Raw genomic sequence first — 142,785 nt, 5'->3', positions numbered from 1 at the left:
ATCTCTCTCCGCCCTCTCCCCTCCCACCTGCCATGGCCCATTTCCTATTATATTTTTCTAACAAACCAATAGATGCTTGAAATCACGGAAAGCCATAAAGAATTGGAATCAAATTAAGTCTACATTCTAACTGCATTAGGTGCTGTCAAGCATAGTTTACTCACTCTTCACAGTTCTATCTAGAGGCTAAACAATTTTGTACCCTTTCTCTACTAATCAAAACTGATTACTCTGATAATGGACCCCTGACGCTGAACACTTTATGAAGGTAAATTATGCCATATCGAACAGGAAGGGGAATGGAAAAATCACCCAGAGATAAATAGGTCTAAAGATGCATATATTGATCTCACGCTCATTCTTTCTCTCTCTTTCAATGTCTGCAATGGCTAAAGGTTCAATCAATACTTCCAGTGCTGTAATGCCATCTTTTATAATACCATCATAATTGGCCGTTACCGCCGCGTGCCCTTGGATTGGCTTCTGCTGGGGTCTTTATAGCCGAGGTCTTTTGTTTCTTCCCTTCCCAGATCCCATAACCGAAGGGGCAGGCTAACCGTGGCCCCGGCGCTCTCCGAATCAGGGCCTGCCTGTGCACCAGGGCAAGGGGAGGGCAGGGATGCTTGGCCATGAGCTGAAACGGCTGGGAAATTAGCCAACAAGCATCTTCTAACTCATTTACCAAGAAACGTTCAAGCACAAGCAGCTCTTATGGTTGAACATATTGATTTTTGATTGCGAGAGGCAATGTATCTTTACGGTTCTGGAGCTCCAAAACTCCAAAAGAAAGGATGGCTTTGGTTTACAAGACCGTTAGCAGTTGAGAGAACAGACTGCCTAAGGGAAAGAAATCCTGATTTGGTGTTTGAATGAATGGTGGCTTAAAGCCACCATGCATTTCAATAATTTTGGACTATTCTGTCTAAGGACAAAGAAGAAAATTGCCTCCCATCCCCACCCCAGCAAATTCCCAGCACAGTGCCTCAGTGGCCTTCCCCAGGGTGCATTTAGAATCCAAGCAATCAGGGTGTTACATGGAATACAGTGCACACCTCCAGAAGAGAAGGGATGCAGAAAAAGATCTTTGAGGGGGTTTTATTTTGCTGTGGAAAATCTGCATTTTGATTCTCTGGGGTTTGGCTTTATTGGTTTCTAAACGTTTTCCGGCGTGCCTACTTGAGATACGATCAGTACGAGCAGAAAACTGGTGTTACCCCTGGCTAGGGACCCCTCTATTTTCAGTCCAGGGCCAGCGTCTTCCTTCTTGTACAACTGCTCATTTACTGAAAGGAGATACTTACTGGTTTTTCATAGAAACCAAGACCCTGCTGCACAGTAGCACCAGCTGCTGGGTTTACCCACTGCCCTCCCTGGAGCAGGGGAAGAAGTGTTTGACTGTCTTGCAAAGCCTTCACCTTGCTGAACACAGCTCTGCACCAACAGTGGGAAGCTCTGCTATCAGAAGAGCCCCAAAATCTCCCACAGCAACAGAGAGCAATATAAGCATGAAATTCTCTGTAATCACAGATTAGGGCATGATATGAGCTTGTGCAGACTTCAAGAAATCTCCTCTTGGGAATCAGTTGGCAAAAACATAGATAGAAAAGTAAAACCAAACCAAAACAAAAAATCCACATAGAGCGCTCTGCATAGCTACATAAAAGTATATGTTCCATGGAATAAAAGTGACCCTTGATAAAATTCCTGTATTGCATCCATAAATATTCCACAGAATTCCTTCATTGCATCTATAAATATTTCATGTGAATCAACAAGAGCCAGACAACACGTTGCTGAGCTTTCTTGAATCTAGATATTTATGTCTCGCTCAAAGCAAGGGGAATATCTGTTGCGTCAGACACAAGCTCTACAACAGAGGGTACAAGCTGCTCTTTGTGCATGGCTGTGGCCAAAGAAATCCAGCCCACTTACCGATCCAGTGACCTAGGCTGCTTGTTGCAGGTGAGCAGGGTTGAAAGACATCACAGATGATCTCTGTGAAACACAAATAAAAATGCTCAATTAAGAAAAGTTTACTCGAGCTGCTACTGGACTATATCTTCTATTTTGACACATCCAGGTTTCTCATCTACGTATCTCACTATGAAGTGAGAATTAATACCCCATTCTCCACCCTCACAAAACATTCTGTTCTCTCCCCACCCCTGTAAATCTCCAGGAGGCCAAAGTACTTTGCCCTCTACTAGAACAGGAACTGACTCCAAATCAGACCACAGAGAAACAGAGAGAGGATCCCTCTGGGAGGTCAGCAGCACTATTCTGGGAACATAGAGGTCAAGAGAAAAAAACATAAGCAAGACTATCAGGAGGCAGGTAAATGCATACACACAAAAAAAAAAAATAAAAAAAATATATACATATACATCAGGGGTCTATTGCCCACCCATCATTACACCTAGCCCAAATGAGACCATGAAATATCCTAACAAAATCATTGTGCCCTGAGGGGGAACTGCGCTTTACTGCAGCCACCAACGTGCCCAGCCAAAGGAAGGCTTGTTCCAAAGCTATGCCTGCTGTCCCAGTTTGGATAGATTTCTGCCCTGAAAAATCTAGAATTGCATTTGGCTCTAGGAAGGGAAAATTACTTTTTAATCCAGTTTAATTCATTAAACTTATGCAAAGTGGAAGATTTTACTTATCAAGGATGAGCACACCAGCTTGGATCAAGATCTGAGAATTCCTTTTTCCATTTCTTCAGGTCTCATCAGGAGATGGCTGGCTTTCAGAACAGCTGGCTTGTTGGTGAGCATTTAGAAATCAAAACACGAATAACTGGCACTTACAGATCAAAACAACCTTAAATACCACCACGGTCCCCACCCTGTCGGTCACCGCGGGCTGACACCCACGCAGGCACCCGCGTGTGAACACCGCATGCCGGCAGCGAGAGCTGCCCCTGGGTGCTCAGCAAGATGAATGTCCTCCTCTCCGAGATGAGATACCTATCCCACAAATCACTGCACTCTTCCCCCTGCACCTTCTCTTCCCTCTAACCCTCTTCCATTACTCATCCACTGGAAGAAAATGCAAAGAGTAATAATAATTAGACAAGTACAAATAGCCGGACGGGGCTATGGATGGCATCTTCCACTGAATAACAGGCCGTTACCATACCAACGGGCGGGATGAGCGCCGCTCTAACGGCACTCGCAGGCGCTCCAGCGCTGGCACATCATCCGTTATCCCACTCCTGGGGCTGGCCTCGCCGAGGCACACAGCGCTGCCCAGGTCCTCGCACCCCATCGGTTTAAGTCAGGAGGAACAGATGTTTCTCACGAGGGAGCGCTGAGAAAGCCGCCGTGTTAGGCAGTGGCTCAGCTTGGCTTGGGGAGGGGGGACAGGGATGGAGTAGGCAGCAAGGAGAGGGGATGGACTTCAGGTCCAGAAGGGCACGTGCAACATCCTCAGTTTCACCTGCACTTCTCGGTACCGGTAGACAAACTGTGTGATTGGGGTGTCTTCCATAAAAAGCTAGAAATTATAGGAACACTGATGCACTGGAAGGGAGAAAGCTGGAGAGGGTTCAATGGCCTTGGCCCTTGCAGCAGCAGGAGATCTGCTGGATCACTCACGCATCCAGTGACAGGTCCAGCAAGATGATCTCGCTGAAAGCCTAAAATGCTAGGTTATGTCACAGGAGGTAACAGAAATCACTTAAAGAGGATCAGCAGTCAGGTGAGGCTCTGAGCCCTTGTAACTGTAAACAGTCTCCTGATGCAACACACTTACAGCAACAACCCAGCTGCACGAGTGTGTGGGTGCTTGAAAGGAAAGAAAAGCCTCTTTGTGTTAGGAGTAGACATAACAAACACCCTCTGTGATCCTGCTAGCAAAGTTAACAAGTCAAGCTCAGATTTTTTTGGAAAATCCCGTTGCAGAGAAGTGATGCTTTTTGAAGGTCAGCAGCACGCACCTTCTGGCACGTGTGCTGCTGTGGGGTGATCCTGGCAGATGTTCGATCTCTTTACAGTTTTTCCTGTCTGCCCAAGCATCTCAGGTGATTATTTCCTAGGAAGTAAGAGTATAAAAATTAACAGGCTCATCAGAGTATAAAAGCCAACAGGGTGTGCAAGAAATACTTGTGCACCCAGTAGCTGTACACTTCAGGTCACTGACCTTTTAAAAACCTTGATTATTCCTCCTAATTTAGGTAATGAAATCTGGTTGAAAGAAAATCTCTGGTAACACCCAAGAGAGGCACAATTGCACCTTTCGAAAGGAGAGAGGTGCAAAGGATTGCAGAGGGATTTGCTCCTTTTGCCACTCAACCTGGACAGAACTAACAGCAAAAGAAAAAAAGAAAAAAAAAAACCAACCAAGCAAAAAAAAACCACCACCAAAATGCTGAAACACCAGTTACCAGTTTTTCTATCACGTGATGGGATGTGGAAATGGGGAGAGGAAGAAGTCAATCATTCTTTAAACTGTTGAAAAAGTATTTCATGAACAAACAGTTGATCCATCTCACACTCTGCAAAGGCAATCAATTTTTCTCCCCAAAGTTTTTATTTAAGGTTTTATTATGAGGCTTAGTGATCACATATTGATTTAAATTAATCTGTCTTTGCTCACTGATCTGTCCTTGCTGCATACAAAATAGTTGGTGTCCCAGTTCAAATAGACATTTCCAAACACTGTCCTCTGGTTTTCAGGGTCTTCAGACATGAATTTAAGGCACAGTCATTTCTACTAACACATAGAAGCCTGACAAAGCCAGCAACTCTTTTAATCCCTTTGCTATAGCTGAGCTACACAAATTCCCTTCTCCTCTGTCAGCTTCCTTCGTGGGCTCTTCTCTTCCCCCCCAAAAACACCTCCCTGGGAGGACTGTCAGTTCCTGTGCTAAAATTATTCATGGCACACGTGCTTTTAGGACACTACATCATCCTTAACAGCAGGGATCTCACATACACCTTCAGTTAGTAAGTTAGTATTTATTTCATCTTCTCTTCCTTCTTTACTCCACAAGGGAGGTGAGCAAGAGCCAGAGGAAGGACCGGAGCCCGTGGAAGCTATCTTTCAAAAGAAAAAGTAACAAAAGGGTGGTTTTTTTCCTTTTCTTTCTGAGCCAAAAGAACAAGTCCCATGCAACTCTGCTTTTCCAGTATTCAGGATATGAACCACCACAATAAAGGCAAGTAAAAGAAGGTGCATGAAAACAACAGTTTGTGTGGACAGGTAACAATGCAAGTGCTAGGGTAATTATAAAATACCTCAACAGAATAGCCTAAACAGACTCATTCTGCTATTTCTAGTTCTGGGACACTCCTGTTCCTAGTCCCACTAAGAACTGGAATATGAGGGCATTTTACAGATGATGAGGTCAAGCACGTCATTTCATTCCTGCCTGACACCAAGTTCTAAAGTATGTGAAACAAAAAAGATTTAGCTAGAAGATACAAACATTGAACAGAAGGAGTTATTCTAATTTGCTGCTTTTTCACAGTGCAGATGAACATATCCATGAATTATTCACTTAAAATCCGCATACCTGCAAGGAGCTAGCTGGAGCTGTGCCTAACCTCATTTCAAGCACTTCACTTGCACCCTGCATTTTCCCCCTCCACTGTTTCCATTTCAAGCCGAAGCAAAAGGCTTCCTCCTCTCTTTCACTCCTTCCCTTTATTTGTGGAACTAGTTCAGTATACAGCTCGCTCCAGGTATTACCAGGAACGCATGATAGTACAAAAATACAAGATACACGATTCTGTGTTACTGGTATACAAGCAGTGAACGAGCTTAATGCTCTACTTGACCCTGCTTTGCAGAGGGTTGAACTAACACAATCTCTAGAGCTGCCTTCCCACCTCAACCCCTCTGGGAGTCTCTGCAGCAATATAGACATGGATGCACAGTAATATATTGCCTGCTAAGGTGCAAGACAGTGTGACTGAGGTGCAGCTAATGACAGACGCCAATCTGAATATTTTAACCATCCTTCAGTTGTGTAGGGAATGCCTTCTGCTTAAAAGCAGCCCGAAATACCAGAATTTAAGTTTCCTGCTAGATTTTGCACTAGCCATTCAGCTCAAAACCCTCTAGAAGAACCTATAAATCAAACTAGGGAGGTTTGATTTCAGGTGACACTGTATGTAAGTCTAGCCTGTCGGGAAAAATTATCTAGCCCAGCAACTCACAAATAACTGCTCTAAATTATGTCTTTAATTTCATGACTCTAGAAAAAAATTCACCGTGCAGTCTTATTTTTTTTTAATTGGGACAAAAGAACAAACGTAGTGAATAAAAGTCACTCCTATATTAGGACAAAACAGTTGCAGAGTCCTTTATTCTAAAATAGCTGGGCTGATTTCAGATCACAGTAAAGGTCTTATTTAGGCTCTTATTTTTTCTTAGCACCTACACCTCTTGACAGACAGCAGTTTCTGTGCTTGCTTAGATTGAAGACCCCTGAAATTTCTCCAGCAGAGGTGTGACCGGAGATGTTCCAGTGCCAGCCCTTTACAATAAGTTAGTTACAAGGAGCTGTGTCCCTCAGCAGCCTTTGTGGGCCACGGCAGCGGCTGCGAGACCCTGGGAGGCTGCCGACAGGCTGGAAATGACTCCCAGGAAGCTGTGATGGATTTTCCATTTAGGTTCAGATTAGTTATTTCCCAGTATAGAACAATCACCCAGCAACTCCTCTCCTTAGAAAACAGAGGAGGTGAAAAGACACTCCTGATCTCTTTAAGTCTAAGAAAAGACGAAAGGGTTTTTTTCTTCTTCTTTGTTACATGTATGCATCATCAATATAAAAAATTGAGTTACTCTGTTTTCCACTGTAGCCAGCACACAGCCTTATTCCTCTCCCCACTGTTACCTTTTCCAGACAATACCTCAAAACACATTTACTCCTCCTTTCGCAACTACTTTCCTCTCCCTTTTCACACTGTCCACTCACCATAAAAAGTCATTTTGAAGCGACTGGCAGCTGGAGCAGGGGTCCTTCGCCCAGGCAAGGCTTGCTCCCTGCTCCACAGAGCTCTGCTCCTGCATCCCCAGCTCCATGGCAGCAGGGCCAGCTCCCAACACACACCAGCGCCACCAGCACCTTCTCACCCAGCTCTGGGCACCTTCTGGTACCTGAGGTGCCAAGGAGAGCTATGGGCTGGGGCCACACCAACACACCAGGCTGACCCGAACCTATTTCAAAAAGCAAAAGAAATGAGGGCATCGCATTTTTCAGGCATTTCAAGGGGAAGGAGGCAGGGAATAAACGTCTCCTAAATGGATTATAGGTCCCATTTGAAATGTGTGTGTCCTGTGAGAGACCTGCCATTACCTGCATCCCTCAGCTACGCGCAATTAGAGGAAACCAAGCAATACAAATAGCTCCATCTTCCCTACCTAAACCGATCGAAGGCCAGATTTAGGGCTCCAGCTTTGTGGGACACCGCCAGCAGATGTGCAATGGTGTCACCGCAGCAGTTCAGGTAGGCAGGCTGAGACGGGAGCAGCCTGAATTTTGGGGCATGGCTGCAGTCTGAGATTTCTAGGCAGAGCCAGGCTGGCTCCTGCAGGTGTCCTGGCAGAGCTAGCAGCAGCAGAATTGCTGCCCCTGCCTGGCATTACTGGCTCCTCTTTTCTCTCCACTACAAAATCCACCCCGTTTTCAAACCCCCTTTTAATAACACAGCAAGTCTTCATGCATCTCCCTTCCCTGCCTGTGCCTCCCCACAAAGCTGCTTTGTCCCCTTCGCACTTAACAAGACAAAGAAGATGGTTAACAAGAACTTTTGCAGATACATTTTATTTTTATTTTTAAGACCTTCGGAAGCCAACTCATCTGCTCTCATGGGCTTCTTGCTGATATGTCTCACTTTATTAGTGACTTTGGCCTTGAGTGTCTCAGCTGTTTGATCAATACTGCAGGGGGTCAGTGATATTTTCTCACTTTTAGTGTCTTGCTGCCTTTAACTTTGTCACCTGATGAACAGCACTACCCCTGGAACGCTTATCTCGTATCGATTTTCTCCAGACTCCTGCTGCATTTCCAGCTGTCCCACCATTTCCCCCCCTGTCACCACATGCCCATTTAATGTTAACTTATCCCCTTTCTCCCAGGCTCCTCATTCTTACAGGGTCTTTGCCCCCCCCTTCCCCCAACAGCAGATTGTCAAAAAAACAATTTCCCTTTTTCACCTGACTCATTGTTATCCTTCAGCCGTTTATTGTTTGTCAGCCGGGCACCGGCCACCGCTCCGTGCTGGGACGAGCAGAGGAGAGGTGCTAGGTTGAAGCAGATGTTCAAAAGCCACCTGTCCCCTGGCCAGACCACCCTACCCAGGACGGATGGGCTCAGATTTACTGCGGGAGCGATGCAGCCAGGTAACAAGGACCCTCAGCCCTCCACCATTGCCGTGCGTTACATCCCAGCCTGGATTTGGAGCAAGCGACAGCCTGTTGTAGGCTCTGGAAAGCAGCTTGTTGTACTTTGCACCACTTGATACTACAGAAGTGACCGACAGCTACCAAAAGCTCCATTTATAACAGAGCGACAGTTTTAATCCTGCTGGTTGTAACTCAGTCACAGATGCCTTTGCGAGTGGAAATGGCTACTGATGGGGTAGCCAACTTATCCCTGGGCTCGGGCTGGGCTGGGTGGAGGAGCAGAGAAATGAGTGCTGCAGGTTTTACACCGGTAGGAAAGAAGACACGTTTTCCTTGTGGATTTTTCCTGACATCAAAACCTTTTCAAAAGTTCCATCCATGTAAACTCTGTCCCCTGGAGTCAAACACCCTCCCACCAGCCAAGCAAAAAGGCTCATAAGCAGAAAGCCTATCTTCCTCACCAAGGGTAAAACTTTTCCTCCCATCTCAGCAGCTCAGAGAGCAAAACAAAATTATTTTTGTGTAGGACGGAAAAAAGAACAGTGCTACCACCAGCTCCCAAATGTCTCTTTAAAATGGTTCCGGCTTAAAGACCAATGGTGGGTTTGGGGAACCCCACAAAGCACATCCCTCCTCAAGGCACAGGGTGTTTAATCACACTGACAAGGTGCTGCCCAAGGAGAATCAGCTCATTCCATGGTCAACAACTGAGAAATATTTCCAGGTGCAGAAAGAGCCACTGTTCCAATCAGGCTCATCTCCAGAGCTTTGGGATCTCTTCCCTGTGCACTTTACCCAGCAGTTGGTAAAGACAGAATATCGTTCCCATCCTTAGCTGAAAGTGTTTTCTAGTGAGAGAATCTTCTAAATGTACCTAAATTTAGAGTTAACTAAGAGCAAAATAAAAAAATTCAGCTGGGATAAAAAAAATTCATAGGATCCAAAACAGTATTTCTGATTCTGCATTCCAACAGAAAAATACAAAGTTAAAGATGTTCCACCTGATACTTGATGCTTCAACTTTCAGTTTATCAAGGAAAAAAAATTAAAATAAAACTAAACAAACCAACAACGATTTACGCAGTTCTATTTTCAGGCCCATTAGTGCCACATAGGTGGCAGCCCACTGATTTCAGCAGACTCCTGAGCTCAGGGATGCAGAGATGGTGAAAGGCAATTGCTTATCTTGTTCTACTTCTACTGTACATCATTAGTTTGAATTGCTCCATTTTTAGGCAAATGGTATAGTGAGTTTTAGGGAAACCGCTTTGCTACCTGCATCAACACAGGAATAGTCCTCTGCAGTACTTAGCCCAACATTTTCCTGATTTATGTATTTTTTTAAATGTTTATTTTCATGAACACATCACCCTTTAGCAGCTGAGTGTCTTCCTACCTAAACTAAGATGACACAGTTTTAATCCTGCAACTATTTACTACAGAGCCTGTTCTCCGTCTAACCATAGCAGGTGCCGCAGGCGGTTTGTAAGCGTTCAGAAGGCTGGAAGATTGGTTCTTGTAACTAGTAGATAACACCATAAGGGGAAAAGAAATAAAAAAACCCAAAAACTTATCAGCAGAAAAACCCCACCAACTCCTCCATTTATCAGGCTCAAGGTCCTGCTTATTCTAGGAAATTCCTTCTGCTTTGGGAGTCAGAGTGGACCAGTTCTCGCTGGGTGACTTCCCAGTGCATTCCTCCCTGCGGTGCTGCGGGCACTAACGCTGCTGCAGGAGCGTTCCCTCGGGCAGCTGCTGCTGTGCTGCTGCGTGGGGCAAAGGGGCTTCACGCTGGTTCAGCTGCTGCACCAGCAGGATGGTGCACAGACCAGTGAGTGGGGCCAGGCGATTCCCAGCAGGAAAACCAAGGTCCCAGGGAGTATAAGAAGAGTGTAATGGCAAGTGCTGCAGAGAGTACCTCTCCTCAGTGCAAGGATGCTTCATGGATCCTGGCTTCCCAAAGTGCTTCTGACGAAGCCACTTGGTCCCAAATGAAGTTATGAACAGGTCTCACCCACTCCTTTGCTCCTGAAGAGGATGAGGACAATACATGTTACTAGAGCTGCTGGGTATCTTGTCCCTCTCCTGCCTGTGAGCAACTTTCAGAACCTCTGGGGTCTCACTGTGCCTTCCTCCATGCAGCCTAGAGGCTGCAGCAACACAGCTGAAGGGCCCCCAGAAGTTCTCCAGCCCTGCACATCCCTGCCAAACCCTGAGCATCTCCCCGCAGCAGCTTTACCCCTTTCCCCATTCCTCTGTGAGATGCAGCACGAACACCGCACGGCCAGCACTGCGTAGACCTCTCTCGGTCCCCTGGCATTAGACTCTCTGATTTAATGTATATGTGCTCTTTCATTCATCTAACAAGTTTATTCCTTTGTCAGGTGCAGCCTCATATCAGAGGGCTGCGCTGAGACGGATACGGGGGAATTTATCGCTGTAACAGGTTTATTCTTACACCAGCTATTCATTTATGCAGACTCCCCTCTGTCTGGCGCCCCTGTGCATAAGGGAGGCAGGCTCCTGCACGGCGAGCCTGCATTGCCCTCCTGCGGCCGGCCACTGGAACCCAGAGCCCCTACATTAATCATAGCAGCAGGAGTGTAAAATTCAATTTTACCTCTCCATTCATTCTGAGATGAGTTGAAGGCCGGCCTTGTACATATAAACCACACTTTACTTCATCAGAGCCCTGGTAACAAATGGAGTGTCTTCTTCGGGGAGTTTAACCATCAAAAAACACCGCGCCATTTAATTCCACACGTGCCTAGGGTCAAAGAAGGAGCTCTTGGCATCAGCAAATGCTTCAGCCCTCAGCTGCGCAGTAAACTATGTTTTAGAGATTGTTCCTCAATACGAAATGATCAGTCCATTTATCTGCTAAAGCAGCCTGTCTCTTTGTTCAGTCTCCCAATATTTTTTCCGCTGACCTGATCTGGACAATAAACCAAAGTCATCTTAAGATATTCACCGTTCAATTTGTTACTTGAGTGCCTCCGAGCCCGGCTGTCCCTGCTGTCAGCATCGCAGGCTCCCCAGCCCCCACCATTAACCCAAGTGCCCGTGCCGGACCCCCCTGACCAGCACCAGCCGCCCTGCTGGGCTCACAGGGATGGGCTCTCCAGCCCCAGCTGCTGCCACATCCCAAAGCCCAGGCTGTTTTGCCCGATGTCCCTCTCACACCGAATACACAAACAGTACTCGCACAAGGATTTGGGGCTCTCTGCTCCCTGGGGAGCTGCTTTTGCAGAGCGGCAGCTACACACCTTCCCCCGAGCTGATGTGATGCTGGTTACCTTTTACAAGAGGTAGCTGGTCTGTGTGCAGGGGGGCAGCCTGCCCCCCGTTTCCCCCTCAGACTGTCTTCTGGAGGTGGTGAGTTTTGCCACCTTTGAACCAGGCTTAGAAGCCCCACCATGATCTCCTGAGTGCATCAAACACTGAGCCACCACGCAGGAAGGAATTTACCGCTTACCGATCTCATCCCATAGTTATAGTTCCGACTGTTTTGCAGCAGCGTGGTGCTGAGGTCCCAAAAGCTAAAGCCAGGAACTCAACCTCCTTACACCTCTTTGAACACTTATTAGCAAAGGTCAATGAAACGATGTAACTATGTCCAGCCGGCTCAGAAGGACATGTAACTCATGCACAGCTTAATCACCGCTGGTCATCAGCATCCCACTGGCGTCTGAGTTCTGGGTTTCCAGTTCTGGAACTGGTTCACACATGTCTACATCACCTTATGGAAGGCTTTTACACACTCAGTTCCATGAGAGTTCTCACAGTACTCCACAGAGCCGAGCTCCCACCAGCACTACCACCTCAAACTCAGTTTTCCCTGTCATTCTTAGGTGGGTCCCCCTCCAAGCAAACTGAACGCCATGAACCTTATCCTTCGGCATCAGCAGTCCCTTTGCATTGCACGGAAGATTAGACACCTACACAAGGCTGTGGTGTCCACTGCAGGAGCCAGACGTCCAGAAGTTAGACCTTGCAGATCCCTGACTCACACCCAGAGCCCTTTCATGCATGTAGCTGTAAATAACTAATGCAAGTTTACACTACAGTGACGGAGGAATTTAATCTTTAAAGATGTTAAAAGAGCTTCCAAGTCACTGAACCATACTTGTTACTCAGACTAGAAGCCGTCTAGAAAAGCTGCTCCTTATAATCATTAATTTTGATCCACTTGCCATTTTTCATTACATATTTGCCACGCGTTGCTCCACTTAGGAGTTCCATGTTGCCAATTCAGCATCATGTAAGCACCAAGATTTTAACAGGAACCTGCTGACGGCAGGAGCTTTCTCAATACTTCCCACCTGGATTGCGTCACACCAGCACTGCAGCCAACAACACAGGGGTGCAGAAGAAAACAAGAAATGTCCAAAGTCCCAAGAACGGCACTTTCATGTCATTATAAAGGCCCGCTGGGTTGGAGGGCTGTGAGCATGCACGTGTGTGCAGAGCACAGCTTGGAGAGATGAACCCTAAATAGCTGGGCGGTTGCAGAGGGGGTCATAACCTTAATTTTATTTTATTTTTCCAGAAAACTTTTAGTTAAAAAGGTTTAGATCTGTTTTCAAAGGAAGATTCTAAAACTTTATTCATGCCTTGAAGTTTCACCTTGCTTTTATTTGACTGGAATGAGAGGGGGAGCAACCCTCACGTGCAAGTCTCCATCTTCCTGCAGTGGAAAAGCACGGGGATGAGAGGGACGTGGCAAACTACTTTCTGCCACTCAACTAAGGTAGGAGATGGGAGACATGGAAGACTTGCTTGCTCTGCTACTTTTCCTCCAGTGACCACTAAGGAGGAATTAAAGGCGAGACAAGTGATATAAATAAACCCAAAAACCTAAAAGAGAAATTAAAAGGAGGAAAAAAGGTGCAACTCAAATCAAGCATAACATTTAAAGATCCATCAGCAGTGTGAAATATCAGATGTCAGCAATCTGCTAATTCCTGTTTTAGAAAGAAGAGTTTTCTTTCTAAATGTTTCAGCTAGCTTTGGCAAGAAAACTCCAAACACGCAAACCCACTTGCCAAAACCACTTTTGCTTTCCAGAAAGCATCATGTTTGTGGGTGTCAATATATCTGACAGACATTACAGTCTCCTACTGCTGTAGGAGATAAAATTTCACCCATATTTACACTTCAGTAAAATGAACTACAAGTAGATTTACCCAGTGAGAGACAAAGTCAACAGCAAAATTCAGATGTTCCAGTCCTTTGTCTCCAACAAAAAACTCATTCCAGAATAAAACTCAGGAGGGTGGAGGCAGATACATAGTTTACCTTCTAACTTCTGTAAAAACACACAAAAAAAGAAATAACCCACCAGCCTGGTGCAAAGCAGTCTATAGTAGCCCTGGACTCCTTGAAGGTGTTTCTCCTTGGAGAACCCACCTCGGGAAGACCTATGATGGTGACAGCGCTCGCACTGTGCCTGCCTCCATGGCTCTGCTGGCTGCCCTCAGCCTGGCTTTGCCCTGGTCGCAGCTCTGTTAGGCTCAGCTCAACTCTTACTGCTCCTGATGCAGGAATTCTGGTAAAGCCTAAAATACCTGTCTTGCCAGAAGTTATAGCTTGCTTAGGTAGAAGGGCTCCTGGAAAGCTTCCAAACCCTAATGGGAACCTCACTCAAATGACTGAGTAGTGGGTTCCCATATATTTCTGCTTTCCTAGTCCCTGGGATCTCCTCCTACAATAGATCTTCCTTCCATATTTCACTCAACTGACAAGACGACCCTTAAACAGACTAAAAAGGACTTGGTGACAAAGGGACAAGAATTAGGAGGCATCTATAAAAAGCTTTTGGATGGAGAACAGCAGGAGGACATAGAGCGGATCCAGAGCAGCAGCTGTTCTTACCTACCACGTAGCGGCAGCCCTCCCCTCACCACTGCTCCCTTCATTCTTCACTTAGTGACAAGCGTTTTCCACTTGGACCTCCTTCCTCACCTTCATAAGTCTTCCTTGTGGTACAGCACATCCTCAGGAGGCCTCCAAATGGCACTTAAACTGAAAGGTGCAAAGATGAATAACACTAGCGATACACACATCTACCCACACGGTAACCTGCCTGCTCAGCGCACGGTGCTAACGGCTCACGTGCCGTAAATCCTGCTAACCAAATAGCACCAGTGGGGGCATTTTGAACAGTGCTGTCCCAGGGGTTCCCAAAAGGCTTGAGTGGTGCAATTGGCCATTGAAAGAACTTACTTTAAATTAGCTTTTTCCATAGGTGTTTTGTGGACAGGATGGGAACCAGAACGTAGCAGTCTGGACAGCTGCATGGAAAATCACCCAGCTCATCCGCTCTCAAGGCTAGGAGACATGAACGCCTTAGGCCTGCACCATGGCTGTATGGGCAGCCTTAGCAGAACAAAGTGGGAACGACAGCCTCTGCTCACACCGTGGCAAGAGATATGTGCACTGCTGCAAGTCAGAAGCACATACACAAGCCCTAATAACTGGTTCCATCACTATATGGTGAGCCCTGCAACCTAGATCATGTGTCCAAACCCCGGATTACCTCTATCGTGTAGATGCTCAGACTGGCAAGCCAGCTGCGAAGACAGATTTTGTAACAGAACCAGGAATGCCCACCTCTGGAAATGCTCCAGTGCGGCAGGTCCCATGCACGTAGCTGTGGGAGGAATTGTTTTCTGCTTGTCCATCTAAAACAAGAAACTTCAAGGCTTCTCTGGTCGATCCCTCACCACTGCTTTCTCATCAATGACTCTTCCTGCAGTGCAAAGGGTTAAATCATCATCAGCTGCAATTTTCAAGAAACCAGAGAGATTTTCAGCAAAAGGACCTTGCTGAGCTCTGACTGCTCCCTGCCCTGTGCCAGGCTGCCCAGCACCCCCCAGGGGGCTGCAAAAAGCCCTTTTTGGTACCCTGCCTGGCCTGACAGCTCCGGCCATCGGTGTTTCATACTGCCTCAGCCCATGTTCACACGCCAGAGCGGCTGCTGTGACTGATGCACAAGCAGCACCCCAGCCCGCACCAGTGTCCCAGCAGGGCCACACCGGGTGCCCACGTGTGGGATCCCCTCCCCTGAACGGCCGTCAGAATCCGCAGTGGGTGCCTGGGCTTCAGCAGAGGCAGGGCATTCCCTTCGGTGACAAGCACCTTTCAGGGCGCAGTTTTGCTGATCTGTCATTTTTCTAGACCAAGTGCATCTCTTCTTCCCCACTCTCCCAAGCCCTGACACGTTCCCACCCCTGCAGCACCTGCAGGCATCTGCTGAGGGCTGTGTCCTGTTGTCCCAGACAGTGAGCACCCTGTGCATGCCCACACACCTGAAAACAGCCTTTGGCCTCCCAAAGCATTAGGCAAGGGGAAGGACAGGGAGGAGGAAGGAGGAATTCTGCCTTACAAAGAGATCCTGCTCTCGGTAGCAGGACAGAACGTGACCCCAGGTCTTCCAGGTCCTCCCTCCTCTGCAAGGGTTCCCTCCCTGCTCCCACTTCAGCGGGAGCAACTCTCAGGTTGCTTAAAACCCTGGTATCTCACCAGATACAGAAAAGAAACACAGCAGGAGATCTGTCAAACCTGGCTCGTGGAAGAAGTTTCCTTGCATCAAAACATTCCCTGTTTGACAGGATCAGCTTTCTGCCAACAGGCATCTGCAATAAACAACCTATTCCTTGGCCTGAAGGGAGCCAAGAAGCCATCGTAATGTTGTTGTTCGCTGTTCTGCTCTTTTCTCCTGTAAGTCTGGGCCTCGCCAAGAAAAGTAGTTTGGGACAGAAAGTCTACAGGAAACCCGTGGGGGATCTCTGGTCAGGTCTGAGACCCCGCTGGCCTTGAAGGGACCCCTGGAGGCAGAGGCTGCCCAGGGAAAGCAGGACTCGTGCCTCTGTGGTGAGGGAAACCTGCCCGCTTCCAGGGCACCTGCCAGAGGCAACAGCAAACTGTGCTGGCCATCACCCGCCCCAGGGGTAGGAAACATCCTCCCCTGACTTATTCTACCTGCAGAGTTCTGCCCTCTAAGCCTTTTTCCCCCTCCTGCCTCCCCCTGCAGCACCCAGCTTGGGAGGAGAGCACAGGGAGCAACCCCCCGAACTGGGAGCCCACCAGGGAGAGACCTGCAGCTGCAGCCAGCTGGGACCACCTCGGGCACCTACACTGCGAACGCCAACCAGGGGCTTCCTCATGAGATGCTCCTCGTGCTGCTGCATACTCCAGGAACTGCTGAAGAGAATTAAAATGAAATTGGAAGACAAATTAAATGTATTTATTTTAAATTATAATTATAATTCTAGAAAGGAGGAAAAGGGGAGTTTTTCCAGGCAATTTTTGATCTCTCATAACTGGCAACACAGCTAAATATAACCTCTGCATCTCACAGCCTCACAAAAGCAATGCCCTGCAAAAGACAGTTTTGGAATGGAGCAGGCAGTCATTTTTGCATCCACTGAGAGAAAACGCATCTACCAAGTTGCCATAAAAAGAAAAATTATAAAAAAATGCCCAAAATTGTTGATTTTTTCCATTCCAATAGTGGCTAGAATCCAACACAAATCAGAAATTCCTTTGCAGTAGATAGGATATCTGCTGCTCTGGGCAGGAGATAAAGCCGAGCAGGAGGGTGGGTTGGATCTACCTCCCACCAGGGAAACACGCACCGAAGGACCACCGCACCCCAGGGCACCTCCCAGCCTTCACCTTGCTGAGCAGAGCCAGCAGCAGATGCTCGCAGAAAGAAATACAGCAGGTCCCTAGCGGGGATGTGTGTCCCTTCACACTGGGCTGGCCCCGCGTGGGACATGACCTGATGTTTTCGAAATCGAGGCCATGGACTTCTGGTCCTTGTGCTGCTCAGAGCCCTGCTCACGTCTCCAGAGCTCCCCATGCACTTCTGTAAGCAGAACTGGCCTCAGTGCACGGGTGCCTTCCCTCTGGGGTTTTCAATTGTACAAAATTTTGCTGGAAGCAGGCGCTTCGCTAGTTTACCAATATTTCACAGAGGAAAACCCACACGGTTGGTAAGGACTTTCGACAGCATTCGGCACCACCTGAACACTCGAACAGCGTTTCAGTGCACCCAGCAGTTACAAAGCAAGGTATGAAAAGAACATCGGTGTGGGGAAAGAAGAAAGGTCTAAGCAATCAAAACAACTTTCAGGCTTAGACTGACACCTCGGTAAACCTCCAGGGAACACCTTTTGGTCACCACTGTTCCAGCCTTAGGCTTTAATTCCACAGGAGCAAAACTCTGTGGATGTACAAAACCCACGTGCAGAAATTTTGAAGCATTCTATTTACTCTTCATTTCCTTATTACAAAAGTATTTCTATTAGCCAAGAAGGCTGAAAGATTTAGTTTATTGAAAAATGGAGAGCTGTAGCTGGAAGTAGTACAAAAAAGTGAGAAAAAAAATTAATTTCAGCAGTGGTTGGTCACTTGGATAAGCTAAACGTAACAGCTGGTAGCAAATGCTGTCACTGTCCTTGAAGCATGAGCACCTCCCACCCAGCACACTGCCGCACCTCCAGCTGCGGGTTGCAGCAAAGGTGCCATTTTTATGACCAAGTGTGTCAGAAAGAACTGCTATAGAATTTATTGGTTGGAATTGGGGGTTTTGGGGGGGGGGCATTTCGTTTACTTTTAAACCAGTGGGGCGCACAGCACTCTGGGCTTTTTCACTGATCTCTGCACTTTATCCCACAGCCATCGATAGCTTTTTCCTTTACCCTTTCTCACGCCGCTAAATAAATTCAGAGTTAAAACTGAAGAATGAGAAAAACTTCGGAACTGGCCAATTGTTTGCTCCCCAAGATGCTACTACTAGAAACTGCTGCCTGCCATCTGCTGGCACGTCTCTCAAAAGGCAGGCGAAGGTTGTATGAATTGACAGAAAACCCACATACAAGCTCTCAAGGGAAAACGCTCTGCAAGTCTGAGAACAGACAAGAAACTGGATATACGGACAGTATTTCCTTACGTTCATCTTGCAACTTGTTTATTTCCAGTCCTGGTAGAAGAACTGGCTCTAAATGCTGATTTGTATTGTTGACTTTCTTTGCCAGTTGTTGATAGTGTGGCCACTTGATAGAGAATAATATAAAGTTATGAAATTACAGTAATAAACATTGGTTTCAAGTTGCCTTCAATGGAACTAGCCCAGTCAGTGACACTCACCAGAATGATGGGATGACAGCGGTTACCAATGCACGTTGATGCTCCCAGCCGAGGGGGTTCTGGAAGGCAAGTGGGTAAAACGGGTACAGCCGAGCTGGTAAAGAAAGCAGCTGAAACACAAGAAATGATCGGCAGCTACATTTCAGAACAGAATCGCTTTTCAAACCAAGAGCTGGTACATGGTCTAGGTGCTTTTCTCACCCAGCACTGCAAGCGAATGGCTGAGCCCAGCCCCGCAGCCATCCTGCCCATGCCCCTGCACCAGCAGCTGCCTGCCCCACCAGCAAGCTGGCCAGCGGCTTAATCACAGAAGTCGCACAAAAGGGACAAGCACAGCAGTACTGCCTTAGCCACTTCCCAACCAGTTTCTGGAAGTTCATTTTCCCACCACCCAAGCCAGCAGCTCCGTAACTGCCTGCTCAGCAGCAATCAGAGGCGTCAACAAGCACCGCACCACCGTGAGTCATCGTGTGAACCAACGATGAAGAAATCCTGCACCTATTTGCACCTTCCCTGCAGATACCTCCCTGCTTGCCTGCTCTTTTCCCTCCCTCCTTCCCTATGACCAAGGCTCCCAACGGGATCAAAGAAGCCTGGCCCTCCCTCGTAATCAGAAATGTCTTTGCAGATTACGTCTGGAATTACTGAAACATTTACAGTGTCTTACAGCCCTGTCAGCCCTCACGCAGAAATGCTGCTCCAACATTCTCCCCATCTCAGCATCTCTATCCTGCTTTTCCATCTGCTGGAATAAGAAACTATTCCCTGTTTGCACCTGCCCACAAGCCAGAACAGATCTGAACCACCAGATCTAGAATGAGCCACACATATCTGATTCTGGTAAACTACTATTTTTTTATTTTTTTATTATTTTTTTTGGGGGGTGGGGGTGGGGGTGGTTTTTTTCTTTTTTAATGATGCTTGGTACCTGACTTACCACTTTTTTGGGATTCCTATCAGTAACATGCTTATTGTAACACATATACAAAATTAACTCAGCTTAAAAATAAGTTACCACACATTACCTTGATGTACCTTTAGAGAACACTGCTGTGTGCATGGCTCAATTATATATCCTATTACACAGCCATTTTTATCATAAAGCACTAAGAAATGGCAGTTACGACTCACTTATTTCCCTTTTTTCATTGTAGTCTTTTAATTGCTTGCCTCTTTCTTCATATTAACCAGGAAGAGTTGTGACTGTTTTCCCATCAGTTTATCCAAACTATTTTTAATCTACAAGATGAGGAATATATCTCAATTAGTATTGTCTCAGCTGAATTTTTATTCCTATTTAGCTTAATCTTATTCTATAATTGACAATACAAAGTCCTAAGTAGAAACACTGAGAGCATTTTCTGATGGGCTCCAGGAGTATAGCTTCTTTTTTTCCCCCCATAATAATTTGACATTAATGGACTGTAAATTTACTTTTTAAAAAAACATGACTTCTATTTCAAGCAGCATTTTTATTCAAGAGCGTAATATTTTAACCTCGTTCTCTAAAAAGGTTTAAAACCCTTAAACTGTTTCATAAACTCCTGACAACCACCTTTAAATGGCTCCAACCTCCCCCACAACAGCTCACAGACTGTTTATGCAGCAAAGAGCCAACAACAAGGCACAGTTACCCATCCCCTTAACGCTTTAAAGCATAACGCAATGTACAAATCTAGCAGAGAGCTGCAGGCCAAAATTTTACAAAGTAAAGAGATTTTCAGGCCTTTTAAGTTTTGGGTCTCTGTCTTCAAACACCTTCAAAGGGTCAACATTCTGAGAGAAGGCAGTGCCTTCTCTCTAAAGGTACCCTTAATCTGGATAGTAAACCCATGTATTCTTAGCCTGTATCTCCAGTATAAAGTCTGTCTCTTCTGTGTCTGTACCTCTGGCAATACCTCAGCAGTTTTTAAAACTGCTAAAAAGGTAAGTCTCGCTTTCTGTTTTTGTTTACAAAGACCTATTGCACTTGTTCCTTTATAAAAGTACAATTACTTGCAGCATGTTACAAAGCTTGTACATCCCTGGGTTCTAAACTCAGCAGGAGTCACAATCATTCCACAATAAAACTCTGCAGCTATACAGCCAGGCAAAAGAATATCTGCAGAGAGAGTTCTTCAGGAACACCCGAAATCCTCAGAACTGGCAAAAGAAGTAGCATCCACTGGCAGCCCATCAGAATTCAGCCCAGCACAGTACAACAACCCAGGACACTGGGAAACCACCCACCACTCAGGCTGAAGTGACACATTCTCAAGCTTCCTTGATTCAGTGGTTTTATTTTTCTTAAGAATACTTCCAGAGGACAGAGAGACACGGACATTTTACAAGTCTTCATATTCAGTCCCTTAAGAGAGAAAAAACCTGCAAATTGAATCTTTTCAGTTAGTGCCAACACTGCTCTCAGCTCTGGCTAGGAGACAGTCCCTGCCCCAAAGAGCTTCCACTCTAAGAGGGAGAGTAATACAAACGTGAGGTTCACAGGGAAAACAACAAGGAAGGTGACACGGTTTGTCATGCTGCTGGTGCCATACATGGAGACTGGTACATCTTTTTGTGCTGGCAGTCAGTACGTGGACACTGAATAGACCACACATTGCACGTGACAGAACATTTTCTCCCTGCAGGTGTTTGGAAGCGAGAAGGTAAAGAAGCTCTCAAGAAAGTTTTCAAGGCAGTCCTGTGATGAGGAAGGCATTTGTTCTATGTAGAAATTTTTGCCTATTTACAACCTTTTCTTTTTTTTTAAGGAAAATAAAATGACAGTTAACATGCCAAACACACATTCATCAAATCAGTTGCCTTACAAAAATAAAGCTTTCAAACCATGTGTTTCTAAAATAAATATCAATAGGGTTGGAAAAAATAAATAAATGTATTCAAGCCATCTTGTTCAAACACAAAAAGGTACAGTTCCTGACTGAAAAGTAGCCATGGAGTCCCCATTAAAGCAGCAACTGTTCAGAGCATCCTCCTCTTCGCTAACACACAGAGTCCCAAGCACCAAAGAACAGATTCTTAATAAAAGAAACGTATAGTACTGCATTCTTTATAGGAAAGTACAGAGTATTTTCTTTGTTCCTGAATGACAGAGGCTAAAAAAATATTCCATGATATACACCTGCGGAAATTGTCTGGTATTTCTAAGCCGTGAAAGGCTAACATCTTTCCCCTTGTTTGGAGGGGGGGAAAAAAAAATAATAAAAAAAAAAAAGTAAAACCTCATCTGTGAATTTGATTGTTTGTGAACATTATGTGTATAGTACCCTGACTGAGCAGAAAATTAATCTTTCTTAAAAATACTGAGCTACTTTTCCTCCCCCTCCCCAAACAGGAACTCTTATGTATGGAAACAAGACATTTTAATAAATTCTGCCTACAGAAGGACTGTTACAGCATAGGACGTAGGGAGGCAGGAGCAGCTCGACCTCAGGCAGGAGGCTTTTACTGCTTGGGAGCACAAGCTGCACCAGTTCAGAATGGTCCAACATGAAATCAATGTTTCCATGGCAGCCCCTTGCATTTCAAGGGCTAGTTCATTGCCCTGAGCTCCTGCTGTCAGGAGTCAGTCTCAGTTTGGCCGGCAGTAGTCACAGTGCTCTAGGTAATAGGAGGCAGGGTACCCCATTCCCCACTCTCATAAGGCAGCCGTACCACTCCAGGAAATCAGTTTCCTTCTTGAAGGTTTCAGTTTTCTGTGGTCCTGTATGTCCTCTTACTTTTTAAATTGTTTATCTACCTATTTAAAAGGAGCAACATGCCCAGATTAACAACAGTGGTCAAGCAGGCAAAGAATAAAATGTCCACAATGCAAGCTCTACATAGGTTTACAATGTACTGGTCATGCATAAACCCCTACAGATCCTGGCAGGCATTTAAACATTTAAGTTGATGTAAGTTCAAATTACTGATGAACTGACTGCTGAATGGACTGTAGCCAGCTTGAAATCACTGGTAGTTCTGCATCTGATGTCACAAGGCTTACTTAAGTCACGTCAAATCAGTGGTCATCTACTTTAACCCTTTTTGCTTTCAAGGAAAGATGCTGCAAGAAAAGAAAAGAAACACTGCTTAGCATACACATCACAATTAGAAAAAAAGTCCAGTTAGAATGCTTTCAGTCTTTAATCCCAAGTCAAATAAACTCTTAAACAAATATCATTAAAGACCACCCTTCCCAAGCTCTGCTTGTTACCGATATACCCATAAAATAAACCTATGAAATCAAAAAACCACGTGCACCCCAAAGTGATGGTATGGCTTGGTATGAAGTATCATCTTCTTGTACTTTTGTACTAACTGCAAGCATAGGAACAATTTCCCATGGGAAGCAAGTTGCCAGCATGTAAAATGCCCAGAAAGATACATGTTTCGCATAGGTCTGGGTATGCAAGTGCATTTTTTCACTCAGTATTTTGGAAATATTTCACTAATTTAGAATAAAAAGCTCAGTAGTTACCGATCTCCCACGGGAAACTCCCACGCAAGATGACTTTGGTAATCTTGCCTGTACAGTATTTACATGCAATGTGGTATCAACAGCTCCCAGCATAACTAACATTTAGATAATATTTAATACCAATCCAGTTCTCAGAATGACCAGTGAGTAACTCTAGATTGATGGATTCACATGGGGCAGAGTTGATAAAGCGTGATGACAACTATGAAAAGATACGTATATCACACACAACAGAATCTGCAATAAAGGTTTGCACAAATAGCAGCTGTTCTATGCCATTTCAAGTTTGAGCAGATCACAGCTGATTTTTTTTTGCAGTAAACATAATTAATGCTCAAAAAAAGGTTCAGGATTTGCACAAACATTTGCAAAGCATGAAAATGCTTGTCTAAAGTTACAGATTTATATATAGATTTATATAAAATCTAAAATATCGTGCAAAATAGGACCACTGCCCAGGTATAGTGCTACTCAAAGAAGTGCTACCAAGTGCCTATATTCAGCCATAACATGGCTGAAGGCTTCATTCGCCAGAGTGATAGATACACTATCTTGTAACTTGGAGATCATGTCTGTTAGCTGGATAATAGGGAAAAAGCTTTCATGCACCAATTTATTATCCTCTTTCTTTATATTAAAACTACTACAATGTACAAAACCATATTCACTTTTGTACCACTAGACAGACAACAACAAAACATAAATACTTAAAAAGTTCAGATACAAGAGCTGCTAATTCAGCAATGGTACCGTTTGGGCTTTATGCCGATTCCGTACCGTTCCTTGCTGGTAAAAATGAGGTGCCAGTTCCAAAAGCCATGCAGATTCAACAGCAGTCACATCTCTCATGTAATACTTAGCAGTCTGTATGACTTCATTGTAGACTACCCTAAGAGAAAGAAATAAAAAGAGTTTGCTATAAAGTAATGATGAAGAGAGATATTTAACAGCATATTTAGACAGTTTCACATACATGCTGCCAGTGGTAGTATTTACAGAGTGACAGGAGAGGCTTGAAGTCATAATACAGCCTCTTAACTCTTCCCCTCTGGTTGTTCAGAGCGCTCTACATTAAGACAACCCTTAGACTGCCATTAAAAACACTTTTCACATACTACCAGGACACACGGATACAAAGTATAAAAGAAATAATATTTCTTATAATGGGGCCAAGGGGGACTCATAACGTGCTTTGGAAGAACAAATATTAGTTACTCTGTGTAATCATGAGGAAGGCTGTCAAAAGCACCAAAACCCTGAACCCATAACAAGTAGGGCACAAATCACAGCATGACTATGCCTGATGCCTGTCTGCAGACAAGCAAGATAAGGATTAGAGGAAGAAATCAGCTTTAACTACTGCCAGAACATCTCCTGGTAAGAGATTTAGAAACAGACAGCCGTGTGGACTCAATCCCTGCTGCCAGCATGAACAGATTGCCAGCATGGGCAACTTACTTCTGAAGTCACCCTTTGGTAGGGAAAGTAATTTTTACCAAGGAAGCACAAACCCACACTCCGAAGGGTTAGTCACCAAGACCACAAGTCGTTATCTGCCTTCTATACTAGAGCTGCAAACCCACAAGGCTCGTAGTCTCTCATTAATTGCTATTTTGCTCCTAAAAGGACAGAGGAAAGAGTCCAAAATTCTCTGCCAAATGCAGCCCAAGACATACTAATGCAACTAAAGAGCAATCTGAGGAAAACAAACAAGAATGAGAACACGTTTTATGTACAACTGTAACAGACAGAAAATTGAAGGCTTCAATATAGGGCGGTTGCCCAGGCAGCAGCAGCAGCACTGAAATCAGGGTTGCTAATTCCTAAACTTCTGTCTTAGAGGATGCCACGAGCCAGCAGCGTTTAGGCTGGCAGTGGCCTTGGAAGACAGCTCTGTGCGTGTTCTGCAACACAGGGGTCCAACATGAGATTCAGGCCCAGAACCAGTATCCCCCAAAACTCCAGCAATACTGCTGTCACCAAACAGCGTACAAAACAAAGAGCTGTCTTAAGCTTCTGCGAGTTAAAACTTCCAGCTATCTGTCTACTGATCTGCTTTTCTGTATGTCTGGAAGTGGCCAAGGCTGGGATGGAAGCTCCTTGCTGAAGGCTCATTATCTAAACTCCAAGCCCTGGAGGAGGCGTGTGCTGGAGAAAAGAATTCTTCCAGTACTCTCCTACCACTAGACTTTCTTTCCATATTAATTTCTTCTCAAATTGGTTCTTCTTACTGTCTGTCACTCTCCCATAACCCAGCCTCTTTCGGGATGTTACTTCCAAAATGTTCTAGCTTACAGCAGTAGGTATATCTGCAAAGTATTCTTTTTACTATTTTAAACAAACCATGTTTTATTTTTATTTTTAATAGCAGTGACAGGAGGTTAAAAAACTTGCAAAACAGCAGCGAATCAGGCTGGTTCCAGTGGCAAAAATTACTTTAGTTACACTCTGCTCAACTCAGCCCTAAAAAATTGGTACAGTGAACTGGATTTTTTTTTTTTTTTTGTGAGCCAATGTAAATGTTAGCTATGTTCCAACCAGTCATGCTTCTGCAGGGGCCCAATTCAAAGACAACAGATGACATTGGCCAAGTTTATCCTTCAAAGTGTCAGCAACAAGCAAAAAACCACAAGAGTCAAAATACTTCAGGCTGACCACGCTGACCTGATAGTTAGAAACACATTCCTAGTTGTTATCTGAGCATCTTCGACATACAAATGGAATTGTAATATCCCAGCTAATATGAAAGTGCAACCATTTCTTTCCTCGATCTGCTAAACAGCCGTAACTTTTTGCATCATGTGTTTTACATGTATGCCCTCTTCTAGCAAGCCATTTGCAATTATTGCAGCACCTATTTGACAGGATATTTCCTAATAGGCTTAATAAAAGTACATTAACTCTAGTTATATCTAGGTACAGAGACTACTGAGAGAGCAATTTACAGTGCAAGATATGGTGCCCATGAAAAAAGGGGTCACCTGACTCTGCTTTCCAACCTCTGCTGGGTTTTTTTGACAGTTAAATGTCACTCTATTTCCCTGATTTATTTGGATACTGCCTACAAAAAGTTGCAAAGGAAATACCAATTGAATTCTCTCTGTGGGAAACCATGACCTTCTACATCTATTCCTCCACTGATGAAGAAAAGCCATTCATGAAAGTGTCTGGATGCTGAAAATGTCTTATAAAGATCACAAAAAAATTGAAAGCAGCTTTAACTTACCAGCGCGGAGGTTTCTCTGCATACAGCACCGAAGTGGGGTGGATATGAAGTTCATGGTCATCACGAATAGTCCTTGAAAGCAAGATACTATTTCAGACTGGGTGTCGTATTTACTGTTTAACATTTGGTTCCTTTCATCCCCACTAAGAATGTTAATAAAAGGCTACAACGAAAGAGTTGCAGCAAATTAAAAGCATTCACATTTAATGAAAATTTGAAACCAGGCTTAAACCCTGGCCAAAGGAACAACTGATAATTTAACATCCTAAAAGGAGTTCTATCTACATTAAATGAAAAAGTAGTGTTACAGTGCACTGGATAAAAGCCTGAAAGTGCTACAACACTGTTGCCTACAACAGCACTGGCTTATGTTAACACAGCCTAATTACTATTAGTAACAGCTTCCTACTATCAATAACTTTATTTATATTTGCCAAAGAGAAGATTGAAGCTGTTTGAAAATAAAAAACTTCTAATATTCAGTAAATCTATTGCCATGTCTTCCTTACTGCAAGTGTCTTAAGAAGCATCTATTTCTTCATTACACTTTGATTTATTCAGTCAAAGGAGCTTTTAAACTAAGCAACGGTTGCAATGAAACTACATATATTTACCTGTAAGCTCCAGTAGAGTGGAATTTAGCTGCGTTAGCAAAGAAGCCAGAAACTATGCATCTCAAAACGGGATCGGGATCACCTGAAAAGATTTTTTTATTTTTTTTTTTTTTTGTAAAATGAGTCAACAGAATGGCAAAAATCCCTAAAATAACACTTAATCATCTCAAACAACTTTTCACAGCACTTTGACAGCAAAGGCTTGAAGGCAGACAAACCCTGCAATCTCTTCTGACTTCAATTTCACAGCAAATCAAAATTACTACATGAAAAACTACTGTTGCCACTAGTGTCTCCATGAAAATAGTTTCACAGTCCTTAGAGCAACCTTGTGTGACAGCTAAGCATTGAAGTCTGATTTTTCAGAGCAGTTAGAGACAAGTGCTGACAACTAGTCATCGCATCCGTGCACGCACAGCACAGCTGGATGTCAGAACCCCATGACTGTACATCATTTTGAACACACTAGAAAAATGGCATTTTGAGAAGTCAAAAGGAGGGAACAAGGTGATCTATTTATGACTCTCTTGGTAAATCTGTCCATTGAACATATAATCAGTGGTTATAACCTCTTCCTGGAAGCCTTACCTAATGAAGACTGGACTAAACGTTAACTGTAAATATGGGCTAAAATGCTCTACTGTGATCATTTTTAGGAAAAAAAATGGGCTTAATTAACATTATTATTAGGCCAGGGAGAATGTACTTCAAAGGTTACAAGAAAAGCAGGAAGCAGACTGACAATTTGGAGACTACCTTGAATATGTATTGAACAACAGGTTAAAAAAAACACTTTTTCACCTTCACTGGACTTCTTTGGCACTTTAAAGCGGACGAGAAGCTTTTTCAGCTGTTCTCTTACAACAGAAGCTCTAACAAGCCCTTTGTAGTTCAGAAAGTGTTCCTGACACCACTGAGAGCTCTTGCTGTGCTGTACAGTGAGAAGAATAGACAAAATTACATTGAGATACCATCAGAAAACCAAAATCCAATCTCTTCTGGATCACATAGCCTCGTTCCGTTTTTCTTCTGCTTCCTGCAATATATTTATTGTTGTTTTCCCTGAAAATTACCTATTTACATAGCATCTAACAAGGACACACAGCGCCAATAACTACAAAACATGTTTCAAATAACTTCCAAAGCAGCAGAACAAATGCTATGGGGTATTTTCAAACAGATGTGCTTCATTTCTTCATATGTGGTGAAAGAGAAAAGCATCAGTCGTTCCATTCTCACACACAAATGCATCATATCTTAAACTAGTCTGTTTTCAACCTCGGAATGCAAACAACCTTTTCTGTACAGTTTTCATTGATCTTCTCTATGCAAAGAACTACTTCTCTGGAAGCCAGCTCATACCCCAAGAGCCTCTGCATTTGGCTGTTTCTACGAGAATTACGCAGATATAAAATTTAAAGGGCAAGATTTCAGTTGGTGCCTGACTGATTGCTTTGGGGCTGGAAGTCATATTTAAACCCTTGAGTGGTTACACTGCCTCAACTCAATGCTGAAGTTGAAGAAGTGCTTTATACGAGCAAAATATACTTGTCCCAAATAGGTACAGCACTTCAAAACCATTGAGTAAAACCTCAGCTTGCAGAGAAGTATTAAGATCAGTGTTAAACTTCCAGAATCATAACTGAGAACCTCAGGTTCTTCCCATTCCTGCAAATCCACTTACACCTGAAACAACTTACTTTGACAAAGGCTTCATAAACATTAAGCATAGTGAGATGATCACCTTCTTCCACAGCAAACTTTCTGTGTTGCCTGGCCTGAAGCAGAAGAAATACATTTTTATAGGCAGAATGATCTATGCAAAAATCATGGCTAATACGCTCAGTCCCCATCATCTCCATATTTCTTGGTGACAATTAAAATTCCTACCATATAGGGTAGTTCCTCTAGACAATAGCAATATTTTACTGGCCCATCTGTATTCAGGAGCACTTCTAAAACTGGAAGTAATAAAACGAACTGAAAATGAGCCCCAAAAATCAAAGAGAGTGATGCATTAAAATTAGGCTCCTGCTACCTATATAAGAACTTGCTACATCCTAATACTTTCTCTTTTGCTCCTCTTGAAAGGAAGTGGTGTTTGGGGAGACTTGGGTTGTTGGAGTTTTTTGTAAACCTCTATGCTGACCAGTACTGGTTTTTAACCTTTCATGTTCCTGCTCCTCAGAGGGAAGCCTTCAACACTTATCAAGGACTCGAGGTTCCCTCTGTTACTCAGTTTCTTCTTTCACCCATAACCAATAGGTACAGTTCAAGACGTTTCTTCATTTTCATACAAACTTGCAGTCTGTAACGGGTTATCTAGAAAATACTTGGCAGAAATCCAGAAATGTAGAACTAAGAAAAAGAAAATGAGACACGACTAAACTTACAGCCTGAGTTTTTTGATTTGGAGGGATCACAAAGATGTTTTGAATCTGCATCATGGCAGCAATTGTCAAAATCTCCTGGGAGCAGCCAAAGTTTCCTGAGGAGTAAGTGAAGAAATTCAGTATAGGAAATATTTTTCCATTCACCTCACCCCCATATAAAATATAAAGGAAAAGCAGCAGAATATATTTTTACAGTATATAAAACCAAAATATCTAAACTCCTGATTTTTTTAGTGTAACAGTGAATGTTTTTAATGGAAAACTTAAAAGACAAATGTGTTAGACTTACTAGTGTGTTAAATGTGTTGGACTTGTTATTTGAGAAGTCCACGAGTTCAACCAATTCTTTTCACTTAACACCATACCAAGACGAAGCATAAGGTTTTTTCAAGTTTAGCAAATATATAATATTATACTAAAATTTCAAGAGGCAGTGTCCTCTACTCATCGCAAGACTATGAAGAAAATTGAACTTCTTTTTCCTCCTACCTGATTCCAGAAGCATCTTTGCAAACATAGGATTCAAAGGAAACTCTGCTATTCTCATTCCAAGAGGCTCTGTTAAACGGCAGTGCATATCCAAACCTACAGCATTTTAATAAATGTAACTGTGACACAGGCAGAATAGCACAGAGGGTCTTCCTTAAGAATGTAATGTGTACTAAAGAACAAGCTAAAATATAGCAAGTGCACCTAAGAATTGCTGAATATATATTAAACTAAGCTTAAAGGCACTCTTTAATACCCATTTACTCTCCCATGCGTCACCATTTTTTGTTTGGGGTTTGGTGTTGGTTATTTTTTTTTCCTTTCAAACATACTCGAATGCACAAGTTTCTTCATTTTGACCAAGTTCCATTGCTACTGCCAACAATTTAGAAAACCTGCAGTCAAAGTCAATGCAATGGCCATTACACCTATGTATCACTTTTTAGTGTTTAGCAGCATCTTTGTTCATGGGGATGGGACGCAGAAGCAGCCCCAATGAGAATAAAAAAAGGGCCTAATCATGGAACAGGCATAACTGCAGGAATAGGAAGTACTGCTGGGGGTGGGGTAGGGTGTCTTTTCTGAGGCATATCTGCTTAGGTCATGAAGAAAAATAATTTAAACTTAATAAAATCTAAATCAGACATGTACAGCTGATGAAGATTCTCTACAGTTTAGTCTGCTTCATGCATCAATAACTGAACTGTCAGCCACAGTCCAACTACAACCTTTTTACTGGAAATGGTACAGGAGGTTGGCATGACAGCTTGCTTTCTGATTCCCAGTAATCACTGGGCCACCCTGCATGTTTACCATTTTATTTGTATGGCTTCCTGCAGTCAGGTTTACCCATGCAGACTACCAGGTCATGTTACAATCCAGAGCACTATGCTGAAATTTCAAAGAATAATTTAAATGGAAAAGCGTTTCCTTTGCAAGAGGACATAAAATAATAATAATAATAAAAAAATACAGACACAGGAAACAATAAGAAAAAATCTCACTAAAATGGCAGTAAAGAGTGAGAACTGAAAAAGAAAACTGCAAGTAAGCCAAGTTGTATGAGGTATGACAAGGAGGCAGAGCACAAGAGAAAAGCTGCACAAGGAGGGACTAACAAGAGCCCAATAACAGGACTTTGGGTCACTGTAGTGTGCATAACTAACCTCAGCAGAGTGGACTGAGGAAACACAATTGTGGCCCACACATTATATAAACATATTATTTGTCAAACACTGTGGTGACAAAAAGCCACAGTTGTACTTCAGCTATGTTTCACAGCAGAAAACTAAAACCACAAATCCAGTCAAGGAATAAGACCTCCTATAACTCAGCATAACTAAAACCACAGATACCTCTATCAAGTGTTTACTTTCCTTTATTATTTGATATGTTATCATCTCACTTATTATAACAATGTAGTAATTAACTCACCACACCCCTACACTGTCCAACAAAACCCAATAGGCCTTTCACATAATGTCACAGTATTTTTCTCAGTAGCAAGTTACAAAAGGCAGCTTAAATGAAATGACGAATTAATATATTTAAATACAAAGACAGAAAATGCAAAAATTAGGGTAAGGTAGCTTTCATTTGATCAGTTCAATACGAGAAGTGCTACCACAATTAGAATATACTTTCATCTGCAGAAAAACAATTGCGTTCCTAAGTAGGAAAAAGGAGAAATTATCATCTTTTTAACTTTCTACAGGTGCACCAAGCCAAAATCCTTTGGCTTCTGCTGAATCCTACAAATTTCAATGCAATTTTGCATGCATATACAAATAGCTTATGCACAGATGTCTTTGTAGCAGTAAGCCTGAATATAGATAAAAGGCCTGCAATGGATGCTCGTTCGGAATAGGTATAAGTTTCCTTGAAATAATCTGGGAAGCAACCACTGTATCCATACATACATAGAAAACTGGAGATCTTAGAAAAAAGATACTGCAAAGACTTTTTATTGAACATGCTCAGGAGAGATTATTCAAGCACTGTGGCGCTAAAGTTTCAAGTAACAACCACTAGTGCGTGATGGGCTGAGGGATTAAAACACTATTTTAAACTTAGGTAGAGTGGTTGTTTCTGATAGGTGACAACTTACAAACAAATCTTCAACAAAGTCTTGGATTTGAAATAAAGCTAAAAATAAAGCCACTTTTTACCTGCTTATTTCCCTCCTAAATTATGCTTAAAAAAACTCCAGCTGACAACTCAGACTTTCAAAAGGGCATCAAAGGAGAAGGCTGAGAAGAGATACTCCTGATGTAATCAGTTTGCATCACTGTAAAAATAATCAGGCTAAAAACTGTGATGTGTTTATTCAACAGAACTATCTCAACCTTAAGAGCATCTGCTCTGCACGAGCTTCTCTGTTGGTACCGTGTTGGCGCAACAGGGTCCTGACCCTAAACTGCACATTTGCATGCTATTACAATGCAAATGATGAAATACACGTTCATACTTGCATAAGAGAAATTTAATCCTCACTGCACCTGCAAACGCTTGGGCAACTTCACCTCTGCAGCTTATATAAAATCTCCACAGTATACCACCTAAAATCTTAAACTTCAGCAAAAACTGAAGAGCGAATCTGCATATCACACGCATGCACACACATTTCTTTCCATCTTAAACACCAACATCAGCACTTCTCTGCTTTGCTACAAAGGCTGGGCAGCCAAAAGAATACCAGCTCTGTACGTTTCTGTGAAGCTACCATGAGCATAACACTTTTGCCAAAACGTCAAACAGCTAATCAGTGAGTTTATTGACCTTTCCTCTCCATTTCCCTAAGGTGGTTTTGGCTGTGAATTCATTCTTGCAACATGCTTCTGAGCCACTGTGAAGGTTCTTGTTCCAAGCTTGAAAAGCTTGCCAAGAACCAAGTGTCTTAAGTGAAACCCTCCTTTGCAAGATGGAACTGAATCAGCACAGAGCAAAATCACAGCCAAGCAGAGAGTTACAGCTCCGTGAGAGTAAGAAGAGAGCAGACTGCTGCAAGGGATGTATAAACAGCCACAAACCTCTGAAAGCCTCCAACACTTAAACACTCTCCTTTACACTACCCTTTTCCTCATGTTTACATTATGGAGGAACATTGTTAACTTTGAAATAACTACAAACACTGAGTTAAAGTGAAACAGAGTTTCATTTTGCTCCTTCTTGTGTCAATTTCTGTTTTAACTTTGTTACATTCAAAGCAATTAACTAGCTGTCAAAAAAACCAACAATGTAACAGTTCTTCCTATAAACAAAATCAGCCAGCTTACATTCCACTTACCACAACAAAAAGGAATTGAAAACTGTATAAAAATATATAAGTGTATAAAAATCCTGCTACAGTGTGATTTGAGTGTTGTAGGTATCCAACAGGGGCATAATGAATAAAACCAAAATAAACACATTTAGAATCATAGAATCTCTCAAGTTGGAAGGGACCCACCCAAAAGGACCAGAGTCCAACGCCCTGCCCCTCGCAGAACTACCCAAAACTAAACCATATGACTAACTGTTCAGACTCTCTCCTGAATTTGAGAACAAGCTGTGATTAGTAATTCAGAGAACATAATTTAAAAAGATATTCTATTAACCAGTTAAATAGAAGAAAAGTACTTTGAATTATGATCTCAGGGTGTGTGAGACTAGCTTTTTCTTCTTTTCATTAGAAGCTTGTGTGTATCTGTTCATTTGTCCATAAGCAGAAAGTTCAATAGTAAAACCAGAGCAGTCCCTCTGTGAGCTGCATGCAAATGAGTTCCTGGGCATTCGAAAGCATGGAAAGCAAGCAACTGTGCGCTGAAACACAGGCAATGGGTGTGAAAAACACAGTTCCAACTCATCCAGGAGGAAATGTGCAGCCTTTAGGAATGATCAGGGTTTTCTTTTAGTGGCTGCAATGTGTATTCACAGCTAACAGAATCAGCACAGTTTGAACTTTGCCTCAGCTGCAGGACCAGCACCAACAGCACTGCACTACAGAAGGTGTAGCCTTTTCACCATGCATCATACTACACTCGGAGCAGGGACACAGACTAGAACTCATTTTTAAAATTGTAACTAGATAAGCTCTTCACTTTTGTCAGTCATACCTTCAAAACTGTATCAATGAGAAGGTCTGAAAACTAACATGTGACACTGGCTTTGGCACTAAGCCATCGGGAAGCAGACTTTCTATCTGGTTTAATGCTAGCCTCCAGTGACTTGCCTCTCCCAAATTCAAGCATCAGATTTTACTTCCAAGGTTTAGGTAGAGTTCCTGCACACATATCAAGATCAGAAAATGCATGTAACATGCTAACAGAAAAATTTTATATAGATACACTATGCTTTTTAAAATCTGAACAAGGAATAAACAAAGTAGCAACTATATTAAGCTTGCTAAATTGCGGGTTATTACAAAAGGTCTGATTGTGAAAGAGAGGTCAAACCTCTACTTCCAACTTTTTTTGCTTATACTTGCAAGTGCTACAGGTTTCCATCACTGTCACAGTAACACAAAATGAAAGAGCACCACACCAAGAGCTTGAGTATCTAACAACATATCTAATGTGATGCAGGTAAAATTTAGACCAGTGCATGAGTTAAACACTAATTAACATCCAAACTCCATTTGTATCCTCATACCACTCTGTAAGTACTGAAGAAACACAAACAGAAGATCTGCCTGAAAGGATCAAGCCAACACCCTCATCAACTCAAAGCCGTGTTCCCAGCAAGAACAAATAGCTGGTTCCTCCTGTGAAGGTGCAAGGAACGACACATAAGATAGCTATAAAATAACATGCTTGCCCAAATCTAAACAGTTAAATTCTAGTTTATACTCTATGCACCAGATTTCCAGTTCCGCTCAGAGTGTTATTGCTGCCTTTTGCTTCCTTATCTGTCTGAAGTAACCAGCAGAAAAGAAAGTAAATCCAGAGGAGAGTGAGGCACACCAAAAACACACCAACAAAGAGCCGGTCAAGGCTGCACTTTCTCTTTCTCAAAGCACAGTTCTCAAATGCAAGTTTGATTAATGTCCATTCAATCATTAAATCTGAATTAAATTTTTTTCATAACTCCTGTGACATAACTATAAATAAAGCAAAATAATATTCTCACCTCCTAAAGCATACAGCAATTCTAAAGCTTGCACCATTGACTGTGCAGGAGGCGGCTGTGAAGAAAAAATTTGCATTGTTTAATGTTATCATCATAGGACATGTGTTTTCTCAAATTCTTAGACCTTCCTCTTTTGCAAAATCCCCAGGTTCTAACTACCTACATTTCTACTCAGGTATCACCCTTCCGCTGACCACCAGTGCTGCCAGTCAAAACCATCTCAACAGGCTCAGCATCACCACTATGATGCTCTCAAGATCCGAGCTAGAAAAGGCATACTGGCTTTCTCCAGCATGACGCCAGTGGCGATCAGAACAATTACTGAACTTTCTCTTCTGACGCTACCATGCTGCTTTTCACATCATTAAAAGAGTAGCCAGAAACTTTATGGAAGGCAAATCTGAAAAAAACCCATATCACTCTTTTTAACGAGAGAGACAAGCACAGGTTTAGTTCTGTAGCTACCAATTTTTTCCCCCTTTTTCTTCATAAATTCACTGTAAAGGGACTACAGTTACAGTTTTGTCGAATCTCAGTTTGTCTTTCTAGGCCTTTCTCAGCTTCTCACTACTTCTAACAGCAAACGCTACATACAAACAGGTGTTGTTTCTAAGGCGTCTCACACATCACTTGCACTAGTTGATTCCCAAAACCATACTTTACTAACCGATAGCGGACAATGAGTTACGCTTTCCAGATTAACAGGGCAACGGTTACTGGTTCTGTGGATTATCAATGAGTCACCTACTGATCTTTCTGCACACCAAGGGAAGACGACAGCATTGACAGCCTAGGACTCACCGAAAGAAAGGGGAACCTGAGCACATTGTCAATGCCCAAAGCCTTCAGCTGCAAGATGACAGGTGCAAGGTTACTGCGCTGCATCTCAGGGACAGTGGACTTTGGCAGCTTCTCAAAGTCCTCCTCTGTTGTGGAAGAAAACAAAGCAATTTGGGACTGAGTTTCAACTCCTACTCTATGCAGCCAACATGATAGAATCATACCGACTTCAAGTTAAAAGTACTGAATATGAATACTTAACAGGTCTTAATAGAAGTCTAACTCCAAGATGATCTTTCTCCAATTTCATAATAGTATCTCTACAATTAAGATACCTTAAATAGAAAAATCAATGGTTTTAGCTACAATGCTGATTCTGTTCTTGGCCCACCCATATTTCAATTTGAAATGATATACATTCTTCACAGAAATCTGGAAATACTTTTTTTCTCTTCCATTTAATATTTCTATCAGAGAATAAAAGACAGGGTGCAATAGTACAAAACATTTTTTTTTTCTAAAGAAAGGGCATGGAAAAGTTCAAAACCACCATGCTTGCAGTGTAAGAACGCTATTTTTAATAGCTCCTCAAACAAACAGAAGTTTAAAAAGCATATTTAAAATAAAGACTAAAGATTGAAAATGCCATTTTAAAAGCATGTTTGCTATACAGTCTAAGCCTAGAAAAGGTCAAAATCTCTGCACCTCCCATTAACCAACTTTCCTGCAGTAAAGAATAAGGCACACGCACCCCTATGTCAATCTAAAACTCCAAATCAAAACAAGAAATACCTTGTTTTCACTTGATTTGTTTTCATTTCTAGACTCTTCTATCCCTGGTCTACCTCAGACCTCCCCTAAGAAAAAGATAGCATACTTTTCTCTACTTTTGTCCACTCAGTGCATTTTTTTTTCCTTTTTTTTTTTTCCCTCTCTCCTTTAAAATGTTTCTTAAAGCACTACTCATTAGGCTAGCTCTTGAGCACACAAAAATAACTTCAGTGTAGTTATGGTTTCTCCAGTAAAATACTTAAAAAGCTATGTAACCTTCATATATTATGCAGCAGACATTCTCTCTTGATTCTTATTGGACACGCAACTTAAAAGAATAAATCACATCTCTGTTTAACGTGGCCACTGCTGGCAAGCACACACACATTTTAAAAGAACATGCTTGATCTCTCCAAGTCTCAAAGCTCCAGTAAAACCAAAGGGAACCCGAGACACATAAGCAATGGCAGGGCTCAACTGCAGTGCCTTTTCTCGTTAAACAGCCGAGAACAGAGACAGTTGGATAGCAGCTTTCTGAACACTGCTAGGTGGCCAACGGATTTATTTGTAACAGTAATTTTTGTGTAGTACAAGGGTCATTGATTTGAGACAAGCATTCAGGGTTAGCACCTATTTCTAAGAAAAAGGGGAGACAAAGAAGTTTCCCCTCTGTTTTCTAAAGGATTTCAAGAGTCCTTTGTTAGATGCACAGTCTAAGGTAGACTTTAGTCACAGAAGAGAGCATCATAGGCGGGTATTATAAATTGAAGCAACTGCTCTACAACTGAAGTCACTGAAAAATAAACTTCTTGGTAGACTCACCACTCTAAGAGTTGCATTAACATTACAGATTTGCAACTGCTGACCATCTCATAGTACCTACCCTGCTCAATTTGTGCTTTTGATCCATAAAATAATTCAGTTTCCAACACTTAGGACATGTGAACAATGTATTTCTAAACAAGCCAGAGAGATAACAAAGGGCAATTTCTCTCTCACTGACAAAATCCCCACACTTTTGGTCTCCTTAATCTAACACAAAAAACACTGTGAAACAAAATGGAAACCAGCAAGTTCATCCTCCCTACACATCAAATTACTGACCTGTATAAAGTCTGTAACATTTTCCAGAGCGGTTCCGCCCTGCACGTCCTGCTCTTTGATTAGCCGAAGCTTTAGACACTGGTACCACCACAAGGCATTCGATGGCTGTTTTGGGGTTATAGGCCCGAAGTTTCACAAAACCACAATCAATTACGAATGCAATTCCATGAATTGTGATGGAGGTCTCAGCAATGTTGGTGGCTACTATCACCTACAGGTACAGACACAATGAGGATACTGTGAACACCCCAGTCTCAACTACACTATCAAGCCCTAGCATCAGTGCACCAGCACTCAAATACAAACCACATGAAAGATCTCAGATATGACCCTTCCAGTAAACACACTCTAGGGTACAAAAGGATACCAGAACATGCAGCACAAAGAGCTGTCAGCTTGAAATAAGCCTAGGTTTTACAGCTTCACAATCACTTTCTTATTCACATTTATTCTCTCTTCATAAAACAACAACTTGGCAGTGTTTGCAGAGAAAATCACTGGCAGTGTTTGCAGCGAAAAACATTAACTGACTGTACACCAAGAGCTCTTACACATTAATTAAAAATAGAACATTTTTAAATTAAATTAAAAAAATAAAATATTTTCTTTCTGCTTCTCAGTTATATTGAACTGTTCCTTCTAACACTGGAGTGAGGCAAAGGACAGGAGGGGAACAGAGTTGATTAAGCATTCCACATCCAGTATTCCTGCAGAGAGACACAGTTATATATATGTCCCTAAAATATTAAAAAATAATTGTTCCCAGATGACAGGGAAATTTAATCCTTATTTCACCTGAAATTAAAAAAGTAAATCTTGGAAGTTAATTGACTAATGTCATATCCTGGAGAGGAAAGAAGTATTTATACTCAACATTCTCCAATACCAGATGAACAATTTTACTTGTTAGACTCCCGCAGGCACAAGAATTACAAGTCACCCCCGTGTAATTCTGTCAGCTTATCTCAGCCCTAACACAGACTCTGCCTAAGCAGAAAGCACTAATCATGACCAATTATATACTTCTGTGACATTAAATATCTGAACAAGACTTGCAGAAGTCAAAACAAGGCTTTTCTTCTAGTAAAACCAAGCAAGTTTTAACTTGTTTCTTAGGTGAAAATATAGCACTTGCCCACTGTGTCACTAATTTTTCCATTACTGGTGGAAAACAGCCATAGACACTTAGACCACAAAATAAACAAAACCAGGTAAAAGTAGAGGACTTCAGAGTTTAAGAAGCTGCAACTGGACGTAGACAAATACAAGACTGCATGAAGACACTTAAAAATTTAGAAGTCTATGAGGTAGACAGGAGAGTTAGGACTGGCATGTCTAGGACTGACCAAAGATGAAAAGGGAAGCCAGAAAACATGTTCTTGGTTCAGTTTGAAAATTGACAGGTAGTGTTAGAAGACACTTGGTAAGTATTTGCAATAGTCTCATGATGTGAACCTGACACACAAAATCTGTGTAATGCAGACACCCTTCTGGGTGGTAGAAATTGAGATATACACAACAGCCTTACCTTCCTGACACTGTGAGAAACTCTCTCAAACACTTTCATTTGCTCAGGAGAAGGCAGCCCAGCATACATGGGAAGAACACGGAGATGTTTTTTCATTCCAGTGCGAGAAAGGGCCCGAGCCTGTTCTATGAGCATAGAAACAACAGTCTCCACTTCTTCCTAGAGTCAGAGCAAGACAAAGGACAGAATGAGAAAGGTTTCACTTTAATATCACTTCTATACAAAAAAATGCACCAAAATTATATCATTTTAATTGGTCAAACTCCAAGATCTTTTGACTCGATTTTGTAATATTCTTACCTAAATTACTATTCATAAATATTTATACAAGTATATATTTATTATGTTCACTGTTATTTGAGACAACGTCACACCACAAATACATGAGCAAAATCACAAGGGAAAGACTGAATGAAGTTCAGAAGGAAGCAGGCATATTTTCCTGTGTATCTCAACTTGTGAGAACAAAATGGGAGGTCAACCTATTTTGACAGGGTAGAATGCTGTAGGTCTTGATTAGGAATTAGTAACAGCAACAGAAACAAGAGCAGTAACAGCACTAACGCCTATTGCTCAACTTCACATTTAATCTCAAAGATCAGCTGTGGCATCTCACTCAAACAGACAACAAAATGTTCAGACATTGCCTCACGAGATACCCAATTCACTCTTGCAAAGTTAAATCAATAATGGGGACAAAGCATTTATTTTGAAAATACGCAATAGGCTATTGAAGCTCTTCAAGGTAGCTCCTCACTGGAAAAATGATAAGCTACCTCCCATTTACTCTTCTCACCTGCAAAGTGAGCTGACAGGCATAAATAGAGCAGAAGACACCAGTAAATTTTTATCTCACAGTAATTTGTTTTTTCTGTCAAAGACTTCAGATGTTTAGCCTAACAAATGATAATTCCATTTGCCTTAACTATTAATGATGACTCACTGTCAATTGAACAACTTTGTGTGACTAGCGCCAAAAAAACCCACATGCTTATTCCAATTATTAACAAGGCTGAAAGCATACGGCACTAAATGAGAAAAAAAATATCTCTGTCACGAGCTTTGATAAATCCAGGCCATACATTTTCTACCAGTCTTTGGGGCTGGCCTAATTCTGCTCCATCATGCAGAAATGTTTGTCATCTTTAATGAGATTAAAGTAAGCACAGCTAAGGAGAGCAGGAGACTGAGGCAGCTTCACAAAGCCCACAATACAGCACTGTAAAGCAAAAAAAAAAAAAAAATTGCTTATGTCCATACCTGGCCAGTTAAAAATGCCAGTATATCACCATCATTCTCCATCTGGTGAATTTTCATTGCAGTTTCCACAGTTGATTTTATATAGTCTGGAACGGGACTACAGGGAGAGAAAATAGCAGAGATATTAGTAGAAAAACAGGTACAGACTCTTCACTTCCATAAGGAGCAAGCAGAGAGCTAGCTTTTGGACACTATACCTCAGCCATACCACATTTAGTTTATGATGCATCCCTGGGTATCAGCCTTCAGCAATCCATTTGTTTCTTTTACACTACAGTAAGCTTAAAAACATCCCTGCTGCTACAAGCAACATTCAAATGTTTTTCTAATTAAATGTTACACCTCCTTACTGTCAGCCTGGGAATTTCTGAGCTCTAATCTAGGCAAAACAATACCACAATTGCACACTCTTCTAATTGCCACATGGAAGATCAAACAGGAACACACCTCTGTATGTAAAAGATGTCCACTGGAAACGTTCTCCCCTCGACAGTAAGGATCACACTGGTATCTTTGCTGGGATCACTGGTATCATTTTGATTAAAGAAATCCCTGAATTTCTACATTAAAATAAAAACAAACATTTTCAGTTTGATACTTCAAAAAAAATGAGGGAGAAACTTAAAGATACGAAGAAGTTAAATTAATACTATTTGGATGTTTTCTTCATAAATTTAACAGGGCCAATCCAATTAAAAAATTTTAAAATTTGTTGCCTTCTTCATGTTTATTACTTTGAAAAGCAAAGATCAAAAGGAGGTAAATAAACTAATTAGATCAGCTGACACAGTTGGAAAAAGCAGATATAATTTTTTTATTGGATCTATAACAGTAGCAAAGTCAAAGCTAAAAACTTAGAAATCACTGGTCCTAAATGTTTTGGGTAAGGGCTTGCATATTCTCATCCATTTTTTGGATGGGCAAGTACATTTTACAGCTGTTACTGAACAATACTTCGTAAATGAACTCACTTTGTAAAAGCAGAGTAAGGCTGACATGTAAGTTTTTGATTTATGTGCCACAAGACACCTTCATAAATAGATTCATTGCCACAAAATATTTTAAATACATAATAGCAAAACAATGAACACTTAAGAACCCAAACAATGCATAATGTGACCACTACAGAGATACCATAAACTTCCTGTATTTAAACAAATACTAATACTAATATTAAACAAATACTAATAGTTTTGCTCCTATTAGTTTATTTTTACATTAACTGTAAACTATTTGAAACGTGAGATTTCTAGCAGTTAAAATTTTGCAAAGGCAAAGTATTGTAATGATATTTAATATAACGCATAGAATACATAGTAGTGCAAGTACTACCAAAGCACAGCATGCTATCAAGATAGTTGCCACCAAAGGAAATCTCAGTACACCTACATCTTCGGGGCTACTTGCAAGCTCTCACCACCACATCTCCTGAAGGACACAATGGAGTTTGGAAAAGCAAAGAGAAAAACAATGAAGATGATAGAGGAGATGGCGTAGCTGCCCTGTGCAGAGAGACTGAAGAGTCTGGGGAGCTGCTTGGGGAGCAGAACGCTGAGAAGACTGAGCTTTACAAAGCTGAGGTTTACAAAATCAAAGGCAACTGAAAAATTAAATATGAAACTGGTTTTGATCGTTTGGTTGTTGTTGGGTTTTTTTAATAAACTTTAAAAATCCCACACTACTAGAACTAGGATGTTTAAAAGTACTTCATTATATAGCAGATGGCAAACTTCTGAAAATTGGTCTCACATGACGTCCTGCACACTTACAGCTTCATCAGGCAGAGTCAAAACCAAATTAAAAAACAGCAGGTCCACAAACACATACTAGAAGGAAACAGCAGGAATGTACTGTCTAACAGTTGGACTTGATGATCTCAAAGGTCTTTTCCAACCTGAGTGATTCTGTGAGTCTAATATCTCTATTTCAACCTTTGCGGAGGCTGAGGCAGCTCAAAGAGAACAGACCCACAGCAGGGGGACAGGCTCATGTGCTCTCCCTGAACAGCATCTCCTGTCATTGCTGCTGCTACAGGTAGAACGTTGGGCTGGATGAAACACTGCTCTGATCTAGGAGAGCATTTATTCTGTTCCTACTCAAAATTAAATTAACAGTGTTTTTAATAAGGTATGTAAGATTCCACAGGCCACAAGTCTATCAGAAAATTAGTAAGACCTCACTGAAATTAAATCTACTCATTTATCACTTATTTTTTCTGGTCCATGGTTGTCTCAAATTATGGCTATCAGCAAACCAGAGCTAAACCAATGTCTTTTACTAGGCTAAATAAAGTCAAGAGAACATCTTTTTACACAACGCTACCAGTAAGAGGAAAAAAGGCATCAATATATGAAAAGCAGATTCATATTTAAATTTACTTTCAAAAACGTTTGCTAATGAAAACCAAACACAGCAACGTAACTATAGCAGATTTTTTTCCAACACTCCTCCCTCTCTTCTTCATTACTCAAACAGCAGTAACGCTTCGCCAGAAGCGAGCAGCACAGAGGATAAGCTGTATATAAATCCAAGTGGAGCTGCCACTTCAGGTCACTTTATTTCAAATCAAATCTGTGAGCCATACCTCTGCATCCAAGGTGGCTGAAGCCACAATCAGCCGAAGGTCCCCACGCTTCTTTTGAACCTAGGATAGAGACCAAGAACATCCAGAGTAAAAACTGTTTTCTGACCTATAAGGCTAGAACCAAGTTTTAGAGCATCCAGATTATCAATAACTTCTCTTGAAAAATACTTTGAAAGTACAAGACAGCTGATGAACAGAAGCACCCATATCAGCCCATAGATCTAACAACCTGATGACTGTTTGGAACTTTTATGTTCATTTTAAGGGCAATCAGTTGGTAATCATTATAGATTACTCTTGGTTTCCATTGGCAGTCAGATCTTTAGCAGGTTGAAAGTCAACAACAACCCCTTATCAGATCACTTCACATGATCATCAGCAGCAGAATGAAGAGTACCTTTTTGTTAACGTCACCCAAGGAGACATTTCAACATCACGGGAAGAAAACAAGAGGATCCCGAGTGTAAAATATCTAAGGTAAACAGTTGGATATGTAAAATAGGCTGTAGGATAAATAAGGAATCAGAAATCACCCTCTCTCAAATGGGTTCACTAATCAGCCATTAGAATCAGAGGCTTAACAAAACGGATGAAAATGAAAACTGTTACAGAGAACATTAAAAAAATAACCTTTTTTAATAAGCCAATGGCAATATCTGTATAAAGAGTCCTTTCATGGGCTTCATCCAGCATGAGGACACTGTGAATAAAGCAGAAAGATAAGATTTCAGAAATGGTTTGATCGAGACTGGTATCAATATCATTGAGACAGGCTTCCTGTCTTCTAGAAGTATCATTATTTGAAATCTGCTGCTGGACTCTTACTGTTTATATCCACTTAGAAAAGCGTGGAAGTTAAAAATCAAAAGCACAGCAACAAAGTAGGGAGAAAAATGTAGGTAACAACACGTGGTATATACATACTGTTCTTTATTCAGGCTAGCTTTTGGAAAGTAGTAGAAGAAAAAAGGACTCTCTCTACCATACTGCATAGGCTTTCTCGATACCAGAATAGCCTGTGTTTGTTGATGATTTTTTCTTTTATTTGATTAGCATCAGAAAGAGAGTGAAATTTAATTTACTAGTGTTAAGTTAATTCAGACTTCATGAAGCCCATTTAGCTTTTGCTCTAAAACCACAGCACCAAACCCTGCCAGGTTTGATGCTGCAACGATCAACTGATTTTCTAACAGTCTTTACGACATCAAGAAATCAAATTCCTAAAATAATTTTCACATCTTTTGGCGCTTGATTTACAATAACCACACCTTAGTCTAAAACAAATGCAGTTGTTTACCAGATTACACTTCAGCAAGCATTCATTTCAATTTTCCTTACCTGTATCTTGTTAATAAAGGATCAGCCATCATCTCCCTCACCAGCATACCATCAGTAAGAAACTAAAAGTGAATGCAAAGAAAAATATAAAAAAACCCCACCCTCTCAAGGTAACTTGATTAGCCATGTGATTTTAAAGATTATTTTCCAGGCTTTTGCCTGAATTTTTCCTTGCCTTTAACTTTCTAATGATCTATTAAATTGATCAATGTTCAGCTATGGAAGCTAAATATGTATTTCTGAGTGCTAACCTAGAGATAAAAAGCAAAGTGATTGCTTTTTAATCAGTATTGATTTTTTTTAATTAGTTATTTTTGTATTGAAAAAAATCCAACAGATTGGCAGCACTGGAACATGGCAGTAGAAGTTTCTTCACTCTTGTCTGTAACATGGCTAACCTGCTCTACCAATAAAATTCTATATGTCAGTCGAGTCCTGACCCTCTCAAAGTAGGCTAATATTTATCACACACTTCTCATCTGAACACAAATCTTGACATCTCAACAAAATGTGACATTTTAATTTAATACTTTCTTCCTACTAGCCAGTGGAAACCCACCAGCTTTATGTAGCCATCAAATAGTAGTTTGACCTGGGACTCCAACTGTGGCCTTGAACTAGGCAAGAACTGGTGTGCAAGGTAAAAACCTCCAAATTTCCAACTCCAAATGATTAATCATCACACTAAAAAAAAAAAAGATTTCAGCTGCATTTAATGAACAAGCATCTCCATTTCTTTCACTTTAGAAGGGCTACTAGCCTCCGAAAGTTAATTGTCTTATTCATCATCATTGCTATTCCATCATAACTAAAGCAAACTCTTGTCCGTACCAACACAAGCAACATTAATATTACTTACAGCTCTAAAGAACAGCTGCAAAGCTTGCTATTTAATCCACATCAAATTACTCTGTTAGCCTACTCATCTTATGTTTTATCTGCGCTTTTAATCAAAATCTATTTTTAGGGTGGTGAGGATACTTTAGCTGTGATTCATTGCAGGCTTTCACTACGACTTTGAGTGACGTATCAGGTCACACTAACACTGCACCAACATCTGGCCATACCCAACATGAAAAAATCCTTTAGTTTTAAAATGGTGACTGCCAGACTAGCAGAATAGAACATGTACTCTTTTTATTAAGGTTTGGATAGCCACAACCATTTGAAGCACACTTTTGGGGTACCCACCTGGAAAACTGAAATGCTATCTATTCTCTTTATTGGGAATCACAAGGTTCTCATTAATTTTGCAAAAGTACTTGAAGAGTTTCAGCTAATCCTTTCAGAGTAACCACATACTGTTCATGTTTCACCTTAATTCTTGTAGCCTGTGGATCCGTGCAGTCATCAAACCGAATACAATATCCAACTTCATGCCCCAACACCGCACCTCTTTCATCAGCAACTCGGCCTGCAACCTGAGAAAAAAAGATTCTTATAAACGAGAGACAGCTCATTTCTTCACTGTATCATTAAGAGAATTGACATCAAAACAGGAACAGAGCTAGTGCTTCCAAAGAATTATTTGTTCATGTTCAAACACAAAATTGTGTTTGACAAAATGGTGCATATTGAACTTACAAGTGGTAAATACTTTTAAAATGTTTTAGTGTCACTTAATAAACCTGTTTCATGCTGCTTCTATTCAGGAAAGCTACAGAGGCACCTTTCTGTGATATGCACTCTGACAGACCTATGAAGGCAACACACCACAGTGCTGGGGAAGGCCCATGTACCGCCAATTGCAGGACTGCAATTTACGAACACAGTTGCTGTGCAAAAAGGGAAAATGGCATGCAGAAAAAAGTTTTAAGTTAAGCTGATCTGTCCCTGAAATTACTCAGATTTTTATTTTTTTTAAATAAAGATCTATTGTACTTTTCATAATACAGAATCTTCCATGCAGAAAACAGAGAACTGGCAGAATAATTAAACGCAACAATACTACCCTGGGCAAGTTTTAAGCCAATAGCAGATTTAGCTAAAAATCTTGAGTTACTCGGACTTACTCTACAGAATATTAGGTATTATTAGGCCACAGTTTCAGCAAGCCACAAAGACATTTAACAGCTAAAGACATGAGAAAGCTCCACAATACATGCATTGTGTATGTAGAATTCCAAGTGCAAGTTACTTGCAGTCATTTGAGTGACATTCTAAACCAGGGGTCCTCAAACTTTTTGAACAAGGGGCCGGCACGCGGATTAAGTGGCAGGAAGTCAGATATCTGTGGCTGCTTGGTTTCCCCCTGCAACCCCCAGCCGGGGGTTTCTGTAAATACCGGGGGCCGGATCGAGGACCTGGGGGGCCATATCCAGCCCATAGGCCGTAGTTTGAGGACTCCTGTTCTAAACAATAACAACAGGCAGTGAATTAATGATATTACTTAGAATCCTATCACTCCATCACTTTCAGCCCAAGTGATAAGGATAATTGTTAGTCTGAACAAACAGAAGTTCAGGTATTTCTAAACTATGCCTTATTCTGTGCAACTACCTATCTTTACTCTAACAACTCCCATACTCTAGACGGGAAAGCAGACAAGAACACCTATTAAAAGATCACTTTCAGTTCAAGACAAAGTAGTAAATCATGAATTATATCTCTCATCTCCTTGCAATAGCCATACAGTCTAGCCAGTCTGCAACAACATTCTTAAAGAAAAACCCTACTGTGCCTATATACTAAGCCCTAATTGAGTAATCTTTTTATTTGAAGCTTAAAAATAATGTGTTAAGACACAAAAGGGAAAAGAGAAGTAAGTTTGTTGTGAGAAATCATTGCAGCATACACATCTCCCGTAGAACCTTGCACTGTCAGCTGCATGTGCTGTGAAGGAGAAAGGGGAGGACACTGCAGGCAGACAGCCCAAAGCACAAGATGCAAATTGCTGCTAGAGGCTTAACCATGTTGGATCTGGTCAAAAAATACTGGATGAGATGAAACAGCAAGCTGTACAGCTGCTCAGCCTACTACATTTTTACCAGAGGCACAAACGGATTTGTTGCAGGTGCCAGCAATGAAGAAGAACACGCAAAAAGAGGGTTATGAAATGGCACCTTAGTGTTCAGTACGAAAAGAATGCTGCAGCAGAAACTTCAGCCCACCAAGTCAGTGTTTGGCAGCAGCTATGAAGACAAGGAACACTGGATGCTTTCTGTGCAGGCTATTAACAGAGAGTACAAGTTGTTGTCCTCCTTTTGTGAGGACGATAAGCAGAAACATCTATTTATGCAGGAGCTCATGCAGCTGTGATTCCTGCTATTCAGCAAAACCTGCTAATAAACTGCGGGTTATAATGACAACAAACTGGGAAAATTTGGACACGGAGAAACTCACTGAAACAGCAGCAACCCGACGAGGCTGCGTCACTCCAACAACTCTTCCTTCAGCTGTCCATCCAGCTTCTGCTAGGTACTGCAAAACAAATATTGAGGACAAGAAATGAATTGGTCACACTGCAATTACCGCAAGGTGTTAGTTCTCCACATGACATGTTTTTTTCTGGTTCTGAAAATAACTGATGCATGACCTTAGGCAAATCAGTTACTTAAGAGATTCTGTGCATTATTAATCTCACCAGTAATACAGTGTAATACCTACTTCCTAAGCACATATGCTTTCAGAAAGCATCTAAGAGCAGTTCTTTGGGTCTCAAGTATTTTTTAATTACTTCATTTTTCCCCTTCTTTATTTTATAAACACTTTAAGAAAAAAAGCTCAACAGCACAAGTCCTGTGCTCATAAAGAAGCAGATGACATTTGTCATTAGTCTGCAATTTTTTAAGTTAAAAATCAAGAACTAACTTTGAACCATTCTCAGACTTTTTTTGTTCCTGTCACAAAGGAGAAAATTTTACAAAGCCACAAAAAATACAGTATTGCAAAAATTTCCAAGAGGAAAGCTCATAAAGAAAGTGTCCCTTTTTTCCTTCTTAAAAACATATTCTCAACAAAATTTTAAACATGATTGCAACAGAGTAATAAACACCTCCTATAGCAACATGACTACTATTTGTACCAGCGTAAACTTACTTGTTTGGTATGGTCCTTTCCTGTAGTGGAAGAAGGTGTAATGCTACAGATACGCCAGCTTCCGCTGTTTTCTCCTTATGTTTCTCTCCTTTTGGTCACACACACAAGCACAGGTGAATTCCATTCACACAGTGCAGGTCTAGGTCGTTAGTTTAACATTTCATGTGAAATCCCCTGAAGGAATACCTGCTTTTACCAAGTTAAACAGACACTTACTTGTGGAATCTGTGTTGATTTCCCACAACCTGTTTCCCCAACAATCACCAGAGTCTGATAGTTCTCCACTAGATAAAGTATGTGATTTCTTAGCTGAAAGAGAGGATGACATTTAAGTATCAAAAACAGATGTATACAAAAATAAGAAAATAATTTAAATTACAATATTTACATATCAACAGACAAAGTAAACTAATTTTACGTGGAGTTCACTGTTGAAAGCTAAACAGTTTGTTAAAATCTATCAGTGACACGTACAACATATAGTAAATAACAAATCTACAAAGCCTGTAAAAGTGTCAGTAACAGTTGTCACACAGGACAATCAATTCCAACAAATAAAGACAATAAGGTCATACAATTGTTATTTTATGTTGTAAAGTGATTCTATACTGCTCTTTCACAAAAAAAAAAATAATCACACAACAGATTTGATATATCAAAAAGAACTTCTGTACCTTGAAAACAGGCAGCTTTTGTCTTTGTTGTTCAATCGAAAGGGAAGCATAAGGATTATAGATAACAGTTATGCCGCTACTCTCAGCAGGACTCTGTCTCTCCTCTGAGACACTGACACCAGGACCTTCCGTGCCTAGATGACATAAGTTAATTTTGACTGGAAGAATACACTTCTGCCTAGTGTATCACAATACAAACAAAATAGACATGTTCCTTAGAATGAGGAATCAAGGCTAGTAGCATACATCAAAAGACTAACTTTTCTAGAAAATAATTTAAAAAATAACGAACAGTAAACATGCAGAAATTCTTTCAAACTAAATGTGTCTCCTGCTGGCTAAAAAGAAAAATATCTAATGTGAGTAAGTATTCGAATTTTTTAAAGATGATAAAGGAGGAAAAAAAGCACATAGGAAAAATACACAGCAAGATCTTGCGAACTTTCTTCTTTTTCTGTGCAAAAGTTCAGATGTGCCTTCAATGCCCTTCTCAGATGTCCATGGATTTTAAGCCAGCCTGTCAGATGTGTAACAGAACTTCCCTTGACTAAGATGAGCTGTATAAACCATTCAGCCTTGCCCACTTACGAGATCTGCCACTTCAGCTACTGAAACTTGATTTATTGCTGCTGCAGGTTATCATAAAACTTCTGACAACTGAAAAGGATGAATCATGCAAGTGAACTAGAAACAAAACCTCATGTCAATAGTGGAATGTATTACCAGCTGCAGATTTAACTGGGAAAGTCTGAGCGCAAAGAGGGTTCCCTCGTTTTGTACGATTTCCTTGTTTGGGCTTTTCCCACTGTTTAAATAGTCCCTGTTAAAATCTGCCAAGCAAGTTTTATAACAAATTGATCCAACATTAAGAGTAATTAGCAATGATTCCGATTACTATTCACTCCCCAAGACAGATGGGGAAGTTAAGAACCAGGGACTTGAATATCTGCACCTTGACAAATCAATGAAGTAATAGATACTGCTTCTCATCAGCCACTGATTATCTTTCACAGCATTTTATACGCTTTATTTTTTAATACCCTACTGTCAACGTGTTACTATATCTATATATACACACATATTGCATATAAACATATATTACTATAATATCCAAATGATTAAGAAGCTGTTTGCTGAACTAATCTTGACTCTGGAATAACTTTGCAGCACACCACAACACAGTGACACATTACAAAAAAAATTGCCAAACTCAGACCCGCCAGGCTCCCCTTTGGGGTAAGTGCATGGGAAGGCACACAACTGCCCAGATCCCGAGGGAACAGCCACAGAGCCACGGCAGAGGCTGGGAGGGACCTCCGGAGACCTTCCACACCAGCACGCTGCTCAGCACTGTGCCAGTGGTGGCTCAGGTCCTCCTTCAGTTGGGCTGGGGACCCCGCAGCCCGCCCGATCACCCCCACAGCAGAAAAGGTTTCTCTCATGTTTAAGCTGACTTTCTCATATTTCGGTTTGTGCCCACTGCCTCTTGTGCTGTCAGTAGGTGCTACCAAGAAGAATCTGGCTTCACCTTCTTTACAACCCCCTATCGGGTATTTTTATACATCAAAGATCCTCCTGGGACCCCTCCAGGCTGTGCAGCCCCAGCTCCCTCAGCCCCCCCGCACACCGCCCGCCCCAGTCTCTCAACCAGTGTTGTAGCCCTTCACTCGCAGGCCTCCTTCAGCAAGCCCGCGTCCTGCTGGTGCTGGGGAGCCCACGGATCCCCCCGTACGGCCTTCCCCGGGCTGAGGGAAGGATCGCCCCGCTCAGCCCAAGAGCGGCGCTCCCCTCACACCGCAGGTCACCTTCTTTGCTCCAGGGCTGACCGACGGCCCAGCCTGCAGCCCGCAGGACCCCAGGTCCTTCCCTACTGAGCAGCCCCGGGGCTGCCACTCCTAAGGGGCCGCACTTCGCGCCCCCCTTCCTTCGCCCCACTCCCTGGGGCTCCGCTGCGCCTTTCTCCAGCCCGCCGAGCCGCCCCCCCAAGGGCCGCAGACCCACAGCACTGACCGCCCACCCCGCTGCCGGCATGTTGAGGGAAGGCTGCGACACCTCCCCTGCCACCCCGGTGCCGGGCAGCGCCCGGCTGGAGCCACAGGGACCTCCCCGCCCTGCTGCCCTGGGCCCCGGGCGGACGGGGCGCTGCTCCGCTGCCCTCGGTGTCTCACATCTGTGCGACCCCCGACCTTGCTCGCACTGCGGGGGGGAGGGGGGGAGGCAGCGCCGCGGCTTTCGCTCCGGCCCCCGCCACAGACAGCCGGCGGAGGAACCCCCCCCCCACAACGCACGGCCCGCCACTCCCCGCGCCCCTCACCCGGCTTCCAAAACTTCACCGGTCCCACGGGCGCCGCCATCTTGGGGTGAGAGGGCAAGCGGAAGTGGCGGCGGGGCCGGGCCTGCGTGACGCGCCGCCCGTTGCCATGGTGCCCGGAGCGGCCCGCCGGCCCCAGCGCCTGTCCCGGCCCCCAGCATGAACGGCTGAAGCTTTGGACGTTTCCGTGTGTTGACGGCCAGAACGACTCCCGGTTTATAACGCCGTGTGCGAGATCCGTGCTCTTAAACACGTAGAAGTGTTGCTGAGGAAACCCGGCTCATAAAATCGTTCTCAAGTAGGACTGAAACCTGCCCTTCCCCTCCAAGCACAGAGGAAGACTGAGATAATACAGGCCCGGAGGTGTCTGAGCCAAGCCCACCAGATACTACTCCTAGTACTAACGTGAAGTGTATAACCAGAGGGAGAACCTTGGATTTAACCAGATTGAAAGACTGCTTCCAGAAAGACCTCATCTCATTAATTAAGTGAAGCTAATCGCTTCCATTCTCCACATGAAGGATGCCTCCGCACTATGTACCACAGCTATTGCACTTCACACCAGGCAGCTGAAGGACTAGAAAGAAAACAATTACAGTAATAGTTAGTAGATCCAGTGGCGCCCTATCACAGGCTCATTACAGCCCATGAAAGTCATTATCAAATCAAATTTAATGTAGATGAGTTAAGCATAGGCTGGAGTAAAATCAAATTTAATGTAGATGAGTTAAGCATAGGCTGGAGTAAAACAAAACCCAAACCCCCCCACTTTTTCCTAAGTTCAGTAATGCTGACAAAATGTCATGCTTAGGGAAAAACCTCATCACTTTTTATATCTTATTATTCATTGTCATTTTCATTAATAACTTGACACACTAGCAGTGCAGCTGTGATTAACGCAGACCTCATGGTCACTTGTTACGCTAAGTCTTTAGGTTAACCACTTGGAAAAATAAGTTCTTCAGTAATAAATAAAGACATTCTTAAAATTCTAGCTATATATTTCAATGTACTTTTCAGATGAAATCCACTTTATCAAAAATAAACACAACTTTTACCACAGTACTTTGTATTATCAATATATTAGCAACTGCTGAAAAAAAGTCCTACTAACGGCGCATGGAAAGTATTAAAGTAATGAGACGAATAACAAAGGTAAAAACTTATATTTGAGAAAACATACACAGATAATTGTTGTGAAAATAAGATTGCAAAACCAGTATTTTACATAGAGTACAACATTGTATGGGGGTTTGTGTTTATGGAAAATATAGTTAAGAACAAAAATACATACTTCAAACTTCTTTACATTTGGATGAAAGTTAAGACTATTAAACTATAAACTATTGATCATTTACAGATTAGGAGAGTCAGAACTATTTCATTTCCATGATTGTAAATGCAGAAGAAAAAGGGCACAGATTCATTGTATCCTAATCAGTACATTATTGCATTGCTCATAAAGACCAGTTTTGTAAGTTCCACATGTCCAATTTAATGTTATCCTGCTGATGCTTAGCAGAAATGCATATGAAATACCCCAGATAAGTTTCAACATTCCCCTTCAAAGCCCAGAACCCACACAACACCTACGCAAGCATACGCCTGAGTTTTCTGCAGTAGCAAGAGCCTCAAGAAGAGGAATTGTGTACCTTTTGCCACAGCTGCCACGGTTGGACTAACAAGTTTCTGCACTGTCAGACTGCTGGAACTTCAGAGCCTCAATGTACAACTGCTTAGGAGGATGGTTTATTAATTTGGGTTTTTTTGGTTTTCTCCATAAATGGATGGAGGTTTTTATTTAAAAAAGTAATCAAACTTGAATGAAACCTTAAGAAGAAATGGTTCTACTTCTGACTTCCATGTTGTTGCATGTCTGGAAGTAAGGCTTTTGAGAAGTAGCAGCAGCTTGACAGATTTCAGATCTACTCGATTTTTCCTTCAAGATCAGCCAGCAGCAGCAACTATAAAGAAACCAAAAAGTATATATAGTAACACCAAGAAAGTGGTCTCATTTGGCTCTGCTCCAAACATAGTAAGTTCTTAGCAATACTATCCCTTGCATGCATTCATTGTGTGATGTCCAACAATCCAAGTATTCTTACAATTAAGAAAAGGTAATTTGAAATTTAGTCATTGCAAAAGCCTTGTTTGCCTGACATGTTAGCTCATTCTGCCTTGCAGGACAGCTTCACGTAAAAAAAAAAAAAAAAAAGTAATATTTGAGGACTAGTAGCATGGTACCAACCTACTTGTTTCTAGATTATGGTTACTCCACATCAGGTCTGTGTCATGAAACAGTTTGTGGAGAGTTTACGTAACACAAGACAAAGCTTAGACTGATTTGGGAGCTGTACAGCAGTGCTGCTATTCATCTTTGGAAGACTTTTAAGCAATATTATTTTCTGTACCTGGATTCCTTAAAAAAAAAAAACAAAACACAACAAAAAACAAACCAAAACAAACAAACAAAAAAAAAAAAGGTTTGAGCTACTGAGCTAAGACACTGCTAACCCATCAGCTTAAAACATGTAAGAACAGGTTGAAAAATGAAAATCTGACAGAATACTAAAAGTAATGGCTTTCCAGGTGTTAAGAGTTTGGTTTTATTTCAAAAAAAACACATCTGAGCCTAAGACAATACCATAATTGTGTCTTTTGATCTGAATTAGAGTGGTGTTCAAACAAAACCACAATTCCAGTATTACTTTCTCTCAGTTTGAGGTTTGTTTCCCAGCTGCTCTCACAAACATACAGTAAGACAGTACTGGACATGGACGGCTGGATGCGGTTCCTGAGGTTCTGCTTCTCACTCCGAAGTGAACATGCATTTCATCTCTCTATGATCCAGTGTGGCCTCATAACTAGAGAGCCATTCCTCTTTGTCAGTGGAGGAGAGGCATGCATTGCATTATTTGACACGTAGACTGCCTCCCTTGAGGCATGCAGCCAGCTTCGCTTCCTTTTTAGATTTCCTACAAATGCTCTAAGATACAAAAACTCCATTCTCAGGAAGTTTTCCCTGGTCAAGTCTCTAGAAGCCACTGTTATCCTGACCAGCTGGTCCAACACGTTCTTCTTCTTGCAGCTGGATAACTCTTTGAGGTTGATAGGCTTTGACCGTGCATAAAGAATCCGAAACTCCAGGTCAAAGTGTGCAACTACAGGGCCTGACAGGATCAAAATGTTACTGCTGTTCAGCTTCCCATCTGTCCACGTAAAACTAGCAATGGAAGAATGAGAAAATTCTGAGTTAATTAAAAATAAACAGCAAACAAAGTATTAACTGAAAATTCTTTTTCACTGCATTTCATTAAATCATTCTTATAATCCACATGATGAGCAGTGTGCTCTTTTTAGTACAAATGTTACACACAAACTCTGATAAGGAAAGCAGTTTTGCAACATGGCTGTTTTCCCTTTCCACGTAATAAAATCATGTTAAGTCACAGAAGGAAATGGGCACTTGCCTGTAGGAGCCTGTTGTCACTCTAATGCCATCAATTAACATGAACTTTTCACGGACTTTTCCAACAATTTTGGCACCCGACCTCGTGTAGTATGTTTTCCCAGTGATATTTCGAATTCTTATCAGCTGTTAAAGATACGGCAAACATCATGTGGATTTCAAAGTTAAATTATTGCATTTAAAGGAGTAACACAGAACACGAACGATCATTGATGAACTAGCAAAAGCTGCTGCACAAGATTCACCCTCTAGGAACCAAATAATAATTCTGTCTCGTTTTAGTAGGCAAAGAGGTGGCATTAAAAGGCAAACCCATAAACTGATTGTGGAGAATGCAAGTGCAAAAAAACTGTCACCTAATCTTGGAGGAACCCAAATTCCATAGACTCCTGAGAACCTGTTTCTCCATCAGCTTCAGTCTCAGCAAGCCTGAGCAACTCCAGTCAGGCTTTTGGAACTGGACATTCCTCCTGCATTCCCTTGAATATTCGATGAGTATTTGTTCTCAAAAAGCATCCGCTTCTAAAGATTTCAGTTTTTCTATTAATTGCCTTCTTACACAAGAATAGTTAAATCTCCCAAGACAGAGCTAAAGCAACATAAACCCCATTTGAAGTTGTGGCAACAGGCATAATAGTTTCTTTTGATAGCTCAAAGATTATGCTTATAAGAGGATTGACTCTCTATCCTATAAATATGACAAGTCTCACCTTTTCCTGTTCAAGGTCAACTCCCAGATCCTTGCACATTTTTAGAAAGTGAGAAAACGAAGACTGATCTAGAAGGATATATGCTTTAACTTGCCGCTGGCTACAAGCTTCCAAGAGGTCTTTGAAGATATCAGTATCTGTGAAGGAATCCATAACCAAGGCAATCATCTGCAACAAGTTTCAAAAGAAATCATTAGGCTGTTTCCTCAGCATCCTAAAGGAGATGGCACATGAGAAATTTGACTTTCAAATTACATATTCCAACACCACCGCCCCCCCACCCCTTTTTTTTTCCCCTGGTGGTTATGGAAGGAACATGGTACTGTCTTCTGTGATATGGAATTTTCTGTTTTTCACAGGACTGCTGAAACATTTAACAGACATACCAGAAAGAGAAGAAAAAGGAAAAAATTAACTGATTAGAATGAAGTTCTGTGAAGAGAATGGTATTTTGGTAAAGGTGATTACTGAGTACAGGAAACACAATATACATCCCCCCTTCACTATGATCACTTATTCATGTCCCTGTATAGTTAAATAGGAAAAAAATATCGAATGTATAGACAGAAATTGTTGTTAAAGATTATTTGCCCCAATTTTGTTGTCACTTGATTGATTCATAGCAGATAACATGATGTAAGATTTTTGTTATTGCATTATAGAATTTCATTTTCTATGACGATTTCAGCAACAGACATCGAAGCTTTTTTCACCAGGACTTGTTTCTTTTTTGGGTCAATAGGAATGAACAACCTAGCCTGAAAGCCTATTGCAGAGACACCTTTTCTCTGACTGATTGATTAGCAGCCATGATAGCACCTGCAGCTATTTAGTAGCACATTGCTCATGGTTTTTAACTAAGGTTCTACTACATAACTTCAAGAAAAAATTACAGAAACCTGCACATTTTCTCCTTTATCCCCATCTCTAAAGCACTACTGAGACCTAAGGCAGACAGAGACTTGACACCTCTCCAAAAACCTAAGCAAGCAAATTTTGCATGAGGAAAGGGAAAAAATTTTGCTGTTAGTCTTCTTCAGCTACATCAGTAACTTTCGGTATGACAGGAGCATTGTGCTGATTGTGGAGACGTTTAGGGGTGCTGAGAATATCTTAGAAGAACCAGAACAGTGGCAAAGTAAATGTATTGCTTCAGGTTTCTTTCTCACCCTGAGATATGGCAAAACCAGGGGTCTAGTTCTGTTAGAAAAATTTAGTCTTCGATTCCTAGGCAAGAGTTTTTTTTCCCTGAGAAGGGATGTCTTTTTTTCTCTGAAGCACTGCCAGAAGAGAAATGTGAACTTATTTCCAAAACTTGAGTTTTCCAGAGTCTTTCAAACTTTTTAAACGTGAAAAGCGACAGTAAAAAAGGAAGGATTTGTTAGTGTCCAGCTGCTCTTCACATCTCACCTCTCCATTTCAGGTACATTTTGATCTGAGGTTTCTCTTCAACTTTTTACTCAAGATTCTCATGGTATTTCATGCTAATATCCGATTATTCACTAAAGTTTTGGAGAGCCAGCTGCTGCCCTCGCAGCCCTTTCCCCGGCCTGGCCCCGGTTCGCCGCGCACTCGCTGGGCCAGGGGACGCACCGACGGCTCCGACGGGCCGGAGGTGTCGCTGCCGGGGGGGTGTCGCTGCCGGGGGGCCAGCTCCCTGAGCCAGCCTGGCGAGGTCCAGGAAGCACGGACCCGCTTTCCACCGATACGACGCAAAAACTTGCAAGCCTCCTAATAAATATAAAGGGGGTGGGAGTGGGCACAATAACAGAAGAGCGCAGTAAGTAGAATCGGGAGTTTCTTTACAAGTCCGTGCAGGGGGGAAGGCGGAGGCGGAGCCCGGCATCCCCGCGGGTCGCCCGCGCTGGGGGCGCAGCGTGCGGAGCGGAGAGGCCCCCGGGAGCTGCCCGCAGTCACCCACCTGCCGGGCGGAGCGGATCTGCCGCCGCACCGCCTCCTTGCAGCCGTAGATGCTGTCCCCGCAGCCCGGCTGGAAGTGCGCCTCCACCCGCGTCAGCCCGCGGAAGGCGCCGCTGGCGAAGCCCGGCCAGCCCAGCTCCAGCGCCGGCGGCTCCAGGTCCGAGCGCTCGGGGAAGTAGGTGAGCGACGAGGCGTCGAGGGAGGCGCCGAGCGAGGGCTCGGCCGCCGGCTCCGGGGCCGCGGCGGGCGGCAGGGCGCCCCGCGCGATGGCCTGCACCTCGGGCTCCGAGAGGAACGGCGGCAGCTGCTCCCGCCGCAGGAAGGCCCGCAGCGCCTCGGGGCCGCCCGCCACCAGCTCCTCCAGCGCCAGCCGCTGCGCCTCGCTGTAGGGACCGGGCGGCCGCGGCGGCCAGCGCCCGGCGCCCTCCTCCAGGCACTGCGACGGGTTGGCCATGGCGCTGCGGCGCGGCGCGGCCCGGCGCCGCCTTTATAGCGGCTCCTCCGCGGGCGGACCCGCGCTCGGGAGGCTCCTCCACGCCTCTTCCACGCGAGGCAAGCGACAGGGAGCGGCGCGGGGGCGGGCGGAGCGGGGACACCCCCCTCCCCGCGGGGCACGTCCGTGCGCGGCGCCCACGGCAGGACCGGGGTGCTGTGGCCGCAGCGCCCCCGGGAAGGGCACGGGTGGCAGAGCCGGCTGGCTTCGTCCCCCCGCCCGGGAGGCACGGCGGAGCAGCAAAGCCTGCACCGGGCAGGGAGCGCCAGCGTGGCCGTCTGCACCGACCTGCTCCGGATCAAAGCCGCCCCGGAGGGCGAACGGCCCCCGGCCGCGTCCCAGGCTGCGCCGCTCCCCCGGGGCGGCAGGGCAGCGGCTGCGTTAGTCACCCAGAGTCCAAATGTCAAACAAACAAAAAAAAAAAAAGCTTAGCAATGATCAGGTGAAAACCCTCACGGCAAAAGCAGCTTATTTGTAAACGGTTTCTTGTTCCTGTTAAGAGTACCATAACAGCTGCATGATGTAATGAAGTTAAAAAGCACAGAGCGCAACCAAGTTGATTTTACATACATTCAAGCACTAGTTAACATGAGCTCTTAGAAGTGCAACTCAAAATTGGCTTTGAAGGTGTAGCTCAGCTCCCCCTCTGCAAATCACTTCACTCCCCGTGACCCATCCAGCTCCAGCCACCCAGTGAGAAAGTACCTTCTCTTTTTAAACAAGTGCAGGCAGAGGTTTTCTCCCCCATACCTCTTCGTTCATCTGCTTTATGGTTTTAAGGAAGGAGCAGCTGCTTTGAAATCCAAGCAATAAAAGTAGCAAAGCCCCTTCGCCCATATAGATTTGAGAGAGAGAAATGCCAGCTTTAGTAGAATAAAGTGTTGCTCTCTACAGTTAGGTTGCAGCCTTTCTGAGTTTTGGATGTTTTTCTGTTTATTCACTTATTGGCTGTCGACAGGAATAGTCAGGCACAGCTGGAACATGCCATCTACTGGACACCTGCACCTATAAGTAAGAAAATACATAACCCAGACTCTGATTTGACCTGGCAGAATTCAGTCTAGTTGGTCACTGAAGGACTGGGATGCAAGACTAAAGAATAACAATACAGGTCAGATCTCAGAGAGACCCTGCACACTGCTCAGACCCAGCAAGCACAGCTAAGCGCACACACACATACAGGATACTGCTAACAAGTGTTCAGATGATGGATCTTAGGTTAAGCTGCTTTGCAGAGACATTTAATAGTGGAAGTAGAACATGGTCAAAAACTAGTGACACTTCAGCTCCTCAAACCAACTTAGGGGATAAACAGAGCAGGAAACAGAATATTTCAGATAGGACGGTTTCAAGAGAAAAATGGGAGAGCTCCACTCCTACACTTACTTGTGCAACAATACTACTAAACATAACCCATAGCATTTTGTAGTGCATTTGTCAGTTTACTTTTGAACAGAGCCTTTGCCATGTGCCCTTGGCAGTTGTCTTGCCTCTCAGTTCACTCCAAAGAAGGAAGCTGTTTGCACATCTCTTAATGGACGCAAGATGCCTCAGACATTCCTAGACTAAGCCAGAACTAGAAACTCGTTTTACAGTGCTAAGACTAAGCCTGAATTCAGTGTAACGAGCTGCAAAAGCGACAAAGTTTGTTGAAGTCACCCCGACAGAGAAGTACAACAGGCATGCTGCAGCAAGACACTGAACTCCAGATACCACCTCATCTCCCACTCACAAACACAAAACACCAGCAGTTCAGCAATACATTCCCATCAATAGTCTTACAGGTCAAATATATCTAGCTTTTGGTCCCAAATACTGGAAACGTTTACATCAGGACTGTACTTAAAATGGGTACCAGCTATCTTTGAGTGCTAAGTTGCTACTTTCTGGTCTCAGTTTTAAAAAGATGCTCTTCTGAGGATGAGAGAGAAAGAGGGGGAAATAAAAATGTGTGAGTATATAACCTATACAAAGGCACAAGAGGATGATCAAATTGAAGAGCTGGTTAGCTCAGTCCATTTCAGAAGGCTTAAACAATAGAAAAAGGATACAGTTGACGATAAGATCATGCAACTGCTCCCATAGACCCTTCACAACTTTGATGGAAGAGTAATGTATGTATCACTGAAGTCAGACTCAGAATGAAGTTATCTTTATGGCTCTTTATAAAAGTGCTTCCCCTCATGCCAAAGAAAGTAGAAATAAAAGCCAATATTTTTGTGTATATATATATATTTGAGTATACCTTGATGTGAGCTAAATCTCCAAAGCCACTCTGAGCAAGATCAGAATGATTCAGATTTTTCCAAGTTTACATAAATCAAAGCCAGGGCATATGTACTCCTAGAAAGCAGTAATGAGTACTTTTTAGGTTAAACATCCAAAATTAAAATGAACCTTCACCACTAATGCATAAGAGGAACATGTAAGAAGTTACCGTAAAAACTAAAATACCTCTTTTTTTATTGCTTAAATTGCATAGCATAAAACGTAGTGTTGGAGAGCAACATACACATGTATTGAAAAAAAGTAAAAGTGCTGGAAGAAAGTGGAGGAATCAGCAGGTACAAAGTGCCTGCAGTTTCAGACTGGAACCTGTGTTCTGCAGTCAGCACAGTAATCATTTATTCAGAGAAAAGAGTGAAACATCTCTGAGGCTGCGCAGGCTGGCACTGATGTCACGTCTCTGCTTTAGATTGCATCTTCCCGTGTACTGGGTCATGTAGTTTTCAGGCACACGTCCCCTCCGGGACAGGATATCCACCATGTGGCTAAGCTTTGACCTGATAGTGGAGTAGTGGAATTGCCTCTCTTTATGCAGTTTTTGGAAATATTCTGCCCTGTGACTGCTAGAATATTCAAAGGACCGGAGAGAAGATAGTGAACCAGTAGAGCTTGCCAGAGAGCACTGGGATGATGATGAAGACAGGGATCGCAGACTAGAACTTGATACAGCCTTTCCAGACAGAGAAGATCCTTCTTTTGACAACTTCCTGTGAAGCAGGGGTGTTTCTGTATGCTCATCTTCCTTTGTCTGTGTCACTGCAGTCTTCAGCAAAACTGAAGTCTGAGTGCCCGTCATTCTAGCAGCAACAGAAGTTTGAGTGCCAGTTTCTGCCATTAAAGCACTGGTCTGCGTGGCAACACTGCACACCATCACTGCAGGCTTCTCTTCCCATGGGCCAGTCTGAGTTGATGTGCTTTTCCGTTCCACCAAGGCCACTTGATTGCTGAACCACTCCTCTTCACAGAGAGAAGAGGTGTCCAGGTTACGAGGTTTTCCTCCAGGAGTATCTTCTGCCTGATCTCGTTCTTTCAACAATTTCTTTGGAGTGCTAGCCAGTATGGCGAATTCTGCTCTCAAATTGCCTTCCACAGTATATTCTTTAGAGGACTCTGTTCTGTTCACCAGGTGATCAAACATCCCACTGTTTCTGCAGCTGGACGGCCATTTAGGGCTGATGGGCATCGACTGGGCATAAAGAATTCTGAACTGAAGGTCAAAGTGTTCAACCACTTGACCTGACAATAGCAGCAAGTTACTGCTGTTCAGCTTTCCATCAGACCACGTGAAACTGTTGAAAACAAACCAAGATTCACAGTTAATTGCCAGTGCATTTCAACACATACAGTTACAGATAGCAAGACCCGGCGCAGAAGTGCTGTGCATAAGGAAAGTATAAAGTTGATAGACTATTCACTCTTCTTCAGGAAGAGCTCTATTTAGCCATGCCCAAGTGCTTTACTAGCAACAAGTGGCATAAACCAGTTTTACAAAGCTGCTTTCAGCTTTGTGTTAGTCCCACTTAGACTCAGCTAGTCCACTTGCATACCAGGCAAACAGCAAAGTTAATACATCAATCTTGCAGAACTCCCCCTTTCTGTAGCTTCACTGGGCACCAGCCAACCCCAGTACTTGCCTGTAGGAGCCTGTTGTCACTCTAATGCCATCAATTAACATGAACTTCTCATGGGATTGCCCAACAATTTTGGCACCCGACCTCAGGTAGTATGTGTTCCCCGTGAGAGTTCGAACTCTCATCATCTGTTTCAGAAAAGGGGAAAAGTAACATCAGATTTGAATTAACTTCCAAAAAGTTTTGATTTGCAATTCTACCTGCAAGCAACTATGCTATGCACACTATGGAAGATAGGAACAAAATGAGCTTCCTTACATAGTCTGCATGTGAGTGTTACTAGTTGTGCAGTGCTATATTTCTGTTACATTATGAAAGCCTGTGGAGAGAACAGCCAGCTTCATCAGTTACTGCCCACAAAGCTAGGAGCATTTCCCAGTCCAGGGAAACTGTCGCTGGGGTGAACATAAGCCTGTCCAAACAAAGCGACAACAGCCATGTAGCTTATATTCAGAGAAATTAAGTAAATCACTTCGGTGACATCATTCAAACCCTTTTAAAAGAAAGCAACTATGTATTAGGAAATAAATAGATGTTACCAGAGCTGTACCACCCTTGAGCTTCCTGTGTTTCTGTTTTCCTTAGCAAGCCGCTTCTTGAGCCAAAGAATAAAGCCATTTAAATATTGCAAAAATTAAATGTTTGAAATTGTTGCTTCTTCAGGACAGGGATCACAGCATGCACTGCACCCAGAACGCCAGGTTGTTGCATAGCATGGCTGTAGCCCCTACATACGGATAGCGTGGGGTAGTAGATGTGCCTTGTCTGCATGTTTTTCACAGAGTTTCTGAGCAGTTTCATGTGTTGCACTAGAGACTGTACTGGAACCATTCAATATTGAGCCTTGATCTTCAGGAACTGAACAGCATTTCAGAAAATCCCCTTTTATGTCAGTTATCAAACCAACAGGATGCTTTAATCTTTCAAGGGAGTCTGATGTTATATAGAAGAGTATCTTTGATATCCATAACCATCAACTGTTCCACAAAAAACAAACACAAGCCACGCCCACCCACATTTAGTACTCACACTTTCCTGCTCAGGACAAACCCCCAAATTCTTGCACATTTCCAAGAAATGTGGTAGAAAGTCCTGGTCAAGTAGGATATAGACAGGGACTTTGCGGTTGTTATAGGCATCCTGAAGGTCACTGAAGATATCAATATCTGTGAAGGAATCCATCACAAGCGCAATCACCTGCAAGAACAGTGACAATGCTTGTTCAAGGGCTTTATTTTATACAAGGCCAGGTCATTGCCCCCCCCCCCTTTCTCCTGCTGCTGTCACCAAGGCCAGATGCACATTTCTTTGTCCTGTAGCACAGGCCCTAGCACATTATAAAAGATTTCTACATTCCCACAATGTTTCTTTAAATTCTCTGTGTCCTGGAGTGCAAAGCGTAAGCCTGAAGAGGTTTTTCCTCATGCCTGCTGCTGCTTTTGTACATTTTCACATCCTGCTTTCTTATATGATATCCTGTAATCTGGCCTTTTGGTAATGCTGGCAAAGGTATCACAGCAGAACTGGGAATCCAATGGCAAGTCATCTCCACTCCTGTTTTCCCAGTGTGGCATACCTGCCACAGATAGCCACTGCCTGCAGGAGAATTAACTCAGATGGCCTCCTCACCATCACAGCTGAGCATCTCACAAACCCCAGCAGATTTCTCTTTGCATGGTGGGAAGGGAATGCTGTCCCTACATAAGTTAGCAAAAAAATCAATGAGTTCTGTGACAATATATAAACTGAATATACTATTTCCAGACTCCTACTAGAGGATTCTGAGTTTCCGTCCCAACCCTTCACAAGAAATCCTTCCACTCACTCAACTCAACAGTTCTTTACAGAAGGCTGGTCCTAAGATGAGAAGACTTTTCTCTCAGAGGGCCAAAGACAAGACGACAGTCCTACATTTATGACCAATCTCTCCAGCTAATTCAGAGCCACATCACACACCATTTTGGTGCTACAATTTTCAGCCTTCAAAACCAGGAACACACATCTACTAGGGGACACAAAGGCATAAAGGATGTGGCTTCATGACTTACTTTTCTATTCTCCACTAGACCAGCATCAGGGACAATTACAGAACCACTTGCAGGTACCTGGCATCTGCCCTTATTAGATAGATAAGCATGCGCTGCTGCAACACACCCAAGGCATATAGGCATGCAACACAGCTGCTCTGTGTGTGGCATTGCCTGTACTCAGAGGAAACATTTCCCACAAGAACAGGCTAAGCTTTGTGTTCCCACCTGTGCCCTGCTCCCTAAGGGACTGGCTCCTATGGATGAGTTCTTAGGTATAACACACAGTCACGCTGGTATTTCTAGATCAAGATAGTTTGTGCTTGTGCTTCTTATGTGCCTCTTGGGCTTTTCTCCACCCAATCACTTGTCAAAAGCCTCTTGCTTTTCTTTATCTTCCTTTGACACTTAGACAAGACCAGATGAGTAAGAAAATAACTCCTGAAAACAGACAAATCATGCTAAAAACCCCTTGGAAACACTGGTGACTATTCAATTAACAGTACATTGGAGTTCTAATCCCAGAATTACCAGTTGAAAAAGAAATATACTTTTACTCAAAATGAGCAAAAGTACAGTTATATTTAGAAAAGAGAAAGAAAACCATTTTCTCCACACTTATCCATTCAGGATAGCAGAGGCAAGGTAGCAAGTGTCCCCCCTTAGTCACTTAAGCTACCCCCACTGGAGTGAGCAGAGAAGAAACTATAGAGCATCTGAATTTTCCCTTTCCTCACATTAATCTGAATAACTCAGGCACAACTGAGCAACATCGTACAGCATCTGATATTCAGTAAATTATAGGGGGTCAAAACTTCTGTCCATTCTGTGCCCACAAAACCACTCCCTGTATCAGGCATTTACACGGCAGCAGCAGGAACAGCTTGCCCGGCTCTCAGCTTTGTGTGATGGAAAGCGTTTGGCAAGATGCTACAAGCAGGAACATTACAAATGACTACAGCTTTCTGGAGAAACAAAAGTTTTCATGGACTTTACAAGTCACTAGACTGGTCTCATCGACCTGGTAAGGAACCTTTGAGACCTGAGTTTCCTCTGTGACCGTTTCTGGCCAGAAGCCCATCGTCCATGTCATCCTCACACACGCCCTAAGCTCCTGCACGCAGAAAGGGATGAAGCTTGGCTGCTGATTCAGGGTGTGCCATGTGCGAGCACAGTACAGGAGCCAGCAGTTGCTTCACCTGGCCACCCAAAGAGGAAGCTATTACATTTAAATTTTAGCTAAGCCAATTGAATGGCTGCTAAGGAGAAAGGTGGTTCCCTCCTGGGGATTACAGTTGGAGGCTGTAAGCTCAGGTAAGATGAGGAGGCACAGAGAACAGTTAGAAGTTACGACACCACATGATTTTTAAGCCATACTCTGCAGCGGATCACAACCGCCGCGGCCGCAGGAGGGAAGCCCTGGCGAGCTGGCCTGCAGGCTGCTCGGGGCAACGAAGGAGGTGAAGGAGGGAAGCGGCGAGGAAAGGAGCCGTGATCACAGGGCGCTCTCTGTAGATGGCCTTTTGTAAGAGAAGCCGGTTTTGGTGGCGCATCCTTTAAGGGCCAGCAGGATCCACTCGCAGAGCACACCAGCGAGGAGCCTGGCACAGGGAACCTGCTTGAACACACGGGCGAGCTCAGCTCGAACCCCGCGGCGGGGCCGGGGAGGAGGGAGCCGGGGTGCGCCCCGCCGGCAGGGAACCGCCCGCCCTGCGCGCCGGGCTTTCGCCGAGTTAAAGCCGCTTGGCCCCCCCAGGTGTCACACGGGGGAGATGCTCATCCATCCCGGTGCTGCGTTTTGCCGCTGGGGAAGGGCCCCTCGCTCACCTGCCGGGCGGAGCGGATCTGCCGCCGCACCGCCTCCTTGCAGCCGTAGATGCTGTCCCCGCAGCCCGGCTGGAAGTGCGCCTCCACCCGCGTCAGCCCGCGGAAGGCGCCGCTGGCGAAGCCCGGCCAGCCCAGCTCCAGCGCCGGCGGCTCCAGGTCCGAGCGCTCGGGGAAGTAGGTGAGCGACGAGGCGTCGAGGGAGGCGCCGAGCGAGGGCTCGGCCGCCGGCTCCGGGGCCGCGGCGGGCGGCAGGGCGCCCCGCGCGATGGCCTGCACCTCGGGCTCCGAGAGGAACGGCGGCAGCTGCTCCCGCCGCAGGAAGGCCCGCAGCGCCTCGGGGCCGCCCGCCACCAGCTCCTCCAGCGCCAGCCGCTGCGCCTCGCTGTAGGGACCGGGCGGCCGCGGCGGCCAGCGCCCGGCGCCCTCCTCCAGGCACTGCGACGGGTTGGCCATGGCGCTGCGGCGCGGCGCGGCCCGGCGCCGCCTTTATAGCGGCTTTGAATCCAAACGGGCCGCGCCGCCGCCGCCAGTGGAGCAGCCGCGGCCCGCCCCGCGCCACGGTTGGCTGCGGAGCAGGCGGCCCGGCCCCGCCGCGTCGCTCCGCCCGCCCGCCGCAGCCCGCCGGTCCCGCGGGGAGGAGCGCGGCGCAGGGGCCGTTCGCCGCCGCCCCCGGGACGCGCAGCCCCGTTGGGCCCAGCGGGCCGCACACCCCGGCGCCCCCCCCTCGGGCCTGGCTGAGGCGGCCGTTTCACGCCCCACGCCCAGCGCCCTCCAGGCGGCCTCGGGGCCTGAGCCGGGCGTGCGCTGTGGCAGCCCCCCGGCCCTGCTGCCCGCGTTCGCCCCAGCGGCCCCCGGGAAGGACCCCGTAATGGGGCGCATTAGCGAGTGCCGCGGCCTAAGGCCACGCCGGCGCCACATTCCAGGCACGGCAGCTGGGGCTTGGCCCTCCTGCTTGGCCATCACAAATTGTTACTACCTGTTGCAAAACAAAGAGCGACACCACCCACTGCCTGGATTCACTCCTCCAGACGATTCCCGGCTCTACTTACAGCTGAGTGAGGCAGGGATGCTTCAGCAGGTTCCCAAAATGTAAAGCAATTAAATAAAATTCCGTGGCGGGTTTGTATTATTAAAAGAAATTTAATATAATTTTTAAATTAAAAAATTCAATCTCTATTAAAGACGCTGAGTCAGGTGCTAATACTGTTGGACATACCCTTTTGGCATGAGTTTTACATACAACTTAAGATTTTACGCATTGCTTCAACGTGTTAGGAAACCATCTCTTCATACTTACAGTAGCAATAAAGTCAATTCCATACAATATCAAATATTCTTTTTTTAAAAAAGTGTTAAATATATTAGACTCTGATTGCCAAAATGCCATTTTATACACAAAGCTGCTAATACAATACAGTTCTTACATTATTTTTTCACATAAAATACATTTCATCAAGTTTTATTTGTACATCGTTTACTACTGATCGATGGAATTATGAGTTATTGCAGAAGGCTTGCCATCGTTTGTTAATATCCTGTACACGCAGCAGCCGCACCGAGCTGTACCAGGGTTACCGACACCCGCCAGTCCGTTCTCACACTGCAATCTATAGGCTGAAGACGTAGAGGTGGTAATACTAATGCTGCATCTGCACCGTTAAAAAACCTGTATCTGCCCTCCAGCTGCGCGTGGAGACAACTGCGGTGGTGTAGGTTTGGGAACAGGTATCTTGAGCAAAGGTTCCTCTCCTACAGCTTCTGTGGTTGAAATACAGCAAAATATTCTAGGTCATAATTGTGCCACAGCAGATGTTGCCTGAAGAATCTGGTGGTACTCAAATTGGGGGGGGGGGGGGGGCACTGAGAAGTCCATTACCAGCTTGGACAACATGAAAACAGCAGAATAAAGCTGAAGAACAACCAGGGACAACAAATTCTGTTGTACAGCCACATGCAAAACAAAACAAAAAATGTAAATATTAGCTGTGTTCTGTAGTGAGCGGCTAGACCTTGCTGCTACAAGCATGTTCTGGATTCTGTCTGCAGAGAACTGCTGTAACAAAGGAGGTCAGAGGGCTTTGTTAAATTAGAGTGAAGACCCTGCATATTGCCTTTCTTCTATCTAGGAAGTGAGAGCCAGTGATCATGAGAAAGAGTTAAAGAGCAAATAAAATCTTCAAAATCTGTTATGTTCTGAACTGTTATTCCCTTGCAAAATAGTCTGAAAGTGAAAGAACAGCACTGTATAGGCACCACAAGCCTTCCAGAGAGCAGTTACTGAGTTACCTTTAGCAAGTACGATAAGGCACAGAAATACCCAGATGTAGGGAGAACACCTTCCAGCAGATGGACAGCAGCTCATCTATGGCTCACCGGAGACCAGTGCTATTGCTTTCTTGGTTAAGATATTCCTGTTTCATTGCTGATTTAGTTTCAGCAGAGAAGATTTGGGTAAACAGAGCTCCAAGTTTAAAGCAAAAGGACCCTAAATGCCATTTGGGAGCTTGTACGTGCTTTTGACCACATGAAATAAGACCCTGCTCAATAAACCAGATAATTCACTGCCTCCACTGAGTATTGCACCGACTTGCTATTGCTGCTGCCCTGCCGTGCTCTTCTCTTTCCCTACTAGGAGTTCCTCATCCACGTGGCTCTTCAGCCACACCTGTAAGATGGTACCAAAACACATCAGCTAGAGCCAGTTCTTCCCAGAATCTGGAGGGGCTTAAGATTCTGGAACACCACAGAACTGAGACTAAGTGGCTAAAATCGCATCACTTGATAAGTGAAATATGGACCCAGGTCTGATGTCAAATAGATCCCAGCAATGAATGGTACTTAAGCCCTTACCTAACGTTTCAGTGCCGGAACTTTCTTGGTTGAGCTCAGTAAAACAGAGATGCTGTTTTGAGAGACACTTTTCTTTCCATTTAAAAAAAGTCTTTCAACATGGAAAATAAAGTTGCTGTCATCAGCCAGTCAGTTTGCTAGAAACAGTATGAGTTCAGCATACAGGAAGATTTTGCAAGCAGAAGGGTTATTCTCATGTGCAGCTCTGCCTACAACAGACCCATCGATATATCCACGTTCTCCGATCTTTGCATGGTCTGTATGAACAGCTACAGCCTTTGGCTTACTGCTCACAGAGTGGGACTCTAACCTGACCTTGAATCTGTACTTAGATGTTTATTGAGCCTAAAAACACTGAGTATAGCATACCCCCCACCCCCCCAATCTTCCTATAATAAGCCAAGTGCTACATATACCGTTTGCAACATGATTTGTAGTTTCTACAGATTTTTAGCAATATTAAGGTCTAATGGAACAACCAAGTGCCTTCCACTGTGTACCTCGGAGCTTTCCACTGGGATGGCCTTTAAAACATAGATATAAAAAAACCAGTATTGATGTAACAGTGCTAAATTTTATAATAAAAAGCCTTATTCCTACAAGTGGGCTCCTACAGTGCACGTTAAGAGTATCTATGTGTTTGTTATTCCCCCAAAAGCCTGTTTGTCTCTACAAAATAGTTTACCAGAAGTAGGTTAAATATCCACTTTACAGAATTGCTCATCCAAGGCCTACAGCCAACGGCTCCGCATGCAGCAAGAACTGCCAGCTCCTTCCCCAAGCCTATGTGCTGGTGCCCCATGGGCAGTGGCCAGTATATCCCAAATGCCACCAACACGTAAGCATGAGTGTGTTCTGGGTCACCGTTTAACAGCCTTTGCAAGTCCCACTCTGATGCAACTTCAACCCAAAGCCAATGGTAGACAAATACTTGGCATGGCTGGGAAATATATCCCGGAAGATTTATTGATTACTGACTCTCTCATCTGAATAAGAATTTATTACATTTGATCAGACGCCACTAGGCTTTGGTGAGCAGGCTAGCTGGCAGTGATAAAGCCACAGGAGCTGTATTACAGCCAATTTTACAAGTACAATACAAATTCCTATTAGGGGGATGTTTTGTCATCTAGAACCTGTAATATCTTTTGCCTGATAGTAAATCAATTGTTGGTTTGCTCGAGATCACAGCTAGAGCAACAAGTTCCTGGAGTTTTACATATAAACAGAGTGAAATACCAATGGACAAAAAGCTTTTTGTCTAAAATGAACTGGCTTCCTGCAGTTTTAATGTGTTAACAACTCTCAGTGAAAGCAAGCCTCAAACTGCTTAACGCAGTTGCATTCGGCAGTCTTTTTTTGCTTGGAGTTACATGGGATTCAATACACTCAATAGCACAAAATTGCTCTGAGAAGGAAAAGGGCCTGACCTCTCCCTCCCTGGGAGGGGAGGCATCAGCAGGGCCCGAATTTTGCACCATTCACAACCTATTGGACAGCAGCACCGTGATTTATTGCACTGAGTCCAGAATTCTCATCAGGATGGGTGGGGAGAGACAGCCCTCACCACCATGGGAGAGGAGAGGCATCTGCAAGATCATCTCCCCCTGTTGCATGTTGAATATAAATGTTCAAATATATATAACATTTATATATGTTAAATAGTAATTTAACAATGCTACCCAGGCTACACTTGGGGGTACCCCAGGAGGAAGAAGTTTCTCAGGGTACTCAGGCGACCCACTGTTGACCACACACAGCTGCAGTAAAGTCTCTCTAGTTACCAAATCACCTTCTTTCTACTAGAGAATGACTTTTAAAATCCCTTAATGTAAAGTCAAGCACAAGAAGTATTTTCTAGTCTTTATTTAGTATATGCATTTCAATAATGGAGGAAGCCCTACTTCTCTGAACGTTTCAAAATATACAAAGAAGAGGTTTAAAAAAAGAAAGAAGTTTTCAACAAATTAGATCAACTGCTGCCATTTTATGATTTGTTGCTAAAACTGGTGAGGGAAGAGAATTGTAAAAACTGGCGAGAACCGCATCTTCAGAGTTCAAAAGAGTAAATTATCAGTCTAGTAACAACCTCACGTCCAACAGTGTTTCCTGCACGGTGTGGCTGTGGTGGTGACACACAGGGACCTCTGCTGCCTCGAAGAGCCGAGGACGAGGAGCCCAGAGCCCTGTACTGTAACATGCCCAGCCCCAGCGATGGGCTAGATTTGATGGGGAGCAGAGCGCTGAGCACTCACCAGCAGCCTAAGTCAACTTTTTATAGCCTAGAAAAAAAGAAAAGGCTGTGAGGATTCCCACGGGGGAAGCATATGCATGAAGTGTAATATCGATGTCTAACAGCCGCCAGCTAAGAGGAAGATGGGTGGAATCTGCATTGGGTGCATGGCAGAAGCACAACTACGTGAGCTGGATTTAATCCACGGATGGCTTACAGAGACCCAAACAGGCTTATGTTTTCAGAATTTGGAATTTAAACTGCCCAAGAAGACACATATTCATGCAGGCATGAATAGTTATGTGTGCGCTAGCTCCTCTGTGCAGAACAACAGTTGAAGATTCACAGTTACTTCTGCAGATACAACTTGTTAACTCAACTGTGGCCTGTTCCTCAGAGTTGTCTCCCACAGGGCGCTCTCCTTTTGCACACACACACACACACACCCCCCAGGTATGCAAAGCCTTAACTTGCTGAAGAGCTGTGCCAAACCCCCAGGTTACACCGTGCTAGTGTTTCTCGGGTGGTCTGTCAGAGCTAGCATGAACTACACTAAACCACTGGTGTTGGTGAGCCAGCCGCTCCACAGCACAGAGACTTTGCCGTGTCCTGCATGGTGCCATGTGGCTCCCTTTACATACAGGCACATAAATCTTCTGACAGCACTAACCACTGCTGATGGCTTCAGCATGGAAGCTGGAAAACAGACCGGAAAAATCTCCTGCCCTGCTGAAATGTTCAGCTACCACAGCAATGATTTAACAGTTATTTATCAACCAAAGACTGCAGATAAACACACATGTTGTAACATCTAGGGAGATTAGAAATGCTCTCATGGTGTTTCTAGATTAGTGTCAGCAAGCCCCTTCCTCCTCATCCCTCCCGAGCCCTGTGGTTCTGGAAATCCAGAAAAAAATTAGAACACAAAGCATACTGCCCCTAGTATCTGTGTTGAGTGTACAGAGTAAACAAACAAAATCAATAGGAAAGTGAGATCAGCAAAAGTCTTTCCAGTTTTAACAAATTAAGAGTCTAGATAGTACAAATATGTTTTTTTAAATTACTTATCCCAATATAGACCTTTGTCAGTATTTTATTGCAGTAAAGTTCTATTGCCAGAGCCCCTTATTGCAACATCAGTTTTAAAGCCTATTGAGTGAAGCCTGATCTGAGAAAAGTTCTGCTTCAAACCTGATGGCAGTCTGCAGTGATGAGTTTACACGAGCAGAACAGGACCCAACCAGCGCACAGTTTTTGATGATGAGTTGTTGCTGCAAGGAGATAACACCTTGCAAACTTCCTAAAGCAAGCGCAGCATTGATGCTTGCTTGTTGGTCAGGCCCTGTAAGTGCTGGATCCAGCTGTACAAAAACCAGCTCTGTCCACTCTTGCAAACCTCGGGGGTGGGGGTGCTGATCTCTCCTCCAGGATGTATGCATTGCCCAGGAGTGAAAATTCAGATCTGAACTGTCACCTTCCAGAAGCTCTGGTGACTGACAGCAAGAGGCTCAGATGCAAAGATTTTAATTCAGATCCTTTCTTTGTTCCAAGGCATCTCATGACTTCCCAAGGACGGGGAGGCAGTGCACCATACCTTCTGACCCAGGGAGCAAGACTAGGGCAACTCTTTTTACATCATATTGATGCGCATCCCTTCCTCTCCGAAGAGCCTTGCTCCACCTGCGTTATTGCATTCAACTGCAATAGAAGTAATTGGCAGGGTAAAGTACAGTTCATGATGAACGAGGCCGTCACAGTCAGGATGTCCATGACCAAATTCTCCCTTTGGAATGCAAACAACCTGGCCGCTGCGATTGATCCAGCCAGCCCACCCGCGTCTTGTTTCTTCTGGGGTGAGAAACAGATGAGACTAGGAAATTCTGCAGCACCCGTGCACCTTCTCTTCCATTTCCTCCATGGGAGCTTTGAATTTCAAGAGGGGTGGATCACCACTGGACACTGTGTAATACACTGAGGTCCCATTGGAGCTGTAAGGAGAAGTCCTGGATCCGATTAGGTGCGACTTGGCCTCACCCCCATTCTCGGCAACTGCTCCCATGCCACTGCCGAAGTGGGTGCTGAGGAAGGGGTGGTTGAGGAGTTTGGCTGCAGCCCGCTGCCGCTTCAGTTCGGAGAGCGTTTGATGGTTGTGCTCCTTGTAGGCACCCCAGAACTGCTGTGTGTCAGGGAGCCCGGGGCTGCCGTAGGGCAGCATGTGGCCTGGATTGCTGTCAGGGTCCGCGTGCATACTCCAAACGTCCCCGTTGGAAAAGGTGTACTGGTAAGTGCTGGCAGATGCCATGAGTCCATTCTGGAGGGGGATTTCAGAGTCACACTGGGTACTTTTGTTTGCTAACTCCGGAAGGAGGGAAGAGTTCTCCAACACTGAATTCTGTAACAAGAAGACATGAAAGAAGAGCATCTTCCCCCATCCCCCACAGCACAATTCACTCCTGTGACAACTTCCTAAGCCTGCTCACACTCAGACAGGTGCTGCAGCACAAACATCGAATTCGCCCAACTAACAGGACCCTATAACACTGAGCCCAAACCAGCAACATGGAACTCAGAAGGACTCACAAAAAAAAAAAAGAAAAAAAGAAAAAAAGAAAAAAAAGAGAGATAAGTAGATTAATATAACATGACAATAACTGAATTTAAAAAAAGTAACTGCAAAGCAAGATTACAATTCTTTTGTGATTACCGGTTTGTTAGCTGTAAAGAGAAATACACATGCTATTTTTTCTGAATTTCTTGGTTCAACTAGAACCTTATCTGAAAATTATTTATGCAGCTGTAAATCCAAAACAGTCTTTCCACTTGAGTGGGATATCCCAGTTCATGCCAAATGAGAATTTGGTGTTTTGCTAACATCTGATGGACAAGGTTTACAAATTTCTCAGCCACCTTCCACCCCAGGGCACCCATTGCCACTGAACTTGCGGTACCAGGCCCCCGCCTTGGTGACTCCTGTAATAAAGAAGAGATTCCTTACGGGGTCTGTATTCTCCTGGTCAGACCGAGTCTCCCCAATTTCTCCCATGAGACTCGAGTTTCTTCCTTCTTCTGCTGCCCCCAGCTGCTGCCAGACGATGGCTTCCTTCTCGCACTCCTTCCTGTAGAGGTTTGTTCGGTCGGAAAGGCTGGCCCTCCTCACCACCTTCCTGCGGGACGGGGAGAAGGGGCATTGAAGCTGTGAGCAGGACGTGACATTTCCTCTTACCTTGTAGCTCTTCTCACCTCCTCCTTGCGCTTCACAGCCTCTCCCAATGGAATGGAACGTGCATTTAGCTTCCTGGCACCCATGCAGAGCCACTAGTGTGGCTAGTAAAGGTGGGAGGAATTTTAAGGAGTTTTAAAGTAGTACTGCAAATCTGCATTAGAGGTTATACAGCTCTCCTAATGGATTGACTCTGCAACCAGTGGAGTAAACATAGAGGGAAACAGCCCACGGGCTGTTTATGGAGTTTTGTGGTCTGCAGGACTGCTTTGGTGTCTAATAAACATCTTATAAAGACCTGTGCAAACCGTGCCTGAGCACAGCGTCTTGGCCATGAGGCATATTATTGAGAAGCTCAAGTTGATCCACTGGAAGCACTGATTCTCCAACACCAGTATCAGCGTTTTAACAGGGTAAATTCTCACCACTGTCTCCTCTGCTCACAGCAGTTCTCAAACCCCAACAGCACAAAGCCATTTTCCCCCACCAGAAATCCCACCTTTTGCTAGTGAAAAAAACCCTCTCCAAAGGAGCTCTGCTTTCAGCAACTGAAAGTCAGCTTCTGCCTTTCAGAGTTCACTTGGAAAGGACAGACGGGTTGTTCCCCATGCGCTGACTGCAGGGTGCTCCCCAACCATTTATTATTAGTTGTTTTTATATATAATTAGGGTGTCCGAGCTAATGCAAGGGTGACCCACAGGGAACAACGCACTCACCCCCGGCTGCCGGTGCTGGAGGTCCTTCGACTCAGGGAGGATTTATGCCTCATCTGAGACTTCATGATCACATCGTGTTTGTGTTTCAACTCCAGTAGCAATACTTTGAATTCCTCCTCTTCGCACAGATCTATGGCACGCACAAAGCAAGCCATTAATCAGACAGTTCAAATGTGGTACCATTAACACCATGTTACTGTGTTACTACATACAACTACAAAGGCTAGTAGGAAGAGAAGGGAAATTTAAGCAGAATGTGTTTAGGCACATTAATCTTTAAACAAATTAGGGGAGGCAGAAAGGTTTGGATATCTAGACAGGAGCAGAAAACAAGAGCTGCTCATTGTGATGAGAGCTCAGCTTTGCAGTCATCAGGTACAGAGGGATAACATGGGTGGAAACACACAGGAGAAAGACTTGGTGCTGGACAAGTGCCTTGGCCCTTATTTTTATGAGCAGGAAGAAGTGTTTTCAGAAGTAACAAAGCAGATGCTTCAAAACTTCAGTTCCAGTTAAAGTAACTGCGACTTTGATTCAAAAGAAACCTGAAAAATTATGTTAATGCTTCTGAAAGTACCATGTGAAGACTCCAGCTTGCTTAGGGGGGAAAGCTTTTCTTAACAATTTCTTTTTTTTAAGCTTAATAAACTCACCTATTGGCATCTCGTCCAAAGATGTCCTGGCACTCAGACTAGCCCCATGGGACACAAGCAACTCGGCCATCTGCATCTAAAGAAAGGGAAAGAAAGTCAAGTTAACGGAGGTATTCTGGGCAATCACTTTCCTCCTCAAAGCTGAAAAGTTGGAATAAGATAGGAAGCAATGGCATGCATGCTGAACTCGCCTCAAATTATTCTGGCACATGTGTGATGTTAAACTTTGTTCCCACCATTCACCTGCACAGACATACTCTCCCTGAACTTTCTCATCAACAGGTTCTTTTTGGAACCTCACAGACCTTATCTGATGCTGCCCAGAGAGTCCAGCCCTAGAACAGATTTCTTCCATTTGCAATTTGTCCAGGCAGAAAGAAATGTCACCCTCATACATGACATTTGTAACAAAATCATTACCTGTCCCCAGAAAGCAGCAGCATGAAGAGGTTCCCAGCCGTCCCAGTCCTTAACATCCAGGCTTGCCCCCTGGTCCAGAAGGACTTCAGCTGCATGCAGGTAACCATTGGCTGCAGCTATATGCAGCTAGGAGATAAAGAACAGAGCATGAGACACCTGCAAGGACCACAAATGGCTTTATACATCCAGTTTCAGTGTAATTTCTTAGATAATGTCTAAGTCTAGATCTGGACAGGCAGCACATTCAACATTTGGCAGATGCTATCAGGTCTAAAGCTGTTCCCATTACTAAAACTCAGTATTACTTGCATGTAATTCTGTTTGGAGAGGAAACTGCTGAAGAATTCTTAAAATAACTTTAAATATGTATAGGTTAGAAAAAAATGTTTTCACATTTTAAATCCAGGGTTCTTAAGTGCTTCCCAATCTTTAGGGAAACAGCACCATCAAAATGCAAACCTGCAATGGAGAACATCATCTGTAAATTCCGCATTCCTCATGCCAGAAAAATGTCTCTTCTTCCCTGCTTAAGAGCTGTGGATGTGATTTTTTTGATCAATTTTTCAGCCTGCTTCAGTCAGGACTCCCTTCGTGCAACGCGCTTCTGCTCACACTATAATTACTTTTACAATTTGAAAATCAAAAACATTTTAATCCTTGGCTACTTTTAGTTAAGGGAATATGATTTTTCAGATAATGGCTTCCTACAACCTACTTCCTTCCTACTACAACCACCACTTTGGAGACAATAATAGTCTCCTTTAGTCCCCCATGACACTTCATGTCTCAGAAGCTTTTCATAATTATAGTCTGCTGTCACATCTCTGAGCGAAACACTGACCTATGCACAGCTCTGAAGGTGTGAACTCCACTCAGAGCTCATCCTATTTCAATTGGGCTGAGGAGGAGAATGAAAGCTTCTTTCCAAAATTTTCCATGTGGATTCCACTACACAAAATTAAACCCTAATCTGGAAATAAATTCTGATACTTTCTGGCAATTCAATTAGTTTCTACATAAATATTATGGTATTGGGTTATACCCTCTAGAGGCCACATGAATTAACAAGGAATCACTTGGAGTTAATATAAAAAGGGAAGCCAAGAGGTCTGCTTAAACTTAAATATATAATCCTTGTTAAAGGGGAAAATGTGTCAAAAAAAGAAATTGCAATAAAAACTTCAGTCATCTAAGTTTATCTTGGAGGGAGCCTGCTCTCCCCTTATGCATCTGGTATATGCTATAGATGACAATTTAGATTAAGAAACCTGATCGCACTGCCATGGTCTGTCCATCAAACAAATGACAGCGAGTGGCCTGTACATCAGTTATGTCTGGACCCAGCTGTCAAACAACCAAGGTCGTATGAAAGTGCCAACACGTATGACATAGCTGAACTTTCCCTAAGTTGGAACTGCTGCAAGCAAGGATTGAAGAGACACATTTGCAGGTGAAAAAGCAAGGAACAGGACTAGGATTGCTCAGCCTTCTCAGTCCCTGCCCAGTCAAATTAGATGCCAGCTTGCTCCGTGCTGTACATTTGCCCTGGGGGCTCCCATCTGCCCAGGGGCAGAAGCCATCCGACGTGAATAACCACAGAACTGCCTCCTCTGTGTGAGCCAGATGCTATGCAAAGCAGAAAGAAGAGGAAGCAGAAAGTCTCCAGAGCGCCCAACACCAGAGCCTGCTCCCATGAAAACCGGAGGACTCCCACGTCTCCTCTGTAGGAGTCAGATCAGACTACGAGAGCAAGAAGCAAGAAGTTTCTAGGAGGTGTTTCAGCCCCATTTCCCTGGATGTCAGCAGAAGGGCTGTGTTCTGCAGCTCCTCATTGCGGGATTACTTGCACCTTTCTTTGGAAGCTGCTGGTACCAGCCACTGTCAGACGGGACCCAGGAGCTCGGCAGCCTTGCTGCAGGACCTGAGCTGCTGGACAACTGACAGAGCTCACGTGAACAAGGGATTTGCTTCAAAAAGCGTAGGGTTAGACACTGAAGTTATGTCAGCTGTACTCATGGACATAGCCTGTTCCTAGGCGACAATAAACTAAAACAGGCAAAAAGATCAAAATAACTTCCTCAGTGACTTGTACATGTTGATTTTGTGTAAGTCCTGCCACAGGGCAGGTTTCATAACCTGCGGGCTGAAGGAAGGCAAAACTGAAGCCACCGCAGTTCCACTCACCAGCGTAGCACCTTGGGCATCAGTCCTGTTGAGGTCTTGTCCAGTTGCAAGTATGTCATGAATGTCACAGATCATGACCTGCTCCGGAGCGGCCCGCATCTCATTGATTCTTTCCTGTGTAATCCCTGTTAAAATTCCAGTTAGATACAGAAGGCTTGGAAAGGGTCTTTGTCTCCACTAGTTGATTAAAAATTAGACTTATGATTCCTGGCTGATATAACCTCACATCCTTTCCAGAGGCTATGTAGCCGAGGGGACTGTCAGCCGTCCTTCACCCTCATCGTGATTTAGGAATCAGAGAAACTAGACAGAGTCAGGTTCCAAGAAATTATGCCAGGCAGCAGGTCTTTGCATTTCTCCAGAGGCAAGTCAAGAGCTGAGAAACAAGGTAATTTTTAGCACTGTATCGACCCATTTTTGTACTTTACATGAACTCAGTCTCCTTACCTTGATAGGCCATGCAAGTCTCAATGACATCCAGGGTTGGCTCATCTTCACAGAGGTCATACGGCATGTTGCCATCTGCATTTACTGCCAACAAGTCTGCTCCACTGCAAGGAGAAAACAAGAGTTACACAGGAAAGGACCTCAGATACCCTAGAGCAGACAGCGCCAAACATTGGGATAAATGCTTAGGAAAAAACTAACAGTTGCCCAAATGTCACCAAGATATGTAAGAGATAAGAAAGATTTGAAGCAAAGCCATGGAGCTATTCATGGGGAAGATAAACTCCAGAAGTGGATGAAAGGCAGCATGCGACACCTCCTTCATGGGCTCTGGGGCACATGAGCAACTGAGCTGTTCCTGTCCTCTTCTGATCCTGGCACTGGACAGACTGGCAGCTTCTCAGGCACAGCAGCAATTTATTTGCTGAATTTCTGGAAAACAATACCAAGCAACTACCAGGTGCTTGTTATCTGAGCGTCTGGCAGTCCTTCAATGAAAAGTTCGCAAGAGCCAGAAAAGTTGGGAAAGATCAGGGCTGAATGGTAGAGGGAGCCTTCCATCTAGCCAAGGGCACACCAGCAAAAAATAGTAATTAAAAAAAAAAATACTCTGTCACCTGGTGAATTTTTCTTTCTGATTGTCCAAAGGCATTTCTGTAAGTGCTCTGGTGATCTCCAGGAGGTCATTATTTGGGAGTGAAATTGCCAGCTAAACTGATCACTGCCCCCATATTCCCACATAGCAGGAAACTTCCAGTGCCTTATGAACCATGCCATATTAGCTAGCCGCCAGTTTCAGCTGAATCCTGATCTACCTTGACAGTTACCAGCCTTGGAAGGACAGAAGACAGTATCCACTTGCATTTAGATTCCTGCCTCTTTATTTATTTTTCCCCTCTGCCTAAGCAGAAAAAACTACACTGAAATTCATATTTGCAAAGTGCCAGTATTAGTTTAATCAGCAAATAAAAAAAGCAAGGAACTGGACATCTTTTGTGGGCTACTTCCTCTGTTGGTCTCCAGGGGTTCCAGGTCCCATCACCAGTAACATGGTCTCCAGTGGCAGTATTTAACCAGTCATTTGATATGTGAGATCTCCTGTAAAGGACATCTTTGATTGTAGCAACAAATTACATCACCCCCTTCCTCAAAAGTCCAGGGAAGACTGTTTCTGAGCATGGGATCATGACATTAGGCTACTGGAGTCTGAATTTGCTGGCAACTACTTGACACAGGGCAGCCTACGAAAACTAAGGCTAGAAGGTCCAGTTCCTCACCTTGTCCGCCATCCCATGACACTCCCTTATGGTCATTTAAGAGTCAGATATGTTTTATGGTGTTCCACATTGCTTTGCTCCATTTCTATGCCCCCCACCCAAAATTTTCCTAACCCAAGTGGGAACATCCTCCATGGGATGATTGTTTGCATCCTCTGCTCCACTTCCTTCATTATACAGCCAAAGAACAAGGGCCAGATTTTCAGTGCTAGTCTCCCCGGTGACAGTGACAGAGGCAGAAGCCTCCCTCCCCAAGGCAGAAGCGGCAGGCACTGCCGTTCAAGGCAGCGTGTTAACGCTCCCAAAGCACACTCTGCTCACTGCCCCAGCACCCCGGGAAATAGAGGAGAGGGCTCCAGACAGCAGGACTATCTGCTCCAGAGAGGATTTGCAGCAGGTGCTCATTAAATGCTGCACTTGGTACAGCTCAAAACACATCTGGCTTCCTCCTCCTTGCTGGCAAGTCTGGAAAAGACCTGAGCCTTGGTAAAGTCAAGTGGAAGGTCCAGTGCAAGCACCCTGTGTCACAACGCTGGGCAACAAATGCACGACCACAAGCTAATTACGGTTACTAATTAAGAGCCAGTAAGAGGTCACAAAGTTCACCCAAGCATTTGAGCTACACAAACATGCCGCTGTCCTCCTACATCAGTGTCTCTTTGACTGTGGCTGGAAGACCTGAAGTTGTGTTTAAGAGCTTAAGGGTGGATCCCGCTGGCTGCTCCTATTTCTACCAAGCCAGCAGAGTTCAATGAGCACAAACACAGACATGTACACACCAGAATATGGGCAAAAAGTGGCAAATTTTGGCCCAGTCTCCGGAAGCCTCATGAAACTAAGTCACCTAGGGTTTTGCTGTGCCTCCTCAGCCTTTTTGCTCTTCCTCCTCCACCCCCTTCTCCCCCAAGCAGGAAGAAGTCCCATGAATAGCCTGAAAGCAGGGAACAACCACCACCGCTGCAATCCTGCAAGGTACTAGGCAGTCTCGGTTTCCAGCCACAGAAGCTGTGGGTGGAATCAGATCTGCAGAAAGGGACAGACACAAAAAGCCACCTACTGCTGGATGAGGATCTTCACCAGGTTGATATGACCACATGTAGCTGCTGCATGCAGTGGAGTCCACAGCTCGTTGTCCTTCGCGTTGACGTTGGCCCCGTGGTTGAGGAGAAGCTTGACTATCTCTTCATAGTTGTCTATGCAGCACTGGTGAGGAAGGGATACAGATTGGGGTTTTTTAAACTTTGGGAAGATGAGGGCTCATGCAAGCTCAGTTGTACCAGGGTACCTGGATGTGGAAACCTACTTTATCCTGCAGTGTTTGGCAAAGCACCTCCAGAGTTAAATACCTACCGCGGACAGACTGAAGGTCACTGGTGTTTTACAGGTCCCCCTGGTTTGGGGGCAGAACCAGCAGGGAGTAACAGCAAATACTCAACAGCTTCTGTTCTACTGGGTCTTCCATATTCAAGAGCAAACACAGCAGAAATTCAACATAACCGGTATAACCACATACCAAGGGATGAGCTAAAAAGCTGACATTCCCTTTTCTTAGGGAAAATCCCACACACTGGCATGTGACAAGTAAAAGTCTTCTCAGCATCTCACGCTACCTACCGCAGCTATCTGAAGAGTTGCAAGTTGGATTCCCAGAATTATGAGGTACTTGACAGTGCACCTGTCATCTCCTGAAAAAAACCCCAGCATCCTCGATGCATTTACACCACAGTCCCTGAGGCAGCCTGCAAAAAGGGCCCCAACTGCTTTCCTTTGGGGAAGGTGGAATTTGCTCTTTGATCCATCTTGTGGTCACTTCTTGAGATGAACGCACATATGATAAATATAAAGATTCGTAAGATAAAAATAAAGATTCTAAAATAAGATTCATTCTTGTACAAGAAGCCTGTTTGCAGCCTATGCATTACTGCAGACCTACACAGGAGACTCACAGCTTGTAATGGGGCTGAATTACAACCCACAACAAGCATTTTAGCGGCGGAGTGACAAGGACCCTTCATGTATTTCTATTTCTGTTTACTACTTGTTATATGGAAGCGAGGTTAAAATCACGCCTGTCACACAGCCAAGTTATCACAGAAGTGTAACTGCATCCTTCGCTGGAAGCCATTGCTAATGGGCAACACTTCGGAGCCTCTCTCTGTTCGGGGGCTCAATTAACTCTAGTGGATGCAACATTCCCACCTCAACTCCCAAATGCACCTTTATAATAACTGATCCTTCAGTGGGCGGGGTAGGATACTCCATGGCTTCAGTACCTAGTGGGGAAAGCAATGAGGCTGTCAGCATTTCTCTGTGTGCAGATTAATATCTCTTTGGAGAAGTGGTGGTGACAGGGACCTTTTATTCCTCTAGAAGCCAGTTTGCATTTTCAAGCAAACATCCAGCCAGCTTTGAAGAGAGCAAGCAACTTGCAGAAGAATCCAAAATCCCAAGTCAATGGGAGCATTTACAGCAGGGTCTAACGGCAAACGCCCCATGAGTGCCTGTTCCACCCTCGGAGCGAGTGTGACAACCATGGCTCTGTGTGTCACAGCAGCTGCCAGGCACGGGCTGGCTCCCGGGGAGCCGCGTACTGAAATCAGGACTCAAGAGGACAGGTGGGGACAGGGGCCTTAGGAAGAAGAATAGAAACCCCCTTATGGGATCAGTGCAGAGGCTCTGAGGAAGGACACAGACTCCCACATCACCACAGCAAGTCTGTATTTTACTGGCGATCAGCTGCTGCCATCCCATACAGACTCTCGGAAGTCTCTGAGCTCGGAGAGCAGCAGCAGGGTCTCCAACCATCCTGTACGTCATTTATTTACACCAGTTTGAAAGCTCATGGGTTGCCAAAGTTTCTAAATTTGAGCTAATTTAGTTTAGTAGTTTACAGCCCAGCCCTGAAAAGATTAAAGGGTGGGAGAAATGTTCACGTCTGAAATCCAGCCCAGATTCCTGAGCTGTTATCATCACTGAACAAAGTCTGGGATACAGCAAGAGAAGGTTTTGATCTCAGTTTGCTCCCCAAGAAACAGGACCACCAGCACAATATGGTGAAGTTTCACTGCTGTAACTGAGAGAAAATAAAATTTAAAAAGGAAAGAAATACAAGAGCTCTCTCTGTTTACCCTGACAGGTCTGCTCAGAGGGCAGCGGGAAGATGCAACAGTGTGGAGCGGCAGGGAGCTGTGACCTCCTCCCACACCTCACCTGATGCAGCGCAGTTAATCCATCTTCATTGCACAGGTCTGGGCTGATGTTGCTCTTCAGCAAGTAACACACTGTACGGGAAGGAGAGGAGAGGAAAGGAGAGTCAGATCAGTAATCCTAACACATCTCTTGCTCTCAGCTAGCCCTGGCCAGTTCAAGACAAAGGCAACCCACACCATCAGGGTGTTCCAGTGTGGGCAGAGCTGCAGGAGACCTCGTAGCCAAGAGCTCAGCGCTGGTGTGAACCCGCAGCCACCACAGTGCAGCAAGAAAAAAGCCTTCTTAGTTTTATCCAGCAGAGAGCACCAGCATACAATTTTCCTTCACCTTCCTTCCAAAGGAGGCTGCTATTGCAGCTATCATTTTCATAAGTTGAGCTGGAACAGTCTACAAATTTTATCTTGTGCTTTGCAACACCTGAGTGCAGCCCCTGCACACTGCAGCCCTGGAGAGCTCAGAGGCAATCGGTGATTTTGGGGTCCTGAGCTACAACCGTAAGAGAGATCTCACTGTGGGAGGGATGAGGTCTTGCCTCAAGAAGTCATCAATCTGGGACAAGAAGCCCAGTAGGTTCAGGGGCCTGCTATACCTAAAATACACTGGGGTTGCTTTGGACACCTCACATGCGTTGTTGGGTATTTGACGAAAGCTTCCCAGAGGCTTCATTTTTTAATTGCTGCTCTGGGGGGAAAGGATAAGATTTATTTCATTAAAATGCACATTTTGGAAGCACAGGAGAAGTTATTAGCCCCTAGGTGAAAAACAAAGTTTTCTCCAAGGTACAGATCTTGCACAAAGTAACAGCAATAAGGTTGGCAGAGGACATAAATTCATATAAACACCAGGAACTCTTCAGATTCAACACTGCTGACAGATCTTGATGATCTGTACACATCTTTTGTTGTTTGCTTCCTCATTCCCTGCTTTTTCTCTCGAGATTCCACTGCCTAATGCTTTTCCCCACTTCAAATGTCACTGACAGCACAGGCAGAAGCCAGAGGTTCAGAATCATCGCCCTGGGGCCAGGGTAGCAACAGATATTCAAGTCCCATCTTATTTGATGGCAAGGATGCGACCATCAAGTGAAAACAGAGCTGCAAAACAAGGAACACTAACAAAGCTAAAAGGGCAATAACTATCTTCAGAGCTGGCAATCAAAACGACTGCAAGACTGGTCACTCCCAAAGCATCCTGTAGCCTCTGCTTCTGGTGCTCATGACTGATCACTGTCCCGCTCTTAGAGGGAGCTCTTTCCCCAACACATCCATAGGGAAACCTACCCGGCTGGCCCTGGGGACGGAACACTTCTGGCATCCAAAGTAGAACACAGAAAGCATGTCTACAACGACATCAAAGTTGATTTATGAAGCATTGTTTAAAAGATCTGGGAAATGAACAGGCAAGAAAGGCAAATCAAAACCAAAGTGAAATTTTGTTTGGAAACCAGTGGTCTGACGTTAGCAAAAAGGAAGGCAAAACCAGACAGAAGTGAAATAAAGCACTTTACATCACGATTGTTTCACTCAACCAGAAATGAATGTTAGCATTTACGTTTGCTGGAAATAATTTCAAGGCTTTGACACCTGTTCAATGAAACAGATACAAAAAAGCAGAATACAACAAAGAACAAAACTCGTTCCGCACTGCGGCGAGTCCAAAGAGCCGGAGTTTTTTCCAGCTCAGAGGCCAGTGCAGGAAGCCCACGCCTACACCCAGCTCACACCCCCTGACACTTGCATGCTTGACAGTAATAAAAGCGCTGAACCCCAGCCAGTATATCCAATTTAATGACTGTGCTTCTACTGTTTCTGGCCAGCCTCAAGCTCCTGCTCTCCTAATCCAAGCTGAGTGATAGGAGAGTCATTCACTAGTGGATCTGGTTGTCTCTTAGTTACTTTGGATGCTTTGCCATTAGGGTTTTAATTCAATCTCAGTCATTTAAGAGCCATTGTGTACTAATGACATGCAGCTCCGTAATCATGTTTTGCCTGATTATGGAGATTTGGACAAGTAGATGCCGGCAGATTAACCTTACAAGTGCTGTCCCTCCATGGGAAGAAGCAGCAGCATAAACCCCAGCTTGTTACAGAGTGTGGGGGTTTGCGCTGAAGCCTCTGCAACCATGGCTTGACAGAGCTTGTAAGAGTCCTTGAAGGGTTAAGATTCAAACAAGGAATTATCTTACCCTAAAGCAGCTCTGAGTTCTCCACTAACCCCTGCAGCAGCCCTCATGTTCTCGGTGCACTTCCCCTTAGCTCCCATCTGCTCTTGGGACCAGCTCACCACAGCCCTCAAAACATTTCTCAGCATCTCCCAATGCACTGAAGACTGACAACCACAGGGCACCAGAAAAAGAGCACAGAGAAGTGAGCTAATGAAGCTAGGTATGGATGTGGTACCAATGAGCCCAGGCAAACATGGCTGGAAGAAGAGATCAAACTCCTTTTCCAACCAGCCCTAAGCTGCAGTTTGCATCTTGGGGTTTGGCAGGGGGAGCGCAGGGCTGGGCAGCAGTGAGTCCTGGCTCTTTTCTCTCAAGTCAGAGGGATGTTGCCTTCAGTATTCCTCATGCTACAGACAAGAAATCCCAACAGCTAGGCAGAAGTCTCCAGAAACTGCCATTTCCTATTACATATGCCCCCTTTCACAAGCGAGGGGATTTACCCAGCGTCCCACTGAGCTCGTAGCAGAACACAGCCCCGATTCCTCCCCACCACCCCCAGCAGCAGGGCACAGGGTGGCAAAGAGCAGCTTCATCACCCCTCGCTCCCTGCGGCCGTGCCTGCAGAGGGACACGGGGAAAGGACGTGGACACCTTCCCCAAGCCCACTGCCCAGGAACAGCCCCTCCCTCCCACATGGCTGGGAAAAACAAGTCCTCCTTTCTCATAAACTTCAGGAGGAATGTGCATTTGTGGGTTTTCCAGTGCCTTAAGGATAGGAAAGGGAGGGCACAACCGCGATGCTCTGCAGTGCTGGAAGCCAGACCCTCAGCTCCAGGGCTGTGGCCCTGCCACTGACTCGCTCTGCTGCTTAACACACAACGTAAGGGGCAGGGACCTGAGCAAGCAAAGCGCTTCTCTTCCAGCCTGCCAGTGCCACATGCCTCGCTGCAAAGCCCAACACCTTCTCCTCCCACCTCCAGGCACAAATGATGCTACACAGGTAGGAAGCGTAGGCTTCCGCTCACGAAGATGCAGATGAATCACTCGATGCCAGCTGACCGCCTCCTGTCAGCTCAAGCCTCAGCACCCCACTTGTGAAAGGAAGATGCCCCACACACCTGGAACCATAGGTAAAGTCCTCTGCGAGCCCCGGGCACTCCAAGCCCAACAAATGGGCTTTTATAAATCACACCGGCAGGTTCAGCAAGCAGCAGCCTCCACATTAACATAACTTTAATTTGCAATTAATTTCTTAAAGAGAGCTCAGTGCCTCAAATACTGAGCTCTTTGAAATCTGTCCTTCTTTGCATGTAGGTGGGGGACAGGTGGGGAGAAGGGGCTGGATGCGTGGATATGCTTTATTACGTGTCAAGCACAAGTTGTGGGAAGCAGTTTCAAACGCATAGCAAATGAAGGAATGGGAGTGATTACAATAAGAGCTGGGTGAACAAATTGTTGTGAATAATTCATTGCAAATTGTATTAACTGAACAATCACTCAAATGTATTTTCCATTATTCTGCTTGCTCTGCTTATAATTGAACCTCTCACATGCCAAGATGACGTACATTAATCTTCAATTTATATTTCATCACTCACATCTGTGCTGTATTAGATGGAAAAAGCTCCCACAACAGCTGTGAAAATACATCCTAGGTTTTAAGTCACCCTCCATCACATCACTAAGGGCAGCCTTAGACAGATTGTCCTCCCTGAACACAACAAACGCACTTCTCAGGAGCTCCCTCTCCTCCCAGGCTTATTCAACCCTCACTTACTCTCCCCCAAACCTATAAATCAGGGGGAAGAAAAAAAAAGCAAAAGCCCTAAGGAAAATTCAATGCAGGGTGATCAGCTCTCATCTGAAGAGATATTCCAGCACTATCATTTTTCATCAATGTTACTTCCCACTGAGTTTACACTAGAAACAGCTTTTCCAGAAAAGTTCCTAAAGCAGACAAAGACTTTTCCATAAAGAAAATTATGCCTTCCTCAGTGCAGTTCCCCCTAAGTCGATTAGCTACACCATAAAATTCTGGATATTATTATACGCCCATCTATACCCAGTGTTTGCATACCTCAAGTATTAATATCTCATCACAGAAGAAGCTAAGTGAAACTGATATGGATACCAAGGAGGGGAAAAAAACCCCAAACAAACGTTTCTGATTGGAGGTACTGATTCCTCCCCAAAAATACATAGTGGCAAACTGTCCATACTGGTAAGCAGGCTCACCTATGTGCTCCAAGTTTACACACACAGTGCCATTAGTTTTTAAAAATGCAGGTTTCTCTTGATCCTTTGCATTCAATGATTATTTTTTTAAAAATATTTAAACTCTTCTAGTTCACTTTCTGGATCTCAGGCCACCTTTAAAAGCTACTATTTCCCTGAGGTCTCTGCAGCAGTAGAAAAAATTCTTGTATGCTTGTACCTAATTACACTAAATAAAATGAAAAGAAGTTTCACTTGGATGAAGATGCATGCTTTTACACACTGCTAGAAGTCACTTCCACCCAAATGCAGCTTTAGTCAAAAACCCAGCATAGCAGAAACTCTTCCCAGCATTACTTACAGTGAGATACTGGTGGTGTCTGTGCCACACAGGTATGTTGGCAAAGGTCTAGATAGAGACAGATCCCCTACCAGGCACAGTCCTATGGATGGGCTCAGCCACTTCAAAGCTGCATTTTGACTGCTATGGTTTTGCAGGGATATTTATTACACAGGAGAAACGTTGCCAGGAAAAGAGCATTGAAGCTATGAGTGCTCTGCCAGCAAAGCATCCAGCTTCCTAACACAGTATACTATGATATTCAGATTTAAAAGCGTACCTAAAACCTGAGCAATAACAGGATGAACTTACTCAGCCTTATCCTCCGCTCCCTGCAACGTACAACTGATATCTCGTCCTGCTCCACTGATAAACTCTGCAGGTCCCTAATGCTTTTTGAAGGACAAAAAAGCCCACAGAAAACAAACCCCCATACTCAGATAGCTACAAACATTCAGTACACCTAAAAATAAATATGGCCCAGTTTTCCTGCTGAGCTAGCAGCTGAGACATCCCATCATGATTGATCACCAAGCTTTCTTGGGAAGGTTCAAAGCCTGTTAAGACACTTCCTACCTAGTTTATAGCTGGGCACACACATCCCTTCTAATATACCCACAAAATCTGGGAAGTCTGGAAAGAAGCCAGCAGTGTCCCATCTGCTTCGTGCCATATTCACACGGGCAGGGATATTTCACGCAGCTACACTCAGCCCAGGTGCTGCTTCCTTCAAGGAAAATCTCCTTCTGAATTTGATGCTTCTTGCTTAAGAGGGCATACCCTTCCTTAGCCCCAAGGAGCCTGCTTCGCACGGCAGGCTCTTCCCGCAGAGCTCAGTGCCCAGCTCATACACAAGTTTTATTCTGACAGCAAGTGAAAGTTGTCAGCCATTTATTTCATGCACAGGGTCCATTCTTTCTCCCATTCTTTGTGCCTTTCAATCAATATTTGCTTTATGCTTTAACTCCTACCCATCATTGTAGTACCAGAGCACTAAGAAGAACGCTCCAAGGGCACAGCTGCCTACAGCTGTGTCTTGGAAGAATGGGCCACAGCCAGGCGCCCAAACCCTACTGCATCCCACATTTTTCTTGTTCTGTGTCTACAGGACTTCAAGCTTTGATAATCCACTTAGTGCTAGTGATGCTAAAGCATCTTTCTTTAATGGCTGCCATCCACATGGAATTACTCAAGTAACCATGTGCAAGTTACCCATCTGCAACCAGCAATGCTCAAAGGATGCAGCAGAAACAAAGCCAAATTCATTTCAACAGGGAAAATAAAAATTAGAGGATGTCACCATCTAACAAGCCTTTCTAAGGACACAGTGTCATGTTCAAAAGCATCCTCATCCTCTTCGCCTACTCAGACTAACAGTGAAATTGGTCCACGCAGGATATACCAAATACATAAAGGAAAACTAAAGTCAGAGACTAATTCCTTGGTTTCCCATTCCTCATCTGTTATTGGAAGAATAAATAAATCATTTTGGTATGGTTTTTAAACAGATGACAGGCTTTAAAAGGGACGAGTGTTTTATATAACCTTCAGGCTCAGCTGCCTTCAGCAGGATTTCTGTGGGCAGGGAGCCAGGAAAGCAGATTCCCCGATACCATTGGGACACCTGGGCTGCCAAAGAGCCTCTTCTCTCTTCAAGAGGCATTCTGGAGTAGGTATTTGAATGGTGCTGATTTAGAGAGTACTAAAAAAAGTATTACGTCAGACTTATGGAGGTATGAATCAGGGAGACCAAGGCCAAGTTGCCCAAGGATGACTCAACAGTTGCAGCGACGAGCAGAGCAATGCCGGCTCTTAGGGTGCAATGGTGCTCAGCACAAGGCGCTGACAATGCGCAGAGGGAATCATCCTGCTGTGGTCGGAGCCGCACGAGCCAGTGGCCTGAGCAGGGAACGCCAACAGAAAGTGAGGGATGAGGGACAGCCACATCCCCCAGCAGTGGCTCGATAAGAACTTGCACCCCCTGTTTCTTGAGTTTGCACCTGAAATGTTGGGTTTGGCGGGTGCAAGCAGGCAACACATTTCACTTCTCTTCGTGTTTCAGGCAGTTAGACGCAGGGCACCTACAGAGTCAGGAAGTGCTCGACCAGGTCCTGCTGTTCTCCTACTGCTCTGGCTACTTCCAGCTTTCTTCCTAAAAAAAGCTTTTCTTGGAAGTCATGACAACAGACGCAAATCCATTCAGACAACACAACATCAAAGCCTTTTATCTGAGTAGCACAGAGGGTCCCACTTAATATACCTGCTCAGAAACTACTTTTGATGTATTGGACCAAAACCTACCTACAGAGACATGCAGCAGTCATCACCTGTGATGTCTATACTAAGCTTATTAGAAAACAAATCTTGCAGGGTACCAAAAAGGAAATGCAGCAAAAAAAAATAATTGGCTTTAATGGAAATGACAGCTTAAGAAGCGTTTAGATAAAAGCGAGCAATGTTGTCAGGAAGTAAACTTTTGCAGCTGTCCCAGTACATGAAGAGCTCCCCCAGTTACATTATCATAGTAACGTAACAGGTGATCCGAGGAGCAGAACTGCAATACCCCCCAAGCTCCATGCAGAGCCAGCCTGCCAGTATTTGCAAGAGGATACTCTAATATGCTCTGTGTAGCAGGAAATAGTTCATATTGCCATTTGAAAGTGTTATTAGGTTCCAGAGTCAACAGCCTCTGCCCCAGCTCATATTTCAGGCATCCTATGGCCTCAGCTAAGCAGCTGTATGTTGACGTGAACCACACGAATGTTTTTAAGGGTCTCTATTATAAACCAGAAAACTTTCTATTTAAAGTAACGGAAAAGAGGTTTTGGTGGAGGAGTGGGGAAATACATATCTGCTTTTCAAGCTGCCCTGAATTAATACCAAGCAATTCCCCACAGTGACAGCCTGCTGACGGCAGCCCAGGCACTCGCCGGCAGACCGGGCTCTCCCCTTCCCTGCTCCTCAGCCAGCCCTGCTTTAGAGACCCCTCTTCTCTCTTGTGCATCGGACCCGGCCCTTAGAGAAGGTCCAGCTGCTCTGGCTGTTTCGGTACTTTCTCCACCCTCAGCAGCACGCACTCTGCCCTCAATCAGCACATTTGTGGGTTTTTTTTCCTCCTCCAACTTTGTCTCCCTTTAGGATGAATACATTGGGGATGAAGTGCTTTAAGAAACACAGGACCAAATCACATCCGTAGGTCTGCTCCCACGGGTGACTGTGTTCATGAAACGGGGTGCCACATAGCCAGGACCTAAGCGCCTGCGAAAGGCAGAAGCACGGTATGGGACACGCTCCCAGTGCAGCCCTCTGAAAACCAGTGCCGCATGACAGGGCAGCAGCAGGAGCTGGTGGCAGCCCCCACACTGCACCCAGGCCAGATGTGTCTCACACCATTACACCCCGCGGGAGAGCACCGGGCACACCAGGACTTACAGTGTAATCTGCTAAAACGTCACCCCCTGCTCAACACCACCGCTTCTTACTGGAAATGCTGCATTGCTGTGCAGCACTCCAAGGGAAATGTCTATAAAAGCAGAAGAGTCCTCCCCTTTCTTTTTTTCGGTCACATAATGAGAGATGGTGGTTTCCTTTCAAAAACCAAACACTACAGAATGAAAACTTCCATGCAAATTTAGCAGCAACCTGAACTTTACCAGAGAAGCACCAGCCGTTCCTTAGCAGCCCTTCTGTTGTTGCAACCTGTAATTATTCAGCTGCAAATTTTATACAATTCAGAGATTTGAATTTCAACGAGGCCTTTCACTCAGAGATCTCCGAGAGCGAGCTCCAGGCTGTCTCCTGGGATTTTACAATCAGTATTCTCCTACTTTCACAGATGTGACATCTCAGCCTGAGTTAGACCAAGACTCCAGAGGCTCAAGTTTCTTTGCCAAGGTCACAGTGACAGTCCATGGCACAGCTGCGACAGTGCCCTCGAGTCCCACATCCCAGCTCCACCCTTTAAGCACAAGAACATTCTCCTCTCCCCTGTCCTCCCGGTCGTCCAGCTGAGAGGATCTGGGCAAAGCAGCTGAAGTCTCAGCACTAACAGCTTTGACAGCCACCAGACCCCAAGGTGAACCTTGTACTTGACCGAGGTCTGGTAATTGTGTCTATCAGTATTTTAAAAAGAGAAACCAAAGCCATGGCTCGACAGTGACTCGCAGCCAGTATTGCTCCCTCGGGCAGGAACCCACCGCTGGGCTCGGACCCGCTTGCTGGCCACATCGAGGGCCTGGGCTGGGCGAGGAGAGCGAGTCACAAGAGGTGGGGGAGCAAAGCCACCCCAAGGGCTCGCAGCACGGCAGCACGCTGCGTTTGATTTCAAACCAGGAATGATGCTGTCACCAAGGTGGAGGATGAAGCACGTTTGGTCACCAAGCCTACATTTGACAGCCACCCCGATCTTCACCAGCAACCCAGCCAGGACAAACTCTTTTTTATCTCCCCCTCTCACAAGCCCAAGTCCCAGAAGTCTGCCCATTTTGGGGACTGATCAAATCCCACTATTCTACCAGAGTTTCAAACTACTTTCCACTCATTTCAGCACCCACCACAAAGTCAAATCACATTGCCTAAACCTTCCCTTTTGTATTAATGAAAAAGCGCATTCAACCCACTCTCCAGGTCTAACACCTCTGAACCCAAAGCAACCCCCTGTGCCAGCACCACCCCCGTGCAGCAGCTGCCTCGCAGCTCCGGCAGCGGCCCGATGCTGGCATGGGGCGCAGGGGCAGCAGGCAGCTGTCACCGGTCACCGAGCAACTGCACAGAGCCCCACAGATAGTGGCACACTGCCCTGGGGGGACCTGGCCAGGAGGCATGGGTGGTCTGTGCATCACCACGTACCGAGCAGGGGCATCTCCAAGAAACATGTACACACCCCAACTCAGCATGCTGCAAATTTATTTTCGGCATAACCAAAAGGATTACAGAGCCACACAGGCTCCTCTCCTAGCCCTTGGCAACAAACAAACCCTTGTCGAAGAAGTCAAGAGAGTTTATCCGTAAACATCATCATCAAAGCTGTTCAGCATGGAAACCAGCTCATACATTCAGGAGTTGAACCAGAAGTTAGCACCTCAGCTTGGCAGAACTGCAGGTTTTTCACAGCGACAGTAACACTTACAATAAATGAGACAGGCCTGACAGAAGGTATATAAAGAACTGCGTGATGGCTGCTGTGCACAGGGGACGCTGGTCCCTCCAGCCAGGGGCTGAAGCTGGAGACCATCCACCTTGTGGGCCCTGGGCTTGATCCAGCTGAGGATGGTCTGTTCAATAGAGGTCACAGTATAAATTCACTGCAGGTTGCTAGTCGTGCAATCCAAATTTAAGAGCCATTATCTTGAGCATCCACGATAAAAAAAAAAATAAATATAGTGGACAAAAAGTTAATTTCCTTAACCTTGCCTAATTTCATTGAAGAAGGTTTGAAATCCCCTTCTACAACTCCTCAGAGACTGCATAAGAGACCTTTAAATTAGGTCAAAACAAGTGGGCATGCAGTGATACAGCCTGGCTTGGTTTATAACCTGACTGTCAAGTGCTTTGCATTCAGCCTACCATGTTTTAACAGTAACTTCACTTGCTCCATCACACAAAATCAAAAACTCTGAAACTTCTGTCTCACGTTCTGTGCGATTTCTGCTTTCTTCCACCCCAGGCAGCAGCTGAGCGTTGCCAGGCTGGATGATGCAGTACAGCTTCACGGGTGCTGAGGGGTTAGCCCATGTGTGGGAAGCAGCTTGAAAGCTTGACAGGTCATTTAGACTTTTCAGAAAGAAAAAGGAAAAAAAAAAAAAAAAAAAAGTCCAACTTGTTGCCTTCACCCATCCCTGCCATATCCAGAGGCACCAAAGCGCCAGCCTCATGCAAACTCCAAACCAGACAGCTCTCCTCGGCTGAGCTTCCTGCACTTTGATGCTGTAAAGAAAGAAACTGCATGGGGGTCAGGAGCACTTTCCTTTGTAGTGAGCAGCTCCTTCGCTTTCAAAGCCATCTCGGCCAGCCTGAAACTTTCACCTGCAGAGTACGGCTTGGATTCGGCAGTACCCTTCAGATCAGAGCTGGGCAGAGAGAGAAAGCCAGCTCCCTCTCACTGACCACGGCGGAGCTGTGTGTATCGTGGCAGAGGAACAAGGAGCGGAGGTCTGGGGTCCGAGCCTGCGGGCACAGCTCCCACCTGGGACCTGAGCTCAGGACTCCCAGCTGCTCTAACAGGCTTTGGGGTCAGTCTAGGAGTCTTTTACTTAAAGTAAAGAGAAAAAGGGCTGAAATTCTCCTCCAGAAAGTGCTTTGCCGTAGTGCTTCAGACCATGTCACTGATGTTTCATCCTGTTTGAGATGAGTGCTTTAGTCTCAGCGCATACAGAGACTTTTTTTTATTTCTTTGCTTTACATTTACACACTGAGCTTATTAGTAGTACTAGCAAAACACATAGTTTAAACCAGCAAATTAAAAAAATACATAACTCTACAGCTCTTGTGCAGGTTTAAGGCATCCCATTTATCAGAGCAGTATCCCTGAACAGTGAAGACATAACTCCTCGATGCTGGGAGCAAGGAGTTGCAGGCAACAGCAGGAAGCAGAGAGCGAGCAAATCACCCCACTTCTCTCCCTTCGTCGCTTTGAGAGGTTCTGTCCTGGGATGCAAGACCCTGTCCAACTCCCCACATTCAGCATTGCAAGTCAAGTGCCTCCCATACCCTCATCAGTCAGTCAGCTCAGAGAAGTTATGGTTTTCCTTTCTGCAACAGCGGAGAACAGTTTCAGTTTGCCAAAGTATATTGCATTTCCCAAGGAAAAAGGCAGTTTTTAAAATAATTAAGTCATTAAAATTCCCCATTAAGTTTTGCCACTAGCAATGGCAGGACCATTCTCCTCTCCACAGTAGTGAAAACTGCTTACTTCCATATTAAACCCAGTTTTGTTAATGAACCGTTTTATTCCATCCTGTTTGCTTCTAAGAGAGCTCCCTCAGCAGCAGATCCCTCACATCAGGGAGTTTTTCATTACATATGTGACACTACAAGAGCCCAAGCATCATGGGCCACCTTTTAGCTGTCACAATGCAAGGAAGGTGACAGCCATCTTCTGGGTTTGAGTGGCAGATTGCCCTGTACTCACTGCATCCTCCACCTACCTCTGAGCAAACCAGGAGAGAGCCTCCTTACGCTCTCCTGCCACGCTGCTGGCCATGGCTGCTTCTGCGTGACTGAGGAGAACAGACCGCATGATGGAAGTTGCTAAACACCCCCACACTTTGAATATCAAGACAAAAGGAAAGCCAGGCTGTAGCTTTGTGTCATCTCCCAGCCATTCCACAGTCTAATATTTTGATTTAAGAATTTATACTAGCAACAAAATGCTTTCGTAGCTAAGCACACCTTAGTAAGTTCATTAAAGCAATTAATGCTTAAGTGGCTGCTTACACTGCTCTGCTGACAGCACTAATTGCAAGTTGCAGAGGTGGATCCCAGTGACAGCGCAGGGAAGCCACAGTCGGCTTGAGGCTCACGCACGGTACTGGGACATGCAGTCCCATGCAACTGCTTGGGCTGGATCCAGCACTCCCCTGCTTTTTCCTGCTGCTAAACCCAAAATTCACTGTCTCTAGCACTGAGCATAGTGGTAGCTTCTGGTGAAAGAACATGTATTTCTCTGCTGACCAACATCCAGCAGAAGATGCCCAGTAGCATCTTACTCAGCACTTTTTGAAAGCAAGTCCTTCAAGAACAGGAGTAGGGCTGGCTAGCCAGGGTGACAGGGCCCTTACAGACCACTGTGAGGACAGGAATCAAAGTGTTCTCATTCCTGGAGACATCGTGGACCATTTTATCCCTTGTGAAAGGAAATGGGAGGGTTGCACTCCCGCTTAGTAAACCAGGGGTATAACCTTCCTCACACAAGCAGTCCTGTCCTTCAAACATGGGCAGTGTGACTTGTGCCAAGAGTACTCGTACCTGTCTGGGGAGATGCAGGAGATCTGAGCCTCATTACTAGATCTGTGATCAGTTATAAGATCCCTCCTCAACTGTTTTTGGTCCTACCTTTGAAAGAACACAGTCTTAAAAAAATGTATTTCTTTCTACGCAGCTCTTTGTAGCAAATGTTTGTGAGATGTTTCCCACATTTCATAGACGGAAGCAAATCCCAGTCCAAGCCTCTATTGCCACCCCAGTTAGAGCCACAACAGAGAAATCCTGTTTCTTTCTGTACATCTCATCATAAAGAACAATTCCCGGGGAAAGGAGCCCACCAACCAGGAGCATCCAACGAGGTCTGGATCTCACGTGAGCAGCTGCAATCAGCAGAGTTGTATAATGGAAACCTGACCTACAAACCTTGAACCAAATTCTATCCGTTCCCCTTTGGAAAGTGAGCGTGTGGAGGCAGCACGCTGCTTCTGCCCTGGCTGGTGCCAGCTCTTAGGGCTGTAACCTCTGGCTTGACCATTACGTTTCCTCCACCTGGCACACGTGGGGAGAAGGGGATCACCAGCAAAAAGCACATTAAAATGGGCCCTGCTTGCATAACGAGGGGACAGAGCATATTTTGCTGAGCAAGATCTCCATGCACCACCACGGGCTTGGGGCTGAAGGGCACAGAAGAGCAGGCTTGGGCGCTGCCTCTCCCACCTCACAGGGCACCAGGAGCTGGGAAGCCAGGGACAGCTTCCCAGCAAACGTGCATCCATCCCTCACAGATCAAATGGCCACATACAGCCGCTCTGGGGCCAGAACGTCTGCGGGGGCTAGAAGAAGCAAGATGACAATCAGCCTCGGCATGAGGCACAGATAGTTTTCGGGACAGACTGTATTAACCTCGTCACTGCTGGAAGCCTTGCTCCCCAGGGGGGCTGCTCCTCTAGCCAGATGCAATAAACCAAATTGGTTTATGCCTGTAATGCACAACAGCATCAAAGAGATTACAAAGGAGAACATCTGCACCAGGGACTTCTAGTGAATAAAACACCCATAAAAGTGGAGATGAACACCCAGCACACACAGGCAAGGTTCAGGCAAGGCTATCCTCACTGCAGGCAGAGAGGAACAAATCACGGCAGCTGTGATCTGCAGAGTCACCATGGGAAGGAGACAAGATGTAAAGCAAAGCTGTCTCCTTCACCACCCCGGCACCAGCCCACCAGCACCAGCCACAAGAGCCCCAGTCAGGTGGGAATTCAGGTAGACCTGAGCCCCAGAGCAGCTGGGCTAGATATGCAAACCCTCCCAGACGTTTTTATTCTGCAGTAAAATTTCAGGACCATTAGAAAGAGGTTCTTCAAGGAACTGTGGGAAGAGCAGGAGCTCTTATAAGGAGGTCTTTACATTGTCAGCAGTTTTGAGATGCTTTGCAACTGTCTGGTCCCTCCTTCCTTCATCCAGAGTATTTAAATCAAGGAGCTTCTTCAGAGAGCAGACTAGATTTGAATGACAAGGTTTCCCCAGCTTCCTGGCTGGCAATCCCTTCCTTTCCGATATTCTCACTAGAAATAAGGAGAAATTTGCTGTTGGTGAATGGCATCCCCCAGGACTAAACCAGCAGCAAGGGCCAGGGGCCAGGCCACGTGGACCCACTGACGGGTCCTATTTGGCCACATTTCTGGATCAGCTCCCATGCATCCATATCACACAGGGTGCCGTATCTCCCCTCACAGATAATGCTTCCCTTTCACAAGAAAAATAGCTTGATAAAAGCTGCTGACCCCCGTTCGACTTACCACAAGAGAAAAACGAAACCAGTCTGGAGTCAGGAAGGGACTACGTGAGCATCTTTGAAAGATGCCCCTTCGCCTCCACCCGCCCTGCCAGGCAGTTAATTCGAGTGCGTCGGAGACAACAGGAGCACAGCGAGATATATTTTAGCCATCACACACAACTGCAGCGGAGATAACTCACTGAAAACCTGATTTACTTAACAACCGCACCAGCCGCTTTGCAAAGCCTGGGTGATTTCCGAGGAAGCCGGTGCCTCGCTGCCGCTCTGAGTCACGGGAAGCGCCGCAGCCAAGCCCTGCGGTGAGGCAGGAACGCTGAAATTTCCCCAAACTGTTCTTATCTTGTCTCACAGTAACTCAAGGCTCATTTTCAAAACCGGGGCTTATTCAGAGCAAACAAACAAGCCACCGCATTCACGAGACCCTGCTGCGTCCAGGAAAGCGCTGTAAATCACGTGTGTAGACAGGGTTTACATGCAGAAACAAGGAACGCGCATCTGCAACGATTTTATGGCACACCAGCACAGATAATGGTTTTATGCTCCTCAGAACAGGTGATTTAAATTCCAGGGTAGCACAGATTTTAATCCTGAGCTAATTTTTTCTCTCCTCTATGCTCTAGTATACATCCCCATTATCAAGAGAGTAGGACTTGTAAAAATCAGATTTCATGAAGATAGAGTACGAGAAAATGATGTTTTCTACAGGAAATCAGTACAACAGAGGCTCAGTAAAACATGATCGATAATTAGTGTTTTCTTTTTGACAGCTAGTAGCAATTGTCTTCTCCTTACATCTAGTGTATTTGCCAATTTAAAACTAATCTGTCCAAAACTGAAACAAAACATCTGGCAAAAAACCTCCCAGTGAATATTGGCTAAGATTTACAAAGCTATACAGCAGAGTGTCACCTGCTACAGCATCAGACAACTCAACAGTAATTAGGGTAGAGCTGAGATGGCCTGGTGGAAAGAGCTATCAGGTAAATGGAAAATGGATGGGAATAACTAAATCAGTTTAGATTTCCCCTAAAGAGGTAGATCAATAGAAAACGAAACCCGATTAGGAGGGAGAGAGGCACTGATCCAGATTCATTGAACAAAGCAGAACAGCTATAAAGTGACATTTATGGTTGTTTTCCTTACCAGGGTCACACAAAGCAGCCAGCATGTACCAGCAGATCTGGCCCAGATTTATGGGCTAAGGGTAGACCCTTTTGAATAAGGACAGCTTCCCTCACCACAGCTTACTTCTCCAGTTAGGCAGCTGTCAAAAAAATATATAGGCCATAAAAAAAAGTCCCCCAAATTCAATTAAATGAAGTAAGCGAGGCTCGTTGCCTGTTGGCAGCGCCATTCTCCCTGCACCAGGCAGCTCGTTCTGATCACAGGCAGGTCAAAGCCGCATTGCCACACCAAGGCTCTCAGCTCAGCCCATTTCAGCCGGTGGGAAGAGTCACGCAGGAAGGATTTGGTTCAAGCATGGGCTGCGCCCATCCACAGGCCCCCAAGCATCCCACTCCGAGGATGCACACCAGTGCAGTTACACGGTCCCTGGCACAAGCCACCAGCCTTCGGACTAAGGCAGGGCATGTTGGTGCTGCCCTGGGGATGCTCGCGGTGCCGGATGCGGGAACACGATGCATGCACGCACCAGAGGCACCGTGCCTGCCTTCCCAAGGGAAGCCCAATACAGATCCCAAAACCCAGTACCTGCACCAGCCAGGGCACCCGGGAGGCATCACCTCCTCCAGCAAATCCTCTCCCCCATGAGATTAGCCCACTGTTATGCACAGCTGCCACCGCTGTTTACAAGGGGCTAATTGTAGTTAAATGCAACCACCCAGTAACTTGCTGGGTGCCTGGGCTCCAGCTCCACCAGTCGCTTGTAACCACTCCCAGCACAGCTACCAAGCCTCTCCCTAACACCAGGGCCTGGCGGTGGCAGCATCTTCACGACGAGATGCACCTGGGCTGCCAGGGTTAAAAGCTCCCCCAGGGTGCCTCGCGCAGCCGCTCTCCCCAGTCCCTCGGGAATGACTCGCTCCCCAGGGCCATGGCTGTGCAGAAAGCTCCCACCACCAGCTGTCTCGGAGGAGGCTGCCCTGGCCCCCATGCTCCAGCCAGTCCCGCTGCTTTCTGGAGCTGCGTGCATCCCAGGGGATGAACAAGCACAGGTACGCGTTTTCCTTCCAAAGCAAATACCCCATCAGCCTGTGATGCTTGTGCCCAGGTTGAATGCCTAAGCCTACAAATCAGCATTTTACAATCACCCTGTACACTACAAATTTAATCAAATCTAATGAGGTTTTTGTTACTGCGGGAGGACGTCCCAGAGCCAGGGGCAGGCTGCTCCTGCACTGATTGCATCCTGCTCTGGCAAGGAGACCTCCAGCCTTCCCTTCGCTTACCCCACAAGCATTTTCACCAGCAAACTGTCCCCCACCACAGCTCTGCCACCTTGCTTGCCTTTGCTAACAGCCCGTAGCACTGTAACCATGAGGCACACTGCTCCCGTGCAGAAGCCAGACCCTCCTGTAGGAGGGGGAGCGGCGGAAGCACAGGAGACCCCCAGCTCCCGTGCAGGGGAGGCACGCCTCGTCCTCCTGCTTCGCAGCCATCACCGGTCTGCTGTGGGAAGGTGGCGTCCCACACAGCAGGCTTCTACTGCAGCTGTGGAGAATTCAGACCTCCCAACAAGAACAAAGGGATGTCTACAACAAAACAGCCAGTGCCCAGCATCCTCTTATTTTAGTGAGAGAGAATAAACATAGCCAAGGCTTTGCACGAGTCTCACCAAACCTCCACGTTCATGCACAGGTCAGATACTATCTGACACCTCCCAAGGAGCCGACATGGAGTTGGACGTTATTAGGATCTAACACAGAAACTGTCTTAGGACAGAGCAAACTGCAAGACCAACTTCACCTACTGCAACGTGAATAAATATCACTCTCCTGCCCCCCAGTCCCAAGACCCCGTGGTCTGTGGGTGACAAAAATGCTGTTTTCATCTCCCAGTTACACAGCAGCTAATGGTGGTGCCTTAACCACTCACGTCAGCCCACTGGGTCTTGAAGCCCTCCCCACATCCATGCTGCGGCACCCCAGGACCTCCACACATGATGCTCCCTGGAGGAGCTCTTTCCAGAGGGCGCAGCGGGGACGGGACAGCTGGCGAACACGGTGCCACAGCGATAAGCAGCACGTTACATGGAGAAGTTTTAAATAGATAGTGGGTAGGTAAACAGGATCCCCATTTCTTTCCTGTTCCATGGCTGGAAAACCCACAGGCCCTTCCTGTGGGAAGGGAGGGAGGAGGGTGGGGAGCCCACAGCGCTGGGGTCGGTTTCCAGAGCTGGGTAATGGCTGGCCCAGGGAACTGCTCCTCCCCACAGCAAAGAGGAGAGAGGTTTCCACTGCTGCTGGGAACTCCTGGTACTGACCGGAGCAATCCCCAGAGGGACAAAATGCCATGTTAGTATATTTTAATACCATGGGGCAGGAGTGCCTTAACCGGGTGGTCTTCACATCACCATCCAACAGGAAGGAGCTGGGTGTTTTTCAGATGGACTCTATTCTTAAGGAGCACGAATGCATTGGGTGACCAAACCAAACTGACTTTGGTAGAAGTTCAAATGTCCAAATATCTCTAGAGATCCATTCCAAAATGTTCAGGGATTCACAAGAAGGCCCCAGCCAGTGGTAGCTGAGCAGGCTCTTATCAGAGCTTGGTCCAGGAAGCCTGAGTGAGCCACGTGTTTCTGGGAGATCTCAGACCCAAGAGAATGTACAAGGGTCATGCAAAGCCAGATGGTCAGACCTCTTGTCACCCTTGCACTGCTCTGGGCATGGCTCCTTCCACCTCCAGCTGCATTTCAAGCTGTCAGTCCCACTTCACAGGAGGAAATCAGTCAACAAATATTGCCCTTCAGCTAGAAGACAAGCCTTCGAATGTAAGCGAATTAAGTAATATTTCCCGTTCTCTTGTTCCCCGTAGGGTAACTGGACAGATGAATGCTGCATACATTCCCGTTACTAAATGCATGGGAAATCTGAGCGCACTGAGTAATACAATGCAATGATGACTCAAATCTTGAATCCATGCTACAGATTTGGTGTTGACCAGTACTGAGATGACAGTTTTCCTTGCTTTGAAGAGTAATGGAAAACTGCTACAGACGAGAATAATTTGGATCAGGGGGCAGAGCAGCAGCTTCTTCATAGCTGTTTCACAACTACATGATTAAAGTTACGGAAGAATAACTTTACTGTGAAAGCACACAGGGAATTCCACTTAGATGCCCTTTAAGATGAAATTTTAAACTCACTGGCCTTTCTAATAAAAGGAAATGGACCTCCAGCATCTCTCCATGACCCACTGTCACCTACCAACCCAGATATGCTGTGGTTTTGGCACAGCATCCAGCAGCAGGTTGGAAGTTGACTGCTTACAGCCTGGACTGGCGCTTCGTATCACATTCAGGACTTGCATCATTGTTTTGACAGCATCAGCTTTAAGAGGAAAAAAACCCCCATAATCAGCTGCCTGACAGCCAGGAGGATGTCACTGCAGATCCATGGGGACTGTCCTCCTTCGCTGGAGATCAGGCTCTTCCTAATACCTGCTATTTCAGGCTACCAAACCAAAATTTTAATTAAAAAAAGAGTCCCATTTGAGTTCCCTTGGAGCCCTGCTCTAGCCTTGCTAATTAAAGACAAACTGACAGGATCTGAAGTGAAAAAAGAAACCAGGTCTGAAAAGTTCGAGAGTCACAGGAAGAGTCAGGAGCTACTAAGTAGGTTGAAACTCGCTTTCCATGAGAGCACTGCATGTTGTCCAGCCCCAGGTTTCCGAGTTAGGTCCTCATCTCTGCAGAGGTGACAGACTCCCCGGGAGGGTTAATCACAGCACCCCGGCTTTGAATCTCACCTGTCTCCTCCAACACCACGTGAGAATTGAACCCAACGTTGGTAGACAGATGCAGAAAGGGCTCTTCTGCCCATGTCCTTAATGTGTGTGAAATGACTGTCCTTTACCTTTACTGCAGGGTCATTGCTCCTTTCCAGCTCTAAGAGGCTGAGAGCTGGTACGGATTTCCAGGGGACTTCCTTGTCCCAAGCCACTGGGTGGCTGATAGATGTCCTGCAGCAATGAAACCCCAGTGCAGCAGAGCTGCCCCACTCCTATGCAAGGACCTCATGGGTTTCATTCAGTAATAATCTGCTGGTAACATTGAAACAGATGGTTTTGACAGACAGAATCCTTTAGACTAGATAATTTGAAAGACTTTGAATACACCAAGCCATCGTGTCTCGCTGAGCTCAAGCCTTATCATTTCAACTGGAACCATGCAAATACCAGCACTTGATCTCTAACTTTTGCTGCTCTGAATCAGATCAGAGTGGAAATACTTAGAAGATGCCAGAATCTCCCCCACCCACTCAAAATGTGGATGTTTCCAGACAGATGTAGGTGTAACACAGAACAAAATACAAGCCGTGTGCAGATAATGCTGCTGTGCTGTGGAAACCATCAGCTGCCAACCAGGTTAAAACAGGGCTGGTACAACCAGTAAGAACAGTGTAGGAGTGACTTTCAGGTTAATTCCTGCTCTGGTCTCCCCTTTTTAGAGGTGAACAAAATAGCAGTAGCCCTTAGGAGAAAAAGAAAATAAAAGTCGGTTTTTTTGTTTGGTGGATGTTTTTTTTTTTACCTAATAGGATTTCCCTTGTCAGCCCAGGTAAAGGCACACAAAGGTAGATGAGACACTGGAAGTTTCCCATTGCAATTCAGAGCTTGGGTGCTCCTACACTCAAGGCAGGGACCTCTCCTCTGTGCCACTTTGAAAGCAAAGCCAGGCAGAGCAGATGAGACCACCGGGAAAAAGGGAGTCAAGATCTAACTTGAAATCCTTGGCCAAATTGACAGATGCTGCAAGCTGCTACAGAGAAACACAACAGAGCACCAAAAGGCAGTTTCCTACATGAGTAACATTTACAGCCAGCCTGCCTCACACTGTCTGGGGAATCCAGAGGCCAAATTCAGCAATAAGCAGTTGCAAATTGCAGGGACCTCCGTGGAAACTGCATCCGCTCGCTAGTAGCTGCACATGAACTCTTGTTCCCTGAATTCAAAGTGCGCAGGGTGCTTGATTGCATCTTGGCTCTTGATTACAAAGGCATCAGCAGACAGAATTAAACAGTTTGCTTCCTGGCCTATTTAGCATCCTTTGGGTGATGGTTTAGAGCATGGCAAGGCTTCGGAGACGTTTTTAACAGTTGTGCCAGAATCTGATTTATTTTTTTTTTTTAATATTTATTTTATTTTGTCAAGACATTTGCGGTGGGTGATAAGGTTTCCCAAACATCTGGCCAGGCTCCAGAGGAAAAAACAAGCAGTGAAAGCGTATGTAAAAGCAGCTCTGCACTAGGTTATAATGCACCGCCTGAACCAGCTGCCATAGCAACTGCTATTAAAGAAGGAATTAGAGCGTTCTTCACGGAAGTAGGAAAACTCGTAGTCAATAAGCATAAGGGTGGGATGCAAAGCAAATAAAGGATGATAAATAATAGCCAGTGGGAATAAAATGCAGAACTGGATGAGAAGCAGGGCCATTTGCACAGGTATATGCGCTCTTGAGTTGTGGAGCTGCCTATAAATACACTAAGATACCTAACTCCAACCTCATTAACAAGCATTTTAGATACAGTTGATCCTGCCTTGGGGCAGGAGGTGGATTACATGACCTCCTGAGGCCCTCTCAACCTCTATTTTCCATGATTCTAGGAGGAAGAAATCTACACCAGCTAAGCTAAGCTGGCCCAAATCCAGAAAGACAGGAATTTAAATCTGGAGGGAAAAAAAAAAAAAATAGATTTAATCTACTTTTCAAGTTCTCCTTGACCAGGAGAAGGGACAGAAAGCAGAGCTGCAACCGCAGCTCACAGCCAGGTTCTTCCTGTCCGGAAACACGTTTGCAACTGCATCAGGGTAAAGCAGCCCCATGAGGTTTAGCCCTGCAAGAAGGCTTCACCTCCAAAATCACTCATTTCCCCACCAATACTGATTTGCAAAGAGTTAGACGCTTAGCTGCAGAACTGTGCTTTTTGTTATGGGTTGTTTTGGGGTTGAATATGGTGGGGTTTATTTTTGACGAAATACACTTAAGAACAGAAAGATGCTGCAGAACGTGAGGTACCAGCGATTCTCAGGAGTGATCAGGCTAACATCTTACGTCGTTTTGGCAGAACTGAGTTAGATATCACAACAGAGCACTGCAGCAAGACAGAGCCTTGGCTATCGGAGGTCACGGCCAAGGTGGGAAGACAGACGATATTTCACTCTGAGTTGCTGCTGCTTATTACGCAGAAGATACCAGAGGTCCCTGACGGAGCTGCTATTTACGCTCTCTGGTTTCTTGTTATTGGAGTGGGACAAAATACACAGTTAATCGGAGCGTAGGAAACAGCACACACCTGGAAGGCAGCCAGGCAGGCCACAAACACATTGCCTGCAGAAACCCCGTGTCACAGCCCCCCCGGAGCAAGGAGCTGGCTGGGCTGTAGCGTCAGCCCTTCCACACCGTTATCCCACAGAGCAGGCAGCCGGGCATGCTGCTTTCAGTGCTTGATCCGACCCATATCGATGGCCATCACTGCACTTCCATGCCTTGGTCCCCTTTGTGTGGATGGCAGACAACAATCCCCCCAGGGAAATGACAGGGACATCACAGGGCCAACCAAGCTGGCAAGTTACTGGCTAGAAAAAGCCACTAATGTATCAGCAGGTATTATCAGGCTCAGATGGGGACAAACCAAACAAGCAAGGCTTTGACATTTGACAGCCTAGAGTCATCAGAAAATAAACAGCCATCCAAGGCTGCCCCCATGTCAGCGGAGGCAGAGCAGCCAGGACAGGGAAGGGAAAGGTTAAACACCAGCGATTTAGTACTTGGTTGTATGCACAAACATCTCTGGGTACCTGGATGAATTAAGGTCCCATCGATAATCTGCCTTCGACTGACAAAAGTCCTGACGTTCCAGCAAAGGTGGCCGTGGTGCCCTGAGCTCTCCCTGCTGTGATTTGGCCGGGCAGGGTTTGCAGAGCAGATGGTGACCTCACATATCCTACCTACTGCACCTCGCATGCACGGCCCCGAGAGTTTCAGCCTTTACTCCTCATTGCCCAGGTCTCTGTTGGAAAGGGAATACTCATGGCTGCATTAAGAAGCAACCGTCGGCAATACCAATAAACTGAAGAAATGCCCAGTTTCTATTTAGGGGTACATGCGGTCAAGGAGTTTCCCCTCCAAAACACACTGTAGCCAAATTTTAGAAGCTGATTAAAAGTGACTTAAGCCACTTCGAGTAAGAAACAAAAATCTGGGATTGGCAACAATCATTGACCAAACCCTGTTAGATTTAAAACACCTTGAATCCAAACAGACAATCCTTACTGGAGGGACAAATAGTTTTAATCCAGTACTTATTCATTATCTTCTAATACTATTACCAGATACGTAAGAAATATTTCCAGTGGTATCAGAAATGGCGGAAGCTGGCACCCACATAAAAGCCAGAAACCGAAACGATGTGAAACCAACCCATTTCCATTACACAAGCCGAGGACGGGCGCTCTGCTGGAACAATGCACGAGTGGGAAGATGTGCCCATGGAGCTGGGGGCGGGGGGGCAGCCAGCCTGTAAAAGGCTTGGGGCCAGGGTGGTGGTGTTTAAGTTTTGATCAAAAAAATTCCAGCCAGCATCCCTACCTCACCGTTTCTTAGCAAGGACAGTCAAAGCATATTTGCACGCCCATGTTCAGTTCTTGTTTTAGTCAAGAAAAGCAATTGCTCACTGCATGGGGCGCAGGAAAGAGACCGCTTGTGCTACAAGCCTTGCTGTGAATAGAGAAACTCAAAAGATGCACAATTTCTGTTCTGCAGGCATGGCAAGAGTGTGTCTCAACTCACACATCTTCAAACAGCAAGCAGCGATGCTCAGTGCATGCAACCGCCAGTGACCCAAGAACAGACACCCTGATCCCTCTGAAAGGGATTAAGAAAAGGCTTGACCCACTGCAACCAAAGCTTTCCTGCAACACCTGGTGTCACATTTTATCAAACACATCCTGACGTTAAGGAAATATCTCATTTTGTTATTTAAATTTTTTTAAAGAAGTGTTTCTGGTCCAACTTTTTTGTCTAAAGAATGGATTGGAAACAAAATGTGTAAGTTGACTCCAGATTTGGGGAAGGAGAGGGCCTCATCCCAGGAAAAGCAGAGATGGACTTCCAGCGTTAATTTTCAAACGGAAAAGTTGGCATTTCAAGCTGTTATGAAAATGGAAATTATCTTCCCACTTGATTGAAATTCCGTGAAGTCAGGAAGAAAAAAAAAGATTTACTTGTTATGACAACAGAGAAAGTTGCATATTCAATATTGCTCGTGCTCCCAGATGCCATCTAGTTAGCTGCCATATGCAAGCCACCCCGCACTGGCATCACATCCAGATTGCGTGAAAAAGCCAAGTTAAATGTGGCCAAATATGTGAATCTGCTTTTGGAAGACATACCAACCGCCATTAACAAAATTAACTAAATCCATCATTGCCAAGGGCTCCCACACGCAGCTTCCCAAAGACGATGGCTTTCATTTCCACACCTATGGAGTTTCAAACTCAAGAACCACCTTTGCTATTGAACAGAAACTTCATTTCTGACTTGAATCATTCCCCAAATACCCAGATACGCACTCAGACTATTGGCAATAAAAGAGATATTTTTTTCAGAGCCCTTCGAAGGGCATGAAACCCCGGAGAAAAATCTTCTCAGACAGATAAATGCACTTGCTCATAGACTTGGACACAGGAACCCCATGTAAAAAGCTTCAGGAGACTAATAATGTGGGTGGAAAATTAAGGCACCTCATAAAAGGTTTTCAGTAACAAGGGAACAGATCACATCAACTTGGAAAGGTTAAAGAAAGCAATTTATAGACACTAATTAGGGCCTCTTTTTAAAGTGCCTTTGCAAACGACAACGTTGGGTTTATTCCAGAAAGGTGCAAAGGGAGCGCAGCAGGAGCTGCCTGGGGATGGCTCCTGAAAGGGTTTACCACACTCGTCATTATCGCACATTTACAGGAGATTTAAGGGTTGGCATGAAGGCAAACATGGGGGTGTATTTACATAAATAAGCTGTGCAATACTTACACCCTCCCCAGGGAAATATCCGTATCAGCACAGGACCCAGTGAGCCCCAACTTGCACCCACTGCTCTGCTAACAGGAACCATTTTGCTGGATGGCAAGTCCAAGATCATCAAATCTGAGTTGTCATTCACTTTCTGGCTCACCAGCCATAAGGATCTGCATGCTTACACTTCTGCAGAAACGCTGTTTTATGCAACACTCTGGATGTGACAAAGTTTTGCTTGCAGGATGCAGTGCCAGAAGGTGGGAGCTGAAGGACTTTGCAGCAGTGCTTCCCAGAGCCACGGCTGGGGGCCAGCGGGCGCCCGCGGAGAGGCAGCTCTCATCTGAGAGCCGGAGAAATCAGGGCACCTCCAGCACTGCTGGAAGGTGAATCAGTCCTTCGGGGGCTTTATTTCTCCGTTGGTTTGCTGAAGAGAACACAACTAAGGCAAACACCTCCAGCTTCTGCCACTGAAGCGGCAGCTCCCCCTGCAAACAGGCTAGGTGTGCAAAGGGGCTTCCAGGCAGCAAATGCCACACATCTGTACAGGCAGCCGCTTCACCCACCTCTGGGTTCTCTTTTGTTGATTTACAGAAGATCAGCTCCTCTCCCCGCACTCTGGGGCTGCTTTTATAGGAGGTCAGCGATGTAGAAAGACCTGGACATGACAGCCCTGCAGCAGCCGGGGCTGCCTTGGGGACGAGGTGCTGCCCCGGGAATGGCAGGACCAGCCTCTTCCCCACAGTTTCAGTCCATCTCCTTGCAGGGTGGCCTTGAAGGGCCATGGCCTTCAGCAGCCCTCACAATTTCTTTGCAATTAGTAGGGTAGCTTATAAAACATTGCTTTATTGCATTAATAAAGCAGCTGTCCTTCACAGCCATTAGAAGAGCCCAGAGGTTGTACACCGCACTGCTGCTCCCTGTAAGCTCTGTGTATGGACTGAGCTTACCTTTGCACCATCCCCCTGCACCCAGCTCAGATCACACCTAGAGCTGGGTAAGGGCTTGAACATATTTCCACTTAGAACAGCCATGGTGTGCGATGCCCCTCCACAGCGTGCCCTTCCCAGCTCCCGCACAGGGGAAAGCGGAGCGGGTCCACTGGGAATGCTCTGCTCTTGCCTTGGAGCTCACCCATTAACTGCCTGTAGATATTCTGTCTTGCCTAACCAAAGGTCCTGGCCAGCACAACGCAGCCCAGAGGGACCACTGCCCTTGGTCTGGGGTCGCTGCCCATCGCTACTTCTCCCCAGCGTGACTGTCCGCTCGCATCTGCCACCAGCGTGTCTGCAGCGTGCTCCCTACCCTGGTTTCAGCAGAGCTACAAAGGAGCTTTTAATAGCAGCTTGTTTGTTAAACCTGGGATATTTTGACAGATCTGCTGCAAAAGATGCAAGGAACAAGCAGGCAGGAGCTATCACCCCTTCGCTGCTCCTGCCCACGCCAGTGCTGATGCTCCCTGGGAGCTCTTGCCTTCAGTCCTGCTTCACCACCACGCTGAGAGCAGCAATTCTGCATCACACCCAGTCACCTGTGGACAAACCTGCATTTCTTTCTTACGCAGGGAAGAAGTCCTTTTCTCCAAGGCTGTCACATTGGCAGAGACAGAGGCTAGGTGGGAACCAGGGTGGCTCAGCCCGGTGGCCGTGCCATCGATGGCAGAAGGAAACGGGGAGGAGGGAAGGTGCTGCGGATACCCGCGAGTGCACGGAGGCTGAGCAAAATGCTGATCTTTCAATTACATCTGGGCAAGGCACAGCAAAGGACAGTGAAGCCAGCACATCCAGGTCCTCAGGGACAGGGGGCTGCTCCCTGAAGAGCAGGGCAGGGTTTTGCACCCACTGACTCCACCCTACAGCACTCGCTCCACCGCCTCCAGCTCCACTTTCTTTTCCCTGGTTTCATTGCACAGCATGCATAACTCCATCCTCTTTCCCATTCCAGGGGTGTGAATGTTAAAGATAAATACAGAAGTAGAGAAACGTAACAAAGAATGGAAACAGCACACCCTCTCAGAGGCAGCTCAGAGGTGACGCGTGCCAGCTGCACCCCCAGCTCTCTAACCTTCCTCACGCTAACTTCTCAATGTCTTAATCATTTATGTTTCACCTCCCCCTCCACTTCCCACATGGAAACAAAAGATGATTCATACACCAAAATAATCACCCAGGACCTCCAAAAGCCCACAAATCCCCTCACTTTGGCCAAGGGTACTTAATAAGGAATTTTCCCAGTTTGGCATCTGGGTTTGACTCTGTCCCCTCCTCCCCTTTACACTGGTCCCACAGCACAGAGAGGGCAGAGCAGGGACGGGACCTGCCCACACACTATTTCTAGGGCTTAAATTAATTGACCACAAAACTTGAGGCATCTGAAAAATCCAGCTGCACAGGGGAAGCACCTGTGGCACCAGGGATGCTGCCCCTGCCCTCTCCGGTGGGCGGAGAGGTTGATTTTCCACCGAGCAGGGAAGTGCCTTTATCACATCTGGTGTGACCAGCATCACATCGAAAAGGGGCACCGACGGTTAAAGCCCATTACCTGGGTTTGCCTGCAGAAAGAGGCCAACACAATTACAGTACCGAGAGAGACCTGCAGCAATGGGTTTCCCTTACAGGAGGAAAAGAGCGAAGCCGTGAGCTGAAAGCTCAATCCCTCCACCCCCAACAGCAAAGTATTCATGTCCACAGGTGGTGCAAGACCATCATCCACAGGACCTCGGATGCCAGAACGCTAACGCCTCTGCCTGAACACACACCAGCCCTGCCTGCTCACTGCCATCGGGGTGCACCGCTACCCTCCACCAGTGCCAAGTTTGCAAACTCCTCCGCCATTTGCACATCTCTCACAAAATACAAAAATATTTGTAAGGCAGACAATGAAGCAGCTTTCCTTCCAACTGCCCAGACCCAAAGCCAGAAGGGGCAGAAGGCCATGCCTCCCGCAGACCCAATGGCCCCATCACACCCTCCGGCCCAAGCGCGGAGCAGAGGCACCGTCACCACACAAAGAGGAAGATGATGAAACGCTCGTTAGCCACCCCGGCGCTGTGACCTGTCACTTACAGGCGGGCAGCTGGGTACAAAACCCACAGCCATACCCTGCCAAGTACCTGCCAGCACAGGCAGAGGCGACACAAGTTAAATCTGTCATCTCAGGCGATGCCAACAGACGCTATTTCACAGCAGGGCTCTAGCTGGCTTCACTGTCAGGGCTCTCCTGGAAGACTACAACGGCTCAGAGTGAGAAACACAGGTTCACTGGAGCGAAGAGCTGGAAGCCACTGTTAAACGATTACAGCACGAAAGAAACAACTAAAAGCCTGCAGTTTCCAGGGCATTATCACAGGTCTGCTCTCCGAAGAGAGGCTACAGACTCACACAAAACCACAGACACACAGCAGGGCTTGGCAAACACCCAGGCAGGCATCACTGTCCACCACCAAAATGCTGCGTTTCCAAACGGGGGCAAAACACACACACAAGGACAAGTTACAGTGCAAAAAAAAGGCCTTCTCAGAAACAGGGACACGACTTTGAGGAAACTCCTCACAAGACAAGACAAGGTCCTTGCCTTCCACCCGCATACCAGGCAAGTATGTACTGCTTCTTGCAAAAGATGCTGGTAAGTAGAGCAACATTCACTAGCAGAGATGCTTAGGAAACCTGGCAAGTAGAGATGCATCTCCTTCACCTCTGCCGTGCCAAGGGATCAGGGAGATCACACTGATTTCGCTACCTGGCAGAGCAGCAACCCCAAAGGCTACTCCATGTCTCCTCCAAGAAATGTTTTCACTTCTCTGCAGAGAAGCGAGCTCCAGCTCCTCAGATTTTACGGATTTTCCCCTGTGCTATGCTGAGGCTAACAGGGGTTGACTTTGAGACTTTTTCTTTTTTCTAACTCCCTTCAGATTTTGAAACAAAAGCAAAGCACTTTGATTCACTTTGAAATGGTACAATTACACCAGTTTCTGAACAATCTGCAGTTCTCTTCCATAGGAAGCATTAAGCAAAGCCATGCTTTTCAGTATTTTGAATAGGAAAAAAATTCATACATCCATGTAGCTCTCAATCATCCCCGCCTTGCAGGGAAACAGAAGAGATTTATACTGACATGTAAATCCCTGCGACAGACTTCTATAAGCCCACTAGAAGAGGCGCATCCAGCAGGCAAAGAAGTGTTTCACACCTGCTGTAAGTAGAAAGTGTGAAAAGAGATGAAAGCCGCCTCCCTTTCCCCAAATTCCAGTCACAACTCCTGCCCTATCCTGGCATTTGTGTGCCCACTCTAGATGTCAATCTAGGTGACACTGGTGTCACACAGTGCTTTGAGAACCCCATAGCTGTATCAGAGAGCAACACTCTACAGACCAACACCACCTCAAGGGCAGTCCAGTCCACGGATGTCAACACAAATGCCTCTGCACACCACAGCGCTACATGGACCTCACACACACCAGACAAAAGAAACCGCCAAGTGCAAGTGCCGTACCTTCTTCCAAGTCGTTCCTCAGAGAAGCCTCCAGCAGCGCAACGCTGGCCTCAAAAGACACTTTCTTTCTGTTAACTGCGTTTCTCTTCTTTTCATGCTTCCGCTTCTTGTGCTGCATCTCCTTCTCATACTGTGCCCACTTCTTCAGCTGCTGAGCCCTCCGCTTCTGGGCTGCCCGCAGCCTCTCCAGCGTGGGCACCTTATCCAGCAGCTGCAGCTCTGTCAGGAGGTCCACATGGGCATCCATTGCTTCTGCTGAGAGAGGGGGAGCAAAGGATGTCCCAGCGGGAAACAATGTCCCACCACAGGTCCTCTGGATTGCAGCTACCTGCTGCTATACGAGCATCCTGAGGCCAAACTGGGAAGGGCCCATTTCAGTGTCCAATGAGAATATGGTGGAAACCTGAAATGAGGAGGAAAGTGTGAGGGATCAAGTCTCATCACCCTGTGCAGACAAACAACAAAGATCAGCCCACTGGAAAATGCGACAGGGAACACCTACCATATCAAAAGGCAGCTCACTCAACTGCACTTTAATCTCTCCATTGTTCTCACTAGCCTTTGTGGTTCCACCCTTCACCCACTCCCAACACCCAAGCAAAAACCTCTTGATAAAGCAGCAGTTTTACTGTACGATTCAGTCACATCCATAGTTCAAGGTAGCCCTCTCGTATGAGCAGAAGAAAGTCTTAATGAGCAAAGACCTTCCATGGTATTTGGTATCATTCCTCAGACAGCTCAGGACAGATTCAAGCACTGAGACTCATCCTTCCCTCCAGCTGGCCCCTTCCAGTGTAACCAGCACCCTTGTTAGAGGTGTCCCCAACACCGCAGCCGGGACTGCGCCGCACTGATGCACACCAGCAGCCGCCTCCCTGAAGCATTTCGGGCTGAGCAGCAAAGCACAGGGCAGAGGGGACCGCAGCTGCAGTGCCACAGCCCAGGGCAGCCCTGACACCAGACGAGGCCATCCCAGCAGAAACAACCCAGAAGCTGGAGATGCATAGGACTACCTGTCCAGTGCCCTGAGGCCAGGCAGGTTTTCCCAGAGAAGCTCTACTCACCAGCAGCAGCATCTGCACTCTTCTACTTCATCCATCAGCCCCTTCTCACCCCAGCCCTAGCTGAGGGCAGTCGGGTAGGATGCGGCTGCCAGGGAGGTATTACTGTATTACTAACACTTAAACCACCTCAGCGACTTAAAACCATGGGGTTTGTGTTCATTTCTCTCTTACTTCAGGTTTTTTCTTCACCACACACTATCTCATTCTGGTTTTGCTGTACGGGCTTCCACAAGCACAGCAACAAGAGCAGTTAAATCACAGCCCCAGACTCTCGATGTGACCACGACATCAGACCTCTGAGCAGTGCTACCTGCAGAGTGATCAACCGGGCAACCCATGGGCAGCCACGCAATCATCTGCTGCACAGGAGGAGGAAACATGTCCCAGATTTAAGGAGCAGTCCAACAGGGAAAGGTGTGTTTGAAATAAAGCCAATGTCACGAGCAAACTGAATGAGTCCTTTCCAAACAGACTGGCACAAAGCATGCTGAATGGCAAGGTGAGCGTGCCAAACCGAGGTATGCTGCAAATAACCACGTATGAGGTGAGAGCTCTTATGGTTCAGCCAACTTGAAGCGGGGAGATGGGGGGAAGTTGACGGGGAATAAGGGAGACTGTGGAGAGCTTAAGTATTCACAAGCACCTGAGAAAGCTCCAACAGGGCAGCTGAAGCCATTCCTTGCTCAACTCTCCTGCTCCAAAACAGAGCAAGCAACAGTCTCCTAAGTGATGGATGCAAAGCCTCTGTGGGAAAAATAGCAGAAGCAGCAGAAGAGAGGTAGCCAGAACCAGGTGAGAGACGTGGTGAGGATACCAAACCTTACCCCATTCCAGCCAAGCCAGGAAAAGCCACTGCTTGTCCCTCTTCAGAGGCGAAGCAGCCCAGTCAGGGAGGCATTACTCCGAGGAGCTGCAGGGAAACGTCCCTGCCACGCAGCACATCCACCACATCCCAGTGAGTTTTGCCAGGATGAGACAACTGCTCCTTCCAAACACTGCTACAGACCTTCCACAGATGTTTGACCTTACCTATAAATATCTTGGCAGACTGACAGTGAGGCACATCATTTCCTCTGCAAGATAATTGGTTTGAGGACTAAAAACAAACAAACTCAGCCAGAGCATACAGGCAGGTCCTGGGCAGTCGCTTTATCCAGTAAATAGCCATCAGAAGGCCAAGGGCAGCTTCAGCAGCACCTGCAAACCTTATTTTGAGGGTTTCAGATAGACCTGAACAAGAAAACCCTTGTTCCATCCTGTAAGAACTTAACATTGCAAAATAAACGCTTTAGTTCCACACAGGGACAAATCCAAACCCTTACAAACCTTTTCATAAGAGAGATACTACCCAGAAATTCAAACACTTGCCCAAAATGGAGAACATCAACGCATGGCTTTAGCACAGCACTGGAAAGCGTGCCACAGCTCCCCCTGACCCCTGCCCGCAGCCCCCACGAGCCGGGACTCACCACGGCCCTCAGAAACCCTGCCAACAAGAGCAGTGCAAATGCAGCCCACTTTGCAAAAAACTTTTTAATTTTGGGACAGACGCATTTACCAGGCACAGGCGCTTGGCTGGAAAGCTCTTCACCACCTCTCCTGAACCCTGCTCCGCACAGCACGGCTCCTGCCCCTTGCAGGCATCCCGGGGAAGGTATCATTTTTGGCAATCGCTGCCCCAGTAACACAGGCTGCAGATCTGAAGCCCCGTTTACAATACCTCGAAGGAGGGGAGATAAGGGTAGGAAATGCCTCTCCGCATACCATGCACACTCCCACCCTGCTCCTTTTCCAGGCCACTTCTGCCATTGTTTGCTGAAAGATGAACAAATGTTTCCCAAAATACACCTGAAGTAGAAACGAGGACCTAATTCTGCCGGTTTATTAAAGCAAAGAAACTTTATTTCAGCATCTCCCTGTTTACCAAAAAAAAAAAAAGCTGGAAGCTTTCTTGGCGGTATTAGGACAGCACCTTGGAAAGAGCAACAGGACTTTGATTTGTAAGGTGAGGAGAAGCGCGGCTTGCTCTGCTTGCCACGTTTCAGCCTTCCCGCATGCACCTCGTCCTCCAGCAGCTCCTCTGCTCTCACAACAGAATGAAAGGGAGATTTGAGCGGCCTCCAGAGGAGACTGAAATGGAGAGGGGAGGTCCACGAACACCAAGAGACATCTTATGGACCTACCAGATGCCAGCACCTCCTCAAACCAACCAGCAAATTAACCTCTAAAGGAGCAGAGGGGTCACCCTGAGAAGTCTTCCTGAAAGGGACACAGCTCAGCTTCCCCCAGACAAGTCCCGGAGCACCCTCCAAAGACCCCAGAGCCTCAGAGAGACTTTGGCTCCATTACTCCAACCACCTGTTTCCCAATGACCTAGTTTCTTCCCTGTACCAAAAAACCAGCACATTGACTTCTCCTCACACAGACTGGTCAGTCTAACGACAGCACGGTTTTGGGCCCCAGCATTTGTTTACCTGCAAAGCGCCACAGAAGCTGGCTGTGTGGGTGTCTGTGGTTTGCAAGGCATCACATTTTGGTTTCTGTTTTATTTTAAAAAGGGGGGGTGGGGGGGAAGTGCTGTCCCTCGTGTTTGACTGAGCAGTTTCCATGAGCTCAGCAGATCTGCCTGCCGCCATGCCAAGCGCATCCTGCCAGACATGCGGCCCCCGGCCCCGCAGGGACAGCAGGCGGCTATTTCGGGGGCCAAAAGGAAGGCAAGACACTCTCTATTGTATCCCGCTTGTGCCATCGCCGTCCTCTCGGCGCTGCAGCACAAAAGACCCGCTCCAACTGTGTCAAAGCTCACTCCCTACACAGGGCAGGCAAGCACTGGCAACCACAATGGTTTCTTTTTAAAACAGTTTGCGTTTCCTGTGTGTTTTGTCTTCGCGCAAGATCTATCTCGCTAAGCTCATAAGGACTGTCAGGGCATTGGTTACTCACTCACAATACAAGAAGAGACGGCGATTCTGTGAAGTCAGAGTTTAGTTGAGTCAGCAGCTGCAACAAGCTGCCTACCAGGTACCACCAGCCCCGCCCAGAGGGGTCCTTCATCTCCTGTACACACACTTCCCATTTCACCTTCGTGGGATGCAAGCACCAACCTCTAAGGACCAAACCGAGCGGGTTTGTTTTCCTGTTCCAGCACACACTCAAAGTTGGCCCCCTCAACCTTCCTACAAAGCATTCAACTTGCAGACACTTTGCTATAATGTTGCTGAGGTTGAAGCTGGATCCATTAAGACAGCCACGTCGCTGAGTGATGCTGGAGAGCCTCCTCATCTCCCCACCAGACGATGAAGCTGGAGCTAAGCCCTGCAAATCCTCCATCACATCTCCCCAAGGCACTACTTTAAGCACAGCATGACGGTGAAGCAGAACACAAACACTTACAGGAGTCCTTCACTTAAGTGTCATCAATTGATTTCAGTTTTATTCCACTTAAAAAAAAATAACACACAAACCATGGAAGAGCAACCCTCGAGTGGGACACCTTGCAATGAAATAGTTCGGCAAGTAGAGAATTCTTCTAAATCGTGCATCTTTCCAGCAAGGTAAAATTCAAGACCCAGGTAGTGAGCAGCCGCTTCCAAAGTCAAGGAGATTATTTTCATTCACTGGGTTGCTCGTGGGGAGGCACCCGCAGGATCGGGCCCAGCTGATTAGATGAAGTGCCTGCAGCATAAAGTCAAGTCGGTGGCATGAAAAGCGACAGAAATAGCCCTCTGCTCCCCACCCCAAGCTAATCTCCTCTCAGCTGGAATTGGAAACCGAGCACAAAAGCCTATAGCGGGGATCTGAGCGCATAAGCAGCCTGCAGAGGCGGCGGCTGATTCATTTATTTCATTAAGAGTCAACTCCTGCACCATGACAAGGTGAGGAATTGCCACATTTACCCCTTCTGCTTCCTACGAGGGCAAAGGCCAGTCTGGGCTATTCCTGCCCACAAAGAGCCAGATGACCAGCCCATTGCAGCCCTTTTGCTGAACCCATCCTCTGGCAGCGAGCACCAGTGAAGAATTCCCGCGTTTCTCTTTCAGGCATCACCTTCAGGGCTGTCACTGCTTGGTGACACAAAGCGGCCAAAGGCGCATGTTCTGTGTGGCAGTTTGTGCTCTTGGCCAGGATCTCCCCAGGGTCTGGAGGATGCAGCAGAGCAGCTCTTCGCTGCTTGCTCCCTGGTGAGGGAAAAGAGCTCAATGGCAGCCCAGCAGCCGTAACACCATCCTGAGAGAGCCAGAAAGCCACCACGAGAAGGTGACAGATTAAGGGACAGGCAGGAACGGCAGGGAAAGAAGGGCACAGGAGTTCAACTGTCCCCAAGGGAGAACAAGGTGGGGGACACAGCGGGGCTGTCCAAATCACGGATGTGTCATGGGGCTGACCATACAAAGAGCTGAGGTCCGTTCCCTCCCTCCCCGCAGCCCAGACCGGGGGTGAGAAGGGCAGCAGCATCCCCCTCCCACCTTCCCCAGAGAGGAACATGCTGCAAGTCATTTCCTAAACGGTGTCACTGCCGAGCACGTAACGGCGCCGGCTCTGCCAAGGCGCTCCCCACCCCACCACCGACACGCAGGCTGCTCCCTGCAGCAATCTGCAGCACCTTCGGGAAGGTGGGCAACCAAACCCCTCTTCTGGCCTGCTCATGGGAACAGTGAGCTCTGTTCGGGACCAAGAGCTCTTGGGGTTTGTAGGGTGGGTTGTTGTTGGTTTTTCATAATTAGTACAGGCTGGATCAAGACAAGAGGCTCGTTCATGCTAAGAAACCATAGCTTAGAACCAGGGTGTCTTTCCCTATTATAACTGCTTCTCTCGCCTCCTGCCTTTTGGAAAAACATTTCATTAGAGCATCGTCAACAAGGACACTGCACCAAGCCTGACCACCCAATGACCCAAACCATTATAGCCTTACACACCTATAACAGGGGACTCAGCCACTGGGGCTTCCAAATGAAGACAGAGGGTCAGTTACCAACAGCAACCACATGGCAAACTGGGAAGGGGAGTTCAAACCACAAGAAAGTCGCCTGTCCCTCTGAGCAATCATGGCCCTGAAGCACTTGTTCTCACCTGCAGGACAGTCACCTCTCCTGCAAAGCCCAGGGGAAGAGGAGGAGGAGAACAAAAACACCCACGGTGAATGTCTGCAGTGGTAAGCAAACCAAAACGCAGTGTTTCCAGCCTCCTAAAGGGCTTCCTTTCTGAAACCAAAATTTTTATTTCTCTAATATCACACCATGCCAGACAGGTTGTACCATCTCCCTTGTCTGGATATCTGTAACACAGGGGGACCCTGACCACTATCTCCTCCGGGATGTCAGGGATGATAGCAAAGCTGACGTCAGAAACCTGCCACCGGTAAATGCAGGTGCCCCAGCCCCAGCCCCACACCTGAGCCAGTACCTCCAAAATAACATGCAACAAACCCTCCCCCAGAGGTGAAGCATCCACTGATTAACAGATGAATACAGAACAAGGTCACTCGCCTGACTTCAGGCAGTGGGCTGGCTGTAAGGGGTACACCACCACCTCAGGATTGTTATTTCTAGCCCTGTGCTCCAGCTGTGAGGTACTGGTGAAACCCTGCTCATCCCTCAGCTCTGGCTATTGCTTCTGGTAGCAAATTCTTCTCGCGCGCACCATGTGATTCTCCCTGCACCCTGCTGCGAGCCCCACAGCACCCGCAGGTTAACCACACGGAGGAGTAAAAATTATGAAAATCATGCAGCAACAATTTAATTTCACTGGTTTCTTCGAAACAAACAGCTCATTTCCTCACTCAAGGCTTCTGCAGCATTTTAAGCAGCAGATGCTCAGCACTACTAGACAAATGGTTCCTCCTGAAGGAATGAAGGAGAAAGTGTAAGGAAACATCACTTAAAAACATACAAAGGGGGAGGGGAAGGGAAAAAAAAAAAAAGCCAAGACCCCTTAGAGAGCACAACTCCTACAGCCTGCCCTGGAGTGCTGGTGAGGAAGAGCAGGTACAGAAGTCTTCTGGGTGAGAGATCTCATCAGAAATTGGGAGCTTCAGGAGAGATTCTTGGCTTTCCCACAGGTTTCTTGTATGCAAAGTAAGTAATTTAATCTGTGCCCCAATTACCTTCTTAAAGTGAAGACACTGTTTTACCCATCTGCAGTAAAGGAAGTTTCATTGCTGCTTGATGCAGAGGTAAGTTTGGTGGTGAAGGTGCATCAACCGATGTTATATTTCTAGCTGAATGGAAAGCTCAAAATTTAAAGCTAAATTCTTCCCCAGAGAACTAAAAACATTTTGGTTTGGCCGCTTTATCTCTAGTTCTAGATAATCTCGCCCTCTTCAGTGAGCTCCTTCCTAAGAGTGGGAATGAAATATGAGAAAGAAGAAAAATGTGAAACAGCAAGTAAAAAAAAAATATCTCTGGAGCTGATGCTGGTAATAGAAAATTTTAAGTGCCTCATTCTTTTTTCCTCCCAACTGTTCCACTCCTAACAATATTGGCAGTTGTTTGAGGAAAGCCCCTCAGTATTTTCACTATATATTTCCTGTAAACACTCGACACAACACAATATACATTCTTTTTCCTATCAATATTTCAACGTGGGCTTCCTTAAAAAAATAAATAAATAAATAAAGAAGACCTTCTGTGCCAAGCAGTCCTCCCCCACACCAGTGTGCCTGGAATCACGCTGCTCTTTCCAGCAGCACCTCAGTGGTGAGCAAAACAAGTCTGGCAGTGGTCCCCAGACGTACACACGCCGGGCATCAGGCTCCTATGCACAGCTGGAGAGCTGAGCCTTTGGGTTCGCTGGGCACGGCCGCAGCCACGGAGGGCTTTGCTTTAGTAGGACACAAGCCCAAGCACAACGTACACACATGATTTAGGAGAAAGGCAGAGCATTAAAGCCAGCCCAGCCCAGCGCTTGCTTTCCTCCACATGGGTCTCGCACAAAGCTGCTCCTTAAGCCCAATCCCCAGTGCAGGGCAGCAGGGCTCGGAGGCATTTTAGAAAACCTTAATCTAGAAGTTCTGTAGAACAACGCTCTTGTCTACATCTGCTCCACACAGCTCTCTCAAGGCTGCCATTTTTCTGCACTGAACTCTTCTTGCCCAGGTAGATTTTCAAATCCAAAACTTTTCTGTGGATAGTTTTTGTGTTCATTGCAAGTTTAGGGTTTTTCCTCGCCTCTCCATTTTTGTTCCCTAGCATCCTACTTAGCAACCAGGCAGCCGAGCTCTGCTCTCGCTGGCTTTCCCTCCGCACCCATGGGCAGACCGGGCTCTTCCAGCCCCCAGCATGAGGCATCGCCCCAGACCGGGCACCCAGTGCCCCTTGGAGGGTGCCTTGGAGCTGCAGAAACTGCTCAGCCCCCTCTCGCTGTCCAAGGGTGAAACCTCTGGTTTGCCTCCTGCTTTCAGGTCAATGGGTGACTCAGTAAAAAGAGCTGCCCGGGGCTCTTGGCCATCAGCTTGCAACACAGAGAAAGGAGAGGGACGTGTCAGTTAGTGTGAGCTTGGAAATCTAAACATGGTTTTGAATCGAGGTAAAAATCAGAAACTAAGTTTGGGACTCGGTGTCAAACTACACACCAAAACACACCGTCCCCTTTTAGCCTGGTGCAACAGAGAAAACTATTCAACAGCCTGTAAATCTGCAGAGAGCACACGCTAATTGTACCGATTCATTTTTTTTTTCCTTAGATAAGAACTGTTCACATCAAACCATGCGCAAAGCTCTCCCCTCTGCTCCCCACTGACTGTACCGGCGACAGTGCAGACAGGCTCGAGCTGCACACAGGACTCTAGAGAAGACTATGCTTGAAGAGAAGGAAATTTTATTCCTTCAAGAATTCATTACATACCACTCCCCTCTCCCCTTTGCTCTCCCAAAGAAAAGTATCTGCTAACAAAATTTATCTCCAGCATCAGAGGAGCAGCAGGATCCCTGCCCTTAGGCAAAGAAAGAAAGATCAGAACGGGATTTCTGTGCAAACATGAACTGAATCCCAACTTCCCTCGCACAAGGGCAGCCCCATCTTCTGAGCCAGGCAGTTAAATATTGAAGGAAAGGCATGCAGCAGCTCCGATTATGTGGAACAACAAAAAAAAAAAATTAATTGAGGGTGTAAGTCTCTGATTCGGCTTTCCATTTATTTTTTCCACACCACATTATATGTGAGTGTGGGTTGCAATGCAGACACCTGCAAGGGAAAGCAGCCTGACCCATCTATGACAGGGATACTACCTCTTTTTTTTGTTTGTTTTTCTGGTTAAAGCTTCTGTTTTTATCAACCCTGCAACAGACAGATGTGTGGGGTGTTCCAAAACTGCATCCCTCTTCCTGACATTTTAAACTACACATTCAGAGATCTGTAATTTGAAAAACAACAACAAATCTTTCCCCAAAACAGGCTTTAAAATAAGACATGGGAAAAAAACAGCTAATTTCCAACAGAATCGCAAAAACACCATTGCAAGAGCCCACACCCTTCCCTTAAGGTACAAATTAAAGCCCTATTCGTCCGCACCCCAGTCTTTTTAACAGAAATCCTTCTATTGTTTAAAGCCACTTACACACATTTTGGCCCACGGGGAAACAAAAAATCCTGGGAACTGCCCTATTCTGGCACTGCAACAAGCTAGATAAGTGCCTGGATTTTCCATTTACAGCTCCTAGGCACCTCAAACTGTGCCAACATGGGATATTTCAGTGGCAGGGGCTTTGCAGGCTCTCAGCTATCGACAGGGATGTGCCTTTCCCAGGGGATGGCCACCCTCGCTGTCACCTCTGGGCCATGCACCCCTGCACAGGAGCGGGCATCCCACCTGCCCCCACCCAGCTGTGCAGCCCCGGGGCTCTGCCTTTCTGCAGCAGGCTGGGGGACACAGCAGGGCGTTACCATCCCATGGGAATACATTCCCCTTTTTGATTTTTTTCTGGTTTCTTCACCACCAGAGGAGAGTCCTGCCTCGCTCTTCTCTTTTCAAAGCAAAAGCATGACTCTGCCAGCTTTTGCGGCACTGCTGTGACAATGCCAGCAGCCAACAAAGCCACCACAACCACCATCAGATGGCAGGAAGGGACAACACGTGATGGGTTCACGCTGTGAGATGATGCTGGTATGCAAGAGAAGATTCGTCCCTGCACACCCATACTGGAGTTCGCTGTACCAACATTGCCACCAAGAGACAACAACTTCTTCCAAGCTGATCACCTAGACCATTGCACCCAGTGATCCAAGGTCAGGTCCTGCGGGATGCATCACCTTGTGCAGAAGCCAGAAGAGGTCCCCAGGTGACCAGACCACAGCAGCAAATACCATGTAGCCCTCTAGCAGCAGGCATTTGCCTCCAGCCATGGGACAGATGTCACCAGCTGGGCAGAACCCTCAACCAACTCAGAGCCCTCAAGTGCCAGAGCCAAACGTGCTGAGCGGCCCACCACAGCGTGGAGAGAGGTTCCGAGAGACTGGTAAGCAGCGTTGCTGTCAGGATGATGTGCTGCCTTGTGGTGGGCTTGAATACAACTGCCAGGATTTGAAAGTGTTTGCTACATACCTGACAGGAGGAATATTGATTTTGTGGGAGATTTAAGGGACGCTGTTCTTCCCAACAGTCTGACTTAACCTTTTTAAATAGCAGTTGCGTTTAATTATTGCTAACAAAATGCTTTCAACGCTACTGTTTACAGACACTATTGAGCATATCTGTAACCATTCCAATAATCCTTTAAAGATCTTAACCAAGTTATTCAGAAAGGTGCTCTCTGACCCATCCTGCATCCATCAGGGAGCCTGTACATCTACTCAGGATGGTGTTGCTCACCTGCCTCTGCTGTGCAGGGACCAGCAGGGTGTCCGCAGGCTCTGCTGGGAGGGTGAAGAGGTCAGGCTTTGGGAAAAATGAATTATCCATGCTACAGTGTGAGTTGCTTTGCTCCACATGGCCCAAACATCTGGATTTGTTGTCTAAGGCACAGCCCTTACACCTTGGTGAACTCCGCAATGACTTACTTATTTCACTGCTGAATTATGCACATGTCACCCCACCACTCCAAAAAATTCATCTTCCTGTCCAGCTAGCCTTTGCAGGTCAAGGTCAGCCACCAGCATGCAAGGGGGTCCCGAGGCTGCTGATCTGACACTACAGACCTCCAGCACAGCAGGTCAGGCTTCCCTGCAGCATGCCAACAAGCAGTATCATATAGTTGCTATAGGGTGCCAGTGCCAGCCCATTCAAAGGTCGGCATCACCAGATACTGCTACTGCAGGGCAATCAAGACTGTTTTCCCTTGAAGCCTGCAGGAGTATTATAAGTGCATCTTCTAGAAAGTCGAACCATAATACTTCAAGAGGACAAAAGCTCCTTAAAATGCAGATCAGCAGAAACCCTGCACAGGGAGCAGGCTGCTGCTAGCAGGGCTTGGCTGAGGAAAAGCATCTCTGCCAACAGCCCCGCCACTGCCTCTCACTTCCACCTCTGCCCAAGCACGGCTCCAGAGTAACTTGCCTTATCTTAGATGCAAACCATCAGATTGAAACAAAATGTTTTGCTAGCAAAATGCTAACAAACCGTTAGCACAGCTTTCTGCAGTGCCAACATCACCAGTTTCAGTCTTAAATCAGACAGAGCAGCTTGCCACTGCCTTGCTTGCAAGGCAGATTTTATGTTTCTAAAGTACCTTATTTTTAGGCTCAGTTATCAACCCGCACGTCACCATACATGCCCTACTTTTTGTGTTTTCTGCATCTACTCTTGGCCACAGTCAGAGCTGGTACGTTGGCCTGACTTGCTGCTCTGACAATGCAGTTGTTCTGACATTCAGTTTCATCAAATATTTACCACTTCTTAGTCTGAAAATATGATTTTGGATACTTTAGATTAACTTGACTATGAACTTTGGCACCAGAATTGCTGGTACTGCTCTTGTCCTTGTCAATCGAGTTCTTACTTTGCTTCTGCCATTTCTGGGATTACAAGCACTAGTGCTCTGCTGCCACAGGCCGAGAACCACCAAGGAGAACCTCACTCACCCACCAGCACAAGGTTCAGCCACCCTCCCCTGCAGTCTCAACGTGCAGCCAAGGCCTGGATGTGCAAACAGCCAGCCCTGCCCAGGGAAGAGACTGGCTGCTCTTCAGGGAGACTTTCTGGAGGCTTCCCAGGTACCGGTACCCAGCCTGCCACTCCGTACGTGCCTCAGCCGAGTATTTGCTCTGAGAAGCAGGTTTTTTTGGATGGCAGAAAAAAAATCAGTGTTCTGGTAGTGAAAGTGAAATTCAGGTAGCAGGGGCATTTTAAAGCCAGAAACCTGATCCGATCCTGCAGATGGTGGAGATGGCCCTTCTGCATCCCACCGACAGATCTACGGCACAGCTCCCACCAGCTGCTTTGGTGGGTTAAACAAGTCGGCAAGCAAAGCCCACCTGGTACAAAGCCCCTCTTAATTTCACATACCAGATGAACTCTTGCACAAAACCTCCGCAATAAAAAGCCAAGCCTTATACAAATCCCCAAATCTCGGCTTAGTCCACAAAGCAGAGAAAACGACGGTGGGTATTACTAGACACTTGACAGCCAGCGCAAGGCTCACACCTTCCTTGGTCTTTCTCCTTGAATGGGTATTTGACCTTTAAGCTGCTGAGCAAGTAATCAAGCAGAATTTATGCCTGTGAAGTGCTGTCAACATCCAATATTGCCACATGGAGACACTGCAGAGCAGCGCCTCATACTTGGGGTTTTCCCATATGGATCATCAGAGATGCCATGACTATGCCATAACATCACATGGAGCAGTTGTGACAAAATTAAGGCAACTGGCACCAACGAGCAAAGCTGCGCGTCTCCAGCCTCCCCTCCTAGGCTGTCCCCTCTCTTCTCTTCCAGAAACACCCAACCTGCAACTCCTACCCCTTCCAGCTCAAGGGCAAAGCATCAAGATGCGGTGTGCCGTGCAGACCCTCACCTACACAGCGCAGGCAAGAGCTAATGAGCAAACTCACAGGTGAGGTCTCTTGGCAACACAGGGTGAGAGAAAAGGAGAGGAAAATTGCTGCCAGCTTGTTTGTGTGCACTTTGGGTGGCATTTCCAACCCTGTAATTGTTGCATAATGAATTTAGCAATGGAGTTCAAGAGCTATGATTCACTCAGGCCAAAAAACCATGAGTCAGCCCCCAAAGAATCATGAGATGTTAAAATTATATACATTTAACTTAAGCCTGACAAATCCAAAGGAGCAGTGTAACAGCAGAGTGTCTCAGCACAACTCAAAAGATCATGCAAATATCCCCACTCCTCCTCGCAGCCGATGCAAGACGAGAGCAGCACAAGAGCAGTACCTAGGGCAGCTGTTGCAAATAATTTACGCCTGCCACCTATGTCCAGCTCAGGTTATCAGCCCCAGCTTAGAAAAAGGCACCTGATGCTGCCTCTTACCTAGCGCTCACACTGACTCACTGAGAAAGGCGATAAGGTCCCACCCAGCCTAAGAAAAGCTCTCTGTGCAATCTGGCCGTGGACCTCTGGGGAGACAGCGCTCGGGATGCTTGTGTCACTGGGTGCAGCCAGCACAAAGGCTGGGCAGAGGACAGGACAGGAGGGCAGAGGTGGCTGCGGGAAGCTGGCAGCCAGGGTTACAGCAAGCCAGAGGGGGGTGGGTAGGAAAGGAGCACCGACCTCTGCAGGGGATCGAGCAAGAAGCAGGGCAGATTTATTACAGAAAGGGATGCCTATGTTAAGGAGCATGTGCAGCTCACTGGGAGGCGATGCAGAGAAGACCTCGGGAAAAACAAGATGTTTTCCTAGCTCTGCTGGGCGATCTTCAGTCCTGCCCTGCATTCTGTGCTGATGGAGCTTGTACATACAGACGGGAAAGTTATTTTGAAACGAGACAGGGTGCAAATCCAAAGCAGAACAAGTATTCTGGGTTAACTCCCCAGGTGGCTTCTTATTCTAGCGTGGCAGTACCTTCTTCTAGTTTAATTCACTTCAAAAATAGATTAGGCCAATGGTTCTGATCTGCAAGGCCGTGGTAGCTGGCCTGCTGCTTTTAGAGCATCCTTAATTAGAGCCTGGATACGGGGACACAGGGGGCTCCAGGATGCAGATGTCATAGCCCACATTTGGAAACGTTATATTAACCTAAACCAGGAAAGAAGCAACTGCCTGCAGGAGGGTCTGCACAGCCACCCCTCGAGCAGGACCTGTCACCCCTGTGGCAGGCACACGGCAGGGTGGGGAACGGGGGACATGCCTCAGCAGGGGGGCAGCCCAGGCAGCGCGCTCTGCCAACCAGCAACCAACCAGCAACAGATGAAACCCACAATCTGCACTTCACACATACCCAAATGCCTTCTTATAAAGCCATTTTTGTTTCAGGTTCATTTGAATTTACCATTTATCAAGCTTCCATTTAGCCTCATTAATCCCAGCCTATCAAGCTCTTTCAAATGCAAACATAGAAGAGTACCCAGCAACTGCACTTCCCAGTTTATCCTTCTGCTGGAATTATGGAAGGCTACGAAGCAGGAATGCCAACCCACCTGTCTCTTGCTTTTCAACCACCTCCCATGGGATGAAATCAGCTGACTATTCTGGAAAAAAACACACTGATCTCTTTCCCTGCCAACTAGCAACATTCAAGGATAGCAAACAATGTGTTGTGCAGGAGAGAGAGCATTCCTGTGAAAGTCGACGGGAGAGGCAGATAAGCGGCTCCCAGCAGCACCGCTACCTGCATCAGCACGCAGATGCTGTCGCTGGAAGCAGGGGTGGCCAAGCCACCTTTGTCAAAGGCTTTGCATTTCCTACCCAGGCCTCTAGAGCCAGAGATCTCCCAGCTCACCTAATACATGTCAAATGATATACTATTTGTTTGCTTTGTATGGGTATTAAGGATTAGCCTTCCCCAAGCTACTTTTTTTTTTTTTTTCCCCTTGGTGTCTATGTGGCTGTTAACCCCAGTATTGACACAATCCTGTAAAACCTGCAAGGAAAAGGTCCATCGGCAAGAATCGCATCACTCTGAAAGTAACATTTGCCCCAGCTACCAGAGGTGCCAAGGTGTGCTGTCGAGTTCCAGCTCGGTCCAGTATCACCAGTTCTCACTGATGGGCCCTTTCCTGCTTTGCCATGAGACTCGGGGTGTAGCGTTCATTCCTCTCACCTCCCAAACCTTGACAGTGTTTTCCGCTGCCCTTCACCTGTGCTCATTGATTAAGGAAAGTGCAGCGCTACCCCAGAAGTGGGAACTATTCTGATTTCAGTAGGGAAGGTGCAGACAGCCAGTGATTTACATCCATTATCACCAGTCCCTTACGCTGCTGCCAGTGGCAAGGTGAGCTGTGCTCCACACTGAGCCCACTGCCGAGCGGGACCTGGCGTAGGATGGGCTTTCACTTACTCAGAGCTGGAGTCTGCTCCTGGGTACCGTCACTCTCCTGCATCTCCACCCCAGCCAGCAAAGCACCTGGGCTCTGCTGCCTTTTCAGGCATGCCACCTTCAAAAACAAACATTTTAAAAGTATAGTATCTCTACATATATATAAAGAAAAATCATGTTGGACAGCAAAAAGTGACAGTCTACAAATGAACGTGTCCTAAACAAGACTTTGGCAAATGGCACAGCTGGTGTCGATCAGCAGCGGTGCAGGCAGAATGGTGCTGTCGAGATGAATGAGCAAAGGGAGCACATGGAAAGGAGATGAAGAGAGACAAGTAGATTAATAGAAGACGACAGATTTCTAGTAAGATTGTGATAAGCCTCTTTAAACTTCCCTAAAGGGTGAGCCAGCTGGCAAGGCCATCCTAGGAGGTGCTGTAACTCAACTAACAGCCTCGCAAAAAGCCAACAGCTGACCCCTTTCACACATCCCAGCTCACGCCTGCAGCTCTTCAAGCAAGGAGGGCTGAACCTGCTGTGCCTGGATGCTTCTACACTGGCAGTCACCTGCAGTTACAGCCCTCCTTGCAGAGAAGCCACCAGCCCTGAATTATTTTCAACAAGCAGCAAGGTCGGGCTGACCGTTGGTGCCGGCAGAGCACACCCTCCTGCTCACCCCGGCCCCAGCCAGCTGTACGGCACGTTTCATTGCCCACACAGGGGCTAATCCTGACCTGTGCTCCCAGCACCGGGCCACCAAGCTGCCAGACACGTCTGGGGAGAGGCATGTCACTCCTAAAAAGGTCTCTGCCAAAGCAGGGACACGGATGGCAAGGCAATGAGCAGGGTCCCTGCATCATGCTTTCACCTCCTTCCCAAATTCAGCTCTGTCGGGGATCCCCAGCAGAGCCAAGTCCTCCAAAAACATTACAGCCCAGTGAGCAGTTTCACCCTCTGAGGAAGAAGAGGAGAGGGCTACCCGCAGGGGAAGGCAAGCTTGGAATGCTGAGGTTTTGTGCTTTAAGGGACAATACTTCAAAATCTGCTGGAGGTGGAGTGGACACCATGCACAGGTGTTAACAGAAAGAATTTACCATGTCCCCTTTCCAGCGCCACAACAAAAACCCTGTAGGTATTTGAAGCTGGAGGCATCACCTGAGGCAGCAGACAGTTTCAGGATGAAGAACAGCAGCAGCCAGCTTGTTTGATATCAGGCAAGTTTTTCTTCTTAGGCCAATTAGCTGGTGATATAATTTGCCCACTAAGTTCTCCAAATCATCATTTAGCAGTTTGAAAGGAGACAAGATGAACTGCAGGCCAATTTTCCCTCTCCAGCTCAACGAGTGATTCAAAACGCAGTTAATGATAGTGGTTCATAAGTATCTGACAGAGGATTTGTGAGGGCAATTTATTGCCCCAAAAGAGACTGATCTCTTTCACACCAAAGAAGCTAAGCCTGTGAAGATGTAGGACCTGATTTTGCTATCTTTACAGTCATTAAATACCCAAGAGCTGCCAAACTTGAGCCAGGCATAGGTAAAAGCGAAAAGGAGAAGACCACCCATAAACAGGTTAGGGCAGGTCACAATTAAAACCCACTTGTCACCAGCGGGCAAGCGACCTTTTTAAGGATGGGGATAAGAAAAGAGTAACATCCTTAGAAGACTTTTAGCACAAACCCTGCACTTATGCGAGTTTATGCAAGATAAAAATGAGACATCTTCTCATCCACAAAAGCTTCATTGTCAACCTCAGGCTCCATAACCAGTAAACACTGGTTGATGTTTTTCTTCTTACTGGATGAAATGTGCCTTGAGGCAACAGGCATTTTATTAATTATTAAACCAAGGGAAAATAAGGCTCCAACAAAGTGGCTGCAGAAGCAATGCAGAAGCACCAAGGAGCCGGTACAATTGGTACCAGCGCACTCACACAGAGTCATTTTTCCTGCAACGATGGACTCGACAACAAGACATTGTTAGAAATGGGCAGCCTGGACACGTGGTCTTGATGGCAGAAAGAAGACACGATATCTCAGCATTTCATCACATCCACCATAGATATCTGAAGTTCAACACTTTAAATCTTATTTTTCTTATGAAATAGTCACTTATGTTTTCCCAGTCAGAAGGAAAGTAAGCTTTCCCCACACACACCCCAGCTTCATGAGAGATCTCAGGACATGATCCAAACCCGATAAAAGTAATGTAATAAGAGTATTCCCAATATCATCCACAGCTTTTGGTCTAACCCACAGCGTAGAGTTTAAAGAAGGAAGGGAAAAACACAAATGAAACAGTATCCTTCACATTCAGGATTTAATGCATTAGATCCTTCACTACGAAAACGATCCCCCTCCGGACTAAATTCAGTTCCAGCCAGAAAAACCCCTTCTGCTTTCTGCCATAACAGCGCTTGGCCCTTCCACCTGGGAAAAAGCAGGGAACAGCAATGGCAGGGCTCGGGACACCGGGTCGGGGAGGCTGGGTCAAGGGGAGAGCTAGGGCAGCCCGGGCCGCCGCTCCCCTGAGGTTCCCTGGGCGTTTGTTAGGACGACTCAGGGATGGGTTTGGGCTTTTATCCAGGTTTGTGAACCCTCTGCTTTCCTTGACAATTTGTGAAAAGCCACTTTTTCTGCTACTCCATTGTAGCTGGAAGCGTCCTCCTCCTCCTCCAGCAGTTATCACAGCACAGCAAAGACCCGTTCATGGTAAGTAAGCCAAGATATAAACATGAACTTGTTGGCTTGTCAACAGAGTCAACCGAAAGCATCGCCACCTGCCACCGCTGCCACCGCAGCCCCTGGGGCTGGGCAAGGGGCTGAAGTTCAGGCTGAAGTTTGCCTGGTCTGCCAGCACCTGGAGGAGACTCTCTCCAAGAAAGACCTTCATCTCACACAGAAACCAGGAACTGCAATCCTGATGCCATTTCAGGAATAACAATGGCTTAACACTTCTGCTACCACCCGGTGTATCTCTCCCACCCTGAATCAGGCCAGAAGGGGAAGGGATCCTAAATGCGATAGGCAAAGCCCATCCACGAACAAACGCAGGAAATTCCCATCTCCAGCGTCCGGGCTCCTGCACGATGCCCCACCGCGCCAACGCGCACCCCAGCCCCGCCAGCGCTCCACGGCGTAACACCTGCCGCGGGGGCTGCCCGCGCCCCCTCCGCGGTTCGCCCCCGGCCCGGGGTACCCCCAGCCCCCCCGCGGTCCCTCGCACCCGCCGGGAAGGCAGCGGCCGCGGTGCTCCGGTGCCCCTCGCCAGCCCGCATGCGATCGCGCAGGGCTGGAGTTACCGAAACTCCGCGGCGTGACTGCAGCCGCGGCGGGGACCCCGCTCCGCACCCGCGCAGCGCTCCGCGGGCCTGGCACAGCTCTCCCGCTCCCCTCGCCATCCATCCCCCACCCCCCACCCCGGGGGCCGGGCAGACCCCGCGCCGCTCCCGCAACCCCCGCTCTGCCGCTGCCCCCCGGCCGCGCCAGCCCCGCGCCCCGCTCCGCACTCACCCGCGGCAGCTCCGCGCAGCGCGGCGGGCCCGGCAGGCGGGCGGGCAGGCAGGCAGCGGCGCCGCGCAGCCCCGGCCCCCGCCCGCCTCCGGCTGCGGCCGCAGCTCCGCCCCGGGGAGGTGCCGCGGAGGGGGCGCGGAGGGGGCGCGCAGCAGCCCGGCCCCGCCCGGCAGGTGGAGGGCGCGGAGCGCGGCCGCATCCCGGGGGCGCTGCGGGAGCGGCTGCTGCGGGGCGGCCCTTCGGGAAGGGGCGCTGGACCGCGTCGGGGCGGGCGGGGCTGCCTGTGTAGCGGGGGGTGTGTGTGAATAAATAAATAAATAAACAAACAAATAAATAAATAAATGAACCAGTACATAAAAAATTAATAAATAAAAAAAAAGGTCTTCGAGTTTTGGTGGAAGGTTGCAGCTTGGGCACCCTGCAGCAGGGGGATCTGGCCAGGCGCAAGGTGCAGGATGCTGCTGCCCGCGCTGCCATTGGGGGGTCTGCCAAGGGCATCCCGGCTGGAAATCCTTTTGCCCTTCTGCCAGCGTGAATCGCCAAGCCCGGCAGCAGGCTCCCGCTTGCCACAGAACGAGGCCGTGCTAGGGACGGGATCCTGGAGCATTTTTTTAGGAGAAACTCAAAGCCGCCCCCGATGCAACGCAACGTCCCTGTCAGGCTTGTAAAGCCCAGTGAGTGATGCGAGAACGGAGCACCATTCCTGAAGGATGCCTCATGCCCCTTTCACAGGCAGACAAAGGGGCAGATAAGAGTCTTTGCCGGGAGCCAGAGCCAGCCAGCAGCGCTGGGAGAGAAGCCAAGCAGCTCCTGGGCCCACGCTCGCCCTGCACGGCGGGGAGCCCAGCAGGGAGGATTCCTCACGCTGCCGTCAGATGCTGTGTCTGGGATCGGTTGCCTTTTCTGGGGTGAAATAGGTTTCGGAAGGTTGGGAGGATTAATCACCATCGGACCTGTTCCTTCTTGGGAAAGGGCCTCCACCCAGATCTAGCAGATCATCGGGGAGACAGCTCCAGCCATCCAGCTGTGGGGTGTCCGAAGTTGCACTGAAACATTCCAGCTCAACAAGTGCCTTTTGGTTTGAAATGGGACTTGCTCCTTTGAACAGGACAGTGTGGGTGAGTGTTTGCGGGTAAAAAACCTGGATCTTTGCAGTTGTACATGAGTGTGAGAGAGCATCCAGAGTGCGACAGCCTGATGGAGGTGAGAGTTTACCCTGAGGAGAGTCCGGGAGCTCTGTCCAGAATTCACATATTACTGCTGCCACATGGCAGAACCGTGTTGTAAGAGTCACCGAGTGGCACAGAGATGTGCCCTAACTGTACAAACCGATTGCTGCGTTTGTACATGCAAAACTCTGGAAAGCAAAGCTGATGAGAAGAAAATACATCCATGTCCTCCTCTTCACTAGAGTCACAGAGGTGGAGGTGCAGGATGGGAAGAATGGGAAAGTTTTCAACTGAGTTAAGGGTTAGTTACCGATCTGGGACTAGACTTGGCTCCTCACCAGCCAGAGACCTTGGCGGCCCTGGGCTATGCAGGGTGGAGGAGGCTTTCCAAAGCTCGAGTCTAGCAGCTGGAGCCTTAGCCCAGGGCACTGGAGAGCTGAGCAACTTTGGACCAGTCTCTGAAGTCCATAATTCAGTCCTCTGTTTATTTAAAATGTGTTGTAAGCACAGCTGCTTTCTGAGGTACGTATGGTAATGATGGAGGGAGTCACATAAATAAACTGGCTCTGTGCCAGACCAGTGAGTCAGCGTAAAAAGCTGAAACGCATCTTAACAGTTAAAGAATTAAAAAAAAAAAAAAAAACAACAAACAAAAAACCCCTCAAACCCCCAAAATCCCCACACCTCATTTTCTGTTCAAATGTGGGCATGAGCATTGTGATTGGGAGGACAAGGACAGCTACCACATCAGCAGGCTCTTGCGGTGAGTGCCAGAGCCCAGGAATGGAGAAGATGGAGACCTTCAGGGCAGCGGGAGGGGTGAGTGCCTCAGAGAGTGCCCGCAGGCATCCACGGCATCCTCATTTTTGCTGGCAAATCAAAGCTCTTGCTTCAGTTGCCAATACAAAAATTTGGAGCTAGAATAGAAATACAGTTTGTTTGTTTTCTAATGCAGTGAATTTTGGCTGTATCAAGTTTTCTTTTTTATTGGGTACAGATTAAAAAGATTACAGAGATCTAGGTTAAGAGGAAGGATATTTCAAGTTTCATAAAAAGCACTACTAAAACATCTAGCATTTCTAAAGATGCAGTTCCTAGTGTCTCCTTCCCGATCCAGTGTTCAATCTGATCTCACAGGTAGTTTTGGACCCTCAAATTCCTTTCTTTAGGAAGTACGCTATTTGCTGGAAAGATTTCACCCAGGTCTAAGAACAGGATTTTTCTCTTGTGCTTTTATAATACTTAAGTTACTCAGCGGTCAGACTAGGTGCTGGCAACCAACTGAATCTTCTGGATTGAAAAAATAAGTAGAAGGCTGCAATGGCTGAAGGACACTGAGCAGACCCTGTAACTCAGATGCACAGAAGGAGCTGCCAGTCTTGGGCTGTGCTGGGAGTTTAAAGATGTAGAAGCGAGGGGACAGTAGAGATCATGTCCTTGTTCTGCAGGTGTACAGAGCACGTGCGCTTGCAATCGCTGCTTCATCGTACACTCACGTGGTGACAGCCTGTCAAAACAGAACAGCTGAGCGTAGGTAGGCTGCAGCGGGAGCCGAGTGCCGGAGGAAGAGCTGTGCCAGCAGCCCCATGCACGAGCTGAAGGTGCTGCAGCCCCGTTTTTCCTCTCTCCAATTTACACTTCCAACTCCTCCATTTTAATTCCCTGGCAAAGTTTTCTTCTCATGATCTTTCAAGGTCTCCTGCAGTATTTCAATCCAGCTAAGAGTTGCTGTCACTAAGAAGCAAGGCTGATGGCAAGCAGGTAGACCACATCCATACTTAAACCTACCGCAAACAAGCAGGAGCCCCTGCAGAGCGGAGGAGCCCTCTACTCTCCGGTGCCTGCGTGGCGGAGCACCGCTGGGCAATGCTCGTGGGCAACATCTGGCAGCACAGCAAGGGCTGGGGAGAAGAAACAAGCCATGAGACAAGAAGTGAAGGCAGAAGTTGGTCATGGTTGGTGAAGACGGGCTGCTTCAAGCACTGGGGCTTTCCCAGGGCAGGAGGTAAAGCTAATGGGGCAGGGGAGGCACGGAGAGCACTGGGAAGGTGTGGGAGATGAGGGTGGGAGATGGAGGTGGGGAAACAGAAGGAAATGGGCAATCTTGCAGTGTTAATGGTGTGGGCAAGAGGTTCCCAACAGAGAGAGTGGGAGGAAATGAGTGGTGGGGTGGTGGCAGGGGAGGAGTGATTCAGCTGTGAGGTGTGGGCTGTCTAGAAGGAAGCAACTAGGAACAAGAAAAGGAAATGATGCTCAAACCAGAGGGTTGCCAGTGGCAAAACACTATCTTAGAGAAAGCCACAAGAGCAAGAGCACTGACATTGATTATTCTCTGTTAAAAACCCAAAGAATTAAACACCGGATTCAAGGGCTTGGAAAGACTGAAGCCATGGGAATGCTCTCAGATATCTTACAGAAGGGCACATGGAATAACTGGGGGCTGACTGAAAAGGAAAATTAGAGGAAGGAAATCAGTAAGAAAAGAGAGGACACCAAAAGAAAGCTGAAAGTAACAGCAGAAATGTGGGACTAAAAGAGACAGAGGGGTAGATCTGGGATATTTGTGCTGATTTCGGTAGAAGGTCATGAGAGAAAATCAAAGATTAGGTGAAGAATAAACCAGGAGGCAAAAAGAGAGGGTGCATAGATCTGGCTCCAGCATGGTACAGCAGAACAAAAAGTGTTGTAGTAAGAGAAGTCAAAAGTAACTCGTGTTTCCTTCTTGAGCATCAAATCAGCAAAAAACCAACTTTGCTAAGGCTGGCAGGCGGGGCCTTGACCTCGTGGACCGTTATTCCATCAGCCTTTGGAAAGCCTATGCCAAACCGGGCATGAGCCAGTAAACTGGCACAACGACTTCCCAACAGTCCAACAAGTTATCCAAGTGTATCCTCACTGCTACAGAAAAATTAAGACTTGGGACGGTGCCAATGGCAGTTTGCACGTTGTCAATATACCAAAAGAAGAAAAAAATTGATTAATCAGCCCCCAAGATTTGTACAGTTTACCTTTATCAAATGCTGCCACTCCTCCTCTTTTCTGTAGGCACAAAGGCCAACTCGCTACAAACGAAGCGTTCAGTACCAGCTCCAGCAGCAGCACTCACCCAAAGCGATGCTGCAGCACTAACATCCAGGGCTTTCCCAGGCAGACCACTTGCAGACACAAAAGCCAAGGAGCAGGTTTGGAGAGTAAACCTCTCCAAACGCATAAAGAGCCAAGACCAGGCTGACCTATGAAAAATTTCATGCCTTGACAGGAAAGAAATACTACGGAGTGGTGGGCACAGATCCACAGCTCGCAAGGTTGCAAGTTAAAATCCCTGTGGTTAGGAGCTGGCCGCCTGCCCAGCGCCGAGCGAGCGTGAATCTGCATTGCTGTTATTAGCAGCGTGCTCCTCCTCATCCTCTGCCTCCTGCTGATGGAATGGGCACCCCTCGCCCACCCCTCGCCCACCCACTCACCGGTGCCGAGAGCGTTCACGACAGGTACTCCCAGTGCCCTTGCCTTGGGTGAGCGTGCCCGTAGGGTCACTTGAGTGCTTGGCATGAACTCCTATGGGGGCTTGCTTTGCCGGGCGGGGGAGGGGAGGGGAGGATTGCTTTGGTGGTGGTGTCCTCCTCCTAACTCCACACAGACGCTGCAGTAACAAGTGGGAACTACACTGCAGCAGAGCGGAGCCCACCAGAGCAGCGGCAGACCTTCAGTAACAGTGGCTTTAATCTCATAATTAATCCCTACATCTCTTCTAATGCTTGAAGTCCGCTGCTGTGGCCTCCCTCCTGCTGCAGCAGAGCAGAGCAACCTGTGGGGTAGTGCCACCTCCAGCAGTTTCTGGGGGAAGACAACCTGGCCAGCACAGCATCTCTTTCTGCCTATGATTTGGGGGCTGCAAACTTTTGACATTATCACAGCTCTGCATCTTGTTTCTTTGCTCCAGTCCTCAGATGGCAGTTAGTGCCTGTTGCCATCTTCACAGCAGGTTTGGAAGATTAATTAGAAAGGTGAAAACTTTGCATCTGGCTGGAAATTTTGAAGGTCAGAAGTGAGTCTGTTTGACTTGCTATCTTTGTGCTTGTGAGAAGCTTTAGGGGGGAAGATGTTTTAAGGGCTAGATACAACTTACAGTCACAACAAAAAAGCACAGCACACTTCTGGTACTGCACAAGCTCCTTGTGTAACACATTAGCAATAGATGCTGTCTAAGGGAGTTTAAAAGTGACAGCAACTCATGAGGAGGGGAACCTTAAAAAACAGCCTTCAAAAGGACTTTGAATCAGAAGCAAGACCCTCTGGCTACCTGAAAAATCCCTGAGGTCAGTGCTGAAGGCAAAGAAAGGAAGAAAAAGATCACTTTAGGCAAAGCAAGATGCTCCTAAAACATCTCAGCGCTGGACTACTGAAGGATGGTTTAGCTTTCAGATAAGACAGCATTTTATTTGCAACCACATCCACTCTCTTCTCTTGACTGAAAGAATTCATTGCTCCTGGTAGGGTCCTTCAATTTCTCAGTTTCTGGCCTTGAAGAAATCATCCAGCCCATAATTCACTTGTGGAACAGGGGTGACCCTTCACCTACTTTTCACAAAGCTGAATGAGATTTAGAAAACAATTTCTGTGCTCCCCTTCTTCAGCCTGGGGGTCTACACCTCGAGAAAGCAGAGACTTGCACAGACATCCAGAGCAGAGCTGCGCTGGCAAGTTTGGTACATCAGCAACATGGGGTCTACACCACCCTAAGAAACACCTCCAGCACTACACGTTTCCTTAACCCCTGGTTTCTTAAATCTGTTAAAAAAAGTGTATGGAAATAGCCCAGATCAAACAGATCTGGGGATCACAGGAATGTAACAGCTTTATTAAGTCCAGTGGTAAATATAAAGAGCAACACTAATTTTGACAGCAAATGTCATTTTTGCAGAGGATTGTGGTGGTTAGAGGGAAGGTCAGAGCACTACCAGAGGAGAACATGACATTTTCTACCCAGCTCTCACATACCGGCCCCATTAAAGGGCCTTCCACCTTCTATTGGACAGCTGTTGATTGGCAATTAATTAAAACATCCCTTGTGCACTGCCTTTGAAACTCATCAGTGCTTTGTCATTGTCTGTGGCTTTCTCCCCAGTTTAAGCAAATATTGTACGATAATCTGGTTTACACTAAGTGCCCAGAACATTTAGCCACAAAATCCTCTGTGGCATTCAGGTATTTGACAGGCTGAAGTGTTTAAGGGTGTGTCTGGCATTTCTGTTTACATATACAACTATTCAATGTATTTCTGAATCCAGTCTCTGAAAGAAACTTGTCCTCAGAGCCCTTTGGAATGGAAAAAACAGTGAACAGGTTTCCTGAACCATAAACCAGCCCTCGGTGTGGTCTGGGACTTGCCTCACATAACCCTTGAGATGAACCAGCCACGCTACATCCTGAAGCCCACTCAGCCCCCTGGTTCTGCTGTCTGAGGAGCCTCATCTTCCAGTTTCCAGACAAGCCGGTTCATGGGGACCTTCTCTCCATCCATTCCCACGGCGCTGGTGCTTTCACTCAGGTTTTGCTCCTCGCCCAAGAGCAACCGCACACTGTTGGTTTGCTGGACCAGCACCCCAAGGAGCAGCCCATGAACAGCCAGCATCGCTCCCTTGGTGCCAAGCAACTCCTTACACCAGTGTACCGGCTAGCTGTACCTGGCTGGTCTGACTTCAAAGATGCTCCAAGTTCATCACATCTTGACCATTTGTGAGGCACAAGAGCACAAAGAGACTTTTAATGCTGGAGCTGCTGCTCAGAGCCCTGGGCAGCACACGCGCCTGCCCCATCAGGAAACGGATCCTGACAGTTCATGCATCTTTAATGACGCTGCTCAGCAGAGTACACATTTGATAGCTGAAAGCACAAAAGCCTCACCAGGAGCAGCAATGTCAGAAGCCTTTGTCCATCTTTCAGGGCCATATCTAGTTTCTACAGTTAATGAAAGTCCCCCCATTAATTTTAGCAGGACTGGGCTCAGGGCCTGAGCAGCCACATGCAAGAAAAGCTACAGCTGGGACATACAGCTGCGAGAATCAGGGACCAGGTTGTAGGGATTTTAACACAGACATTCCATGTTTAGAACTTTCTCCTTCATAAGAAGGGTGGCTTTCCTGGTCAGGTGCCCTGTTGGTGTTGTTACTGTACAGATGCCCGAGACTGTTGCAGCAGCACTCGGATAACCAGGGTTATGCTCTTGGCAGTATTGGAGTCCAGCCTACCACGCATGTCCAGTGTTTCCGAAGGAAACAATGCCTTTGCTCTTTAAATCCATAAATGAACATTTAAACAATCAGCAAATAAGAACAGTGAGAACCAAGCAACACCAGCAGACCCATCAGGAGGCACCAGGAGCTCAGACCTTTATCAAGGTTACCTGACATTAGAAACACAGACTCAAGGTTAAGGTATTTAGCCTTAATTGTATAGTCAGTATTACACAACTCAGCACTAAAAGTAACACTGGGATTTCTTCCCCCCACCTCCCCGAGGCTATTGAGACCTGGTTTAATGCTGTATTGAGACAACGTACCAGAGCAGAACACACAGAGAACGAGCGCTGTACGTAAATGGTTACAGGAACACACAAGTCACTCCTGCCACCAGCTTGGGGTTTATTTTGTAGCAGCATCCCAGATTTTCCCCTACTTTGAGCTTTTAGCAAGGCAGAGGAATGCTTTCTTCTTTCTTAGTGAATTCAGCAGTCAGTTTGACCATGGCTCTGCATCTATTGCAGGTCAAGATTTTCCTAATCGCTTTCATATGCATTCCAGTTAACTAGCTTTGTTAATATTATAGAATAAATGAAAGACCATCTTTCCACTGAGATCCTAATGAGTAAATAAAAATCAAGACTATAGCTGTAACAAGAAAAGTTCTGATGACAGTGTATACTGTGCTGCAGTATTTACAGTGAGAAAAACTATTTCTAATCAATATTAATTGGAAATTTCCTACTCCAAGAGGTCAAGTGCTTATAAAAGGTCTGGTTGCCCGTTGCACCAGCTAGTCTGGCAACAGATATTACTCTCCTATAAGGTTTGTCTTTCTAATATGTTTTGACACAAGGATGAACTTACGGGAAAAATAAATACTAAAGAAAAAAGGAACAAAGAGCACGATGATGGCTGTTTCACAGGCGAGATCTGGTCTCCTCCGTTTCCTAAGAAATACAGCTAACTTCCTAGTTCCATCTCGGTTTGCCACCCGACCAGGCAGACCGCAGAGGGCTTCACTTAGAGTTTTTACTGATATCCCGCATCCCCCCTTCCCTGCAGGGCACTACCGCTGCTTGTTTATGGTGACAGAGTTTAACTACACAGTTATTCAACGGCTGTAAAGGTGACTGTACGGATGAAAGTTCACACCACTAGGGATGAGGTTATCAAAACCGAGCCTTTGCCACTGACATTCCATAGACATCTGCAACGTAAATGCCTATTTCGTTTTGAAAGTGTTAGAGGTGTTGACTCATTAGCAAGGACATAAACAGCAAGTTACCACACTGCTCAGGTTCCCAGGAAAATAGAAGTGTAAAAGGGAAGATGGCATTACAGAAAAATAAAATAACATTGGATAAAATGATTACAACGTACATGCAACTTGCATTTAATTTTTTTTATTTTTTTTTTTACTTTCACCCACAGGCAAAGGATTAAAGCCCTAATTTTCGGAATAAGTTCTCTTGCACACTCAGTGCAGAGTCAGTGGTGTAATGACTCAGTGCTGCTTACCAGCAGAAGCTGAACCAGGGACGTGCGGCACTAAACACCCCAAAGGGAAGGGCTCAGCTCACAGCAGGACCTGGCTGCCCCCAGTGCTCACAAGCCTAACTAAACCACCCTAAACCCACCCATTTTCTAAGGGTTTTTGAGAAGGATTATTCTGGAGGAGAAGGAACGAAGGGAGAATTTGTGGTGCTTAATCTCAGTATTCTTAATTTCTTAAGGAGTTAAAATATTTTCATACTCACGAGAAACTCTGCAGATTCTTTACTGAAGAGTTTAGGAAGACTTTTGGGACTGGTGTCTCCCTGGCTGGCTCTCAGCAGGCTGGAGTGCAGACAAGATGTTCCTCAGTTGGATAAGATGCTTTGGCATCCCTGTTAAAAATATTCCCAACGGGCACTTGCAGTGGTTAAAGTGGGTGACTTCTGGGCTGCCTGGTGCTGACAGACCTCCACAGCAAAGTTTGCCAGCTTGAGATGAAGGATCTCAAAACAGCCACCAAAGCCTTCAGGTGTGGTGGATTAAACCACCCAGCTCTTCCTCAGAAGCCTCTACTCAGCATTTCAGGACACTAAAGAACGTAAAACACTATAGCTAAGCTTCTTTGGTAGAGTCTTAAATTTTCTTGGTGATCGTGTTTTGGAGACATACAGAAGGGGAGGCATAAGTGAAGTCACCAGAAATACAGGGTTATATCCAGAAAGTCTCACAGCTGTGGTGAATATTCCCAATGAGTTATTTCCTGGGATGTGCTTTAAATCATGCTCCAAGAAATAATTGTGATACCTCAACTACAGCAGTCTGATGTTATAATATTGGTATTCATATATATATATATATATCAAGCAGGTATTCCCATCCCTGACCATGAAGCAGTGGGGGGAAAAAAATAATCCAAATCTGAAATGAAGTAGGAAGTAAGGCTTCCTACAGCAATGCAGAGTGGCTGAAGTCTGCTCCCCCAGAGAGCAACAGAAGCCCTGTCTCATCAGACTGAGTGCTTATAAATCACCTAGTAATGCCCAGTCCTGAAACACCAGCTCTGCTGTGGCGAGGGGCAAAAATCTTGCCTTTTGCTGTACGTGGAAGGTTTGAAGTCCTCAGTCAGGTGTGTGTATACATATAAACATGCATATACACATGGAGTGTGACACAAATTTCAGGTTTGACTTTCTTTAAAAACAAACAAACAGTCACATCTTGCAGCTCTCACGAATGCAGATATTGGGACTCCCTTTGGAAACCAGGCTGCCAGGCTTTGGCCACCTCCTGGCTTGGTGGCATTGTGCCCCAGTATGTGAAGAAAGCCCTGGAAGCTGCCTCTCAGAGCCCAGCCTGAAGCTGGGGAGATGTTGCAGTGCTCCCCTGGGACTGTGAGGGCTGCAGCACTGAGGTGTGCTGTTGGCAGTTTAAAAAATGTGGGAAAAGATATAGAAAAATCCTCTCCTGTCTTTTTTTTTTTAGTAATTCAAGCAGGCAGCTCTTGTCTCATTTTTTAAGACAAGAACTTGAGTTAATAGGTTGTTATAAATTCCTTATTTCTGGAAAGCTGATGCTTTCACTGTCTCCGCTCAACATCGGCACGTAGCAGTGTTAGGAAAGCTGGCATGATTCCTTTTGGCCCTGGCTCATCTATGGCAAGTGGCACTATGGCCTGGGGGATGCCCCATTCAGAGATAACCAAGAGCTCTTGAAGTAACCTTGGACAGGCATGGGACCTGCCCCTGCCGGGGGTGCTGCAGGCACACAGCTGTGGGTTGGCAGGAATCCCAGGTGGAGACACACTGGAGGTGTGTGCCTGGCTGGCCCCAGGCTTGCCCTGGCTATCAGCCTCATTCATCCTCTGACCATCTCAGCCCAGTGCTGCAGGAAACATCTGGTCGCTGCAAATTTAAAAATAACCAAAAAGATCCCTATTCAAGGCTCCAAGTGCTCTAGCCTTGCACACAACGTAACGAAGCCTCAGCAGCATTAATCCCTCAAGAACTCAGCCAGCACCCTTCCACCTCTCCTCCACTGAGGGACTCATTCACCTCCCCTCCTTAAAGTCCAACCAGCCGATGCTGCCCACGACGTGGCCAGAAGGCCATCAAATCACATTTGTGTCACCAAAAACACCCACGATCAGATACATCATTATATATCAAGCCAGCATCCAGAACAGAGGGCACTGGTAGCAGGAAGAGAACTTGAATAGTTCATTTGTGCCCTCTGCAGCGTCCCCCTTTCACAGGCATTCATGCAAGACGACAGTCCCTTCCCTCCAGCAGCGGTGGCCAGCCGTCCCCAGGAAAACTGGCAGGGCCATAAAGGAAAGTGCTCAGGTCACGGGCACGCCTGACTAAACCTGTTCAACCTGAACACTCTGTGTCAGCCCCAGCCTTAACATACCCACACCACCACTAACAGACAGGTCCCTGACCTCCCAGCATCACTTGGCACCAAGCCCGTGAGAAACAGGCGCTGGCTTCAGCAGCGCTGCCGAAGCTGTTGCAATAGGGACGTTAATTCTCTGTGGGGCCACCAGGCTGTTGTCCACACTGACAGACCAGTCAAAGCAAGAGGAGAAAAGCAAAGCTACAGCAGCTCTCTGACTTTTTTCCTCCCATTTCATCACCCTTATCCACCTCCAGCGCTCAGCCTGGCTGTACACAGCTACAGCAATAGTGTGGGAGGGTGTCTGGAGGTGAAGATCAACAGCCTCAGGAGAAATAGAGCATCACACAGAAGGCTCCATGCTACATAGTATTTTCAGCCAGCTGCGAGCTGGGAAACAGTCAGTTGCCCTGATGCTGGTGATCGCTGGTGAGATGCTTCCCCTCTCTTCTTCTCTTGGGAACTCTGCTCTGAGGAGCTACAGTAACACTGAGAGTCATCATTAAGCCTTCTCTTAATTCAAGAGTTACCAGAACATTGGCTCAGACGTGCCTGCAGCTTTCTTCCCTGTTGCCTTCTGTCTGGAAAAATGTGGTTTATTATCTGGAGTGAACCTCCTTCAGGCAAAGCAGAGGGAGCCTGCAGCCCCAGCAGGGTTTCTGCTGGCA

General features: G+C 46.0%; 4 protein-coding genes across 6 annotated transcripts; all 4 read right to left on the bottom strand.

Moving 5' to 3' along the window:
* Positions 1–20,766: 20,766 nt before the first annotated feature.
* DHX35 (DEAH-box helicase 35) lies at positions 20,767–51,266 on the bottom strand. Of its 2 annotated transcripts, none has more exons than XM_056354531.1 (22): positions 51,186–51,266; positions 48,872–49,005; positions 48,414–48,506; positions 47,502–47,579; positions 45,476–45,580; positions 44,160–44,221; positions 43,452–43,521; positions 42,822–42,881; positions 40,685–40,797; positions 40,238–40,334; positions 38,978–39,136; positions 37,450–37,660; positions 35,596–35,720; positions 34,795–34,849; positions 29,689–29,784; positions 29,200–29,294; positions 28,507–28,584; positions 27,608–27,737; positions 26,807–26,888; positions 26,193–26,264; positions 23,717–23,855; positions 20,767–22,552 (listed from the first exon to the last, which is right to left on the bottom strand). In XM_056354531.1, the coding sequence occupies exons 1-22, from the start codon at positions 51,223–51,225 to the stop codon at positions 22,508–22,510; spliced, it is 2,139 nt and encodes a 712-aa protein (XP_056210506.1). In that variant the 5' UTR covers positions 51,226–51,266; the 3' UTR covers positions 20,767–22,507. The 2 variants fall into 2 exon arrangements, with proteins under 2 accessions (XP_056210506.1, XP_056210507.1); XM_056354532.1 differs by having other exon boundaries at positions 23,744–23,855; positions 51,186–51,235.
* Positions 51,267–53,768: 2,502 nt separating this feature from the next.
* On the bottom strand, positions 53,769–60,075 carry LOC130156332 (protein FAM83D-B-like). The gene is made up of 4 exons (XM_056354732.1): positions 57,283–60,075; positions 55,362–55,529; positions 54,653–54,777; positions 53,769–54,405 (listed from the first exon to the last, which is right to left on the bottom strand). Exons 1-4 carry the CDS (start codon positions 57,733–57,735, stop codon positions 54,015–54,017), a joined length of 1,137 nt encoding a protein of 378 aa, XP_056210707.1. The 5' UTR covers positions 57,736–60,075; the 3' UTR covers positions 53,769–54,014.
* A 138-nt stretch (positions 60,076–60,213) lies between these two features.
* Positions 60,214–66,073, bottom strand: LOC130156331 (protein FAM83D-like). The gene is made up of 4 exons (XM_056354731.1): positions 65,546–66,073; positions 62,721–62,888; positions 61,695–61,819; positions 60,214–61,349 (listed from the first exon to the last, which is right to left on the bottom strand). Exons 1-4 carry the CDS (start codon positions 65,996–65,998, stop codon positions 60,395–60,397), a joined length of 1,701 nt encoding a protein of 566 aa, XP_056210706.1. The 5' UTR covers positions 65,999–66,073; the 3' UTR covers positions 60,214–60,394.
* Positions 66,074–70,248: 4,175 nt separating this feature from the next.
* Positions 70,249–130,916, bottom strand: PPP1R16B (protein phosphatase 1 regulatory subunit 16B). Of its 2 annotated transcripts, none has more exons than XM_056354599.1 (11): positions 130,819–130,916; positions 111,883–112,285; positions 82,756–82,826; positions 80,603–80,748; positions 78,269–78,372; positions 77,822–77,946; positions 75,638–75,763; positions 75,218–75,293; positions 74,565–74,694; positions 73,624–73,792; positions 70,249–73,020 (listed from the first exon to the last, which is right to left on the bottom strand). In XM_056354599.1, the coding sequence occupies exons 2-11, from the start codon at positions 112,127–112,129 to the stop codon at positions 72,499–72,501; spliced, it is 1,716 nt and encodes a 571-aa protein (XP_056210574.1). In that variant the 5' UTR covers positions 112,130–112,285; positions 130,819–130,916; the 3' UTR covers positions 70,249–72,498. The 2 variants fall into 2 exon arrangements, with proteins under 2 accessions (XP_056210574.1, XP_056210573.1); XM_056354598.1 differs by lacking the exon at positions 130,819–130,916 and adding an exon at positions 113,771–113,933.
* Positions 130,917–142,785: the final 11,869 nt, after the last annotated feature.

The sequence above is a fragment of the Falco biarmicus genome, chromosome 10, assembly GCF_023638135.1.
Source record: "Falco biarmicus isolate bFalBia1 chromosome 10, bFalBia1.pri, whole genome shotgun sequence".
Lineage (NCBI taxonomy): Eukaryota > Metazoa > Chordata > Aves > Falconiformes > Falconidae > Falco > Falco biarmicus.
The sequence above is the reverse complement of the archived record's forward strand: the minus strand, read 5'-3'. Positions and strand labels throughout refer to the sequence as shown.

What these genes read in the sequence shown, in the direction of transcription:
- DHX35 (XM_056354531.1), bottom strand. Translation starts at nt 51,225, where the DNA reads ATGGCGGCGCCCGTGGGACCGGTGAAGTTTTGGAAGCCGG. An exon ending in CCATTGGCTTATTAAAAAAG is followed by an intron (nt 42,882 to 43,451) that starts GTTATTTTTTTA and finishes TCTCTATCCTAG; the next exon opens with GTTCAAAAGAAGCGTGGGGA. An exon ending in TCAGGTTCCCCTTTCTTTCG is followed by an intron (nt 34,850 to 35,595) that starts GTGAGTCCTAGG and finishes TTTTCTTCACAG; the next exon opens with CCGCCTCCTGCACAGTCAAT.
- LOC130156332 (XM_056354732.1), bottom strand. Translation starts at nt 57,735, where the DNA reads ATGGCCAACCCGTCGCAGTGCCTGGAGGAGGGCGCCGGGCGCTGGCCG. An exon ending in AGATCCGCTCCGCCCGGCAG is followed by an intron (nt 55,530 to 57,282) that starts GTGGGTGACTGC and finishes AACTTGTTGCAG; the next exon opens with ATGATTGCCTTGGTTATGGA. An exon ending in GTGACAACAGGCTCCTACAG is followed by an intron (nt 54,406 to 54,652) that starts GCAAGTGCCCAT and finishes TTCCATTGCTAG; the next exon opens with TTTTACGTGGACAGATGGGA.
- LOC130156331 (XM_056354731.1), bottom strand. Translation starts at nt 65,998, where the DNA reads ATGGCCAACCCGTCGCAGTGCCTGGAGGAGGGCGCCGGGCGCTGGCCG. An exon ending in TTTGTCCTGAGCAGGAAAGT is followed by an intron (nt 61,820 to 62,720) that starts GTGAGTACTAAA and finishes TTTCTGAAACAG; the next exon opens with ATGATGAGAGTTCGAACTCT. An exon ending in GTGACAACAGGCTCCTACAG is followed by an intron (nt 61,350 to 61,694) that starts GCAAGTACTGGG and finishes TGTTTTCAACAG; the next exon opens with TTTCACGTGGTCTGATGGAA.
- PPP1R16B (XM_056354599.1), bottom strand. Translation starts at nt 112,129, where the DNA reads ATGGATGCCCATGTGGACCTCCTGACAGAGCTGCAGCTGCTGGATAAG. An exon ending in TTTGGACGAGATGCCAATAG is followed by an intron (nt 74,695 to 75,217) that starts GTGAGTTTATTA and finishes TGCGTGCCATAG; the next exon opens with ATCTGTGCGAAGAGGAGGAA. An exon ending in TCCAGCACCGGCAGCCGGGG is followed by an intron (nt 73,793 to 74,564) that starts GTGAGTGCGTTG and finishes CCCGTCCCGCAG; the next exon opens with GAAGGTGGTGAGGAGGGCCA.